We start from the raw sequence: 126,713 nt of genomic DNA, 5'->3' as shown, positions 1-126,713 counted from the left end.
GCCCGGACTATATTTTGAAGGGGGGGAAATGAATGAATTCCTATGCACACTGCATATATTGTATTTGTAGAGCATAAAAAAACAGGAAAAACAATACAATATTTAAAATGAAGAATTATTTTAATCAGGCCCCACAAATAACCCAGAGATGCATTTTAAAGAAAAGGCACATTCTACTCAGGTACGCCACATACCCCCGACTCTCCCCTCCCTTCACCACAACACCGGACAAGCCCCGGTGGCTGCTTACCTGTATCTTGCGAGCGGCAGGGGCTGGCAGCAGCAGGATAATGAGCGGCGCACGAAAGGGCTCCAGAGAGGGGCTGGCAGCAACAAAGCCCAATTTGAGCCTGCTTAAAATGGCGGCTGCTCGAGCGATCACGCTGCTCAAAGCCCAGCCCCCTTCCTCTCTGCTCTAGGCAGGGCGGGGAGAAGCCAGGAGGAGGGAGGGAGGAAGTGCCACCGCTGCCATGTGAGGGAGAGGGAAAGAACACGCACGCTGGCACAGCCCAAACAATCAGATCCACACGAAAATTCCTGGACCATCCGCAGTCTGAATTTAGAAGGCAATTGGGCTAGATCCGGCCCGTGGGCCTTAGTTTGCCGACCCATGTTTTAGACAACTGTCTGGAATCACATCTCTACTATTTTTCCAGTTCTGTGTAGCAGACCCAAGAACTTTCCAAAATGGCAAGAGCCACGTCACCTAGAAATGTTGGTGTGTCTCTTTCACTTTGGCATTATTTTGGAGGTAATGTACTTTCCCAGTTGATATTATTTCATGCTACCTTTCCCAGAGCTTTTCTCACTGGCATCTTAAGGCCCCAAACCAATTATAGAGAAAGATCTAATAATGCCTGTGTGCCTCTCTAAGCTGTTTTTTCTGTCAGAGGTGGCTCCTAATTTTCTGAACCAACTGGTTAAAATGGTGGGAGGTTTCCAGTAGGTGGGGGTTGGGGCAAAGCAAATGTGTGGCACTCGAGGGCCTGCACTAATTATTTACGTCTCTTCTACCTAGCCATTTATAATTGTAAGGCTTTCTTCAGCAGGGAAGATCCTTGTGTAGAAAACAGCAGCACAGGGAACTGTACTTAACCCTTAAAATGATTTCTCCTGTTCTAAGTGTATAGTCTTGCATTTCTAAAAAGAGCGTGGCTTTGTGCTAGTTAATATGTCAGGCATGAGAAGAATATTGAATGCACAAAGTTAAGCTCTACATAATCAAAGTGCTGATCAACAGGTTTTTAAGTCCATTAACAAGCCTCATTACTATATTCAGTTAATTTGAAGCACAATCTTCGCGCCTAACTACCAAGCTAACTATACTAATGCTTGGATAGATGTTGTCTTTCTGCCTTTCCTTTTGCTGCAAATCAATACTGCCTTAGATCCAGAGATTCATGAATGAGCAGACACCACTTCTAGCTTGGTGGGCCTGCTGGGTTCTCGCAAATCCCTTGACTGGCTGTAGCCCCCTGTGCCTCATTCCATATCTTTTCAGAGGATCCATCAATCCTTAGAAGTGGGTTTTAGGATGCATAGGGGCATGTTGTATGGGAGGGGGTCAATAAAGCCCCACGACCTCTAAATTAGCAAATTTTAATATTTTTTAAATAAAAAGCTAAGTGGTTTTATGTCACTTTTTCCATGGACTATGCTGCATAACCTACTAATTTGTCACACTCGTGGCTGTTCCGTTGTGGTTTAAGTAGGATTCATACAAAAACAAATGTTATGTCAAAGGGTGACAGGAAAAAGAAGAGGTTTGGTTAGCACAATTAATCAAGTCTCAATAAATATTTCCAGAGCTAGCTGATAGTCAAAAGGGGGGCGGGAATCAAACATTAAGTTTTCGGCATATATCCCACATTTCCCCACCTTTAAATCTTAGCTTTTACCTTGATGCAAATGTTTAGCAAATACTATTTATTGCAGGAGCACACCTATACTGATCAACCGGTGAAGCAGATGCTGTCCTCTACCAAACCTATTGTGAATCGAACTACTGTACTTTTGCTACTATGTGGGAGGAGGTTGTAGTGGTGGAAACAGTTGCTATAAGAACTACAGGAGACTAACGCTACATACTCTGTAGTATGAATACAGAAAAGATTATGTGAAAGTAGGATTCCCATACCTAAATACTCTAAAAGTATAGATTTAACCTTAGTGTCTGGGAAATCAGATAAATTCAGTTCTAAGCTGGGTAGGGACTAATTTTCCTGTCTTTCATCTTGCTAATGAATCCACAAAATTAAGCAAGAAGCCAAAATCATCCTGAAGAGTTGGCATCTGCAGTCCTCCAACCGCTGGGCTCACTGGAAGTCAAACCTTTACATTTTGTGCAGAAAAACTACATGTATAAAGTGAATCTGTGTTAGTACACATGTATACCAACTTGCCTACAATGAGTTCAAGGTGTAGTATACATACATCTGCCCCTCATTTTGTCCTCATGACAACCCTGTGAGGCACATGAGACCGAGACAGTGATTGGCCCAAGGTGAGCTTCATGGCTAAATTGACTGACTTTGAAGAAAGATGAAGGGTTGTAGCTCAGTAGGAGAGCACAGGTTTTGCATGCAAAAGGTCCCAGGCTCAATCTTGTGTCTCTAGGAAGGGCTGCAAAATACTTCTGCCTGAAATTATGGACACCCACTGTTAGTGTAGAAAATACTGAATAAAATTGTTCAGTGATTTGAATCAGCAGAAGGCTGCTTCTTCTGTCTCAATCCTGTTTAGCAACTGTTGCATTAAAACTGCTACCGTATTTCATGTACCTAATGAAATAGCCTATTTTCTCATAAAACTACTTTACAGGCACCATCACCCTGTGTACGCTCATTGGTGAAATCGCTTATACAGTGGTACCTCGGGTTACAAACACTTTGGGTTACAAACTCCGCTAACCCGTAAGTAGTACCTCGGGTTGAGAACTTTGCCCCAAGATGAGAACAGAAATGGCGCGCCAGCGGCGCAGTGGCAGCAGGAGGCCCCATTATCGAAAGCGCTCCTCGGGTTAAGAACGGTTTTGGGTTAAGAACGGACCTCCAGAACGAATTAAGTTCGTAACCAGAGGTACCACTGTAATTGAATCCCATTGGAAAAGGCCTGCAAACACCATATTCTGCCCCACCCCACCCCTATTCCATCCTTTTACTGATATTTCAGTGATGTCTTTATGGCGTTTCTAGGACACTTTCGGGTTCAGTGTGAAGTGCATATATACAGCTGCGCACGAGGGGCTGCCTATGAGGTTTGTAAGCAGCATTTCTGCTGTTGTGAAGAAACGAAACTGGTGAAGGTGAAAGAATGCAGCAGCTTTTTTTAAAGGGTGCAGTGATGGACAAATGCCATTACTTTGCCTCCACAAATCACTGCGCAAAACTTTCTTTAGCCCCATCAGAGTATATTCTGCTATTCTTTGCTTCTGCCCACAGCCACACCACCCACTTTTTCCATATTGAAAGAGATGTCTGAAGGATGATGTCTGAGGAGGCATATCTTACACAAATAATTTATATTGATTTTTTACTACTATGTAATTCCTTCCCCTCTCCCAGAGAACTGTGAGCTATTTAGCTTAGTGAAGTGCTGAACATTCTATATTTATCATTACATTTATATGCCACCTTTTCCTCCAAGGAGCTCAACCTGGTTCTCTCTTCCCCATTTTCTCCTCACATCAACTCTCTGAGGTAGGTTAGACTGAGAGACAGTGTCTGGCCCAGCCTCACTTAGGGAGCGTCATAGCTGAGGACTTGAAGCCTGGTCTCCCAAGGTCATAGTCCCAGCACTCCAGCCATCATGCAACACCTGGCTCTCCAAACCTCTCCAGCATTTCCCATTGAGATCCCTAACCCTGCTTCCCCGAACTACTAACTCCACAGTATCCTAAGAATGTGTGAGACTGTCCAAAAATCATAGAATTGTAATTCCCTATAATTCTTTTTGGGAATTATAGGGACAGGACTACCTAAACTATAGAAATTTATTTATGTATGCGACAACAGCAGTAAAAATGCTACTTGCCCCAAAATGGAAAGAAGCAGAAGTCCCAGCAAAGTAGGAATGGATACAAAAACGTACAGAATATGCAGAAATGGCAAAAATTACCGGGGGAATAAGAAATAAAGATAACAAGCTTTTTTATTTTTACAAAAGAATGGAAATTGTTTATTGAATATTTACAGATAAATTGCAAACAGATAAAAATATTGGCAGGATTACTGTAATAACTAGCAGTTTCATATGACTATATATTTAAAGTAGATAATTAAATGAGCAAATTAAATGAATTTGGATATGCAGAAGATATTAAAAAATAAATTTAAGGAACTGCAGAAAGAGGGGTAAAGAAGTCAAACCTTGAAATGTTAAAATGATTGTATAATTAATGACTCCATAAGTTTGAAAAGTATAAATAAAAACTTTTAAAAAAATATATATGATAGAATTGTAGTTGCAATGTATCCCGGGGTGGGGTGGCTATATGCCTGGGCGGAAAGCACTTCAATGTCTGGGAAAATCAGGACGTATGGCAACCCATGTCAGAAGTGTGTATGTTAGGGAATTTCCTTAAAAATAGTTCAAAAACTTTTTTTAAAATTTATTTAGCTCAACAACTTTGTTGCATCCAGATTTTCATTTTTTTTAAAGTATGGCAACCCTACTGGGGGTGGGGGGCGTTTCATCTAGTCCAATCCCCTTACAATGCAGAAACTGCAACTTTAAAAAATCCATGATACGACCATACAACCTGTCAAGCAAATAGTCTATAGCAGTGATGGCCAAACCTGGCCCTCCAGCTGTTTTGGGAACTACAATTCCCATCACCCCTGACCACTGGTCCTGTTAGCTAGGGAGGATGGGAGTTGTAGTCCCAAAACAGCTGGAGGGCCAAGTTTGGCCATCACTGGTACAGCTAAGCAGGGTGGGTGAAGCTGTGGCCCTCCAGAAGCTGCTGAACTCCAACTCCCATCAGCTCCAGCCAGCAGAGCCAACAACAATGGATGATGGGAGTTGGAGTCCAGCAAGTGGAGTCCATGCAGGAGATGGATAAAGATTTTTTTTATTAAAAAATTGTTTCCTGTAGCTTCACAAACTATGGACGCCCGACAACAGATGGCACTTAGGCTACCTCGTCCTTGAGCCCTAACTTGCCCCTAACCGAAGAACCGTGGAGGGGGGGGGGAGGACACACACCTGCCCACTGGCAGTGGCAGAGAGAAGCTAGGCCGCCGCATCTACCGATGCCCTCGCCTCCTCTGCCGCTAGAGGGCCTCAGCGAGAGGGCTCTTCCTGGTCTCCTAGCAACCGGCGAGCCAGGGCGGGGCCGCCGGAGCCGGCCTTTCTATGAGCTCACTTCCCAGGGCCTCCGCCCGGGAGGAGGAGGAGGGTTCGGCCTGGCGCGAGCCCCGCTGCTGCCAGTCTCCCTCAGGCTGGGCTGAGGGCGGTGGGAGTATGGAGCAGGGGCTGTCCGCCATCACTCTGTATTGCGCCCCAGCCGCCGTCGCTGTCACCGCCTTCGCCATGGAGCAAGAGCAGGTGAGTCTCTTTCCCCGCCGCTCCGTCTAGGGAGCCTCTTCGGCGGCGGTGGGGGAAGCCGCTCACCTGACCCAGCCTCCTCCTCCTCCTCCATGACACCTTCAGCCCGTCTCTCGCCATGCCTCGGTCTCCGCCCTGTCTGAGGGCTGAGGGGAGAAGAAGGGGCAGCCTTGCCCTCCTTTGCTTGGCGCAAGGGGGTGTGCTGCGCCCTTCCTCGCTGCAGCCTTTGCCTTCCTCACAAACAGGGTCTGCTAAGGGGAGCCTTTGGTGTCTTGTCCTATGGAGGTCGTGCAAAGCGTTTAAAGGCGGCTCCTCCATCGCTCCTTGGAAACCACTTACAATTTCCCTAAATGTGCAACTCGCGCATGCTTTATTTGCAGCCACGACCTGGCCTGTGGGCGATGTGCTTTCCCCCCAACTTATTTGTATGCTGCTGCTGCTTCCTCTCCCTCCCCCTCCCCGTGCCAATCGCGCTTCTTTTTTGTAGTCTTGTGATTCCTGGTGGTGATGATGCTGGGTGTGGTTAGGACCCGGTTCAGTATCGGCGGAACCTTGGAAGGTTGTAAAGAGGGGTTTGTGTAGTTGATTAAATGCTGTCGTTCAGATTGCCTACACTTTTATAGCAGCATCGCTTGCAGAGAATGCTATCCAGTCTCTGGTTACCTGTGGGCTGGAGGTGTTGCCCATCTTTTCAGAAGAAGCTGGTTACAGGCAAAAAGATTCTCAGCAGTTCCAAAAAGGCTGATTTATTTATTTATTTATTTATTTATTTATTTATTTATCAAACACAGCAGTGTCACATCTGAACGCTTTAGGAGTGAACACGGTTCTGTCTTTTAAAGCACCGGAACATCTTTATTTCATGATAACAGGATTGTGCTAATTCCCGTGTAGAACTGCTAGGCTTATTTTATTGGTGAAAACACGATCTGAAAAGAATTTTGTAGTGAAGCCGGTTAAACAGTTCATCCTTAACTTTTCACAAATCCAGGACTAATCCATTCTGTTTTACAGGACTTCAAGATCCAGAATTTTTAGTAGTTATAATGTCATCATTTGCATTTAATAAATTAACTAGTAGCCTGTTTTTCATACACATATGAATAAATTTACAAATACCATTTATTCATCAAATTATTATGTGCACCATCTACCTTCTGCCTTGATATTGCCTTTGTACTTCACACATATATCAGCTGTTCTGATTTCTTCGAGCTCCTCCTGTAAGCAGATACCTGTTACAAATCAGCCTGTTTAATATTACATGGACAGGCTTTGACTTTCACCTGTGAAAACTTGGCAAAAGCAGTGACAAACAGTTGCCTTACATGTAAAGGATGCTCTTTAAAAAAAAGTACCTTAGAAGGCTAAATAGTTCATAAAGCTTTAGTTTGTATACTTTTGGCTACAAAAACACTGATGGATATTTAATAATATTAATGCTTGAGTGGCAACTGTAAAGAAGGGATGCTCAATGTTAAATACAAACAAAGGGAAAAATTTAAATTGGCATGATACACATTTTGTTTATTTGTTGTTGTTCAGTTGTTCAGTCGTGTGCGACTCTTTGTGACCCCATGGACCAGAGCACGCCAAGCACGCCTATCCTTCACTGCCTCTCGCAGTTTGGCCAAACTCATGTTAGTAGTATCGAGAACACTGTCCAACCATCTCATCCTCTGTAGGAGCAAAGATGCTCAGTCAGGGATTGCTTGGGTAGCCTTGAGCAAATTTGTTGTGTCACAACCTCACTTACTAGCTGCAAATTCAAAATAAGAATGATTTGCCTCCCAGATGTATTGTAGGGATAGATGAAAAAACACTGAAAACAAAGTGATCAGGAAATAATGGTTATTTTAGATAGGCATTTAACAACATATGGCAGTGTTTATATTTACTTATGAAGTGCCTTCACACATGTCTGAAGGCAATTTACAAGCATTCCATAAAATTCCTTTAAAATTAGACGTCCCTCTGTCCCCAAGCTGTGGGTAAAATGTAATTGTAAAATTTATGGAAGAATATTTTAGTGGTGGTCTGCAAAGAAGTTGAACTTGCTGTAAAGCTGTTCAATATTATTATTATGATTATTATTGTTAACAACAACAACAACAAATTTATTACTTATATCCTGCCCATCTGGCTGGGTTTCCCCAGCCACTCTTGGCACCTCCCAACAATATTAAAAACATGATAAAACATCAAACATTAAAAACTTCCCTAACAGGCCTGTCTTCTATCCTTCATCATGTGGGCATTTTTGCAACTGACAAGTTGCCCTCTCTTATTTCAGTTGCATGTAAATGGCGATAGAGGCTTTGAGAATGTGGAACTTGGAGTCATCGGAAAAAAGAAGAAAATTCCAAGAAGGGTCATCCACTTTGCAAGTGGAGAAACCATGGAAGAATACAGCACAGATGAAGAGGAGGATGAGCAGCAGGAGAAAAAAGACCTCTTGCCTTCTGTTGATCCAGTAGGTTTGTTTCTGAAATTTGTTTGTTTTTCATGATTCATAATGTTACCCAAATGGAGTAATAAAATTCTGTTAACTCTTATGTTTATCCTGTTCTGAGAAATCTCTTTCCATAGGAAGAGGACTATTTAATTGTCATAACGTGCTGTCTTTAAAAATGCAGTGGTACCTTGGTATGCATACATCTTGGTTTGCATACGTTTTGGATTACAAACACGTCAAACCCGGAAGTGTGTGTCCTGGTTTGCAACCTTTTTTTTTGGATTACAACCCCCCCCCCCTTTTTTGGGATTACGAACCATTTTTTTTTGGAGGCCCCATTGGCAAAAGTGCGCCTTGGGTTACAACCTGTTTTGGTTTACAAACGGACCTCCAGAACGGATTATGGTTGTAAATCAAGGTACCACTGTATAGGCAGCAATCATTTTGTGTGGAAGTTCCATTCCTAGCCCCCACACGCATTGGTGGAGCATGCATAAGCCTGTCCCAGCCTGTGATGCCCTGTTCTGCGCCCGTTCCGCCCCACCCCTGTTCTGCCCTCTTCCGGGTCCAAAATGACCTTTGTGTTGGCAATTGCACCACAATTGGATGCATGCAAAATGGCCTGTACAGTTTCAGATCTTGGTCAGTGGTGGACCTTGGGGCCTCAAATTTTAGCGATGCCAATGTTTGGCACCCCTCCCTCTTATGCTACATTCTAAATCAAAGCTGCAGTGTTGTTGTGGGCTTTGTGCCCAGTGAGCCTGAATTGGTCACGGTCCCTAAATCTGCCTCTGTCACAGTTGGCCAATGAACTTGCAATATGGCGCTAGACAACCTGAACTACAGTCATACCTCAGGTTGCGAACACTGCAGGTTATGTTTTTTTGGGTTGCGCTTGCACCGAACCTGGAAGTACCGGCACTGCAGATTGTGAACACTGCGGGTTGCGAACATTCCTCCCGCATGGATCACGTTCGCAACCTGAGCATCCACTGTATTTTAGCCACAACCCTCCACCCCACCCACATCTGAAATAGGGAAATGAATCTGACCTTCCTTGCACAGTTCATACCTTGGATCCTGAACGCCTTGGTACTCAGACGTTTGGCTCCCGAACACCACAAACCTGGGAGTGAGTGTTCTGGTTTGTGAATGTTCTTTGGAACCCAAACGTCTGACGGGGCTTCCACAGCCAATCAGAAGCCGCGCTTTGGTTTCCGAACGTTTTGGAAGCCGAATAGACTTCCGGAATGGATTCCATTCGACTTCCAAGGTACAACTGTACTGAGATAATGGCTTGGATGCAGAGTAGCGCAAATGAAACTCTGCTTGCATAATGGAGTTTTCTCTCCCTCTTCCTCCCCCATACACCAAAAAGCAGTTCCTTAGTTTTGGGAACATTCTTGAAAAGTGAAGAATGGGCATTGGAGATACTGCAGCGGGAGGGATGAATTGATAAAAATTGGGTAGAAGCAAGTGGAAACTCATAATGGAAACCAATATTTGTAGTGTTTTGAATATTTGAGTGTGCTATAGAAGTGTATGTGTTTATTTAAACAAGACGAACCCAGGTTTCTGTTTGTATCCTGAGGGGTGTTAAGTGTTCTGTTTGGCATGCCAGTTTTGTTTAACCAACCCTCTTTTCTGGATTTGTGGTGATGATGGATGGTTGAGACAGGGGTAGGAAACATCTGGCCCTCCCAATATTGTTGAATGCAACTCCCATCAACTTCGACCATTGGTCATGCTTCCTGGCGCTGATAGAAGTTGGAGTCCAACAGCATCTGGAGGGCCATAGGTTCCTTGTGCTAGTGGTTATTCCATAAAAGCATACAAAAAAAATTACTTCTGTGCATTTCAGAGAATACATGTGCAGAATAAAGGATGCTTTCTTTTTTCAGCTACGTATTGGCCTAAATATACTATGTTGTATATTCAACACAGTGCCTCATATCCTGTTTTGGTCTTGTTTGGCCCTCCCAGGGCTGAATTTTTTATACAAACAGACACTAAAATGTTCAACTGCTTCTGTAAGAAATCTTGAATATTGCAATATATTTAGGGGCAAAGTGCTGTTTGAAATAAACATGCAACTAGGTCAACATCATCAGTACAATTCAGGTTTGTTGCTTTGTGTTTACTCAGTTTCTAGAAGGAAATATTTTACTGAATGCCATTAATTTTACATTAGACATGCCCTATTACTAGGCCAAGATCTCGCATCTGAATAGCAATTCTGTCTCAGAACAGAGAGAGGTACTATTGACTTGCATTGTGTTGCAAGGAAGGCAGAGAGAGAAAGAAAGACGCTGGAGTGCAGAATGCAACTGTGTCCAAAGCATAGTGGAATAGAATCTGCAAAAAACAATCCATCCTTTTACAGCTTCATAGTACACATCATAAGCCTTCTTTGTGTGACATTTTATTATACAAATTTAAAATGAAATGACAGTAGAACCATCTTCTGCTGCATAACTTGCTTTCATTATAGTATTATTTGATAGGATAAATGTTTTTATTTATTTATTTGTATAACGCCCTTCACTCTAGAGTTGCAGAGCAATATACAAAATAAAGTAACAGTAAATTAAAATCATAAATACATCAATACACAGTTGAAAACATTAATTTAAAATATAACACTTGAAGCTTGGCAGTGAAAACCAGCAAATGTTAGGACAAATAAATAGGTCTTCAACAAGTGCCGAAACATCATATTGTGGTACAGCTGAGAAAGGATTGCTGTCACCTGTGGCATATTGTGTGAGCCCCAGCAATATAAATGAGGCATAGAAAAAGAATATCCCCAGCTGAGCTCTGGTGCCTTGGCAAAAATGCTGTAGGATATCTATACAGACGAATAAATGGTCTGTTTTCTGACAGTGCCATGTTGATAGCTTATTATTTCAGTTGTGGTATAAAAGGGTACATTTACAAAGACTAGCACCTGCTCATTAAATTTGCCTTGGTGAACTGACATATTAGGACTTTTAATGGAAACGCAGCAGCCTTAAAAAATGGAACTTGGCTGGTGTTGGCTTCTTTACAAATATACGCAGAACCTAAAATAAAATGGTTTACTTCTGGTCTGAAACCATAGCTTTAATAATACAGACTTATTTCAAAGCCTGCACTTTTAAATCAGAAGTACGTATTCACCTACCCCTGCCTATGACTTGTGCCTATGACTATGCCCAAAAATCTACATAGGTAGCTAAAAAGAGTAACAACAAATGAATCTATATAGAAGTTTGTGGCATGGGGGGGGGGGAGGAAGTTTTCAGCCTGTGAACTGTTGTTTCACCAGAATGGGCCAGAGAATACAAATGTGCATTTTTCTTCCTTCAAAGATACCTTGGTTTTTGCAGATGAGCATTGAGAACATTGAATAATAAGTCTGTTAACATTTGTTCTTGCCTTTTTCTGTAAACCCCACATAAGTACCAGTTTGCTTCTAAGGGTCCTGAATATTTACAATTGCTGTAAGTAGTAGTTCCACTCACACATTAGGATTTTCCCTTCCCTGAAAAGCCCTGCCAGAAAGCTTGGGGGGGGGGGGACCCTTGGAAAGCCTTCCTGCAGGGTAGATAGTTGCAGTTGTAAAAGAAATTCAGAAAGTGCTTGGGCATACATGCAGGGCTCTTAAGATTCTGACCCCATCATTTAAGGACTTGATCAATACCCAGAATAGATTAAAGTGTTTGTATTTAATTATCAGTTTCTGATAATTAAATAGAGGGCCATTAAATGAGAGCCAGTGTGGTTTAGTGGTTAAGAGTGGTAGACTTAATCTGGTAAACTGGGTTGTGTTTCCACTCCTCCCCATGCAGCTGCTGGGTGACCTTGGGCTAGTCACACTTCTCTGAAGTCTCTCAGCCCCACTCACCTCACAGAGTGTTTGTTGTGGGGGAGGAAGGGAAAGGAGAATGTTAGTTGCTTTGAGACTCCTTCGGGTAGTGATAAAGCGGGATATCAAATCCAAACTCTTCTTCTCTTCTCCTTCAGGTAAGGTTTGAACTAGCCAATCTTTGTGTCAATATAGCTTTAGTTTTGAAACATACCAAGAAGAAAAGGTTCATGTTTTACGCTGCATTTTTATTTAAAACAGGATAATTATAGCTTTACTTCCTTGCATTGTTAATGCATGTCAGATATATATCAAGATTTCATTTTTGTAAACTTTCTGGTGTGGCAAATTCTGCATTTGCAATGGCAAATTGGCTCCTAAATGCTATTGCCATCTTAAGTATTGTATCTGCAGAATAGAGGAAGTGAGAGCAGAGCAGATGCTTTGCATGCAGAAGGTTCCAGGTTCAATTCCTAGCATGTGCAGGTTGTTGGCATCTGTCTGTTTCGGGAGACAATGGAAGTGTGTGCCATTGGGGAGTGAGGTCAAACTGTTGGAGAATTACAGCGCCTGCTGTGGCTGGAGAAACCAATATGGGAGAGACATGTTTTACTGCAGGTGGAGCAAATGAAGGTGTCTGGTTTTGCTGCTACACATGGACCACTGTGTTTCCATCAGACAATATTGGGAAAGTGGGACAAATTGTCTGACTTGGTTTAATGAAGCTTTCTATGTTTCTACATTTATGCATATATTCAGAAGCACAGGATATAAGTAATATGATTTTCTATCTGATTGGAAGAGCTATAATTTCTTCATGTGAACATTTATAAGGCGTTGTGTTGCCAACCAAATATATTCAGGGTGGGTATTCTACAATATACAGGGTGGGTGCCACTACAAAAAGGCCCTGTTCTTGGCAGCTTAGCAACTGAAATTCATCTCCGTGATAAACAATTTAAAATGTTAGAGGAAGGTATGGTGAAGAGATGAGGGCAGCATGTTTTCAGGTCACTTTTCCTGCTTCTCCCCCATTTCCATTGGTGGTGTTGATCTTGTTATACCCAAGTCAACCAATAAAGACATTCGGCGTTACATTCATTGATAGCCTTAGGCGAGTGGAAGCACTTCTGCTCACGCATGGCTGGACAACTGAATCCCACCAATTCTCCCTACACACTGCAGCCCATCACTCCCTCTGGCAAGCTGCTCCTGAGGGTTGGGAACAGTATGGGAACTATTGCAGAGGGCTGTACTATGAAGAGGGGTCAATGAAAATTGGATGCTCCGCTTGTGCAAGCAGAAGTACTTCCCCTTGCCTAACACCACCATTGGATACAACTTACGCGAGACACATGAAATAAAATAAAAGTCTTTCAGATGTGTAACATAAATGAACTTAACCTGTATTTATTGCAGGCAACACTAACTTGGGGGCCCTATTTGTGGTTTCAGATGCTAAGAGTAGCCACATCAACACTATCAGGTATGTATGTATTCTCTGTCTCTCTGTGTCTAAGAACAACAGAAAACAAAATAAGTTATAATGAAGTGACAAGTGGTATGGGACTGAAAGGAAGCCATGAAAGCAGGGGCGTCGCTAGGGGTGTGTGGTGGGGGCAGTACGCCCCGGGTGACAGGGGAGGGTGGGGGTGACAAGCAGCCATTCCCACCATTCCCTCCCACCATTCCCATGCGCTGCCGCTCCCTCCGTCACCCCAGGAGCAACAGCGCACGGCTGAGCGAGCACCCCGTCCGTGCAGTGCTGCTGCTTCCGGGGTGACCAGCAGTGTGGGAATGGTGGGAGGGGCTGCCGCTTATCACCCCCACGTGCCACCGCTCACTCCGTCCGCCGGGAGCAGCAGCGCACGGTGTGTGCGGTGCTGCTGCTCCCGGGGCAACGGAGCAAACGGCGGCGCGTGGGGGTGATAAGCGGCAGCCCCTCCCACCATTCCCACGCGCTGCCGCTCCGTCACCCAGGGAGCGGCAGCGCACGGCCCGACGACGGAGTGCACCTGCGCCACATTTCACGCAGGCGCACTCTGTCGTCGGACCGCCGCTTCCACGGCCTCCTTTTGAGCCACAGAGCTTAAAAGGGGGCTCTTCAGCTTAAAAGGGGGCTGCAGAAGCGGCGGCGGCACTCCCAGAAACGCCCTGGGGGTGGGGCGCTGTGACGTCACATTGTGACGTCACGACGCCCCGCCCCCAGGCGCTTCCTTTGCCACCCCGGGTACTGCGGAGCCTTCCTCCGTCACTGCATGAAAGTGAGTTACTGATATGCAAAACCCCAAATCATTCCTTAACCTGCAGAAGGAAGTCTAGTGAAGTGATGAAAGCTCCCATTTACTTGGTTTATCCAGTGTTTTCTTAAAAGTTTAAAAGGAAGTACTGAATACTATTTTTCCTCACATAAGTATGTCTAGTGCTGCATATTTCAGTGCCTACACTTCGCTATAGTCTGACATGAGTGGGTGGCATATTACTCTGAAAAACATATTACAGTGAAACCCAGTCTTCATTTTCTACACATGCCTTCTGTTCTGTTTTATAGGTTGATTAAAAGATGCAGCACTAGGGTACAAAATTAGATAACCATTTATTGCAATTAATGTTATGACCTCCTTTCTTGTTGACTGTTCTCCTTGGCTTCCTCCTTCAGTTTATTCCATCATTTTAAGAAGTCACGGGGCTGGGGAGTGTCTCAGGTGGGAATTGGACAGATGGGGGGTATTTTTTTTAAAAAGTATTAAAAAGTCACAAGAGAAGTGTTGCACACATTGACCAACAGGTTATTATGTGAAGACATGTGTGTAATTTGTGGACAGACTTAGGATGATGAAAAGCTTTTAGTAAAAGGGCAAGTTTGTGGTAGTCTCCCCTGCCCTTTTTCGGGTTGTGTGTGTACACCCGCTCATCCAGCATTTGATGCCTGCAAGCTATACATACTCTGAGCTGAACGATTGTGGCTTCTTCACTTGACTGTAGAGCAGATAAGTATAAGGAGGAGGCCAGCTCAAGCAGCTCTAGCGCAGTGACCCATTGTGCAGCGATGACACATCTTGCCATCTTTTGTTTTATACATCTAGTTTACCACTGAAACACCTTTGGTCCTGGTGTTAAAGCACTAAAAGGGGAGTTGGAATATCCTTGTTCAGGTACATTTGGAGAAAATTTAAACTTACAGCAATCTTTTTTAGTGGGTATTTTCATGAAAAGCCCAAACAACCTTCACTCTGTAAGGTTTTGGGTGTAAAGGGTGTAGTCTTTTATTGTCTGGTCTGTGCTGTCACTTTTTATTTGGTTTCGTTTCCATAGTTTGTGTGGTTCATGTTTTGGCTTGTACAAGTAGACACAAAAACTAAGGAAGTAGAATAATGGGTGGGGGGACCCCTTCCTGCTGCTTTGTGAATGTTTCAAATTTTTATGATACAGTGGTATATAATCATTTCTTCAAATAAATAAATGTAAGATGATGCAGAATGCTAATGGGAAACTGCTCACAAGTTTGCTTGGTAAGGCTGCAACATTCATAACTGTGTTTTATTTATTCAGCGTGTGACTTCCTTGGTGAAAAGATTGCCTCTGTTTTGGGAATCAGTACGCCAAAATACCAGTATGCCATAGATGAATACTACAGAATGAAGAAAGAGGTGTGTGCCTTTTTGTACCCTTTTAACAGTGTAGGAATTACAAACAGATTTACTAAAATGTACTGCATAATAGTCTGGTTTCTTAATATAAAATGGTTTAAAGATGTCATATTTTAGTTCTCTAAAAATCTATCAATGTCAACACCTTTTATTCTGTAGTTACCGGTAACTTGTTTTCACTCTCCCTTTTAAGTCCATTTGACAGGACATTTTAAAATGGGAAACTTAAGAGTACATCCCAGATGCAATCTCTTCAGGAAAACATGCTTTGTTGTATGTACTTTTCAAATTGACTTTAACCTACGTTGGCCTAATATAATAGGAAATAGTTTGCTACACTGGAAGGAATTACATGGTGAGGGATATCAATTAAAACTGAGAAACCACTACCATACATCTGATTTATAATTCAAATGATATTCTAATTTGTATTAGTTGTTTTTCTTTGTAAGAGGAAGTTAAGGGTGTTACCCTCTAATTTACATTTGAAGCAGAAGAAATGCTTCTTTGTATTTCAGAAGGTAATGCTTCAGGAAGAACTGGTTCCTAAAGTTGCAAATCCCAACTTCTGTTCAGAGGCTACTTTGATAGTTTTACTACCATTTCCCAGACATGAAAAAATCTTTTGATGAGAGGCTTCCATATTTAATGCTGATCTGTAGAAAATGAACTTTGTTTCAAAACAATATTGCCATTCTTTCTGTTGAGAAGCATGTAGATTGCATTAATGTTTTCTAATGTTAAGTTGACCTTTCATGTTGGAATGGGTACTTAAGAGCATTGCAGTACTAACATGCTGCAGTAGTAGCAACAACGTGGCAGCGGTAAATGATTTTGATACACATTAATATGCTCAGGATATATGAATTAATGGAGTCCTGATGGTTTTACAACATGTGAGGTTTGTTTTTTTTAGGAAGAGGAAGAGGAGGAAGAGAATAAGATGTCAGAAGAAGCAGAAAGAAGGTTTCAAGAGCAGCAGAACCAGAGTCAAGAGGGGACTGCTGTCCATACAGCTCAGCCAGAGGCTACAACCTGTAGTACATTTGTAAATCTCAACTTTGAAACAGAAGGAGATCGTCCGCTTGTTGAGGAAAGCAAACAAGATATTACTCCAGTGTCTGCTTAGAATGAGAACGTTGCATTAGAATTCTTTGGGTAGAATCTAACGGTGTCTGGTTGTCACTGGAATGGACTTCTGTTCATGCAGTAGGGTTTCTCCAGCCTCCCCTTCAATCTGAGCTCCTGAAATCTGCTTTGAATGGCTGTAGTGGGGAAGAGAGGCAGGAGAAATCCTGCTGCTTGAGCGGAAGTCTGCTTGTGTGACATTGGTTATCACACCCTATTTCTTAATTGTCAAATGTTTGTAGGCTCTGTTATGCATGTTCAATGGAATGTAACTTATTTCAAAGTATGGTCAGAGATATCAACGTCTCTTCAGCCAACATCTGTCTAATAAAGGCTAAGACATTTTGCTTAACCTATTAGATTATGAAATGCAAATAACTGGTCCTGTGATCTATCTATGCAGAACAAGTGAAATGTTTTTCCTGAACATCTGGTGCCTTGTTGACAGTTGTGGACTGATCACTGTGCTTTTTTGTTTTAAGGTCATTTTGCATTTATAATGTTACTTATTGAAACCTAGGTGAAAGTTTAGACTAATGGCAACTAATTCACAAGGCATCTTTGTGACTTAGTTTATTGTCACTTTTGTGTGTGTGTGTGTGTGTGTCCAGTCATATAGTTTAAAATAAGGCGACTTTGTTTAATGCCTGTTAAAAGAAACAACTGTATAAAAGAACTTTTCTGAAAACTCAATCTCATAAAGGACTGTCCTGTTGAGGGGTCCCTAAAGCATGTTCTCATTGCTTAGTTGGAAGAGTAAGAGTAATATACAGAGTAAGTTCACATTGTAATCTCTGACTTTATTATGTGTGTTGGGAAGGATAGTCTGGATAGGAGATGGTATGCTGATAAAATGATGGCTCTAAATATTGGGTGTAGTAAAAAACAAAAGTAGTGAGGTATGCTAAATTATTTTGCATACCCTTGCAGTGTTTTATTCATTCTGAGTTAAACAGACACTGTTTCAGTGACAGAACTTGATTTTTATATTTGAAATATTTGAAAATAAGTTTGAGAACTGCCTACTGCATGTCAACAGGGGTGGGTTTTCTAGCTAGAAAGGATCTTGTCGGCACCCTGACCAGGGACTACTGACAATTTAATTTATATAATGAACCTTTTTGTGAGGACAATCCACACTAATTCTCACAAAATTCTGCAGCACAAAACTTTGCAGATATAGGACAGGATCCAGATGTCTGTGGATATGTGGCACAAAGAGATGCATGCAGAAAGCAGTACATCATGCAAAACAAACAAAACCTTTTTTGGCTGTTGTTACACACTTTAATAACTTCTTCCACTGTCTTGAGTCACTTTCTTAAAAGCTTGCTGTGCAGCTATATAAAATAGCCAGGAGTCAGAAAGAAACTGTGCACTACAAAGCCATGTAGTATGGAAATAGGAAAAGTGTCACAGCAGTAGCCAGAAAAACTGCAGAGATATAGAACCACCTCATGGATCATGCCCTTTCCTTCACTGTCGCTATCAGGCATGTGAGAAGAAGGAAGTGTTTAAGTCTTGTCTGCCACACTATTCTTTTTTATGGGAAGCTCTTCTTAACTTGAGAATGTTAGAACAGCTTTAACTAAATGGCACACCACAACCTTCTGTTTGTTTTGTTTTTAATCTTAAAGGGAACATCCATTTTGATTTAAAGAATCATTCAGATTCCAAATGGCAGTTGTAAACTATGTGAAGCCTATATTAAGTATCTATTCAGGGCATCACAGTAAATTATTAAGCCTTTTGAGTGCCCAGCTGTATAATTACTTCTCGCCAAAAATGTTATTGCTTTATATAATAGGAAGGGCTTATTGTCATGAGGTTCTTCTAGTCATTGTGCCTTACCTTTACTATTTCTTTCAGTATATGCAAATGGTATGAAAGTGGGTACTTTTTCTTGTAAATGCATTAAATTTTATATTTAATATAATTTTAAATCAGTTGGGTTTGGAGTTGTTATTATAGGACTAGCAAACCTTTGCTATGAATGCAGCAGGCACAGGTGCCATTAAAATACCCAGTAGTAGGTCCTGGGATTCTAGTAAGCCTATACATTCACCCTACTAAGCCTGTAATCATGTGTCTACTTATAAGTACGTTCCACAGAAGTTACTCCTGGATAAGGCCTTGGAGGGCTGCATGCAATTAAAACATCAGAGGTATGTTTTGACAGGATAGTGACATGTTTTGAGACACACCCATGACTTCTGAAGCCCTGTATTTTTGTGCACTTGCAACACTTAGAACAATTAACACCATATGAGCATTTACACCAACGGCTTGTTATAGTAGATCAAGGTTTGTGATGCTGTTTTAGAGGGAGGTTTCACTATTATCCATTTGACAGGTATTTACTTCCATAGTATTTTTTCAAGAATTGAGCTGCACATTTGTAACTACAGTTCTATATATCTGATATCTTAGATATAAATGACCCAGAGATTTGTTTCTTTCTTGCACATGATTTGTTTTTGCAATGCCAATGCACCCGGTACAAAACCAAAAAGAGTATTCAAGACCAAATTATACCAACAGGTGTAATTTGTCTAAACTGGAAGGTGGCTTGTAGGTTTAGGAATAATTTCAATAAACTTAATTTACCAGAAAAGTCTGTAAATGTTTAATTACATTTTCAACAAACAGCAATACTCTTTTCATTTTTTGCTTCAGAAAAGATCCATCTCACAAGCCTTATACAAAACTTGTCCATCTGGAGCTACATGGAAGCTTCATTTATTTGGGTAATGAATACATTATTCAGCTTTAAAGGGTCACTGTATCAGTTGGGCAGATCTCCATGGATACAGTCTATTCCTGTTAAATCATGTATCATCAAGATCTGTTGTGTTGTCATTGTCACTTGCTACAAGAACCTCTCTGTTCTCATAGGTCCAGAAGCCATTAAGATCAATTAAAATGCTAGTGACAGTGTCGCCTTGACTACTGTTGATTAAGTCCTGAAGAGAGATTTTGTAAGGATCCTTAGGCTTCACCATGTCAAATATTTCATCCTAGAAAAAGCAACCAAAAATTAACAGTTTCTTTAATGGAAGTCAAATAGGATAAAAATGTTTGCACACCAGTACCAGGACTTACTTTTTTTTAAATCAAAAAAAATTAAGTAACAATTTCACTTTCGCCTCATGCTTTGGTGTTCAATTCTAGTAGTAAAGCACATCCTGGCTGAAAAGGAGTATAAACTGAACAATATACGAAGGATGTGTTTACACTTGCTTTCAAAATACAGTCACAGTTAATTCCTCTAGTAAAGTTATTTATTACAGTGCTGCTCCCACACTGTTTGAGTAAATTACTGAGTGGTTAAGAATGAGACCTGTTTTGTCTTGGCAGCCAGCATAAGGAGCAATGGTCATAAGCTCCTGTAAATGCATTTTGGAGGGGATAGCAGTGACCTAGATTAAATTTAGAATCTGTATACACTAACCCAGGGGTAAGCAAACCCCTGTCCCTGTCCACTGTCCCTCAGACATTGTGAGGGGCCGGACACCCCTCTCCCGAAAGCACTCGCCCTCCCAAAATGACCCCCTCTCCCAAAAGGACCTGCCACCGCCATTCATGCTGCCGCTACCGCCTTGTCTTCGGCAGCATCGTCATTGTCCTCTGCCTCGGCCAGGGGTCCGCCGGGTGCAGACCCCATGCTGCTGGCCTGGGCAGTGGAGGCAGCCTCCCCGCCACCACTGCTTCCCTCCCCCTCAGCTCTTGACCATACGCAGCCGCCTCAGCTGGAAGGAAGGACGTTGCCCAGAGGCGTTCGCGGCTTTGGACTCGCAGGAGCTTCCTGCTGCCAATCCGAAGCCACGGCAGCGTTGTGGTAGTCAGTCCCCACGCGGCGAGGCCTCCACGCTGCACTGGTTTAGCGCAGGGGCTGACTGAGTGGGCGGCAGGGTCCGCAAGGTTCGCGGGCCGGATTAACGAGCCCAGTGGGCCACATCTGGCCCGTGGGCCTTAGTTTGCCGACCCCTGCACTAACCTAAGGGCAGATGTATAGCTACATTTAATTGCTCCATGTGACAGCTGTCTCCCAAGTGTTGATCTTTTTCAACAGTGGGTCTCGCATGGGACAGGTAATTTTTGTTGACACCATGGTAAGACTTTACCTACTTGCAGTAAAAAGCTTGCCTCACAAATCAATTCATGATTTCCAACTGACACAATGTAACACACACCACACAGCCACCAAGTGCATGCTGCTTTAAACTGTCCAAGGTGGCAAGCTATTTGCCTGTAAATAGCAAAAGGATCTATGGTGGCATGACAAAAGAGTTCTGGTTAATCAGCTACATGTAGAGGTTTTACTCCTTCGTGGCTGCTATGAGTTTTGGGGCCACCAGCTATCGTTTCCTCCACTTGTGCTGCTATTTATAGCCCCATTCATTAGGTGATGAGAATGAGGCATGTGTCCAAGCATCTATCAGTTCTCCCATTCAAGTTTCAAGGTGGATTCAGAAATCAAAGTAGCAAAATGAAAGTATCCTCTAAAAACTCCCAATTAACATTACATGGATAATATGTGAAATATTTGCCTGTTAACATTTTTTAGGCAAGAGGCATTCTAGGCCTGGTACGGTACTTTATACCACAGAATTATCTCCCTGAAGGTTCTGTTTGCCTATAGGCTAGATATATAGAATATTACTGTTTTTTCCAAAAACATTCAAAAATATATTGTACCAAATTCAATACTATTAAGACATTAACTGGAATCAACATTCTACCACGATACTGCCCCTAGTACATATAAACATACTCTCTCATTTCTGAAAGTCAGGTCTTTCTCATACTACTGCATACAAATAAATTTTGATCAGAAATCTAACCTTGACATCTTGAAAAGAAACTGGTTCTTGCCCATGAATTTTCATCTGTTCTTGAATAGCCTATGGCAACAGCACAAAGAGGTGTAACGTGTTCAGAAAACAAGACAGCATGTTTTCAAAGCCAACAGAGTAGATGTTACATGAATAAATAACGCTGCTATGTGCTAATTCATGCACATAATTTAGCATAGCTGTCAAGTTTTACCTTTTCTCATGAGGAAGCCTATTTGGCATAATGGAATTTCCCTTAAAATAAGGGAGAACTTGACAGCTATGAATTTAGCACTGTCTCCCCAGAATGCTAGAAGTATTCCAGGGTCTCAGGTAGAGGTCTTGCTCAGCTCCTGCTACCAAATATCCTTTGATGGCAGATGCTGGGAACTCATTCCACTGAGCTAAGAATCTTGTCCTTCATCATCTGTTTGGAGAGGTATGCTGCCTGTGTTCATTCCCCATGTGTGAACTGTAGGCAGGGACTGAAATCTGTCCTTTTCTCTGCAGATCTATCAAAGCAGAAAGCGCTGACCATCTGTTCAATCTATGTGCAACAATTCCCAACTTCTAGCCCACTTTGAAGAAAAGTATTAGAACTGAAGCAAGCAGCAGGCCTCATTGTTAAAATAGGCTTTTAGCCTCAAACTTTGAGACTAACTATAAAGTGTATACTGGAAGAAGAAATAATTGAAAGATGAAGGGCCAATTGATGTTTGTTATAGAAGAATTAATCTGTTTCATGCTGCTAAAAGAACACAGCTCTGGATGTATTTTAAACCTGCAGAGCATTTATTGTAAAAGCTTTGAAAGTGTTCCAGATTTTCTTTCTCTAAACCTTTAGTTGAATTATCCTACTCCTGAGTCATTAGCAGCAAAATACTTTGGTTGAGTAGGCACAGAATTGGAGGTGATCAATATTAAGGGGGTTAGCTTTTACAAACAAGACTGAATTGCTCTGATTGCTTTAATCTGAATGAAATATATACTTGTGTGGGATGACAGTGGAGTCACTATTTTATCTTCAAAATTCACAAAAGGACATGTCCTACACACACAAAAAGGATTAAACCTGAAAGCCATTTTAGCGCCTGTAAAAAGGAGAAGGGGATTTAAATTTAACAAACATTTCTACTAGATCATGTGGGAGCTAAAATTGTATCTCTAATGGTGTAACATCCTAAGCCTTAATATTAGCATCAGCAGATCTGTGAGTGCTGATTCAGTGATCCTCTATGAAGTACTTATTTGCTGGAAATAGTATAGTCACGGTTAGTTCATAAAGGTGTGTTTTTATAACAGGATCATCTGAGTGAGTTCCAGTCAATGAGAAAATGTAAGTTTAGAAAGAGCCTGCTAAAACATGCAGGCTGTTGTATGAAAGCTGCCCTCTGATTATATAGGAACCACAGCTTATCCATTATTACTGGTAGACAGAATATATTAACATCCCATAGAAGTTAGCCATTAGAGGTCATCAAAGACTATTACCTTAAAAAGAAGAGTTGTACGGAAAAGGCAAAACCTGGTATTTAATTAAAATCACAGTGGTGTATTTTCTTTATGTAAGATGTGCTCTGAAAAGCCATTCTGAATTATTTCCCTTTCTTAATGTGAAGTTTTAAACATTTATATATTTCTTTAAAGTTGACAAAAACCTCACCTCAAACACTGGTAGTTTAAAGCAATTGCCTGCTGATCTCTAGGTAGAGGCACAAAGGCTGTAACAACACATGTACAAAAAAATGACCTACCTCTACAAAAAGGGACTTACCCTAAAGAAATAATTAAGGGAAAAGACATTCAGGTATCCTTTGTTCTCTATATCAAGCAGCTTGAAAATATACTGCAGAGCTGCAGGTTCCTTTCTGTTTTCTAATGCAAGTACAAAGTCCAGGTACGTCTTATAGTCCTAAAAGCAGATGCAATCATGTTTATTATAGTCCACTTTCTAAATTGATTTTGCAAGCAGAACATAATTGGTGGCTATTTCCTTGTAGGGGAGCAGTTAGTTTTCATTGAAAGACAGCATGACTCAGAAAATGGCTGCTGAGAAAAAAAAGAGTGTGCAGAAAATACATGCTTTTTTATTGGATAGGCAACATACCCATAGATTTCTATCAGCACTACTCGTGAGGTTGTCCCTTAGTCTGAACAAAATGAACCATGAACATTTGAACAACAGCCTATCACAGTCTTCTAATGGCCAACCATTGTTCTAGTTCAACTAAAGCTGAATTCATGTGTTAGGCAATTAAATAATATTTAGCCAGTTAATAATTTGCTGGTCAATCATTGGCTGAAATGCATCATACGGCCTAGTGACCTAAATTCTATACATTTTACTAGAAGAAACATGCTGCAGCATATCTTATCGACAACACAGGTCTCCTGTTGTAAATAGTGTACAGAAACAAAAGCTATGTTTTCCCATTGTTCTATTTTTACCACCAATTCAGCTACCCGATTCCAGTTCTGCATGTACTTGTAAGAATGCTCTCCCCCCCAAAAGGACCACTTTTATTCAAAACACGGCAGCAGCTTTCTAAACAATAACCTAACTGTATTTTTAACTTAGGGTGGTAGACAATGGCCACTTTGCTGATTGACAAGGAGGGCAAGGTTTTATAAATGTGAATTCTGTATTAGTGGCTATATGTTTGTGCTTCCAAGGCTGTTTGTTAGTTTCAAATTATAAGTTACTTGCTGTTCTTGCTTTTGGCAATAGGAGGTAAATAAGAGCCCACTGTCCTCCCTATCACAATGAGATTTCTTATTCAGCTCGCTGCTAAGTTATGAATTTGCAGTGTGTGGGTTTTTAGCTGCCATTCACATGAGAATTTTGCCTTCATTCTATTTTGTTAGCATGCATATAATGTTATAGGCTTCAAAAAGTGGAGAAGTTCCAACTTTTTAAAGAAACAAAACAAAACCCAAAACACCACAACCTTGCCTTTACAAGAAATGCAAGATATTTCTTCTATTATGCATCTACGAGAAAAATACCATTTCTCCATCATAGGTCAGACACTCTTGGAAGACCCGGTCCAAAAATACGTTGGTCAGAGTTCCTGTTCCATATCGAGATAGTTCCTCCTTGCTAAGCATCCCATTGTGGTCTTTGTCAAGATTTAAGTACTGTCCTGCAGGGAGGGGGGGGGGAAAGAAGGGGGTGAGGGAAATGCAGTAACAATTTCTTGTGCCACTTCATAACAAAGGATTTGTGAACAAACATACTATAACTTTTTAGGTTTGTAGTAAGAGAACCTCTTGATTTCAACTGCACAGATTGGCAGGGTTTTTGTCTAATGAAGATGGTTGGTAGTGGGGTTGTATAAAGCCATGTTGTCTTGTAGTGACAGTACTTAATATTTACAAGTGGGACCGCAACAAAATGTTGCAGAATGGAGTGCTCCTATTCAGGGTTTCAGGCAGGCAGCCATGCCCTTTTCCAGGATACGCCATTCCCCTGTCCCCTCAACACTGAACATTATATGGCCATAAACATGTGCAGTTCTGAATAGCTGTTTTAAGACCCTCTTTTAGGTTTTCTGTACTTCTGCAAACCTTTGGTTTTCCCCTAAGCCCCTAAGCCTGCTGGCGCCTCTCTCTTGTATGAGTACTGTGAAGGTGCCTGCTTGATTTCAATAGGCAAGGAGTTCCACAGTGTAGGCGCTGCCACACTAAACGATCAAGTTCTTACAAATGCAGAACGGGTGTATTATGTGGCAACTGTAGTTGTGTCAATCTGTTGTTGTGTAGTCAAATGACTAGAGATGTGGATTGCCAGTTAATGGACAAAGACTGCATCTCCTGCCTAGGAGCACAAGAGGGCAGCATAACCCACCATGCCACAACTAGATTAATGCTGTCTTTATAAACTAGAGGAATTCTTGTTTTGAAATCTGAGGTGTGCTAAGAGCAAACACTGTGGATTGAGAGCTGTATAAGTAAGGGCTGAATGAAAAAGTTGTAATGATGATTTGAACAAGATTTTAGGTAGCTTGCATTTACTTATAGAACAATACGGTATGAATCTTGCTTTCTTCCAGAATCTCAAATGTGCTGCTTATGAGCAACTTACCACACGGTGGCAGCATAGAATAATACATCCCTGAAGCACTAGTTATGGTCCACAGCCTTTATGTTTCCCACCCCTGGTTTACATGAGACAGAAATAAATATATGCTAAATACTTAATCATACTAAATAGCTAATTAAAACTACTAAGATCACCGCTGGCAAACTAATAATCCATAAAACCGATGTCATCCTGCACTAGGGACTCCTTGGGATTCCCAGGGAGTGGCCTTCAATGGTTCAGACCTCCTGCATGGACGCCAATACAGTTCTAAAAAAAAAAACCACACACACACACACAACTAAAAATATATATAAATTAATAGAAATCTTCTTCTTCTTCTTCGGGCCTGTGATGCGTTTGCTTTTTCCTGGGGTGGTCTTTGGCACACGGTTCCCCCCTGGGCCCCAGCCTGCTCTTTCGTGCCCGCCGCCAGTGTGGTAGGCTCAGGGTCAGACCTTGGCTAGGCTGCATGATTCTTCGACGCCTCCCTGGCTTTCCCGGTACCCTCCTACCTCTTTCTTTTGGTGGTGGCAGCGGCAAGCTAGTGTCCAGCGGGGGGAGGGGGGGCTTCTTTTTGCTTTTTGTTTTCTGTTTGGCTTCGGAGGCCTCTGGGCCTCAGAGTTCCACTGGGCCACCAATGGGGTGCTCCCGGTCCTGGCGGCGTTGAGGCCATGGGGGGGAGGCTTCGTGTGGCCTCTGTGGTTGTCGTGTTGGGCACCCCTAGTTCCCCCCCCCCCCCGATCGAGGTGGTGTTGGCAGCACGGGGACCAGTCAGGCTGTGCAGTTGGTGCTGGCAGTCCTCAGGAGCTCTGCGCGGCCATGGTGATTGCCATCTTGCCTCCTAGATCCCTGCCCTTATGACATGCTCTCATGGAAGAAGTGCATATACAAACTACAGTGTCATGACACCTAGCTGCAATTCCAAAAGGGCTTTTATTTGCTTTTATGACAAAAGGGTGTTTATTTGTACCAAGTAAAATTATAGCCAGAACAAAAGAAAAGAAAAAAGGAATATAAAAAATGTTTGCGGGAAATGCTGGTTTGTGAGGATGCAAATTCTTGTACATACCATAAACCCTCAATGCAGAAGGAGCAGAAAACCAATTGGTTTCTTGACTTTCTTTAGAAAGTTCTTCATCCCGTAACTGAATAAGAAAATATTGAGTAAGCATTCAGCAAGTATAATGAGGAAACACAATAGGAAATGTAAATATAAATATAAATCTCTACCTCTAATAGGTCATCAAGGAAACTGCAGGCTAAAATATCTTGTATTTTTATCTTCCCTGGAAAAAAAAAACAAATTTACCCCCTCAAAATCACTTATTTCTTAATGACTGGGATATTCAGGAGCTTCATCAAGAAAGTTTCCACTTAGCATGACAAAGGTGATTGAATGAAAGGACAAACCAAGAACAAACTTAGTTGGTCTCTAAGGTGCTACTGAAAGGATTTTTTTTTATTTTTTATTTTTTATTTGAATGAAAGGAAATGGTTTTAATGTTTGGAAACCTTTAAGTCAACCAAAATTATGAGAGAAAAACAAATGTCATTTTTAATCAATTTTAAATAAAACGTTGGTCATTAGCACTTCATATAGTCTGGAACAGGCAACACGGAAATAATTACATTTAATAATTTTACTAATTGACCAAGTTAGTATTATTTCAGATGAATATATACTTTTAACAAGAAAGAAAAAGTACTCTGTTCATGTATTGTATTCGCTTGTATTTTTTGTCAATTTCCATTTGCCTTGATAAAACGTTATTCATATGCTGCCTTTTAGGTCAAGACTTGCCCCAGTTTTACTGCAATATAGGGGGAGGGAGTCTTATTCTGCTCCCCTCTGGGTGTACATAGTGAAAAATACTGAATGTCTACCTAACTTCAGTAAGCCCAGCCGGTGGGGGGAAGATGGATGCAGCTACAAGCAACTGCAGATACAAGCAGAACCTTGTCTTGCCCCCAGGGCAGGCGGGCTTTATAGGGCTGCCCCAGCACGCCTGGTCCCTGCTCTGCTTTCACTGCTCCTGGTCTGCAGTTCCCTTAGAGCCCAACAGGTCCAGTAAATGGGAGGAGATAGACATCCAAACCTGGCCAATGATGGTAGAATGAAGGTAGAACTAAAATCTAATTATCAAGACGGGGGGGGGGGGGAGCAAATTGAACTTACCTGTTCGGAGAGGATCTAAAAAGAAGAAGAATTTCCTGACTGCGGTGCAGACATAGAATGAGTAAAAGGATTTCTCTAAACCATCCAACTGTGGTAATGTGGGGATGAGTTCCAGAATATAATTTTCTAAATCCTGGGCAATGAAACAAGAACATATCTGAATACAGTATAGGTAGGGTTGCCACATTTCAAAAAGTGAAAATCTGAACACAAAGGCTTCCCCCCCCCCCCCAGTTGTAGAGCAAGGGTTGGCAACCTGCGTACCATGGGCCACAAGCGGCCCATGGGGGTCGTTTAAACAGCCCACGAGCCGCCCCCAAACCGAGCCGCCCACTCAGTGAGTCCCCACGTGCTGCGCTAAACTGCAGCGCTGGAAATCGCATCTCCGCGGGAGTGAACCGGCACAGGCGAGGTAAACCTTGCCGACCCCTGTTGTAGAGCGCCTTTTCCCCCAAAATCTTTTTTAAATGAAGTTTTTCAGCTACTTTTCAAGAAATTCACCAAAAAAGCAACACTTCCGATACAGGTTGCCATACGCCCGGGTTTCCCTGGACTTTTTTACCTATCTTCGGAAATTCTGCCCAGACGCTATTCCCATCTGACGAATCCCATATGTCTGGGAAATTCTGAACGTATGGCAGCCCTAGGTATAGGTGTCACCATGACTTGAGCTGCAGCTGTTCACACTTATCCTGTACTTTACAGTGGTCTGGAATGGACCATTTGTCTCCAGCTGCTTCCTACAGGCGGTGTAAGGATGCAGCAAGCGAGCAGTAGTGAACACTCCAGAAGAATCCCACTCTCATGCCACATACCCTTCCTTCCTGATGCTTGTGCATGCTGAGAGGCTTCACTGCCACAAACATAACACAATACAAGATGCAGGTTAGTTACCAAAGCTTTGTCAAATAATATTCTCCTATCTAGTACAGAGCAGTTAAGATAACCCTTGAACTGTGATTCTTTGGAACTGAACATCATATAGACTCATTGAACACCAGGTACTTAATATGCCAACTGCGTTAAGTAGAAACAGACTACTGCACTCTCTCTAAGAAACAACTAAAGGAGAATATTGCTTACCTGAAACATTCTAGTTTGCATACATAACTGTATGTAAACACCTGGTTACCAAACACATTCCCACAATTCAAGGCACGAAAAAGCACTTCAGTTTATGCCAGGTGACATGTTGAACATGCATCACCTACCGATTCCCTGAGGTAACCTTGTCCAGCCACGTCGTATAAGCTGAGACCTATTCTCGTTTGGTATAGCCACACTGTAAAACAGATACAGATACATGACAGAATCTGTTTTGAGGCAAAGAAAGCCAAGGGCAAAGTGAAACAAAATATGACAATACATTCAAAACAGAAAAAGACCCACCTTTCCTCATCACATAATTGAAAAACTGCATGATAGATATCCTTCCATAGGGATCGTTGTGAAGTAACTTAGCAAAGACTTTAGCTGTGAAGAACTGCCTGTGAAATATAAAAAGCAACAATTTTGAAGTTCTGCAGAGCCACTGTAAGTCTTCCATAGGTTCAGTCAGTTTCATAATTTACACATTTTCCTGATAATTATGTTGTGGGACTCTGATGTATGTGTGAGTGGGTCTTTGGAAGGGAGAGTACCTTGACTGAGCAAGGAAGGGTGTATCATGGAAACATGGGACACAAATAGGAAACCAACCCACTTAAGAAGCTCACAGATTCCACCTACACTGAACAACAGTTCTGGAAAAAAAACTCTAGTTGGTGCAATTCATTACTGCTTTTCATTCCTGATCCAAATAGTAATAATTAACCAAAAGCCTAAGAAATGTCTCAGAGCCACATCCTAGTTTGAATGCTAATCTGACGTAAGTTCGAGTACATGAATTACAGTACATGAACTTGGAGCAACCAAGCTCAGCAGCATCCCTCCTCCCCCCCCCCTTGCAAAAAGTTAGGCCTGATTCACACCTAGAAACAGAAGGCAGATCCTTATGGAAAGCAACTTCCAACACAGTTCCAGAAATGTTCACCATGCAAACAACTATGGGTAAAAACAACAAAAGTGTGGTGAAAAATCTACTGAACCAAGCATGAAGCTATTCCACAGGTATGGCTTTCCATGTGGCTGGGTTTGCAATTACCACTGCTGCACTGGGAAGTATTGAAAACCACCGTCAAACTGGGTTTCAGGTTATGGATTGAACGCTCACATTGTTAGAGCCCCTCAGAAGGTGCTATATCCTGAAGAAATATTATAATAAGCTCTGCAAGCATAAAGTCTTGGCAAAATGTATCCTCTTCGACACCTCTCTCATGTCATCTGCTTGTTATTTGACCGGCTTGAGCTTTCACCTCAGTTCTGGTAAGAAGCCATGAATATGCCAAGGACTGCTGTCCTATACTCACTATCAGGATGTTTCTGTCAAACACATAAAAGCACTCTGCTGCCCTAATGTGTACAAGGTCACAGCCAAAAAACCCACTTATTTTGCTACCTATATTGGTACTTCCCCTCCAACCACTTTGCAGCTGTTCAAATATTTTCATCAGAACTTCCTTCTGACAACCAACAATATATCCTTGCAGAACTACGTGAATTTTACCATGAGGTAGAATATGAGCAATCAGGGATGTAGAAAGGTTTAACTCATTCCTGAGTTACTATTTGCCCACCACCACCAGTATCAGCAGTACTGTTGCACTAGTCCAGTCCATAGATTTCTACTATCAGGCTCACTAGTCATCAGCCACTGCCACCCCTGGCTCTTATCACTGCTCCCCATAGCTGAATTGGTCTGTAGGCCATGAGGAGAGAACCCTCTCTGAAATCCTAGAGAGCAGCTGCCAGTCAGTGTAGACAATACATAGCTAGATGGACCAATAAGCTTGGTATAAGGCAGCTTCCTAAGTTCCCGTGTGTTCTAACAGCTCTTCTAAAGAGCTGCCTACGAATTTAAAGAAGCACACATAGGGAGAAATAAAAATTAAGTCATAACAACCTGCAATTTGAATGTTGACCAAGACAATCCAGAACTCTAAGCTAAGGGCAGAATGGTGTAAGTCCTGAAAATATAGATCCCTTACTTGCACTTAGATCCAGCTTTCTCACCAACTTTCAGGAAGCTTTCATAGTTGATCATTGCTTCATCTCCCATCATAGGTGATGTCTGATGTTTGTCCAGCAGAAACCACAAATTCTTAAAAAGGGGGGTGGAGGCAAAAAGTTAGGGAACTATTGCAAGATAAAATGATCAAGAATTGTTTACCTGAGATTAAGAAACACATTTTCATTTTTTTTCTCTTACTTGCAGTTCTTCGTTATCTAGTAGTTCTCTGCTTTTTCTCTGCAAAAAGACTGCTCTGGATTCTTCTCTCAGTTTCTGTAATAAAATTTCATCTTCTGCTGGCAGCTAAAGAAAGAAAGAAAGAAATGCATGTTATTTGTAGTGTGGTATGGCTCTACTGACCAGAACCCAGGCTGGGCAATTACAGTAAAAATTGCATGCAAACATGGTTCATGGCCACAACAGAAATTAGTCGACTTTTCTTCAATATGCAAAAGTGGCAAAGAAAAACAGTAGATTGATGTGTATGTCACCTGTCCCAACTATTTTTAAATTGTCTGCATGTTGGCATAGCAATAGTGAATTCAAACTCACAAGTCTAATATGTGCCTAATATAGCTTGTATATAAACACATGCTTCTACAAGTTAAACATCTTTTGAGTATTAAAGCCTGACAACAATATGCAAGGTCCCACCACAACAAAATGAAGCAAGCCTGCAAAATGGAACCAGTCCTTTTCATCACCTTTTGAAAACTCAAAACTACAATGTATAGCTCAAAACTGATTACATTTGTGCTACAGGAATTATTGCATGAAGTCACTTTATCTGTAGGTTTGTTTTCTCTTCTTTTGACAAGTAGGTGTATAAAAATGGACAGGGTAAATCTGATTTCCTGAACTAGCCCATCTCCACTCCATAACCAATGCAGCTTGTAGCAGGCAGTAGCTAAGAGGCAACAATGAAAGGAGGTTCTTCTCTTGCCAGAAAGTCAGGTGTGTGTCTCCTTCCCATTCCACCATCCGCTGAAGAAACCTCAGTAAGAGAAGGCACAGTTCTGCTACATAAGATTGTAAGAAACAGCCTTATTTGGAGTCAGATCACTGGTCCATGCTGGCTGGGGCTGATAGAAGTTGTAGTCCAACTACACTGGGAGGTCATCAGATCAGGGAAGGTTATTCTAAGGAGCCCCCGTTAGTCAATCTGATTTGACAAGAGCAGGGCAACCACTGTTCAGAAGCCTGTCGCCCCTGCACCTTTTAAAATACAGTATGGAAGTCACTTTATGTTAAGAACTCTCAATTTTTATTCCACCTTGTGTACCCATTATACAGTAGAAGATGGAATGGTGGGGCTTTGACGTTTACCAGACCTCCCTCTGGCTGAGTCGCTGCAGCATACAGAGGCTGAGAGGGGGAGAGGCAGTGGTGAAGTCAGCAGTGCAAACACACCAGCAGAGCCACTTTTAAAAGGCCAAGGATAATTAAAGACCAAAGGCCTGGCTATAGAGGAAAGTTTTTGCCTGGTGCCATACAAATGGCACCAGGTGAGCTTCCCTGGGAACCGCATTCCACAAACAGGAAGTCATCCTCGAGACTTCTCATGCAGGGGTCCCACAAAGAAGGGCCTAAGATTAAGATTGCAGCATCTGGGTTGGTTCATATGAGGAGCGGCAGTCCTTGAGGTATTGCAGTCCTGAGCCATTTAAGGCTTTATAGGTCAAAACCAGCATTTTACATTGGACCTGGAAACTAATTGGCAGTCAGGTCAGAATTGGTTTTATATGCTCAGCCCTAACCGGCCCCGGTGAGCAACCTGGCCACTGAATTCTGTACTAGCTGAGGTTTCCAAACAGTCTTCAGAGGCAGCCCCATGTATAATGCATTGCAGTAATCTAACTGCAGGGATCTTTGGATTTAAGATTTTAGTCAATTTTACCAGCTTTTATGTAGTAACAAAAAGCTGATCATATTTATGAAGATTTTTGATCAAGAATGTTATGTATTTGCTATTGCACAGTTCAAATAATGGGGCAAATTTAAATGAATTGTAGAATGTCTTGCATGTAACTGAATGTGGACATTCACCCCTTCCCATCAATCATCTGAGCCTAACTGCAAACCAGATTCCAGCCTCTACTTACATTTGTAAGGCCCATCTATCAGATTTATGTGCACTGTCACCTGACATTAAAGTACCGGTATATGACAAAATTTACTGTGGATAAAGAATTTATTGCAGAAACTGAGGGAAAAGAAGAAAATTACACAATCACTGGAAAGCATACAATAAAAATGACCATTGCTACATAAAGACAAAAAGCAATGCAAGCCGTAACACTGAGTGTATTCAAGTACATTTTTAAAAGTTGAAGAAACCAGAGGTTGACAGTCAGTGCAGAAATAAAAGAGGTAGGCAGAGTGTTGAATAGCACCAATTCCATGAGCAGCCCATCAAAAGCACTAGCTCAGTCACATGGTAATTACTCTCTGTGGACCTGCTTCATGGTAGCACCACCACGTCTTCTTGGTCTCCCTCTCCTCCCCCTTGAAGGCACCCCGAGCACCCATGGGCCTGGAAGAGATGCTTGTACTTCAGTTGCTCTGGGTGTGCAACCTTCCCAGTGTGACCGAGAAGGGCCAGGACTCTCCCCCTGGGCAGGCACAGGAGAGGTTTCTGTGGGGAAAGATCTTGCTGCTGAAAAGAAATCTATAAAATTGTGTCTAAGGAGATTGAGCTCTTGGCGGAATCGAACTATCTCAGCATCAGTTCTGTTTGTGTCCAGGATCCGTTGAGTCCTCTGCTGTTGCCACTCTTCCTGGTGAGCCCGGAGCTCAACTTCGGCAGCCTGACGCTGTTCTCGCCTTGCCAGTCGCATCTCCCGGATGAGTCTGTTCTGAAATGAGCGCTGCTGTTCAAGGAACAGTCGGAATGTTGTGTCCATGGCCTCCCTTCCAGCTCTTATCTCCTCCAGCAGGCGGTCTATGGTTTCCTCCCGCCGTCTTCTAGCCCTCATCTGTGCCACCCTGTCAATGGCTGGCACTTGTGGCCTGAGTGCTGCCTCTGGGTCACCTGTTGCTCTCCCTGTTTTTTGGGGGAAAGAAAACAAACACACACACAAAAGATTAATGTACCTCCAAGAAATGAAGAAGCATTAATAAGGAGGAGTAAGAGTACATGAACACAGTTATTGTAAACAAAACAGAAATTAGGAGGGAAGGAGTTCAAGGAGAAGGAACTTACTGCTATCATGTCACTACCTCCAACTGGGTATGTTAGCAAGATAATTTATATTTATTGTTAGCAAATAAGATGTCAGAAAAATGAATGCTTTTAGTGGTAATGTCATTGGTAATATGTCTAGCCAATCTTTGTAATTGGGATCCCTTCTCTGGTAACAACAACAATAGGTTGATTGAGGGCAATAGAATATCCCACTACGAATTCATGTTTGCAAGCCAAAATAGTTTCAGTGACAGTTGAAAGAAAAGTCCAGAGTGCAGGTGAATTTTGTAACTGCCTTCTTCAATCCATGATAAAGGATTCCTTTAGAAAGAGAAGCAGAAGCTTCATCCAGCAAAACTGTGGGACTGTCAGTAGAAATTAGGTTAAGGACATGACCAATTTGAGGACACTTTACTATGGAAGTGAAATTAACTATGTGGAAGGGGTGGGGAGGGATTTCAAAGACAACTCTAGCCATCACCAAATATAGTAACATGATGAACCCTCCTCTCTTTCCATGCATTGTTAGATTAAAAGCCTAAAGCAAAGAGAAATAGAAGCTTAATTACAGCAGTGGGTATTCCTTCAGAGAGAAATTTGGACAAATGATTAAAAAGACTCACCTATGAGTACTTTGTCCTGGACTCCTGCTTTTAACCTCTGTTCTGAATTGCAACTGGTTGGCAATAGCTGTGGAGTCTGAGCAGAAGCTGACCTGGCAGGCATTAGAGTGTCCGGTTCTTGGAAAGCAGATGGTAGTTCTTCCTCGAAGGCAGATGCAGTTGCCACTGTGCTGGAGGAAGATGAAGAAACAGGCTGCAGGGGCAGCTGAAAGGAAGCAACTTCTTCAAGTTCAGATTCCACCTTAATCTTCAGCACCTCCTGGAGGGGCTGCGTGGCATCACTGAGTCCTTCAAAGGTTGCTTCCATCTCAGACTCCTCTTCCACCTTCCAGGAAATTTCTGGTATAGGTTGCCAGGAAGGCCCTGGTTGAACTGTGGTAGTGGAGGGTTGGAGTCTCATAGCCTGACTCACTGAAGAGGGGGCAGTTTCTGTTTCTCCTCCACAGATCTCATCCAGCTCCCTGAAGAAGCGACAGCGAACTGGCGTGGCCCCTGCCTTGCCCATAGCATCCTTTGCCTTGCGATATGCTTTACGAAGATCTCGGATCCGGTTGTTGCATTGGATTCGTGTGCGTAGGAATCCCTCCTCAGCCATCTTCTTGGCTAGGACAGCATACAAATCACTGTTGGTGGGCATGTTCTGAACCCGGCGCTGGACCAGCAAGGTATTCCAGTGACCCAATAGGACTCTGGTCTCCTCATCTGTCCAGGTGGGGCCACGAGGGGCCCGGCCAGATGATTTGGATTTGCCTTGCAGTTCTCCCTCCATAACAGTTGGGAATGGTTCCTGGAGAAAAAAGGCAAAGTGGTCTCTGCAGACTGAGTCCAGTGTCAGGGCAGAGATCTGCACTGTGTGTCTGTGCCTGCAGGTCTCAAACAGCTCTGTGCTGTAAAGTCACTTCCAAAAGAAGGGACAGCAGAGTAGAAGAGGAATCTCCCAAGTACTTGCCATGTTAGATGCAATGAGCAGAGGGCAAAATCCCCAAGAGAATGCTTAGCACATGAATGTTTTGGACAGGGTTTTATAAAACCCAAGAATCTGGGGTAACAAATCTCTCAGTCTTCCTCAAATACAAGAACAGGGTTTCCCCCTACAACAAGGTAGACTCCCCCCCCCCACACTTGATGTACCAAGAAGCATGAGACAAGAAACCACAGAACAAACTGTCCAAAAATGTAACATGAGACAAGTCCTGCCACACAGGGCAGATGCTTCCAGCGTACCAATCTGTCTGAACAGATGTTCAATAGCATTCAATTGAAGAAAAAGAGGTGCAGAAATTTGCACAACAAAGGAACATTGCAATCTTTGAAATACACTTGTGCTCCCTCCCCGTTGTCCTTCCGCCGACAGGTGAAGACTTGCTTGTTCCAATAGGCTTTTGGGAACTGACTGCTTTTAATGAAAGGGCTGGTGCCATGCTGTTTTTATTGTAATTATCGGCATGGTTTTAATATATTTTATATATGTTAAATGATATCAATGTTTATTATATCAATGTTTAATTGCTTCTAATGATTTCCCCTCCTGTTTTTAATGGTTCTTAATTTTATCTGGAGGCTACCTTGAGTCCCATCAAGGAAAAAGCTGGGGTATAAAGATAAAGATGATAATAATGATGATAAACTGTAAATACTAAGTTTCTCTTATATAATCCTAGCTCTATAGTTAAGCTGCAAGCTTATGGACTCTGGGAGGAAGTTTCTGGGACCATAGCATGGATCTGATGTCACAGGGGGAGCCTCAGCACTGGGGGTGGAGATCTGATGCTGAAGCCTCCCTCATCAACAGTGCCAGGATACAATCCTACACCTACAATATTTCCCTAAGAGTGAGCACCAGAGAAACTCAATCGGACTTCCTTCTCAGCTGATATGTATAGAATTGCTCTGTTAACTTCACAAACTCTTGTGAGTATTGTTTGTAAGAAAGACCTTCTAAGGGAAAATTGGAAACCTGTGGTGGACTCTCCATCTTGCTGTGATTTTAATTGATGTTAGCCGCCCTGAGCCCGGTTTTCTGGCTGGGAAGGGCGGGGTATAAATATTATTATTATTATTATTATTATTATTATTATTATTATTATTATTATTATTATTATTATTATCATTGGACATTTTTATGCAGATGTTGGATGGTCATGAGTCATGGATGCTTTAGTTGAGATTCCCGCACTGCAGGGGGTTGGACTAGATTCCTTGAGATCCCTTCCTACAATTCTATGATTCTATGTTCCCTCTTACGGTAAGAAAAAAATAGCATGCAAAACATATACAGTGACAAAAGGTCTGATTATAAGAATGACACAGCAGTGTAAATAATATTCTATTTTTTGATCATTAACATGATTTAGTGGTCATAATTGCACATTTATTCTGGAAATATCTAAAGTAGTATTGGTGGGAAACTTGATTTAAATTAATGATTTAAAGTGGCCTTTTATTGCTTATTTAAATCACACTGATTTAAAAGGCCACTTTAAATCATGTATTTTAATCAATCCACCCTGTTGAACACATAATGCAAAATGGTTAAAGCTTACTGGTGAAACTTTTAACAGGCCCTCTTTATACCACAAACCTGTAAGAAGCAGCTGCACTCATCAGCAAATTCACTTGGACAAGTAGTAGAGGATTCGTATCCCACCCCACCCCCAACCCAGACACAGTATACATAGACAAAAACTGTAATGCATTATCTCTGCCTACTAAGAACGCAGTATTAATCAGAATGGGTCTGGATAGCTAAAAGAACACCAGCTGCCATGTATACCTGCTTGTTTGCCAATACCACTGGGGGTGGGGTGGGAGCTCTACTGGTGGTACTGCTGTTAGTTAAGCCATGATATGCAGCAACCAGAGGGGGTTCCGTTTCTGTAGTGGCGCCCGCTCTATGGAACTTGATCCCCTTTGAAATAAGGCAGGCACTGACTCTGATGAGCTTTTGATACCTGCTTGAGACCTAAAAGCTTACCTAGGCATTTGATGGTTACTAATTTCCACCTTTGAATAGGACACATTGCTGGCTACAGCAGATAGAATTTTACAGTGGTTTCATGTTTTAATATTATTTTACCCTAATGATTTTTTTTTTAATTTTGCAAACTGCTCTGAGATTACTCAGATGGAAGAATTGTGTGTGTGTGTGTGTGTGTGTGTGTGTGTGTAAGAATTATTTGGAGTAGAATCTATGAGTCAACCACAGAAGATCTTAGTTATGGAAATCTGTTTTAAACAACACTGTTGTGCAAAACAAAATAGAGTAGGATTCCTCTCCTTGGTTATCTAGATGTCAATGGACTTTGTAGTGAAAGGAACCAATTAATGTGTGTGCTTAATTCCCTTTGGTAATATGAAACTAGTAAATTGATTCCACAAAACAAAGGTAACACTTTCCCCCTTTTAAACTGGAGAGCAAATGAGCACTGAAAATCATACTTACCCTATAATAAAATCGTGGTATGCTCATATAGGATGCACTGGCATTTTTCCTCCCTCCTTTCCATTCTAGGTAGTATTTTGTAAACAGCTCCATCTCTTCATCCTTCAGCTCTTGATCACTCCTTTTAGCTAGTTAATGTAATATGGGATGCATTACATTTCATAGCAAAATGTACTTCCATATACAAAATATTTATTTCTGCTTTTGTATAATTATGCCAGAGACTTGCAGCCAAATGATTTGTCAAATCTCACATACCTGTTTGAAACACACACACACACACAAACAAACACTCTGGCTTCTCTGCCCAATATTCTCTCAGTCTCCAAAGCAACGTTGGCTGCAAAATCCCTTCCTGCTAAGAGCATACAGCAGTTCCCATGAAAGCTTTGCCTCCCAGAGTGACTTTTCACTTTGTCTATGTAAGCTTTAGTAATTATTAAAAAGCTATTGTTGAGCTCTTTCCCAGAGCTGTTAGAATGTTCTACTACATCACAACAGCTGTACTAACAGATTGAGAAGGGTTGCAGGTTTAAGGGCAGAACAACTTATTATTTCTATTTACTTGTAACAGAAGTCTGATGGATGCTTTGAGATTTTCTGTGTTTGCAACTCTACAGGTAGAAAAAAAGACATGTCATGGTGAGTGGTTTAACCTGTGGAAGGGGAAGTTAAGAATCTCTCAGAGCTATTTTCCTCCTCTCACACCAATTTATAAATGGGGTTTTCTATAAATTGTGTCCACATGTAGTTCAGTCCCTCGTCTATTTTAGAATTCCAGTATCAATCTTGCATAATATTTTATGCATTTTAGTAGCAACCTCTCTTAGCCATTTCACATTGAGAAATGCAATCCTTACAGCCCCATAGGGAGGAATACTGATGCCTTTTCTAGCCTCTTAAAAGGGAGCTGAGATAGCACAACGAATCAGTGTTAGAAACTGGGATAGAAAAGCTAGGAGCCAAATGGCTTCTGGGACCTGGGTTGTGGGTGCCAAAACAGAATGTCTAGTCACCACGGGGGGGGGGGGGGTTCTAAATTTTGTTTTTCCTCCGAGATAGGTAATCCTCTCAATCTCAAAGTTTCCCCCCTCTCTCGTAGCTGCAAAAGCAAAAGCTGGTCCTCCAAGACATTCTGTTTTTCTTGAAGACCCCCTACAGTTCTCGTGACAGCTTTCTGTTCCTCTTTCAGATGGTCCAGTTCCTCACTATTTTTTTCTAACTTGTCCACCTCAATTTCTAAGTTGTTAACCTTCTCACCTAGTAACCCAAACTGTTCAGGTAATAAATTGGTAGATTTTTCCAAATCCGTGTGCACTTGTTGTGCTAAAGCCTTCATTGACTGGGCCATCTCTTTCCTAAAATCAATAAATTGCTTTGTGAGAATATCAGTATAATCTGGCTTCCTAGTATTTTCTAATGCTGTCTCTTCCTGTACACTTGCACGCCTTTTCTCACTGGAGGCCTTCCTAGTTGTAGTTCCCAACTCATGTTTCGCTTTTTCCATGTCTATGCTGAGAAGTTTCCCAGGCTAAAGCCTTTGTTATGTCTTACTCAAGATAACACCTGCAGTTCTTGACTCTGCCCAGAAGTGAAATTATTTTCCCACTCCCGAGCAAGGTCAAGAAAAAAAAAGAAAAAACTAATACAAAAAGGAGAAGAAATTGTTAATACATGTTTAATTTGGTGTTTACAATAAAAATACTGGTATTGTACTTCAGTTTTCAAAATACTCTACTCTTTGTTGTTAAACTCCTTAACATATTGTCTGTCCTTAACATATACTTTGAGGCTTCAAAGCACATACATTTCAGTAAACCTTGAGTGTCAGCCAGGCGCAAAAAATGGCACCCATTTCAAATGGCCTTGCTAATTTCAAACCCTGACTATGATGCTCCTTCTACAAACCTACTTGCAAATGGTGATCAACTTTTGAGGTTGCTTGGTTCTGTATTCTGCCACCTTTGGAGGTGCAGTTGGAGGGGACACAAGAGTAGGGCTTTGCAGCTGCAGCAGATTATGAAATTCCCTCCTGAAGGAGGTTTGGTTGGTCCTTTCTCTTTTGACTTTTGGGTGGGTATGCTTTTAATGTGTTTGGAGTTCTTTAATCTCCTGACGTGGCACTGTAGTTTCTTAATTGACTCAATGCTCTTCCCCTGTCACTGTGTGAATGATGCAATAGACCTGTTGTGTCTGTTTTTATCCCCTCCTTTTTATTTTATTTGTGTTTTAATTGGGGATCTGCCTTGGGGGCCTCAAAGGCAGGGCAAAACTTTTCAGAAATAAAAGTAAAATCCTAGCCTTGTCTACCATGCATTGCAGGGAATTGGACTACATGACCCATTCGGTCAACTCTAAATTTTATGATTCTACCATCTATTTTAGGAAACAGCAAAAATGCATTTTGCTGTAGATCAGTTTTATAAAAATTACAATATATGATACAATAAATTATCTAAAATAAATAAGAAAATATAGAATAGGAAAGCACTCAATTGTGACAATCCCTAATGGTCATGTAATCAAAGCCATTACATGGAAGGAAATATCAGCTATGGGTGCCATTCACTGGATCTACCAGATTGAGATGGACTAGGAAAGTACTTTCCCTGGGGACGTGGAATTCTAAAGTTCTCAAAAAAAGTTATTAATCTGCTTCACCCAAACAATCCTCTGAAAGGCTTTCCATTCTGATCCAAAAAGTATATCCCACACAGCCTAGTGGGCTAGTCTAGACATAGGGCCCAAGACAATGTAACAGGGTAAGCAACTACTGTATTGGTACTTTTGGTAAAGACAATACAAATGCTTGTAACGGGGTACCTAACCCTTTTCAGCCAGAGGGCTGCCCAAAGGGTTGACCGACCTTCTGAGAGCTATGTGAAAGTGATGGCCATTGCAAAATGCACACTCACTAAGAACGCAAGAATAGTCATGCTGGATCTGTCAAAAGACCTATCTCATCCTTTTCTCAGTGGCCAATCAGAAGTCTATAGGAAGCCTACAAGCAGAACAAGAGGCAATAGTACTCTCCCACTTGTGATTCCCAGCATACTGTCTCAGACAAGGTGTGTATACACACACACACACACTCACTGCACATACAGACCACATCCTCAGAGAGGCAGACAAACACATTCAGACATACACCCCACCCTTCAGCCAATCAAGAGAGGAGCAAGGCTGGGGATTCCTCCCCATCTTGTTTCCTCAGTGTTAAGACATTTTAGCAATGGCACTACATCAGAACGAGAAGAGGTGCCTTTGAAAGGAAAGCAGTAGACAGGAGAAAGAGAAAAGGCACCCAGTTTTGTTGCCTGATTTTGGTAGAGGGCTGGTGGACCACAGAAAGCTTTGTATGTCAGATGTGGCCTGAAGGCTTGCCGCTTCTGGCCTATAATATCACCATTATAATTCCTCATCATTGGGGGGAAAGTGATGACAGTATGGGTGTCATAGGTAACTGCAGTTATTTATCAATGTCACATAATACAGTAGCAGCTATTTAAGAGCCACTCTAGAACCATGTTGGATTTGAAGATTGAGTCAAGCCCCCATCAATGACTTCCTGCCACAATCTTAATTCCCAATATGTAATACTGGGTCCAAAACAAGAAAATGTTAAAGCAAAAACAATATGAACTGCAACAGAAAATTATTATGGCCTAATAGTAACTGTGAAAATTTATTCTATGCATTAAAAGTAATCATGATAAGAGTAGGCTTGTTTCCTCCACACATGCCTGTGGATTGAACAGTAATTTTAACTTGAATTATGGATTGTAAACGCAAACCCAATGACAGTGTAGCATAATAATCAAAACAAAAAACTGTTTGGTCTACAACAGTGTTTCCTAAATTTGGGTATCCATCCAAGCGCATAGCCAGGATTTTTGTTGGGGGGGGATTTGTTGAGGGGCAGGACTTTTGTGGGGTGTGTGGCAAAATTGACACAACTGGTCAGTTAACTAATTCTTGGCTACGCCCATGTAGCCAGCTGTTTTTGGACTACAACTCCCATCATCCTTAGCTAGCAGGAGCAGTGGTCAGGGATGATGGGAATTGCAGCCCAAAAAAACCCCTGGTCTAGAATGACTATGAAGCAAGATGCTGTCTTCCATTCGCAGGTAAAGTTAGTTAATACAGATGGGGTCTAATGTGGTGTAATTGGCATTGTGCTGGATTGGGACAAGAGACACGATTTCAAATCACTTGTGAAGCTCTTCCGGTGAAACGGGGAAAGTCACTACCTATCTGAACTTCACACCTCAAGAGGCTTGTTGTGTAGAATGAGAGAAACCCATGGAAGGTGGCCTGACCTCCTTGAATGAGGGTTACAATAGAGGTAAGGCAGGGAAAAAATGAATTATAAGGAGAGTAATAAGGTGAAATAAGAGAGTCAGAAAACCGCCAAAGGCAGAGAGCGTAGCTATTTCTGTTCACTCTGGGGCACCGCTAACGAGAGGCACGGAATCCTTTCAGGGTGGAGACTGGAAACTCCTAAAAGATTTCCCTGAAAGGGCTGCGCGGAAGAGACGGCGGCCCGGTGGCTGAAGCGCAAAAGGCCAGCAACCGGCCTCCAACGGTCAGTTGGCCATTTCGTGTCCGTGAGGGAAGAAGGAAGGCGCTGACAGTTCTCCTTGTCCTCCTCCTCCTTCTCCTGCGCCCACCTCACCACTATAAATCCCTGCGCGCGCACTCACGGTCGCTGCTGGCGGCCAAGCGGCTCTTCAGCGCCTGCTTCCAATCCATGTCCCGCGATACTCCCGTCCCAGACGACCATCAACCGCTCTCCCGACAACCGCCGCCGACAACAGACCAACATCCGGGAAACGGCGCTTGCGTCACGTGACGGCCACTCCGTTGCCGCCATCTTGCGTGCAGGCAAAAATAAAAAAATAAAAAAGCTACCAGGCATATGTAAAAGAACAGCTCCCTTAAGTAACATGGCTACCGCAAGCGCTCGTCGTTAATTGAGTCCTGGAGACCCGCGTGCTCGTCAGCCGACCTCGATGCAGCACTCCAATTGGCTGAAGGCTCTGAGAAAAAAAAGCTTGAGGGTGCTACCGCTGCGCTTGCCGCTGCATGGCGTTTTCTTGACCAGAGATAGTTCTGCCCTGCTGAGTTAATGCCTTCCGTACGATGAAGAAGGGCTGCGTTGATCACGTAACTAGGTCGGTTGGATGGAAAGGGCTGGTAGTGTCTTTAAAGAAGTGGCTGCGGGAGGCTGTGCAGAGGGTTTGCCGCTAACATAGACTACAATTCCCAGCATGCCATGTGCTCAGTTATCTCGGGTGCGGGGAGTTTGCCTAGACTAGAGCTTCCACTGTACTGCAGCTTGGGAATTGTCGTGGCTTGCAGTGATAATGTGTTTGGCTGTTTACACTGAGCATTTTATTTCAGTTCTGTCTTGCCACAAGCATTGAAGGGGAAGGCAAAAGTAGGGCTAAGCCCTATGATTTAATGCTGTATTTATATCACGGATTTTCCCCTCCCAAGGTGCATTAGTTCACCATCTTTTTAGAGACAAATCAAAACGGAAGCATCCAGCTTTTTCTTGTGAGGAACAGAGGATGGAGATTGCAGTTGCTGCTATTCATGAAATTTCTGTAATTATAGGAGAAAATAGATACAGTATTGGATCAGCCCTGTGTTTCTGTTTTCTTACAACAGTCGTCAGTATAAGTAGTAGTACATCTCAAGACTTTTCACCTTCTGGTACATCTGAGCTCTTCCATTTACCATAAGCCAGAAATGTACCGGTAGTCACTTGTGTTCTTTAATCATGGCGCTTTGTGTAACAGTAAAACTCCATAGCAGGAAATTAAGCTTGTGGACCTTAGTGGCTTGGGGGTCAAGCGTGACAGCAAACACGCTACATTCAGACATAAACATGGTTTAGTGCTATGTGAAGGAACTACGGTAATGCCCTCTCATTTCCTCCTGCAGCATAACCATGAGGAGATCAGGAGCCTCTGGTTTGGTTTTGAATAGCAGTTTGTTGTTTTGTTCAAACTGGAACAAATTTTATTAGTTTAAACCATGGTTTGTTCATATATACCCAAATCAAACCATGGTTTATGATCCTGATTTGTTTGAATGAACCATGGTAAAAACATTACCCTGTTCAGACAAAATAACAAAGTGTGGTTGAAAACAGAAGTGGATGCTTTGATCACATCATGGCCATGTGCGAAGAGAGGGAGAGCAGGGGTACACAAGCCTGAGGTGTGGTGCCTGCAACTTAGCAACAGTATCTTAAGGGTGAAAAATAGTGCCAGACTACCTGTACTTGAAAGTAGGATTGTGTTGGAAACATAACTTTTATGTTAACCCTGATTGAGTTGCCTTTAAGGTAGAGATAGGCAATTCTTTCATGCCAGTTACACAGTTCTTCTAATTTTCCATGCCAGTTAAAGACCTCTGTAGAGGATGGTTGGAAGCTGCAGAAAGTAGAAGAAAAGGAGTTTTCTATTTAGGGATTGAAAAAAGAAACACTAGTAGATAGGAGGAATTTTGGCCAGAAGTTGTAGTTATGTATATTGTATCATTTTGGAGGGGTATTGATTTTATGGTTATTATTATTTGCTTTTATGTTTCTTGACAGGATTTGAATCAAAAATTTCACATCATTGTGCTTATTACTTCAATGTGTAGATATGGCAACTGAAAGAACATCAAAGATGGGCTGATATCAAGCTATTATTCTTTTTCTTTTTTACATTTGGGGGAAGGGATGCTCTCACTTTGAAATGAGCTTACAGCGTCTCTTTCTGAAGACTACATGAAGGCTGATTCAGTTTACTGAAACACTTAAATTGACTACTGACTTTTATGCTATCCCAACCCACATTTCTCAGTTTTGATAAGAGTTTCAGTACACCTCTACTCCACAAACTACATAGCTGGGCTGTTCCTTCAGGAATTTATCCTTTCTCCATTGGTGTCATTTTTATTTTATTTTATTTTATTTGCATCATGGTATTTTTTCACCAAACAAGCAGCTTGGGTCTACTGAAGTCACTGAAGAATAGTCACATGTTTTATCCCATGCCAAAGCTTCAGCAGATGCCCTCTGTCTTGGGATGCTTCATTTTCACCACGTCATATCAGTGTGCAAAACCAGTGGATCCCAAAAGAATTCATCCGGGAAATACCACATTTAAAGGTCAAGGTGAAGGTATAAGGGAGACCAGAGTGGGGAAAGACTACTCTTCTCCAAGGCCTTTCAACCTGTTTGCTGCTGGAGCATCAAAGAGGAGATCGGGGCCCCGTGAAGCCATTGAAGATTCAGAGCGCTCCATCCTTTCGAGGCGGATAACACTTCATCCTCCAGAAAAACCTTTGAGTGCTGGCGAATGGGAAGAGCTGAAGGGGCAATTTGAAGGACTGAGAAAGTTTGAAGTGCTTATGTTAGAGCAAATGATAGTTTGCAACAGCCCCATTGATGTGGCCAAATCCTTGTTGGCTGCAGTGGCTAATCGAGAGGGAGATATTCAATACAATATTTTGCTGAAGTACTTGTGCCTGTGTGTCTCTCAGGGGAGCACGGAGGAGATTTATGATGTCCACGACATTCTGAAAGCCAGATTTAAGACTTTAGAAACATCGGGTTATGGTCTTCTCATCAGAGGTCTGAGTGGTACACCACGCTGGAGGGAGGCCTTGTCGCTGCTGGAGGAGTTAAAAAAAGTTATGACCCCTTCAAAATCAAACTACGGAGACTGCATCAGAGGGGCCCTTCTTAACCGGGAAATAAATCTTGCATGCAAACTGTTTCATGAGATGCTAGCTAAGGACCTGGTGCCAAACCTGGATACCTTACAGATTTTCTTCGACACTGGCAAAAGTGTGAAGGATGACATTTTGAAAATCGAACTCATGCACATCCTCTCCTACTTAAAAGATAATCAAGTATATCCTGGGGAAGCTTTAATGCAGAGCATAAAGCAGTGGTTTGAAAGGTAAGTTTGTCCTGTTGCAGGTACTGGCTGATCTGATTCAGCCAGATTTGCCTGGAGACTATTTCAAATCATACAAGCTTCAGAATCTGATCACTCTAAGCAACTATTAACCTTTGGTTTTGTTTATTGTTGGTTGTAAATGCATGCCATGTGTCACATACTTAGGTAGGTCTCCTAATTTTGTGTCTGTGTGTCTAGTATTGGTTACAGCAAACTTAAGAGATGTGGCTAATCATATTATTATTATTTTTTGCAAGGCAAGGTTCCCTGTGGAGGTGAGCAAAACGCTCACTAATGAAAAGGGTGTTCCACTTTCTAACTCCCTTTGTGTGCGCGCATGGGCACATGCCTGTACAACAAAAGCTGACCCGCTTTGTTAATCGCTTTCTCCTTATTTTTCTCAATAATGCAAGGAGGTATTTCAACAACCTACCACATTCCACATCCCTTGGATCCACTTTCTGATTCCTTTGGATCTCTAGCTGTACTCCCTTGTGCGTATTAAAGAATGCCATTGGACACAGCCACTTAAGATCATTATAAATATTTTTTTGTTGCAGCCTATTGACACCCTTGCACAGGATGAATAACATCTGCCTGTATAACCTTTTGCAAAAGTCCTGCCTTCAGAATAATTACATACTGAATAGGTAGATGTTAAATGATGCTTTCAAGCTTTTGTGGACATGTAACCTTTACTTTTAGTTAAGTGTGGCATACTCCTAGGTATATTTGCTCAGAATTTGCAGAATTGATGGGTTTTATGCATGAGTAAACGTGCATCAGATTGCAGATACAGTGGTGCCTCGCTAGACGAAAATAATTCGTTCTGCGAGTGCTGTCGTATAGCGAATTTTTCGTCTTGCGAAGCACCAACGAGAGAATAGCGGTTTGACGAAAAAAAGAAAAAAAAAATCGGAAATTTTTTCGTCTTGCGAGGCAAGCCCATTGAAAAATTCGTCTTGCGAGACAGCCTTCCGCTAGCGAATGCCTTTCGTCTAGCGAGTTTTTCGTCTAGCGAGGCATTCGTCTAGCGGGGTACCACTGTAATGCATTTGATCATATATGTGCTTGCTTCTTATTTACTGCATTTGCGCCAGGGTGTGTCGTGAGGGGGGGCGGTGGGGACGGTTCGCCCTGGGTTCCAGGGGAGGGGGGGTGACACATGGGCCAGCCCCGCTCCGCTGGCGGACCCGAGTAAGCCGCGGAGCGAAGCCATTCTGCCCCGCGGCTCATCCGGGGTCCGTCCGCCAGCACCGCTATGGGGCTGCCCTGCGCGATCGGGACAGGGAAGCCCCAGGAGCCAGCGCTCGGTTGACGGGTTGCCGCTGGAGCAGCAGCGCTGGCGGGATGGACTGCACATGCCCGGATTTCCGGGCATGCGCAGTCTGTCCAGACACATGCGGCGTGACATCACGGCGCATGCGTCAGGTCGCCCCGCTCCCAGGGCGGTGCCTCGGCACAACAAAGCCGCCCCGGGCATCCGAGAGGCTTCCTACGCCTCTGATTTGCGCACCACCTTTCTGCCAAAGCACCCAACGTAGTTTACAATTTTAAAATAGTAAAATAAATAAATGCTCTAAAATGTAGAGTGACAATTGTCTCTAGCTGACTGGGAGCTGGTGGAAGAAGATCCCTGGCCTGGCCTTGCTTGCTTCTGCCTTCCCTTGAGGCAGATGGGTCTTAATTAAGACCATGTTCTTTAAAAGTCCCAAATTTTCAAAATACTTTACAGACAAGTAAGTATGCATAGAATTGTTGCCTTAGTTTGGAACTAGTCACAAGAGGTGCATCTTTTGGACTGTGATTAAATTTATAATATCAGATTCTAATTTTTGTGCAATCTTTTGTAGTATTCCAGGAGAAAACTGGAAAGGAAGCTTAACTACCATCAAACATAGGTAAACATTTTTTTTAAATCTTGAAGTGCTATTTAATAATTTTGCTTTATCACTACTTTGATCAAAGATTTTCAGCCCTGGCTTAAAGTTTTTTTTTTTAATTGTTTCTGACAATTTGTGCATATATAAATTTGTACAGGGGAATTTAGTGGCTGCTCCACCCCCATTGTTCTGCTTGGACACTGAGGTCCAGCTCCGAGGACCTTCTGGCAGTTCCCTCACTGCGGGGTGAGGTTACAAGGAAGCAGGCAGAGGGCCTTCTCGGTAGTGGTGCCTCCCATCAGATATCAAGGAAATAAACAACTATCTGACTTTTAGAAGAGATCTGAAGGCAGCCCTGTTTAGGGAAGTTTTTAATGTTAGATATTATATCACATTAATAATAATAATAATAATAATAATAATAATAATAATAATAATATTCTGTTGTGAGCTGCCCAGAGTGGCTGGGCAAACCCAGCCAGATGGTTGGGGTATAAATAATAAATGATGATGGTGATGATGTAATCCTGTACCCAGTTACCTGAGAGTAAACCTCATTTAATTCAATGGGACTTATTTCTGAAAAACCATGTCTAGGATTGTGCTTTAAACTGAATGGTGAAAATCACACAGAAATGTGTAAGTTCAGTAACCATCAAAATAAAAGATTAAATTGTTGCAATTATTTTATGATATGTTTAATTATTGAATGTCCTGAGGATTCCTGCTGAATTCAAGTGAGTGAAAATAGCACAATGTGTAATAGAAGTAGAAGTGGAGACAAAGTAAAGGTGTTAGAGAAGAATACACTGCTGTAAAGGAAAAATCAGAAGAACATTTTCCAACTGCTGTAAAGTACATACAGTGGCAGATATCTTCATGTATTACATAGTATATGGAGGTTTCAATTGTTTTCTGGTCCTCAGTCTGTGGTGACGGGTAAAATCATACCCCATCATTCTTGAGTTCAGTGGAGAAGACACTGCTTTCCTCCCCTCATGGCACTGGTTTCAAACTCCTCTGCCCAGGACTGCAGTGGGGAATAAAATACCACTACAATTCCTGCATAAATTAGCAGAGGAGTTTGTGGAGAGGAAAGCCTCTATGCGTGTGTTATTGTGTCATTTGCTATACTCTTGGTGATGTAGCCCCAACAGCCAAAAAAGGTTCACCACCCTGCCTTATAGTGTCCTATAGTTTTGTATACCTCTGCCATTCCCTTATTTTTGCTATTCTGATTATTCTTCCACCTCAACCCACCCCAAAAAAGGTCTAGATCAGAGCTTCCCAAACTTGGTTCTCCAACTGTTTTTGGACTACAACTCCCATCATCCCTAGCTAGCAGGACAAGTGGTCAGGGATGATGGGAATTGTAGTCCAAAAACTGCTAGAGACCCAAGTTTGGGAAACCCTGGTCTAGATTTTTAAAGCTTTAGTTCAATAGAAACTGCATGTATGGCTTGGTGCCACAGCAATATCTGCTAACAGGAGGTGTGATGAATAAATGAACTCTATAATCGTAAAATCTTCATTTTTATATACTCCATCTAACTATTGGGCAAGGCAGTCGGTGGCCTTGTTTTTAGTGTAACACTGAATCACGGTTTAGCTTACCTGAACAAGCTTTGGGCTCATGTGCTTCCTCCTCTCCCCTTTTAGCACACCTGTGAGGATGACATTTAATGCTTTCATTTCTATTTTCAGCCACAAATTAGCATTATTTCTGAACCTAGACACCTGTGGTCTTAACCACAGTCTACTGCCGTAGTGGGGAACCTGTGGTCCTGCAGATGTTGTAGGACTCCTAACTCCTGTCAGCCCTAGACAGCATGGTCCATGGGCAGGGATGTCTGGAGCTGTAGTCTAACAACTTTAGGAGACCCTTGTACTACACCATAGCTTAGCATTACATTTGAACAAGGCTCCAACATGGTCCTGCAAGTTTTGGATCAAGACATGACTAAATGCACCTTTTATTTGTTTGTTTGCTTGCTTGCAATTTTGGGATATATACCGGTAACATTTTTCTTCAATCACTGTTTGAAGGAAAATCAGGTTTACTTTGCAGATAATTTTATAAGTTGCTGCTAACTGTCTGTGGCTTGATTGATGTTGCAGCGGGCAGTGCCCATCTTGTAATCAGTCCTTGGAAAGTATTAACCTGAGTCCAGAAGAATACAGCACTCTGAAGGAAAGAATAATAAAGGACGTGATACAAGGGACTGATACGTTTAGGAAAACAACCCCCCAGGTGAGTTGCAAGGAAACCAATATTTTTATACTGATTTGCTTATACATCAGCATTACCCTGATGTAATGCTGCCGCCACACGGGCAGAACAGCATGTTTTTAAAAAGTATTTTGTTTATGTTTATGTAGCTCTTGATAGGTCCCATCCTACCTAATTGCTGCAATAGCAAGCCATGGGACCAAACCACAAATAATATAAAAATAGTCCTCAAAGGTTGTGCTTAATTTATGACTAATTCAGAATAACAGAATAAAGAACATTTTATATATAAGCTACGTCATTAGCATGTGAATCATTGGTGACTGCCAGATTAGATGTTTTTAAGCTGCCACCCACGGTACATACATATTTGAGACCATTTCCTTTGGACTGGTATCTACTTTTAGCATCATAAATCCTTAAGCTGTAAACAAAACTATTGAAAAATGTATACGTGTGCTAACACTAGATTGAGGCATGTTGTATCATTAATCTGGACCTATTTATAGGTCCTCTGTGAGCAGACATTTCCATCCTGCCTGTGATGAGTCTGCTTCTGCCCATGAATTCATTTGTTCCATTTTTAATAAATCATGCCACAGTTTAGAAATTATGCCATGTGAAAAGCACCCTCTCTAGAATTAACAATTCAAATACTTGTATTGTTTGCCTCCTTGGAATGTAAACAGGCCACTGGATGGCGCTAGTGTTACATCTTGGATATGACGCTAGAGACAAAAAATATTAACAGAGATCAGAGATTGTGGAAGATGCATAACTAGTATTATTTCCCTTTCTTCTGCTCCACCCTTTAAAGTGTCAGTTACTAATGGATCAGGGCATTTCTTTCAGGATCACATTCATGGAGCTGTGCCGTTTACAAATTCTTCACTCATCTGCGAAAGGAACAGCACAGTAATGCACTGATTTGTAAAGTAGGAATCCTTCTAATGTGAAATATGCTGTTACAGTCATACCTCGGCTCCCGAACACCTTGGGAGTTGAACGTTCCAGCTCCCGAACGATCAAAAACCGGAAGTGAGCGTTCCAGTTTTCGAACGTTCTTTTAGAAGCTGAATGTCTGACAGAGCTTCTGTGGCTTCCGACTGGCTGCAGGAGCCGTGCTTTGGTTTCCGAACGTTTCAAAAGCCAAATGGACTTCTGGAACGGATTCCGTTTGACTTCCGAGTACGACTGTATTTCTGATGTAGGGAATTTGCTGCTATTTAAACTAGTTGTAGCAATGTAGTTCAATGAGACCGCTTCCTATGTTAGTAAGAACTATGGGTTGAGCAAACTCCCAGTTCAAATTGTGCCTCGTCCATGAAATAATCTTAACAGCCTTAGGCAAATTCTTTTTCTTTTTCTAATCTCTGTTTAAGTTCACTTTGCGCCGTGTTGGCTAATAATACTGGCTTTGCTAGTGGGGCTTTTATCAGAAATAATGAGGAAGTGTGTTTGGGACCAGATGTGGGGGATCCATAGTTTGATTTAACTTCTGAATTCGGCCCAGGCCTCCCGATCATGGGTTGTTGGGGAGAAACAAACCACAAGTACTGGTTTGGCTGTAACGCAGAATTAGCCACTTGATTGGTTTTACCCTGCTCCAGGAAGAGAGGAGCGAAGTGCTCAAAGTGTGTGGTCACCATCATGCAGGGCATGTACAAGTTGCCTGAAAGTGAGGGGTGTGTATGTGTATGTATATGGACACGGGGGGCACTGTGGTCTAAACCACTAAGGTTTGAATCCATGCCATGGGATGAGCTCCCATTGCTCTGCCCCGGCTTCTGCCAATCTAGCATTTCAAAAGCACACTAGTGCTAGTAGATAAATAGGTACCGCTGTGGCAGGAAGTTAAATGGCGTTTCCGTGCACTCTGGCACTTGTCACGGTTTCCTGTTGCGCCAGACGCAGTTTAATCATGCTGGCCACATGACCTGGAAAGCTGTCTGTGGACAAATGCTGGCTCCCTTGGCCTGAAAAGCACCCCATAGTCACCTTTGATTGGACTCAACCACCCATGGGTCCTTTACCTTTAACCTATGTATATGTATTTATAGATATAATTTTAATGTGTGGCTCAATAAACTTGAGCTTCAATTGCAGTAGTGGAATCATAGAATCGTAGAATTGGAAGGGACCGTGCAGGTCATCTAGTCCAACCCCCTTCAATGCAGTATTTTTTTGCCCAAGGTGGGGCTCGAACCCACGACCCTGAGATTAAGAGTCTCATACTTTACCGATCGAGCCATCCCAGTAGTAGAAAGAGAGTTCTTCATGAAAAGAGTTGTCATTAATGAAATTGGCTGCCACAAGATATGGTGGCAGCTACATACGCAAAGGTCTTTGCAAAGTGTGTGGAGGGGTAAATTTTATGGGGGATAGGTCTGTCTAATAAATAAATAGAACCTCCATTATCAGGAGCAGCATGCCACTGAATTCCCATTGCTAAGTGGCAAACTGTAGGGAAGGCCTGTGTCCTCCTTTCCAGGAGGATATGACTAGCCACTGTTGGGAGTGAAATGCTGGACTAGATCAGCCTTTTGTCTGGTTCAGTAGGACTGTTCTAATGCATGTGCATCTATAATTAGCAGGCCACTAAGGAGAGAGAACCTATGGGTATGTTATGTTGGTGGGTTGAACCTCGGGGTCCCTGCCAACTCTACAATTCTATGATTCTATAATTTGATGATTGCTGGAAGTGAATCATTATCTTGAGTAATTATTTGGCTTATGCTACAAATTTTGGGAATTTACCATGGTTAGAAATGGCCGGAGTTTTTAACACAAAGCTGGGGCTTTTCTGGAAGGGATTTGTTGTGGGAACAGCTCTAGCCTTAGCCTTGATAATAGAATGTTTGTTTTGAGGCAAGTATTGGATGTTTGGGGAGATTCCATTTCTCACTAATAATAGCTCTTGTAGCTGCTGCCTGAAATCAGATGTACTGGTAGACAGAGAAAGGCATCTGTTCCCTTAATGTTTTATTATTATTTTAAAGGCATATTTGCATTTATCTTTGCCCAAATTGTATGTTATGATGTAGTGACTGAGATGCCTGCAGTCTCAAGGGGTTGTGTCAGTGATGTTGCTCCTAATTTTAATTTATTCTAATAGGAAAAGCAGTATTTGTTCAGCACAGGGCCTTTTAACTGAAATAACATCCTGATTGTAGGCTTATTAAAAGATGTAAAGAGTGCTGGACAACAGGGGAAACTTCACTGAGCTGTTCAGGAATTAGTGTGGTATCCATTTAAGAAGAGTTTGTATTTAAGACTGAATTTTTCAGTTCCTGTATAACATAATTTCTAAATCTTCCTGTTGCTAGGAACTGATGTGCATGCTTACTATGGAGAATGAGTTTAAACCCTTGTTTCAAAGAAACATTGATGTGTAAAAAAACCTAGAATACTAGCTCCTTGAAATGGAACTTCAATTCCCATATCTCAAGAAACTTATAAATTACTGTTTCCATTATGGCAGAGAAGGCTGCTGGCTCTTCCTGGGCTTGAGAGGATAAGTAGTTTTATGGACGCCGTTATAGAACGGTCGGTTACTAATTTTTAGTACTCAGTGGGGTGATCTATGTTTGTGATCAGGTGGATGTACACGAGGCCCTTTCTTATGAAGCCACAGTGAGTCACTGAAGACACGTGGTTGGCATTCCCCTCCCTAATCAGTCACACAGTGATCCAACTCAGGTATTTTTCTTTCTGAAACCAGTTTTTGAAACCAAATGTAAATGAATGGATGATTGTCGCCTGTGGAATCCCTTCTTTTGTGCCACCGTGTGCATTAGAGAAGCATCGGTAAAGACATCAGAGATACCACTGCTGTACACTCTCTCACTTCCTCTGAGCTCAACAGAGTCCGACTGAGACCAGCAAGCAGAGTTTCCAGGTAGACAGCTGGAATCATGCCTTAATCACGAACCTTTCTGGATATTTGTTGCCTACTTGCTACTCTTAGTGCAAGACCATGGCACCAATGGACACCTGTGGTCGACTGTCTCTTCGAAGCTACTCATTCAGCCCTATTACTTATCACAAGGATATAACTAGATGAAGTTGACTGTAATGGTAGCTAATTATCGCCTTCCAGCCATTTGTTAGTTATCCAAAGAGCTCTAGTGACAGTTTAATGATTCATTAACTCAGTTCTATTTCCACCCCAGCCCCCTTCTCATCTCATTGTTCGGCTCAAGCTCTAATTTCATTTCAATTAATTAATTTCAGTCTAATTTGGTTGAGTGGTGTTTGGAGAGAGAAAAAGTTCACAGAAAAAATTAATTTCCTGCTTCTGAAGGATGTGCCAAAATATTTCTACCAAGAGATTGAGCCTGTAAAAAAAATCACTCTTCATTGCTGCATTCATAGGGAAACTTTTTAAGGCCTAAATCTGTTGGATTCCACTTCACATTGCATCACATCCTTAACAGCTGCTGGTCATGATGGCTATAATATGCCACTTCCAGGACCCAAGGCCACATCCTTCTGAATGGTTGCTGGGAAACAACAGTGGAAGAGGCCTAGCGCCATCATGTCTTGTTTGTGGCTTCCTGGAGGCATCTGCTTGGCCAGATAGGCCATTGCCCTGCTCTTAAGCACTTTTAAACTAGCTTTGCAAACTGAGTGAAAATGCTGTCCAGGTAGCTAAAGTATCTGGTAGTCTTCCTTTCTTTTTTGGGTTGTCATTATGGAGCAGTACTGTTGTGTGTTGATTCAGTGGTTTTTATATCTGTATTACTATTGTCTGTATTCGCATTAGGGTAAAGTAACTGCCCTTTCTGTTGCAGAAGGAACAGCTACTATTTGGTCATTTAAGCTGCTGTATTTGGATCCTCAGTCTTATTGGTTTCCATCAAAAGGCAGCGTTGTGATTGCTTGAAATTGTTCCCTCCAAAATGTATCCCTTTTGAGCAAGTTCCCTGTCCCTATAAATGTAGCTTCCTTCGCCTCATTTAGTCAGTCTTGTCGCCTGAATAAAGAATTGTTACATGAAGAAACTGCCTCCTGCTTACTATGTCAGAGAGCTGAAATCACTTACCAAAATCACTAACCCCACGCTACAAGTACATCACTTAACCTCCTGATGGGGCTATGTTTCCCCGCATGGAGCTGTCACCTCACCTTGCATACCACAAACTCCATTTTTACTTCATTTTTTCTGCTCCTAGCATGCTCAGGTTCTTACCCAATTGCCTCCTTCTCACTCTCCCCTTTTGTGGTCCCCATGTGACCTCCTCTTGGCCTTTCACGAGAGGCAGTTTAGAAAGCTGGCAAAGTAATTATATTATTGATGTGTTCATGTTATAAGTTTGCAAATGCCCTTTTACAGACGACACTTGCAAGTAATATAATCCTACATAAAAACCAGCATGGACATGCAGCATTTCCAACATACCGGTAACTAAAATCAGAACTAATTTAAAAATTAGTACTGATTTTAAAAATATGAAGGGTGCAATAGTAGAGCATATAAAAGCCAAGTGGCTTGTGGAAATCCTCTGAATTAAGCAAGCCTTAGCAGGCCATAATGAGGGGGCCACAACCAGCCAACCAAAAGAAAAAAGGCCAGGTTCTCATACTTAAGGTTGTACAGCTTGAAAAACTTGGTAATAGGTCCACTCAGATGACCTGAGCTTGTAGCAGAGTTTATAGGGGAAGTGGTTTTCCTATGTCTCAGAAGTGGCACTGATGGGAGAAATTCTGTACAGGGTTACAGCTGGTGCAAGAGCGAGAAACTTGCAAAAACTGACTGATTAGATATTTTTTTAGAATGGTTGGCAATACCATTGGGGTCAGAATGGGAAGTGTTTGTGGTGCATCTGCAGGGCTTGTCCCTAGGTGTAAACTTATTGGTAACAAGCCATAGCAGATTCCCCTGAGGGAAAAAAAGAAAGTATCAGCATGTCTGTTCTGCTTTCCTTTTGTGCTGCAGAAGTGTCTAGGGTAATTAGAAGGCTTTGGTGATCTGCATGAGTTGACAGGGTTCATTTTGGGAAATGCACCTGCAATAACCCCTGAGAGGCAGTTTGAGTAACAAAAGCAATAGGGAGTTCCCAGAAGACTTGCTGTCAGGTATTTTGAAAAAACAGAAGAAGCAAGAACAGGATTCGAAATGTAGGTTTTAAAAATGTGATGTGGAGGTAGTGACTAACGTCGGTGACTAATGTCAAACGTTGGAACAAAGTGCACTGTCACATATATTATTGATAAGACTTAGAGAACTGGATTTTTTCAAGATCTGCTGGTTGCTGCGTTGTAGGACAAAAGTGAAAAGAAAATCCTAGCCACCCCAAGTACCGGTAGTTTGCTTTACTGTCCTGCAATTCTCAATTGATTTCAGTAGTTTTACTTCATCCACATCCTACCTGATTGAAAGTGGAACTGTAGGCTGCAATTTAGATACACTTACTTGGGAGTCAGTGCCAGTGAATTCATTGGGTTTTACTTCTGAGTAGATATGTATAGGATTGTATTGTTACCCCCCACTCTGTCCATTTGGGCCTATATTGTATTATTTGATTCTTTGCACACTGGTGAACTTTTCCCTTCAAAATCATGTGTGTAAATCAAAATGACCTTTTGTTTCAGGTAATTGAATGAGAAGCCAAAAGAACTTGGGGTTTTCTGTCCTAGGTGTGCAGCATAGCTTGATCATCTTGTTAACTACATGTTGAGCACCGTTGGTACTATTTTGCTCACCAAAATAATTTATGCACAGCCAAAGGTTTGGATAATTACTTCAGACTCCTCTTTGAAGTTCAGGCCTCTGACTTTACTGCTGCCCTGTCATGCAGTACACCTAGCCCAAAACATGCTGTATTTCCACAGCCTCCAGACCTTCTTGCCCATGGGCCCTGTGTGAGGTTCCTTTTTCTATGCTTTCATTTTGGATTGTGCTTTCTTCTGCAGTGACTGCAAAAGAGCTGGTAGAGGAAGTTGTTGTTTCTTGGTTACCTACTGAGAGGCAGCTGCTACTTGCTATTATAGAGGTTTTACTCAGATCACCAGGAATAGAGAGGGGTTGGGAAAACCACAGTTTCCTAGTTTCATTTCTGCAAACTCTGGAAGTAATGGATTAAAACAGCACACATGGATAACTCAACTCAAAGTTGATTGGTGACATCGCTCAGAGTAGTTTTTCAGATATGTCTGTACCACTTCATGGAGTTCTAAAAATGATTTGTTAGGCTTGATTATATGGCAGAAATTAGTTCATAAACCTTATGTTTAGGCCTAAAGAGAACAAATAAGCTGTGTAGCTACTGCAGGTGTAAAAAATTAAAATTTCCAGGATATGTTCCTATCTACTGTTTAGAGTCGGGGCTAATGTGTACTCAGTAATTTTTTTTAAAAAAAAATCAATTCTGTGCTCAGGTATCCTTGTATTGTGCCAAGAAAAGTGGATTTCTGAAACTTATATGCAAATTAGCATACATTAATTTTTAATTTTTTTATATAGACTTAGGAGAGTGGCAAATAAATATGCAGGCTGTAGAATTTCTCAACTTCTGACTTCTGAATCTTCATAAGATATTGCCCATATACATTGAAGCTTATCATTGCAAACATAAGGACTAGAAATTTACCTACAGTAAAAAGAACAATAAAAGAAGGCTTGGTTGCTGAATTCTGTGCCTGTTAGCAATTTATTTGCTTTCATTGAATATATAAAATCTAGTTGAAAAAAACAAAAATAGCAGGGTATATAATAAGGCAGTTGTGTTTCATTGTTGCTTTTCTTTCAACTTCTTACCCTCTCTCTTTTTTTTTAGGAACTTGAAGAATTTCAGACATTCGTGAATCAGTGTCCCCCTTTTGATATTGTGATTGATGGACTCAACGTTAGCAGAGTTAACAACAAAGCCAATCCATCTCAAACTGTAAGTACCATTCTGTCTCTTAAATAACGGTGTGTGTAATAGCTATTTTACCGCTTCAAATCATGGTTTAACATTCTGGCTTTTCCTGGAGCCATCGACCACAGTTTCTCATTTTGTCTTAAGCAAAAACTCTGGTTAACTGAAAATTTGTTTGTTTACTTCCTAGTGTGTAGGAAGCAGGGAAAGGGGCTGCATTTGCTGCCATAAGGCTCTTTCACACCCTCTTATTATGCTGAGATATGATAACTTGGACATGGCCAGCATGTTAGAATCCATGCACAGAATGCTTACGCCATTCTTTACAGAGGACCCCCATTCTAAGTAGAACATTTAGGAAAATGTTAAAGGGATACCAGGGATGAGGACCTGTAGGAGAAGAATGAATTGACTGCAGACAAGAGTGGGAGAGGTGTTTCCAGATAGGCACAGCCCACTTGCACACTGTGCTGATCATTGCCACTTCCAACAGGTATCCCCATGCATACAATCAAAGCAGCCACTGGGATGGGAGGACTTCAAGGTCTCTTAGTGACATCAGATTAGTTAGTGATTGGGCGGGGAAAAAAAGAAGCACCTCAGAGGTGAGGTACCTTTTTAAAATCATGAGTGTCTAGAGTTCTTGTTGCCACTTTTTTGCATAATGGATGCTGTCCCTCTAGCTCCATGCAGTCTTTGGACTAAAACATCCATCGCCATGGGAATTGCTTGTTCAGCTTGTGGTTGTCTGACAGGGTGATCTCTTACCAGCTTTTGACAGAAATTGTACAGCTTTTGCATCTGGCAAACTGGTGCACAAAAGCCTTATCAGAAACATGGCGTAATGGCAGCCCATGCTAAGGTCTTGCTATTACTCTCCTTAACCCTGTAACGTATCTTTCCTGGCGTTTTCATATCTATGGCTAAGTCACTAATATGTTATTGGCTGGTGGAAGCAGGGATTTACTTGTTGTCATGTACTGATAAGTTGACCAAGTTTTGCAGAAGGTGCAGTGAGAACGCAGTACAGTTTCTGATAAGAAGAAGCTTCTGAGAAGAAGCTCAGAGTTGATATGAGGAGCAATGGTGAGCCAGTATAGAAACATGCAGTAAAGGTAAAGGTAAAGGTAAAGGGACCCCTGAACATTAGGTCCAGTCGCGGACGACTCTGGGGTTGCGGCGCTCATCTTGCTTTATTGGCTGAGGGAACCGGCGTACAGCTTCCAGGTCATGTGGCCAGCATGGCTAAGCCGCTTCTGGCGAACCAGAGCTGTCAATACAAATCCAAGACATGTGCCAGTTTGTGTCATTGGTTGCATACTCACTCGCTGGATCATCATCTTGTTGTGTTGAATGGGCTTGCATGTTCCTGTGACCCTTGTGAGTGAAACTGTCAGGAGACTCGTACTCCCAGCAGGGTCACCCAAGGAGGTAAGGTCAAAAGGGAGGAGCTAGACAAAGAATGATGCAAAAAGTCCTCAACGGCAGAACAGGCGGAAGATAACAAGCAGATAAGAATCTACCGGTCATTGTGAGTACTCATGCCATTGGAATAGAGCCTTACTGCGAAGACTGTGCGTTGATCAGTGTGCACTGATCTACACACACAAAACAAATTCACGCACAGGTGCCTTCCAAAAACCCATCCCAAACCCAAACACTGTGTTTATGGAAGACAATCTTACTTGGCTGCGAGTGATAGCCAAAAAAGAAGAAGATTGGTTGCATTCATCCCCATATGCAAAAACACCCTACCAGGGTGTTTCCCCCACCTTTGTTACAGTTTTGGCAGTTGGATCATTGGACATCAAGACTAGGGACGTACCTTGGGGTTGGTTAGGCTGGCGCCTGCCAAGGGCACAGACCCAGGGCTGTGTGCAAGAATCACGCCTTTTCCATTCTTTCCAAATCGGGCATGCGCTCCCTGGGCCAATGTTCCGCTGCTCTGGGCAGCAAGGCAAGGTGTGCAGGATCCTCTGCCAAGGGTGCAAAGGAGCCTAGATACACCTCCAATTAGGACTATATGAATACACAATGTAAGAAGCGAATCCCATGGCATGTTCTACATGCAAAGGGGCTACATTCTGAGACTTCTGTGTGCACCTCCCCCCAAATACAACATGTAGTCAACATTTGGAGTTGATTATAATCGCGGCAAAAATTATAATTTTAGCAGGCATATGTAACTGAAGAGGAATGCAGCCCAGCAAAAAAGGAAGCTATGTACTGTTATGACTAGAAAAGAAAATCCCTGGTGTCTTCTGCAGAAGCTGCAAAATCATTGTGGTAATCTAACACAACATCCTGTTAGGTCTCCAGATATGTCGCTTTTTAAGTTAAACGAAAGTAATCTCTCACAGGCCTTTAATTTCCACATGAAAACTCCAGTCAGAACGAGGATAAGGGGAGAACATCCCCATCCCACATTCTTACCGACTGTTGTTATAAAAAAATAGTACTTTTCTTCTAAATCTAGAATTGTCAAGCAAACGCATGTGGGAGTTGAGGAGTAGAATAATAGGAAGGAGATTCTAGATGTGCTTGGAGGAGCAAAAGAAACAATGCTATCAGACACATCGATGGAATTCCCAGCTTGGAATGGGAGCACTTTCAGCATGTTGTGAGGTAAAACAGAAAGTGTACACACTGTTCTCTTACATCTCTAAGCTAAAGGAAGTGTGGTGTTATCCAGGAGTCATCTCTGTTAATCAGATACTGTGTGTTTTTGTTTTGCTAAACAAATAATTCTGAGAACTCTGAAAGGTCAGTGCCAAAACTTAAGCTACTCCCGCAGGGCCAGGCTGAGTTTGTGGGTAGCCATACCTGATTTCCACACCTGGAGGGTATGTCCTCTAGCTTGGGGTCCCTGAGTTCAGTGGCTTGAGCTGGGCAAACTGGAAGCGGGTGGCTGAATTGCGACAAGCAGAAGGGACTGCTCCACCATCCGAGCAAAGGCAGATGGTCTGACTGATCCCCACTTGCACCTGGTCTAAGCATACAAGATCCTCAGTAGATCTCTACCCTTGGGCTTTTGCATTAAGGCCCCAGAATACCCAACAAGCTATTGCACAGGCTGCTGTGATGTAAATGTGAATAATAGAATTATAGACTCATAGAGTTGGAAGGGACCCATTGGATCATCTAGTCCAACCCCCCTGCAATGCAGGAATATGCACCCATGTGGTGATCAAACCCATGACCTTGGCATTATCAACACCATGCTCTAACCAGCTGAGCTAACTGGCATGTAATTAGTTTGTCTTCAGTAACCAGCCAATGAGATGCTGCCACTGGGCAAGTGAGGAAAAGAGGAACTTCTAGATTAAGTGCTTGCAAGGCAGCATTGGTGGGCTTTACTGTCGGCCTGACCTTTGAGCCCTTTCCTTCCCCTTGTTCCTTGCAGTTACCCAAAAGCTGCACCATTGTAGTCTCCCAGGAGGAACGCTGGGGCTTTCCGCTCCACCCCTGCTTCTGTTGTTGCAAGGATATGGTGGGAAATGCCAGGGATCCCATTTGTATTTTTCCTAAGCGTTAGGGAGGCTTTCTGGTGCAACACTTCCTCCTCTTCTTGTTTTCCTTGCTCTGAGTTTAGAATTGTTCCTCGGTTGGGGGGCGGGCGGGGGGCGGTGCGCCCAGAAAGAGGAGAGAGAATGAAGGACTGATATTAACGGTGTGCATGTAACACAGCTTAAAAACACTCTTCGCTGAGATCAAAACAGACTAAAAGACCTGGAGGGAATACAAAATACGCACAAGGCAAACCTGAACAAAAGGCCACCTTGAGATGTGTATCAGAGGCACGTGATCCTATATTCGTTTCAGGGCTGATATTGGAGGCATTTAAAACCAGTTCTAGAGCTCAGACATGACTTGTTAAGCGAACAGTTCTGAATTAATTCCCATGGGAGCCTGACACTGAGGGATCTGAACAGAAACGCAGCACAGGAAAATAGCGTGTGGGTGTGTGTTTGGCAATTTCAAGACATCAGGCAATTACAGGCCTTGTATTATAACACAGAGAGCTTGCCTTTATTTAATAAGAGGCACACAACTGTAGCAGAAGGGAATATTGTGAAGTGATGCTGAGAAAGAAGAAAACTGTGATAGGTGGGAACTGTGTATGCGGAACCAAAATGTATTACCTGCTGAGGGGAGGGTGAGGGGGGAGACCTCAAACCTGGTGGGCAAATACAGTCTTCCAGGTCTCTTTGTCTGGCCTTTCCTCACACCACCCACCCTTGCTTGCCACGCTCTTCACTGATCCTGCTCCACGCATTCCTTCAGTGCTGTTTGCCTGGCCGGAATGTGTCCTTGAACCATGCTGATAGTTCTTGCTTGCTTGTACGGAGAGGTGTGCATGTAGAAACGTCCGAATTGTGCATGGTTTGAATGTAGGATATTGTACAAAGCCTCCACACACTTTTTCTTCTGGCCCTGCCCATCACTGCTATGTGGCCCCCGGATGCTTGGTTGTGAGGAAATCTGGCCCTTGGGCCTCAGCACCAAGTCTAGGGCTGGTGTAAAGTAGCACCACTGAGGTACAGGAAACAGCGTTAGGATGAGCCCCACCTCGGGGTCGCACATGTCCCTGCTATAACCCTTTACAGCCATTCAGGTTGAAACTTTGCTGACAAAGTGTATTGGGGGAGTCCCACCAGGGCTATCTGTTGTGGGAGTTGCATTTCTGCTGTGGTTTCCACCCAAACCTATTGCACCTCAGCTGCCTAATCTTCGGTTTAGGGTTGTCTCACATCGGCAATTGCCATGTTGCATTAGAGTTTTCAAAAATTTTGCCTTGCAATGCAAAAGTGGGCAGGGAAAACACCCTCCAGAAGTAAAGGGTAAATGAGGGACGGGAGGCAGGGATCAAGGAAATGTTCAGATTTATTGCACGCTCATCCCTATTGTATTTTGAAATTTAGGAAAATTAGATGCGTAATGTAAAGGTGTCCTCCGGCAACTCAAATATTTCTGTAACAAGTATGTAGGTGGTAGGCAATTGTAGGTCATAAAGCACATTTTGAGTCATGTTTTTTGAACAACTTTTCTTTTGTGAAGCGTTTGCACTATTTGTAGATGCAGGCTGAAGGCTGAAGAAATGAATGCTTCCCCACACAAGCCAATTTTCTGCTTACAGGGAAAATTAATCGGGGGAGGGTTTCTTTTTACTGTGCTACTTTTCAGCTTGCTAGGAGGGCTTTTAGGTAGGGCAGCATTCAGAATGTGTGGAGTGGAACAGTTCACTCTTCAGTGCCCGCCCACTCCCAATTCTGCTGCTTGGCCTACACTCAGGAGAAAGTGGGTGAAACGCATAATCAGCTTATGTCAAGCTTATTTTCTAGGTCACATGTGGCTCAAACTAGACATAATAGTGGCTGATGCAGGTCTACTGAAATCAGGTATAAGGCAAGCAGGAGGAATCCAGGGACTCATTCTTAGACGGTAATAGGCAAGTGAGTGAGAGGGTTCCCATAGTCTGTTGCCCAAACTCATTATCCCCTTACACTTAAGCTCTAATACCAGAACTGTGCCCAGTTGGGAGGGAAATACATTTGGAGGGGGATGGCTGGGGAGAAAGCTGCAGACCTTTGTTTGTGTTTCTAACAGGGCAAGTTAGAAATAGGATGGGTGTCTTTGCAGTAGGAGGGTAGTTCTGGAGGCCTTCTTGAAAGCTCCTAGGTTGAGCCACGGCAATGTCCTGTTCCTAGTGTATGTTCCCATTTGAAGCAGTGTTTGAAATTAGCCAGGTGCGTTTTGCAACTGGCATGTTTCCAATTGCGACTATGTGGAGATCTCTGAATGTCAGGTTGGCGACTGACATCTCCATCTGGATGGCCTCGCTAGCTTTCTTAAGCAGGTAAGCAGAAGAGCTTACTTATTGCATTTATATCCCACATTTTTCTCCAAGAAGTACAATCATACCGCATGTTACGTTTTTTCAGGTTGCGTCCCGCGGCGACCCGAAAGTACCGGAAAGGGTTACTTCCAGGTTTTGCCGCTCACGCATGTGCAGTAGCGCTAAATTGCGCTTTGTGCATGCGCACAAGTGCCAAATCGCGCTGCGCAGATACGGCACTTCAGCTTGCGGGCTTTTCACGTTGCGAACAGGCCTCCAGAAAGGATCCCATTTGCAACCAGAGGTACCACTGTACGTGGTTCACTTCCCCTCCTTAGTTAATCCCTACAACGACCCTGTGAGGTAGGTTAAGAGGCTGTGACTGGCCCACAGCCACCCAGTGAGCTTCATGACTGAGTGGGGATTTGGACCCTGATCTTCCAGGTCTTAGTCTGGCACTCTAACCACTACACCACACTGGCTAGAGTACCTCTGCTATGGGGCAGCTATATGAATTAAGTAGGGAAATAAATATGGGGAAAGCAAAATGTCACTTGGAGAAGTATTTATGAAATATTTCCCTTGAAGCTTGAATTTGTTTTATTCTAAATTGTTTTATTTGATATTTTAATGAGTTGTAAACCACTTTGAGATGTTTTATTTAAAATATAAACTGGTATGGAAATGAAATTAATAAGTCTAAGAATAAACTCCACTGGGGGGCAGGGGAGGGAATAGCGTCTACACATACTTTAACCCAGGTTTAAGGTGCCATTTAGCGATTAATTTATATATCTGAGTTTCTGATACCGATTTGAAGACTGAAAACATTGTTTAGGGCAATGTAGTTCAGTGACAGAACACCTGCTTTGCATGCAGAAGGCCCCAAGTTTAATCCTTGGCATATCCTGGTAAGGCTGGGAGGGAAACCCCATCTGACATTCTGCAGAACTGCTACCAGTCAGTGTAGAAATAACGGATGGACCAATGGTTTGACATGGTATCAGGCAGCTTCTTACGTTTTGTAACTTTTGGCCGTGCTGTAGAGAGTGTTTAATGCTTGCCATAGAACAGACTTGCCTCAGTTGCTCAATATGTATTGGTGGTTGCTACAGCAACCGAAATGTGTTCCCACTTGTACTGCACACAGCGAGTTTCTTCCTGGTTTGATCGGGGAACCCTTCTAAAACATGACGCACACTGCATCAGGTTGTCTACCTTCTTCTCTTTCTCCTCAGATGAGAAGTTCATTTTTTCTAAATCTCTCAACTTTAATCCTTTATGCAATCTCCCATTCTGTGTCAACTCTTCCTAGTGCAGCCTTTTAGCCTTGTAACAATCAACCTGTCATGAAGTTATCACCTAAGGCAGAAACTAGTTACGCAAGTCCGGATCTGGTGTGCTCTTGATAATACTGAGAAGCAGGAGGGGTCATGGAAAGAGCCAGGTTAGTGTAGTGGTTAAAGTGTTGGGCTAGTACCTGGAAGATCAGGGATCAAATCCCCACTCAGCCACGAAGCTCATTGGGTGACCTTTGGCCAGTTACTTACTTTCAGCCTAGCCTACCTCATAGGGTTGTTGTGAGGATAAAATGGGAAGGAGGAAAACTATGCATGCCACCTTGAGCTCCTTGGAGGAAAGGTGATATAAATCATAGAACTGGGAGGGACCCCAAGTTTCATGTAATCCCACCCCCTGCAATGCAGGAATCTCAGCTAAAGCATCCATGACAGATGGCTATCCAACCTCTGCTTAAAAACCTCCAAGGAAGGAAAGTCCATCACCTCCTGAGGAAGACTGTTCTACATAAAAATATAAATATAGTATAAGTGTGGGGAAATAATGAAATCCAATAGGAAATTCCCTTTGGTTTTGTTTGTTTATCTAACAGGTTTCACTTCTCCTTCCTACTTCCTATGGAGGAAATAGTTACGTTCAAATGTGAAACTTAATACTGTTGATTTGAATAGCCCTTAACTTCCTCTGAAGACTATAGAGTCTATAAAAGGTAAAGGGATCAGGTCCAGTCGTGTCCGACTCTGGGGTTGCGGCGCTCATCTCGCTCTATAGGCCGAGGGAGCCGGCGTTTGTCCGCAGACAGCTTCCAGGTCATGTGGCCAGCATGACAAAGCCGCTTCTGGTGAACCAGAGCAGCGCATGGAAACGCCGTTTACCTTCCCGCTGGAGCGGTCCCTATTTATCTACTTGCACTTTAACATGCTTTCGAACTGCTAGGTGGGCAGGAGCAGGGACCGAGCAACGGGAGCTCACCCCGTGGCAGGGATTCGAACTGCTGACCTTCTGATTAGCAAGCCCTAGGCTCTGTGGTTTAACCCACAGCGCCACCTGGGTCCCATAGAGTCTATAGCCTTCACCTATCTGGTGCTCTCCAGATATTTTGGACTACAACTCCCATCAGCTGTTGGCTGGGACTGATGGTAGTTGTAAGTCCAAAACATCCGGCTGGCAAAGCTCAGAGGCATTACACAGAAGATTCACAGTTCTTTAGGTCTACAAAGAACATGAGCCTCCTAACTATTTATGAACCCGTGTGGAATATTCCAAACACCCATCACTTGCAGCCTTGAATGAGCCATGCATATCTGCCTGTTTTCTGTCAAATACCTGGACAGGATCTTTGCTATGAGGCTTCCATCCTTTGAAGACCGTGTACTCTGTGGCTTTTCCTGAAAAAATACTAGCTTAAGTGTCCAGTTTGCTACATAGCTGCCTGCAGTGAGTGTGATGATTTCAGTGGAATGAGCATGTTGGCGCAAAAGCAAGTATTTAGAATAGGAAATCCCTTTTTAGTGAGAAAGTTGTATTTACATTTCTCTTTTGCATCAGTAGGTTCTTCTGTATCACTGAAAACGTCACTCTAATATCTCTGAATTGTGTAAATGCTCAGGGAATTGTCTTGGTGAGTCACTGTTGAATAAGTGATTCCTATAGCAACCTATTTTATGTTGGGTGTGTGTATTTAAGCTGAGAGTTCAAGGAACAAAACTAAGTATCATCTTGAGAAATACTTGGAAATTGAAGGATTCACATGTTTTTTTAGGTGATGATGATTTTTAGGTGTGTTAAATTCTTCCTTTGGTATTTTTATGTTTTATCTAGGTCACTACCCACATTCTGGGCATATTGAATTCATACGTAGAAATGCCTTTAAATTTTGCCAGTTCATGTTTAAACAGAGAATCTCTTTTTAAATGTGTTTGTACAAAGCTGTTTGGTCTCAGATTAATTTATTTTATTGCCATCCATTTACATTGAGGTAGGAAACTTTTTCAGCTGAGGGTCATAATTCTTCATGGGGCTGGGCAACAGCCTTGTGGGTAGGCTGGGTGGGGCGAAGCCAGAAGCTTTTATTTTTTTGTATAGTAGCAAGCAACACAAGTCGTGAGGTTTTTACACCTACTTGCTGCCCTCCCTCCCCCGCCCCTGTCTGCTATCTTTCCGTTTTCCATCCATGCAAGAATTACGGTATGCATAATCACAGGTCAAATACCCACTCCAGCCAGATAAAAGCACTCCAGGAGATTATTGTGGCACTGGACTGGTGAGGGACCTAGGAAGTGTTCCAAGGGCTAGATAGAAAAGCCTGGAAGACTGCATTTGGCCCCCAGGCTGCATTTGGCCCCCAGTTCCCTTCCCCTGATGCACATTATGTTTTGCAAAAAATGTGAAGATGGATCCCTGCCCCAGGTGGTTTACAGTGTAGAAATTAACACAGACCTGGTAGCGGCAGGGACAAAAAGGGAAGAAGATGCAATAATTGCATACTCTTATAGCTTGAGCTAAGAATGTGGATGTTCTCAGTATGTCAAAGTATTCTTCTTTGCTTCTTTCTAGCAAAGAGGAATTTTAAGGGTGGATTTGAAAGAAGTTAGAGGCACCATGGAGACATTTTTGCAGGCAGTTTCATCTATAAGGAACAAGATTGGTTGGAGGAATAAAATTATGGGGCAGAGCTGGATTTCATCAACATATAAGAGAAGAGTTACTCAAAGCCATGAGGTCATCCAGCTGTCCTTTGGGAGCACCTAAAATTGGGTAACTACAGGTGAGCATCCACGCCTCTTAGTTGGTTGCTCAAAGTACATCTGCATCCACAAAGGAACTTTGTGTGGTTTGCATATCTTTCTTCTTCTTTGGTGTTTGCATTTACAACAGCTGGTTACATAAGAGACTGGATGTGGTGTTTGCACTTTCACTGATAACAACAGTGCATGTTGGGTAGGTTGTTCTGGAGATTAATATCCCTATTTAAAACACAATGTACTTGTAAGTAAGCTCTGTTGATAAAGATCACTGCCTAAGAATAGGGGTGCCTAAACATTTCTGACCCGAGGGGCCTCATTTGCCCTTGGCCAGCCCTTCAGAGGCCACTTGCCAGCAGTTAGTGCAGTTTGAGCACGCACACTCTAGCATGCAAACACGTAGGCAGACACACATACAGGCCAATGGCCACGTCCTCAGCTGTTCTGTGCAGATCGACAGAGGAGTGGCTTATCTCCCCCGCTCTGCTCATTAAATGATTGATCTGATGACAAGGGGAGGGGCAATTTACACCTCCAGCAAGGCACTGAGATCCACCTGCTTCTGTTTTTCTTTTTTTCACTGCCTCCAAAATCATTGGCAACTCAGGGGGCCAGTTTGCAGGGTGTGTGTTAGTGGTGGTAGCCCCTGCTGGCCTAAGATACCAAATGCATTAAAACTGATACGGAGTTGTCTTGACAGGTATCCTCCTGATGTGGTTTGTTACTCTAGAGATTATAGGGGGATTATCAATCTACCTATGGACATTAACCAGTGCACTGTTTTTCAAACTTTCTATTTAGGGGAACATTTTTCTGTGTTAGTTTGCCTGCAGAGGCCCAGCAGGCAGGCAGGCAGACACTCTGATTGCTGCAGAGGATCCTGGTGCATTAACCATGCCCATTGAGCCTACTACCATCAGCACATGTATACAGGCAGTTCTTCATGGCCATGCGATGGGCGCTGATGCGTGGACCATTTTTGGCACCACAAGGAGGACAGAACAAATGTGGCCTTCAGCACACCACATGCTCCACTGTAGCTGCAGAAGGAGGCTGGTATTGGTTGGCAAAGTAGGTGGTTTCTTAAGAACTCTCCAGAAGGCACATTTTCCTTCCAGTTGTGCCAGTGGCAGTACAGTGGTCCCTGGACCGTAACAGCTGGCAGTAACAACATGCAAAGGCAGAAATTTTTGTTCTTGGTAATCCTTCTCATGAACATATAGTGCGTTTCAAGTCTTTGTGCCTCATTGTGGGGAAGGCATGGCTACTGACGAAACTTAAGTTGAATAAATATATTTTGACTTTTTAAAATAGCTGACTCAGGTCACGGATATCAGCTTTTCTGATCAACATAGCTTGTTTGATGTATTCTTTCTAGCTGCTTAGTTCCTGCTTGATAACATTTTTTTGGTAATTGGTCCCTAGATAGATACTGAGTGACATCCTATTTAGCGCAGACTGCCTCTCATATAATGTATATTTGCCTGCTTTTCCGCCCTCTGTCCCCTCATCCAATCCAATGCCCCCCCCTCTCTCGGTGTGTGTGTGTGTGTGTGTTTGTGTGTGTGTGTGTTGGGGGACTAGAGTGAGGAGAAGCAGGAAAGCACAATTCCTTTGCATCGGCAAATGCCCATTGTGCTGATGGACAGCTGCCATTTGATGTCACCCTTCTTCATAAGGGATTTTTGAACTGAATTCCCTTTCTGCTGTTCCACTTCATGAGGTTATCACGTTCATCTTGCATAACTTCTGCATTCTTTTCTGCACATTTCGCCAGCACGCTCCTACTTCCTTCCCCAGGATCGCCAGTAGAAAGAATGAATAAAAGATATTTCCTGGTTGAAGGCAGAGAGACTTTACCAATCGCATCTCTTGCAGCTGGATTGTTTTAGGTTAATTTTCATCTTTGCCACTTTTGTGCAGTAACTCCCACTTTATCATATGATGTACTAAAATTCGAATGAACTGCATTTCATAGAATCATAGAGTTGGAAGAGACCACAAGGGCCATCCAGTCCAACCCCCTGCCAAGCAGGAAACACCATCAAAGTATTCCTGACAGATGGCTGTCAAGCCTCCGCTTAAAGCCCTTCAAAGAAGGAGACTCCACCACACTCCTTGGCAGGCAATTGTGGCTAGAAAATAAAATTGCGGCTTTGTGCTGGAAAACAGCTCTGCTCATTAAGTGGGGGGGGGACACACCCTTTTTTAAACAAACAAACAAACAAACAAACAAACAAACTGTAGCGCCCCCTTGTGGTTGACACTTAGCTGGAATGAAATCTTCAACGCAGCAATTGAGAAACGAAAGTAAAATTTATTTGTCAGACAAATAAATGATAGACACAGTGGTATATGGTTACCAGATATCTGCCCACCGAGCCCTGGTGGTCAGCACTTATTTCCTCAACCCAGCCCCTTGCTCCTCCTTTGGTTGCCTACCTGGATCAATCAACATGGTCTGAATTCTTATTGGCTGTTTCCTAGGACAAATCATAAAAGATACACCCATTTCCTATTGCCTTTTGTGGGAGACAAAGAGCTATACTTTCTTCTATACATATATGACAGACAAAGAGCCATAAGTCTTTCACCAGGCCCAGACTCTACTTCCTTGATAGCAGAGCATCCTTGCCTCCTTTATTCCAAAGCAGGTGGCTGATAAGGACAATTTAATACAAAGTAAGAAATTCTACCCAGACAAGGGACCTTGAGTACATTCTCAGACAGCTAGGAGCCATCAATCAAATAAGGAATTAAAACTTTTACAAACTAATATTTTGCTTTCTAAACCCTTTACCTTTTTACATTAAGCAAGCACATTTTATACAGAAGCAGAATTTATACAAAGGCAAATATAATTGGTTATAATATATATAACATAGGGGAGAAGAAAAAAGAAAAAAATATTTCAAAAGAGGCTTTTTGGAAAAGGAAAATCAGTTTTACACCCCCTCCCCTTCAGCTCTCTAAATGAATCTTGCTCTTTAACTTTCTGTACTGTAAACAGTAAGCTTTTAAGAAACTTTAGAAGCTTTAAGAAAATATTGCTAAAATCCTTTATAGGGGGGCATAGGGAATTATCTTTTATAATGCTTCTTTCTTGGGAGTCTAAAACGTAAAATTAAATATATTTCTAAATATTATTATTTTCTATTGCTATAAATCTCACTCCCAATTAATTAGAGTTTCTTTGCACCCACGTTTTATCTGGTATGCAGGGTCAATGTTGTGACCTCTCTTCCAGCCAGTTCTTATCTTCCTTCACTTTTGCAACCTTGAATGTCTCAGCCTGTATCTTCTACACTTACAGGGGCTCCTTTCAAGGAAGCAGGAAAAAGCCATCTGTGTCTGGAAGAGAGATGAGCATTTTCACTCCATAATTTAAATTTCAAACTGGGTACTTTGCATTTAAATTGATATTTTACAAATGGTAGCAGGCTGGTTTGGGTGATAATGAAACATACAAACATTTGCAAATATATATTTAAGCTCATTTTTTAAAGGCAGGTTTTGGTCAGATGCCTCAAAACAAACAAACAAACAAACAAACCCTTTTTTGTAGCACCTTGTACTTCCCAAGCCCCAGGTATAGCTTTCCACAGTCCCTGTGGAACAATTCAGGATATGGTGCAGAGGGCTGCAGTAAATGGGAGGGAGGTCAATGTAAACTGGGTGCCTTGCTTTAGGAAAGCAGATGCACTTTCTTGAATCACTCTCTGGTAGGCACAGAGCCACCACTGAATACAACCCACTGTTCAGTTTTTTCAAGCTTTTAGATTACTTTTCATATGCAAAAGGAATCAACACGTTCTTAATCTTCCTATATAAACAGAGCCGTTTAAGAACCTAACTTCAGAGAAACACAAAATGAAATATATTTTAATTTCTGGTATGACATTATGTTAAAGTGTAGTGTGATTATTGTAAAGCAGGGGTGGACAGAAGATGCATCAGGATCTACTGTAGCATCTGTGGGTGATTTGCAGTAGATAAGCAAGGGGTCGTGACTCCAATTATTTAACAGTAGCAACAGCAAGATGACTTTTTCCATCCCTATTAGGCTGCTGAAAATAAAAAAATAAAAAGCGCAGTCTTATGCAACAACTATGGGCTCAGTTCATTTCTGGTATTGAAAGCATATTCCTTGGCTCAGAATATGGTCAGAGGCACTGTGTTATTCAGTTTTAACTGTATGCTTTTCGCACCCAGCTCTGGGCAATAGGTCTTGGGCTTCTAGTAAACAAAAAAACCAAAAAGAAGATTCTCCAAGCCTGGAGTTTGCTGACTCTTGAGGCATAAAACCATATAGGGGTGGTCTTCACTGTTTAGTCTTCTGTGAAAATAATACTGAAGGGCCAATATCTCCTAAGTATTCATCGCTGTGACAACGTAACAGTAGCAGGGTTAGGTAGTTGGGTATGTAGGGGTCCATAACCACTTTAGCTAGCATCTGATGCCTAATGATCCTTTAATGACACACCTAAAAAAATTAAACATGTGGTGAGGGAGGATTGATCTTTGGTCTATCAACCCTCTTATCGTAAGAAAAATGTGTGAAATAGCACTGGTGGGATGGTAGGGAGCATTTTATATTTTTATCCCCTTTTGAGTTTGATTCTGATCCCAAAAGCCGTAGAAAGGCAAAACAGAGGAAGTTTTTTTTCTTGGACTGTTTACCTTGCAGCACAAGCCTGTGCATGCCTACTCAGGAGTAAGTTCCATTGAGTTCAATGGGACTCATGCCCGGATGAGTGTGTATGCGATTGCAGCCCTAGTAAGCAACTAAAAGGAATGTTAGAAGCATCAATACCTCAGTTTGGCCACAAGAAGGAACCACAGCTTATGAGATATGCCCTAAGAAAGATTCTGGCACCTTTCATAGGGTGGGGTTTTTTAATTACTTTTTTATAATTTCAGGCTCTGAAGTAAACATTTTAAAGTGTGCCACCCCTTTCCCCCTGCCTGACCCCTCTTCCATCTAATTGTAAAAACTTCAAAAGACGTAAAACTTATATGCAACGGAGTGAAGATTTTTAGACGTATATAAAACTATTCGCAGTTTGGAAAAAGCAAATGGGGAACCTTTGTCAGGAGGCAACTAACACCCAAAGTTTGTTTCTTAAAAAGGTGGCTTGGTAGCCCCTGATTGTTCAGTTTTTATTGCTATTAGCTGAGAAGTAGCTCTGTCCTGGGGTAGCGTTGATGTGCTGGGATGTGGCACCAGATCCTGGGGAGCAGACACACTTTGCCCTAAAAACAGCTCAAGAGTTCATGTACAACATCAGTTATGCACCCACCTCTGTACTACCCTAAGCAGTGAAAAGTACTGGGGCTAGTGGTGAAGCATTCATAGTGCTATTTTGCTGTGTGCTGCCCTGATAGTAAAGATCCCTTACTGAGCCCAGCCTAAACATCATTTGAAAAAAATAGAAGTATTTATAACAGAGAAGATACAAGTACCTGACAACACCAAGATTAAGAAAATCTTATTTAATTACATGTTTCAGCTTCTGCCTTCATCGTGAACCTGGGGTACAGATAATTTTAATATCTCACGGACAATTTCTAAGGGGTGGTCATGGTTTAGAAAGACAGCTTGCATATTTTTAGAAACAACAATAAATAATTTAAATAGCAGGGTCTTTGTAAACTTTTTTCTTAGAATGTAAGAATAATATATATATAATTTAAAGCAAGAACATATACTTCAATGAAATACAAGCAGAAATAAATGAAGACAATACCATTGAATGAGAATTAAAATTGAATACACACAGAAACAAAATACCAAAAAAAATTATCATTATTTTAATATCTCTGGGACAATTTCTCATGGGTGGTCATGGTGTGTGTGTGTGTGTGTGTGTGTGTGTGTGTGTAAAACAAAAATAATTCAAAATAATTACCATAGCAGGGTCTTTGTAATCTTTCTTTGTAGTAAAAATTGCTTTATAATGTATAATATATAATATAACAGTTTGCTTTAAAATATCAATTAAAAGTTACTTTTCTAAAGTGACTCAATGTATACGAAGTGTTCATGAGACATGAAACAAATGGAGCTGGAGGTTTTAAGTGACATGTGGAAAAGGCTTTTAAGGTAGCATGAGTGAAAACGTTTTATTTATTTATTTATTTATTCATTCATTCATTCATTCACCACCCATCTCACGTTATATATATTGCTAACCTCCCACTACTAATATAGTATTGTTTCATATATAATACCATGTATTTAAATAAAGGAAATCCTAACACTCTAATGAGGATAGACTTATGGCTGATATGATTCACATTCCTTCCTGACTTGTGAAACTATCACCTATGCATCCAGAACAATCCAGAACTGGCAAGTCACGTTTTGCATACACTTGCAACTTGAAATATTGATTAAGGAAAGAGTCAGAGACGGCCCAGCCATTAGGCAGGGTGAGGCTGCTGCCTTAGATGGCCGTCCCATGGGTGTCCTGCCTCCACCAGTGGCAGAGAAGTGCCACTGCCATTGGCACCAATTTCAGGCAAAGTTGTGTGTGCTTTTCGGCGAGATCTCACCCAGAATTGGCGTGATCTTGCCTGAAATCAGCGGGGGCGGCACTTCCTGTTTTGCCTCAAGCAGCTACATGGGATGCACTGCCCCCTGAAAGAGTGATGCAGCATTTGGAAACATTTGCTAAACGTTGGGTATGTCTTTTTACATGTCCACTCAGAAGAAAGCCCCATTGAGTTCAATGGGACATAGTTTCAGGTTCAGCGGCGGCCCCAGACATTTTTTCACTTGAGGCAAAATATCCCACTGCCTTCCCCTCAGAGAATAAAAGCCGTTGCAAAGCCTTGCTGTCGGGTGGGGAGGGGCAAACTCTTCGAAGGGCACCTGGAATGCCCTCCGCTTGCCAAAATTTGGTGAGAGTGAGGCATTCCAAAGAGCTTTGGGGCTGGCCTCCCTCTGCCCCTAAGGGTCAGAGGAAGATCAGCGACAAAGCAGAGCTCCGGTGATGGCAGAAGCTGTGGGGTGGGCAGACAGAGTGCTGCCTCTTTCGTTTCTACCGCCTAAGGTGGCTGGTTCACCCAGCCTCATCTGTGAGCCTGCTCTGTCCAAATATATAGGTAAAGGATTGCAGCCTTAATGGACAGAAAGCAAAAGAAGAGTCAGATACATAGCAAGTAAACTAAAGCTCAATAATGACAAGTTAGAGGTAATGTTTGTGGTAGGGACATGGGTGGCACTGTAGTCTAAATCACTGAGCTTCTTGGGCTTGCCGATTGGAAGGTCAGCGGTTCGAATCCCCGCGACAGAGTGAGCTCCCATTGCTCTGTCCCAGGTCCTGCCAACCTAGCAGTTTGAAAGCACGCCAGTGCAAGTAGATAAATAGGTACCGCTGTGGCGGGAAGGTAAACGGCGTTTCCATGCACTCTGGCTTACATCACAGTGTTTTGTTGTGCCAGAAGCAGTTTAGTCATGCTGGCCACACAACCTGGAAAGCTATCTGTGGACAAACACTGGCTCCCTCAGCCTGAAAGCGAGATGAGCGCCACAACTCCATAGTCGTCTTTGACTGGACTTAACCATCCAGGGGTCCTTTACCTTTACCTTAATGTTTGTGGAAGCCTTATCTGACCTTAGTTCAGAGTGCTTTTCACCAGCTTAGACTGGCACGTTAACTGTGGCTGCTCCAAGATGGAGGTAACTTGACCACAGTTTCCCTGTTCTAGTACCTTCAAGGCAAGATTGCAGCAATGCATTCTACATGGTGCTACCTTTCAAATCAAATTGTTCTTTTACAAAGCTGGCTTGGTCCATTTACAAGCCCAGTTCACAAGGCTGGTACTCTAAAGCCCTTCACCTCTTGGGAGCCAGATTGTACTATGGCATTCCCAGGATCAGGCTCCCTGCCTAGAGAGGTTATCTTCTGACGGATGTCTTCTTCTGGATTCCCCCCACCACACAGTCTTCCTGATCTTTTGGTTTTTAGATCTGTTGAAATGTTGTAAGCCACTGTGAATTGGTAGCTCTCCCTTGTTTGATTGTTTACCTGGTTTTATTTTTGCCGTTTGTCATGTTACAGTTTCATATTAATTGTCTTGTTTTTAAATAAAAAATATTTACCCTGCCCCCGTTGTCTATATGTGTTCTATTAGTCCTCATGGGATCCCTGAAGGAGCAGGTGATGCACTAAATAAGAGTTCCCATATCTCTTTAGTCCTGTCAGTAATTTAGATTTCCCTGTTTTGTAATGAGTTGACTTCTGGTGCACCTTTACAATGGGATAACTAGGATGGCATGCGTCATTCAAGGTGTACATACACAAATACTGGTAGCTGTAATTTCCCTTTAGTGTCACTGATGAATTGGATCCTTTTCTCTACAGCATGGGATAATGCCACCTGTCAAACTCCTTCTCAGGAGGATGTGAGGTTTTAATCTGGTATATTGTTTACCAGAAGCTCTGAAGGTGAAAAGTGCTCTTTAAGCGTTCCTAATTAATCTAATAGCTAGTTGTACCTGGTAAGGATTTCGCCTTGTGATTTCATTGCAGCCGTAACATGTGCATCCGTGGGTGTGGCTGTTAGAGGTCACGTTTTCTGTTCCTCCAGTTCCAATAATAGCTTTGTTTATCCTACTTGTGTTTGGTGTCTTTGCTTTAAAAAGAACAGGCATAAGCTGAACCTGCCTTGAGGTTTATCCAAATAAATAAGGCAGAATGCTCCAAAGTATGTGATAAAATTAACAGTGTAGGACCTTCCTTTTTCTTTCATAGCTTGATTTCACTTTGAAAGGAATATTCCATCATGTTATTAGAAACATTTATACCATATGCTCAAATGTTGAAGAGGACAATGTTTAGTTGGAAAAGCTGAACCTCTGGCCTTCTGTGACTATCAGGAGTATATCTTGTCCCAGGAAACCTGCCCCTAATCATTAAATTTAGGTATAGTGCTGCCCTGCCTTCACATACTTTGTCCTTGGTCAAGAAAACCCAGGGTGAGGTGGGGAATAATCTTATGGAATTAATAACTGCAAGCAATGTCTTATCATTTCCCATTTCATAAAGACTTGGTTCTGTCTCCTCCTTCTCTCTTTGTAGTTTAGAGCTGAATAGCCAGCCACATGAAGAAAGGTCAAGAGTTGTAAATTCTCCATTTGGAGCAGAGATCCAAATTAAGCATTAGCTAAATTTATTGAGTTATTGGACACAGCAGGGAAAGGGGGCTCAAGACAGACACTATAAAAGAAACCAAACTGGTCTGTCCAATCTTGGAGTAATTTGATAAACTGCCAAGCAAAAAGAAGCTGCGTCAGATTTAGGGTAGTGTGGGCAGTTGAAGAGGTGCAAAATGGAGAAGGTCCATAACTGAGAAGATCCATTTGGGGGTGCCCAATTTTGGCCTTACTCACCTCTGAAAGAAGTAGACACTCATAGACTTGTATGAGCGAAAGCTATCATGAATTTGAAAGAACTGACAGTCTCCCCAGGAAAAAGTGTGACCTTAACCAGTGGGGTGGTGTTGGCAAACCAGTTCAGTTTTTAGGAGGAGGGGGTAGGATACTCTGCATGGAAGCATAGTAAAGCATCAAGCACTCCTGACATCTTGACAGGTACAATGCACAGATGGAAAGATCAAAAGGAGTGAAGACAGGGTGAGTCCTTGTGTTAGGCAGGATGGTTTCTCTAGGACTGTATTGGTTTGTATATCTCGCACACCTTCTGTCTTGGTAGGAGCAGATCAAGGGTTGTAGTCCATGACCTCTTACTTAAAGTAGACCTATGGAAATAAATGAACCTAAGCTAGCCATGCCCATTCATTTCGATGAATCTACTCTCAGTATGACTAACATTGTATACAACCCTGAAAAACAACTTAGTCTTCAAATCACTAAGTCTTGCTCTCCTTTGGGAGGAAAAATGAGAAATACATTTAAAAGACAAAAAATAAGTCAAAATTGATTAAGGAAAATGTCTCTAAGGAAATTGAGCTTTTCTTCACAACTTCATGATCAGGTGTTGGTTGAAGGACAGGGCCAAAGCACCTACCAAATTTGAGGGGCTGCTTTGTGCTATTGTTTTGTGGATTGCATCATTTCCATAATTAACTTGGGATAAGCTTTACACATATCCCAAAAATGAATGTACATACATATTTTTTTACATGCATCACAAGAGATGCTGTATTCGAGGTAATTTTTATTGCTAACCATCCTGTACCCTGTTTTGCACTAGTTTGGTTTGCTAAGTGTCTGGTGGTCTTTTATCTGAAGAAGTGTGCATGCACACGAAAGCTCATACCAATAACAAACTTAGTTGGTCTCTAAGGTGCTACTGGAAGGATTTTTTTTTTGTATAATTTGTGTATTTGGATTAAGGAAATTTTGTTATAGACCATGACTTAATATCAGGAAATCCCAGGTCAAGACCTTTTGAATGGTGATTCCCCTAATTTCATGTGTACTAACTCGCAAAAAGCTGCTGAGTATTTTTGGAACGCTTTTTAAACCACACAATGGAAAGCAAATCTGCTAATGTCAGACACAGAGTTTTAATCTATAATTGATCTCCTGAGTTTCAATCTTATACAGACAGTCTAACCAAACCTAAGTTTTTTTTAAAAAACCCACATCAAATATTTTCTTTCCCCATCCCTGAACTAGAATGAAACCTGAAATGTTGGTTGAAAATCTCTGTTGGACCAAAATGAATCTTAAACAAACTCTTTTTCTAAATTGTTCTCTCTTTTTTTATAACAAAAACCAAACCAAAACTATTATAAGCATTGTTTCCAAACTCAAAGAGTAATCCCTTTCGATATTTGCATGTAGGCTTTCAGTGTGCAGATATTATTGGGGCCTATACAGGAGGTGGAGGAAGACATGGTATACCCTCTGTCTGCCCTTGCAGAGAAATAGGAGTCAGAATGATATATACCGGTACTCCACCTCTAACCCTGGAATGGACCCTGCCTGGGAATTGGCACACAAGCACTTCTATTGTATCCCCCGCAGTGAGCAGGCACTAGCCCTCACCCAGATTTTATTTGGGTTTATTTATTTAACAAAAACTATGTACTGCTTGACTGTAAGAGAACCTTTTAAGTGGTTTACACAAAAAATAAAATAAAGCATTAAAGTTATCAGCAGGGATTTGAAAACATTCAAAAGACGATTTAAATCAACAGTAGGATAGGCTTACCTAAACAGAAATGTTTTAAGCCAACGCTGAACAGAGAACAACAGTGCAGTGAAGGTGCCTGCCTGCCTTATGTTAGTTAATAGGCAGGTAGTTCCCATAGGTGTAGGTGTTGCCATATTAAAAGATTAACTTATTACAAGCACTGAATGAATATTATGTGGCACCCATAACACAGCCAGTTCTGCAGCTTGAAGCAGGTGGGTGAGCATATATTGGATCACGTCCTAAGGGGTTAAGGGCTTTATAATGAATAGTAACACCCTGAACTTTGCCTGGTAGCAAATGGGCATCCCGTGCAGATCTCGGAGCAGAGGTGTTATATTCTGCAAGATTGTAAAGCCTTTTGGACAAGAAAAAAAGAATAATCATCCTCAATTGTCACGCCAGCAGGCTTGTGCTAAATTGCAGCCTGGAGGCATGGATGTTTTTGCCTTGCTGGAGCGAGCTGTTGCTGTGTTTTGGTAAATGCCACAAGGCTTTCTGTGATCTTATTCTCATCTCCCTCCATCTGTCCTTAGCCTAGAGGCCAGGTTTGAAGAATTGCACAACCATTTCTATGTTCCCAAAGGGGCTTTGGCCATGTTTCCCGAATATTCCCCACCTTCCTGCCAGGGCTGTATGGGAAAACCTTTTTTGAAACAGAGAGTAGTTTCAAAAACAGCATGTGAGGTCTGATGTTCAAAGGCAATATCCCCCAGGGTGCACACAAGCCCTTTGATGTGCTTAAAGTAGCTCTTTGGATCCAGACCACAATGTGGAAATTGAAAAAAAATGGGGAGGGGGGTTTGCAGGGGAAGGTTCTGGAATATTTCATCCTCAGATTACAACCTGAGATGCACTTTTCCTACGCATTGGCATAATAAACCAGGGACAAAATTAACGGTTTTCAAGGACAGTTGCAAGTTTGCAAGTCAAGCAAGATTGTAAAATGGAAGCAACCTACATAATGTAATGTGCTTCCTCCCACACACACACACACACACAGACAAGAGAGCAAGAACGGTGTGCTTGCATTTGTGTAGGTGCACCAGGTGTCTGATGGATGGTGTACGTTATCTCTTGCTCCTACTTCTCTTTCTCTCTCACTTATTCCCCTCTTTTGTTCATTTAGATTTAAATTTACTTAAATCTTCCTATGTTTTCTTTGAAAAAAATAAAAATAAAAATGATATTTTTTTTTAAGAGAGAACATGTAAATCCTAAAATAACTAACATCTGGCGGGTGGGTGCTTTGTATACACCATACATTTAAAGCACATATCCCACCCCACCCCAGAATCCTCCTACCAGTTCATGACAGTGTCCGTCCTTCAGCCCACCCCCAATGCCGCCATGTGTACTGCCCTTGGCCCCTCCATGATGGGACTGTTGTTGGTTTAGCAAGGCTGGATTCTCCCTACAGTTACAAGTTGAGACCGGAGGGAGTGAAAGAAGATTCCACCTAAACATTAGGAAGAACTTCCTGACAGTAAGAGCTGTTTGACAGTGGAATTTGCTGCCAAGGAGTGTGGTGGAGTCTCCTTCTTTGGAGGTCTTTAAGCGGAGGCTTGACAGCCATCTGTCAGGAATGCTTTGATGGTGTTTCCTGCTTGGCAGGGGGTTGGACTGGATGGCCCTTGTGGTCTCTTCCAACTCTATGATTCTATGTTTCTATGAGTGGGGCAGTTGGGAGCAGTCGGTGCGCACCCACATTCCCCCACCCATACACGGTTTGAGCCATTGCCTATTCACCCAAATGCCTGAAGAGAGCTTCTATGTTCTCACCAATCAGGACCAAATGGCTGACTTAGAGACCCTTTAAACTTTCTCTTAGCCAATTTGCTTTGAAGTGGAAGAAGCTGTAGCTCGGTGGGAGATCACACACTTCCTGTGGAAAAGGTCCCCAGCGCAGTTCCCAGCATCTTCAGGGAGGGCAGGGTCAGTATAAAGCTTACAGTATGAGACAGCTTTATGCAAGTCAAAGTGAAATGCATTCTTTTAAGAGAAGATATGCAAGGAAAGGCAATATTTTTACAAGGCCAGAGCCCTGAGAATTGGAAACCAATAGTTTTGTACTGGAAATCAGGGGTAGACAGAAGGCAGGCTAGGATCTCATAGTAGATTTCTGAGCAAGCAAGCAAGCAAGCAAGCAAGCAAGAAAGAAAGAAAGAAAGAAAGAAAGAAAGAAAGAAAGAAAGAAAGAAAGAAAGTATTGTGTATTTGCATCTCAGAACTGAGTGCTCCTTGAGCATTTTTGGGAAACCTCTTTTTGAGACAGTGATGTTGCAAAAGAGACTGTTTCCTTGTCTCAAGATTAATGCCGGAACTCAGATTTCTGAAGAATCCATGTTTTATGGATTGTGACATCTGTTTAATACTGAGCCATAGCAGATTGCCATTTAGCAAGAGTAATCTGCGAAAATTAGGCAATTGAGGAAAACTCTCTTCTTCTCTTGCAACTGTATGCCTTTGAAGTAAAAGGTAAAGGTAAAGGGACCCCTGACCATCAGGTCCAGTCGTGTCCGACTCTGGGGTTGCGGCGCTCATCTCGCTCTATAGGCCGAGGGAGCCAGCGTTTGTCCGCAGACAGCTTCCAGGTCATGTGGCCAGCATGACAAAGCCACTTCTGGCAAACCAGAGCAGCGCACAGAAACGCCGTTTACCTTCCCGCTGGAGCGGTTCCTATTTATCTACTTGCACTATGACGTGCTTTCGAACTGCTAGGTGGGCAGGAGCTGGGACCGAGCAACGGGAGCTCACCCCGTCGCAGGGATTCGAACCGCCGACCTTCTGATCAGCAAGCCCTAGGCTCAGTGGTTTAACCCACAGCGCCACCTGGGTCCCTTTGAAGTATTGCAAGTTATATGCTGCTGGGACTCTGAAAACAATTTTTTAAATCCAGTGCTTCAAATACACCACCTTAAAATATTTCCTGTGAAAGAACGGTTTGTAAACACTGAAACAAAATACAAAATTCCATGTCACCTTTTGCAGGAGAAGACCAAAGAGGATTGTGGCAATTTAAGGACTATTAGGGTGGCATAAAGTTTCATAGATGAGAGTCAGTTAAGATACTACAAGGCTTAGTTTTTGCTGCTGCAGCCTATGATAGCTACCTTTCTTTGTTCTGTAGTATATTTTGTGGCCTTCTCTCACAAATCCTCCCATGAAATGAATGGGGAAATTGTGTGTTCAGAACCTATCCCTCATATTTTCCTCTTGAAGCTGAAACTCACTGCCTTTATTTGGCAAAAAAAACCCACCTCCTGAAGTATTCCTTCTCGTATCAGCAAAGGTGAATTTACCCAAAGGTGACTTCCTTCTATGTGACAAAGCTATGGCAGGTGAGTTGCCATTTGGCTGAGTCATAATTTGTAGTGTTTTCTTACAAAAGCACTCAGGGAATTCCCTTCTGAGAAATGTTCCCATATCCTGAGGAGGAAGATAGTTGTACAAAAAGCCTGACCTTTTAAAAAGTATGACGCACTCTTTATGCTATGTGGTGTAATGATTATGAGCCTATGACTGGGAACTGGGACTGTTGGCTGCTGTTCCTTGCTTGTACGGATAACCTGGTGCAGTTTTGATTCCATCAAACTGATGTCCAAATTCCCATTGATTGCAGTCATCTTGGGGTTGTACTATCACTGCTGTTGATTACATAATGTTGTAGTTTTCGTATGTCAGCCTGGAACTTCTACGCCCAAATGCGCATCTATGCACCTGTGTTCTAATCATGTGACTATTTCCATCCCCCGGTCAATTATAAGACATGACAGTGCACTCTCTCACCCATTCTCCTTGTGTCACATATCCCATTTCTGACTGTGGGAGTATATCTGCACCCAAAAGTCAAATTCTCAGTTTGTGGTGGGGCAGTCTCCTCCCCTTCTGGCAATAAGGGTCCACCTTCTAGCAAAGGATTTAAATTACACAATGTTTACAGTGGTACTGTAGCTGTTTTAGATTTCCTGTCTTATTGCTGATGAGAGGCTATGACAAAACAGGGAAGGGAACCTCTTTGCTCTTTAGGGCTATGACTGTGGGGCAGCAAACCACATGCAGGTTTTTTCTGTAGCTCCATGTGACAGCCATCCTCTTGTGGCAAGTAATTTGAGTGCAATGGCTCACCGGGAAATTGTCTCCTCTTCTCTGCCAATGTTCTCCCTTTAAAAAAAAATTGCCCCATTCACATGGTAGGACACTGTCTACAAATGCCTTTTATTTAGGGGCACATCTTCTGCATGGAGCAGTTTTGAAATACAGTACTTGTTTAACTGAACAAAGCAAGAAGGAAATCCATTGCTCTTCAGTATTAACAGGAGGTTTTCAAATAGCTAGTGATGGCTTTCACCATGTCAGTGTAGTGGGTGGGATCATGTGGGCCACAGAGGAGGGGTGGGGAACTGGATCTGGCCAAAGGGACAAACCTAGAAAAGCCAGCAGAAGCAGAGAGGTTGGTGGATGATGTTTGTGAATGGCAGGTGCGGTGTAGTTTGGGGAAAACAAATGCATACCTGTGGGGAGGAAGTCCACAATGGAAAATGCCCTCTAATTGTACCATGCATAATTTGGAGAGTCAGTGTAGTGAAGTGGTTAGAGCAGGGGTCAGCAGCCTAAGGCCCATGGGCCTGAAGCAGCCCACGGAGGTCGTTTGACCGGCCCCCGAGCTGCCCCTGAACCGAGCTCACTGCACTAAACCGGTGCGGTGTTTCCATGGTACCGAAAATCACGTCTGTGCATGCGCAGACTCCGAAAATCGCAGGCGCGCATACTCACGATCTGGCCCATGGAGGGATCTCCGCGGTACCGATCCGGCCCAGGCAAAATAAACTTTGCAGACCCCTGGGTTAGAGGGTCAGACTAGGACCTGGAAGACCAGAGTTCAAGTCCCCACTTGGACATGAAATTTACTGAGTGACCATGAGTCAGTCATGGCCTCTCTGCCTAATCTACTCCACTCATACTGGTGGGTCTTCGCTTCACCTGCTCATCATCAACTTTGGATGATTCATCTATGCTCTTAGAATTCCATATTGCAGTGCTAACCAGAAGCATGTTTCAGTAAACAACTGGGAGAAACAGTTAGCCTTTGTACCAAGTGTGGACGTTATACATTTTAATGGGATATTTTTATATCTACATTCTAACTTGAATGTCTCAGTGCAGGGTGGGGCAGGATTCAAAAGCAAATAAGGTAAATGAATCAGTATTCCTCTTCTACCAACAGACTTAACAAGATTTTGGGAGGGCCCTGTGCAAGAGCCCATTGGTGGTGTCACCTTGACCATTGAGGAAGGAGGAACAGCAAGGGTGGGGTGCTAGGACTGAGAAAACACCCAAGTATTATCTACACAGAAAACTTGGAGAGGCACTTAAAACTTTAAATATGAAGGCAAAAGCCAATATTACAAGGTACCTTTTGGTATCATGTGAACTTGGACAAAGCATATTTTGTGCATGTGAATTCATATTTGCCATTCACAATGCTGACAGACTTTTTTTGTAGAGATGCAACCATCTAAAAAAACCAGGGGAATTTTCACCACACTGTCAACATGCTTGGGCATTACCCAGCTGTTCAGGGGATGCATTCAAGTTGCCAATTCCACCTTTTCCTCTTGAGTTCCTTTCTTCTTTTACCACCTCTCTTACACCCACCCACACATACCCATACTCACCCACCCACACCCACCACATTTTCACATTTGTTTAAAGCATTTCTTACTGAATTTGATCATCTGCACTTCTGTTGCTAATTAAGTTTTTCCCCTCCCTGTTTTTTAAAGGTTGCATTATTTAAAGTATTTTTTTTTAATTAGTTTTCTTACCTGCCCTTCACTATAAGGTTCCAGGGCTGGTTCAAAAAAACCTATACATAAAAAAATGTATGAATACTGTCATGCTGTAGTTTCCTTAACTGCTGTGAACTACAGTGTGACAGCAAATGGGGCTCTCAGCGTTTTTGGATCATCACAGCAGAACCAGAGGGTGAGGAGACGTCAATAGAACTGGTGATGGAGGCAGGCAGGTGGTTGGGTGGCTTTGATGAGAAGTAAAGGAACGGAGTGGGTGGCTTTGGCGAGGAGTAGCTTAAGTGAGGAGTGAAGGGAGGCAGCAGGTGGCTTACGTGAGGTAAAAGTGAGGCGGTGGGTGACTTTGGAGAAGGAGATTGTGGCAGGTAGGTGGAGATGGTGAGTGCAGTGAGCAGGGGCACAGGCCCTAGTTACCTAGTATAATCACACAATTTACACCATTCCTGAAAAGCAAATTATTTCTTCTAGTTTCCCCTTGGTTTCTCTAAATTGACCATTTATGCTTGACGTGCCATGGAAGCCTGATAAACATCCTGGATCTTATTGATCTATGAAGTGAGGAGAGAATTCAGAAGAAACTGGAAAGCACAAAAAATATTGACAAGTCTCTGAGAATGGCTGATCAGATGGCCCAGAGAGATTACAAGTGTGCAGTGTTACTAGTACCATGGTAAGAATAAGGCCCTCAAGTGCAGCTATACATTTGTTCTGTCAACCCTGCAATCCAGCTTTCAGTTTTCTGAATTTACTCTTATTGTTTGATGCAAATTGCTTTGGTTAGGCTTTTAAATGAATGCAGGATGCAAAATTTAAAACATAAATGGCTGCTCCCTCCCCACCAAGGTCTGCCTGGCTTCTTCACTATACAGTGGTACCTCTGGTTATGAACTTACCTTATTCTTGGGATTGTAATCTATTTTAACTGTTTTTAATTTTAACCCACCCTGGGACCTGTTGGTGAACGGCAGGTAATAAATTTAACAATGAATAATATAGTTTAAAAAGGCAAATGTTTCCAAGAGCATATTGACAAATCCAGTACAGATCCCCAGGCATACCCATTGGATGCTGGCTCAGGGTAGTGTTGTTGTTTTGTAGTGAATAGGAATGCAATATTATACCAGGGTATAAAGAATTGCAGCATCTCCTCAAAAATATGTTATATCTGTATTCACATTATGTTTGAAAATTTTGTTCAACTGCTCTGGAGTCCTTGCACTTACCCTGCATTGGTGGTTTCTGGAAGCAGTCACATGGGAGTTCATGAAGCACTATCACCTATGATAGGTCGTGGTTTTCATCTGTTTTGTCTTTCCGCTTTTATTTTTTTTATGTGTTAGCTGGCCCATGTGCCCTGCTTCCTGCCCCACCTCAGTCCCTTCCATTTTTCACATTTGGCCAGAGCCCCTTTGTCAGCTACTATATTTTTCTCCATAGCTTCATATTCTCAACAGAAAAGAAGCAGACCTCTTCACATTTTAAAATGAACTTCCATTGAGTTTCTTAAGAACAGATTGTCCCATTGAGCAGTGAATATTTTCCATTCTAAAGCAACAGCCCTTAGCATTTGACTAGCGTGAGTGCCAGCCATTTCTCGGAACATTTTTCTTTGATTCAGTCGTTTGAAGATTGGGCTATAAGTGAGTGGAAGCTTTCAGACATAGTCTGATGGATATAAAGAAACAGCACAGCAAAAAAATTTCTTTCCCCCTTTTATTGTGGGCTTTTATGTTTTCCTTAAAGATCTAGAAGTAGACTTTAGAAAGATTTTAGTAGTGTGTCATTTGGGGCCTGATCTTAACATAAGAATGTAAGAAGAGACCTGCTGGATCGGGTCAATGTTAATCAGAAATCTGCAGTGTGTTGGGTACCCAAAAATATAGTTTTTTGCCTTTTGGAAATAATTATTAACTATTATTTGGTGATTGGAAGGGAGAATATATGTACAATTGTAACAAAAGAAATGTTTGCTTTAAAATTCACTCATTCAAACCATTTGAACCATTCTAACCATTCAGTTTTCTTTATGACTAAAAGAAAGTGGTTTCTCTTGTGTGTTCTTTTTCTAAGAAGCAGTTATATGTGGGAGTAGTATAACCAGACAGGAAATCTCATTGTAGCTATGTATAGACCACCACAGTAATATCCACACCTAAAATTAGAGGCAGACTATTATAAAAGGAAACAGGTAGAAGGAGGCATTCAGTGGTCCTAAAACAAAACAAGAACAAAGAATTTCCTATTCATCTGAGTACGTATAGCTTTTTGCCATCCTGAATTCCTGCAAGATATGTTTTCAGGTACTCCACAGTGATCACAGGTCTTTTCCATTGGTAATCAGGCTTTTGAAGACTGCCTTCAAAGTTTAGATAGGGCCAAGCTAGGTTTCTTCAAACAGGACTACTGCTTTTGTGCAAGGCCAGTTTGACCATACAGATGGGGTAGGCAGAAGTGACACAATTCAAAGGACTCAGGCTATGCTAGAAGCAATGTCCAAATCTGGACTTTTGTGCTGCTTCCAGCACAGCTGGCTTCCCAAAATGCTGTGTGACATCTTGGGAGGTTCTCTTAGTTCAAGCTGGGCCAACCTCGCCCTGTTTGTGGCGGAAAGAGAATGTGAGCTGGCCCAGGCTTTGTGCTCATCCTTGCTGTGATTCAACTTCCAACCCTCCCTTCCTATTATAACTTTGGCTTCCTGTTGTGTTTCACTGCCAGCCAACTCCTAACCATTTCTACGGTTTCAATGAAGTCTCCCTCCCCCCAGGATATTGAGGGTGAATGGTGGTAGGAATGCAAGGGGAGAGAACAGCCAAAAATATGAGAAGGTGGGAGTTTAACTGCAGTGGAAAGTGAAGGAAGAACTGTAGGCACCTATATTGTTTTTTTCTGAATTTTCAGCCTATATTTTCTTAAGGCTGGGGTGGCAACCTTTTTCAGCTCAAGGGACACATTCCCTTCTGGACAACCTCTGCGATGTGAGAGGGCATCACAAGCCAATGGTCAGAGGCAAAAGTGGGAAGAGTAAATGTTATCTTTGGACAGTAGGCTAACTTCTATACACGCTCCTCTCTGTCCTCCAGCCAGGCAAGCAAGAAGTATTATCAAAGTTCAACGACACATTGCAGACAAGCAAAAGCACTCAAACAGGGTGCAAAACAGGGCTGGTGAGGGTTTGGCTTGGGAGGGTATGTAGCCTGGGGTGTGGTTTTCTGTCCAGATAGAGAGATCTGTATTTGGTCCTTCAGCCCGAGATCCTCACCTCCCTGTGCTAAGGGCTTATTTGTTAACTGTAATTTCAGCTTGAGCAGTGGCCTGCAGTAATTCAGAGATTCAGATCTGTCTATAGAGGACAATGTGTTATCCAGTATTAAGCTAGAAATACAAGAATGCAAGACGTGGTCCATATATTAGAAGCTAGTTTATGTCTTCATTGTCTTAAATTCTGGTTCACTGAATGTTTGCTGCTTCTTTTTCTTCCTTCCCATAGCTGCTGAATGTGGTCAGCTACCTAGCACAGCAGAATCCACGGATGCTTATACTGGGGCGCAAACACATGCTGAAGCATTCTTCTCAGTGGCACAGAAATAATATGGCTGCTCTGCAGAAGAAAGCATACTTCTTCTTTACTGAAAACGTGTATGTTTTGATGTTTAACAATACCATCTTCAGAAACATTTATACTGTACTACATTCAGGTTGTAGCTTTAAGACACTTTGACAAGCAGACCCTGAGTTTGATCATTTAAGGTAAATGTTTTTAGTTGTACAAACAGTACATTCTTGATGGGTTGCATTTCTTAATTTTGAACTTCTCTGCAATATTTTAAATCCTTTTCCCGGCCCAAGGTAATGTAAAACAAATGCAGGTCTTTTGTTGTCGCTGTTCAGTAGTGCAGCTTTGCCTTGTAGGTATTTAATCAATGATCAGCTACTTTGTATTCCCAACCACATTTGAACACAGTAAGTGTGCCAACCTAGCCATTAAGGCCGAGCAGCCGACGAGGTGTTTATCAGACTATGCTGAGCTTGTTAAAACATGCCTCTCTCTTCCAAAAGATCAAGCAAATTGGCATCAGCGAAACTGTCCAGAACTGCTAGATGAGCAGCCTGTGATACAGAAATTAGGTTGACTTGAGCATTCAGCCGAAAGATCAAACACCTCTCATTATCCATTTAATCTCTTTCTCTAATACTTTCTCCTCCTTACATCCATGTATAGTTCATTCTGGAAACACAATGAAATGAAGCAGATACAGTGGGCTGTACCCAACTACCTCAAAGTATACCCATTAAAATTAATGGGCCTAATTCAGTCATGTCTATTAATTTCAAAGGGTCAATGATTAACATTGGCTACAAACTTGTATCTTGTGTTAGGACATAGCCTTGATTTACTATTAAGTGTTGGCAGGGCTCACATGCACACTGGGAAAAATTGCATTTCTCATCACATGGAAGCATCTGTCAAAACAGAGAAGATAAAAGAGAAGCTTGAATACTATTTATTACTTATGCCTGCTGGGTGTCTCATAAAATGAGTTCTCTAGTCTGGAGGTTGTACAAAAACATAATACAATAAAAAGTGTCCTAGACTTTAAACATCCAGCTCAACATTAAACTCCAAGTACAAAAAATCCAACATACTAAAATGCAGTATAAATCACAGGAGTTAAAAAGGGGCTAAAATAACATGACCTTAAAAGGCTGGAGTGTGTGTGCCAGGAGGACAGCAATGGAGGGGAGATTCACTAAGGACAGCATTGCTTACCAGACCGAAAACAATGAAAAGGCCCTTTCTCTCATGGTTATTTAAACTTCAGATTGAGGAGGTACATGTAGGAGTCTCAGTCTTCGCCATTGAAGGCTAGGCGAATTACCTACCTGGTACTGAAATTTCTAGTTATGTAGAATTTTATAGGTCAAAGCTGGCACTTTGAATTGGGCCCAAAATTGATTCCAGAACCAAGAGAGAAGCAGAATATCCTGAAATGCTTAACAAAGAGCACTCAACAACCTTTACCTATTTCAATTACCTCTGATTATAAAACAACACAGAATTAGCATACGGTGTTATTTTTGCAGCAAAACTCTATAAAACTTAAAAAAGCTTGCTTTACTTTAGTACAATTGAATGTGCTTCTGTAAAAATTTGAAAATAAATCCGCTGTGAAACAGAGACACAATTGTATTAAATGGTTAAATTTTGAAAGCTATCCAGCAGACTAGGTGTGGGTAATCTGTGGCCCTCTGGATGTCACTGGACTACCAACTCCATGAGCCCTAGTAAGCATGGCCAGTTGTCAGAGGCTGTGAGTTGTAGACTAGCAGCAATTGAGGGCCATGGGTTAGCCATCCCTGCAATTGCTGTTGTTGGCCTTTATCTGTTTTGAGAGACAGTGGAGTGCATCTCCGGGGAAGTGATCTCCCCAGGGCACAAACCTGGGCAGTGTGTATGGAGGTCCTGGGCTGCCCATAGAACAATACCCCCCCTCTTGGCCTCATTGATATGGTCCAAAGGAAAGTAGAGCAATATGCTTGGCTGCAGAAGTTGCTGGAAGGAGGCAAGTTGCCATCCAACCATCTTAGGGACTCCACTCTGGATTAGCCTTATTTTTCTCCCAAAAATATCCCACAAGGCAGTGGAGGTTTGGGATCAGTTTTTTCCTTCTTTTAGACAGGCTACCTTCGCAGGTTGACAAGCCCCAGCTGCCCCTAACTTCCCCCTGCAGCACATGCAGAAACCACTATTGGTCTTGTCTGCTCAATCCGCTGGAGCTTGTCTTTGCATACATGAGAAGTCCCTAACATGCTGAAGGTGTGAGGTTCACCAGCTACCCTCACCTGGTTTACTAGCTAATCAAAGCCATTACTGGAGTGTGGCTGCTGTTGCATGCTGACAGCTTCTAGGAGCCACAGGCAGGGGCGGAGTGCGGGGGTGGCCCGGCCCGGGTACCACCCTGGGGGGGGGGGTTGACACTCGGGGCAGTGCCCTGCCCCCGTGATCGGCGCCGCCGGCATGCAGCAACTTTTAAGGCTGCAGCGCGTGAACAGCAGTACAGCGTCTGTGCTGCTGTTCGCGCGCTTCAGCCTTAAAACTTGCCGTGCCGCCGCACGGAAGGGGTGCCAGCCGCTTGCGCCCGCCATCTTGGGTGGACATGGGCAGTCCACCCAAGATGGCAGGCGCAAGCGCACCGTGATGTCACGCCGCGCGCACGCTAGGGAGCAGCGCCCGCCCCCAAGGGGTGCCCCCGCTTTGCCACCCCGGGCTCCCTACGCCCCTGGCCACAGGTGAGAGTGCAGGGTGGGGACTAAAGGTGGACAAACTGCCCCAGAAGAAGCATGATGTGTCTTCCACCAGAGGTACTACCCAACCGCTAACATCCCCAAAATCCCTGTAATAGAGACTAAAAAATCCCTGGTGATTAAAGTTTGGATGATAGATTGTTTCTCATGCTGTGCAGAGCTAGGCCTAATTATTTTATGTTTCTATCGGATAGATGAAAGATAGTTCCTACTATCTAGCTAGTGTGGTGTAGTGGTTAAGAGCGGTAGACTCGTTATCTGGTAAACCAGGTTCACGTCTCCGCTCCTCCACATGCAGCTGCTGGGTGACCTTGGGCAAGTCACGCTTCTTTGAAGTCTCTCAGCCCCACTCACCTCACAGAGTGTTTGTTGTGGGAGAGTAAGGGAAAGGATAATGTTAGCCGCTTTGAGGCTCCTTCAGGTAGTGATAAAGTGGGATATCAAATCCAAACTCTTCTTCTTAAAATTAGCTACATTTATGTTTTGGTTTGGATAGTTATTTTAGATTGCAAGCTTATATTTATCAGATTACATTGAAAAGAGGACAATGGTTTTCTATTTTTAAAAATACTATTTTCTTAAATGTGGATGTTAAAAATGTAGATAGGAAAGGGTCAAGCAACTTAGTAACTTCATAATTAACAAATGAGAACACAGTTTAAATGAGCTCCTGAGCAGTTTAGCAGTGTGTGATGTTCCACCTTCTTTTTAAAGGTCTGAAGACGATCCATTCCTGCTCTATGCCACTCTTCACTCAGGAAGTCACTGTAGATTTGTTACCAGAGATCTGTTACGTGATCATAAGGCTTGTCTCTCTGATAGTCTAACTCGACGGCTGTTCTTTAAATGGCAGCGGGGACATCAGATGGTGCTATCTGACTACATACCAGGAAAGAGGATAAAGTTTGAGGTATTTCTTATTTTAATGCACTCCTCCTGCTGATTTAGTTCTAATAATGGCCAATGGCTGCATGTGATCATCACAGAATAATAAACTTATTTAAGTTACAGAAATATGATTAAATTATCGATGGATTAAGTTGGTAATGTGGAGTAGGTGTAATATTTACTGGCCATCTCCCAAAATAATTTCTTTGGGATTTTATTCCCGTAGTACCTATTCTGCTTACCAAACATATCTGTGAATGTATGTTGGGAGATGTGCAACACATACTTTTTTATAGGAAGTAAAAACTAATAGTTATTTCTCTTTCTTTACTTAACAGTCTGTACTGAATTATGATACAATCGTACAGACTACAGGTAACACATGGCATATTCCCTATGATGACAACGTCTTGGAAAGATCTTCTTATGAAGTGCCTACAAAATGGCTTTGTCTTCAACAGAAATAAAGGATGCATTTTTCCGAACAAAAATGTCTCAAATAAAGCAGATACTATGTACCTATTATGGAATTCATGTTCTGATGCAAGAGACCTGCATTGATCAAATCCCTGAAATTTATCAACTCATATTTTATTATTTCTATAACATATTGGAAATGGTGGAGAATATTATATAGCTGATTATAAAATAAAAAATTATTTCATCTTTTGATTTTTGATTTGTGTGTTTAAAAAAGATTCCTGATTCTCACCAATGTCTCTATTTCAGACATTTTGTTCTGATTACTTCTTTCCCAGAATCTCTGCACAGGTGCTTCTTTGCACCAATATTTCTATGTTTATGATGAATAAAGTGTTACCCACTTACTTTAGTATTGCCTGTATTCTCCCAAGTTCTGAGTCCGGCACCTCTGTGACTTGCTGCTGCTGCTGCGGTTTTACTAGAGGCGGTGGAGGACTTTCGGGTTATATACATGCCATTTGCAGGGTCCCACCACATTTTACCATGAAGTTAGCCACCAAGAAAGACACACTAGAGAAGGGTGGTGTGGTTGGTTGGTTTAGTGCTTCTGATTTACATCAATGGGCCACAATGAACAGCCCACAGTACAATATAAGGCATCATTAAAAAGGGACTAACTTTAAATCTCGCCCAGTTACGTTCACTAAAATGGGCACGTACTATGACAGATATTTTGATGGTCCTTTACACTGTGCAGGCGTAAGAAACTGGGAGCGTTATTGCGAGGGATGGGCCTTTTAATCGTCTGCACAGGGCTGGCGGAATAGAAAAGTTTTCCGCAGTGACAGGAGGCGCCCCGCTTGAGCTTCGCGCATCCCTTCAGATAGCGGAGCCAAGGAGACGAAGGAAGCCTCGTCTTTGCGCATGCTCGACGAAAGCCTGGCGGTAGCTGCGTGGGGAGGGGGGGGAACAGCTTTACGCTACTCTCTGGCCCGCGCGATGTTGCTGCGCTTGCGCGTTGTAGACAATGACTAGAGCAAAAGCGGACCGGAAGTAAGTGGGAGACTGATCCGCTCCAGGCGGCAGCCTTCGTCGGCTGCGCCTGCGCGGGAACCTGTGACCCCCGGAAGCATTCCCCGTTGCCCGAACCCCGGCTCCTGGAAGCAGCCCCTTGCATGCTGTGTCCGCAGACTGTCCCCCACCTTCGCCGCTACGACCACTTTTCCTCCTCCCGCTGACCATGTCCCGAGGCTCCAGCGCCGGGTTCGACCGGCATATCACGATCTTCTCCCCTGAGGGGCGCCTCTACCAAGTAGGTGAGTGTCTGGCAGGAACTGCCCCGTCACGGCCCAGGGCCCCTCCTCTCTCCGTTCCCCGCGGCCCCATCGGAGGAAAGGAGCACGGTGAGGGGAGCAGCCGCCCGCTTCCGTGTGTTGGGAAGAGGGAGCACATGATGGATATACGGGGCGCCTCTGCCTCTCCCGTAGCCGCTTGCAGAGGGGAAAGTGCCAGGAACGAGGTAGTAATACTGCTCTCCTCCGTGCAAGGTGCCTGGGCATCTTGTGAAAGGAGGGCAGGGTCGCGCAGCGAAAAAGCTGTCTTTGTTTAAAAGCGAAACCGAAAGGAGTCTGCTGCAAAGGAGAATGCTCCCCAATGCTTGCGAAGGGGGGCATTATTGCTAGCCTTTTCATGATGGAGTTGCACTTGCTGAATATTCCCCTCTCTTAACAACTATTGAAGTTTCAGCGCTCTTGATTTATTTTGCATCAAATCATCCTGTTCGTTGCACATTTACGATAATTGGGACAGGGGAGTGGAACTGGTTTCAGCTTAAAAAACCAAAAGTAACTCCCAGGTGCTTTTGGGAAAACTGAAGTGAAGAGAGAGTGAACCTTATGATTAGCAACAGGACACTCCAGCATTGCAAAGTTAACTCAAGTATCCAGTAGTATGGACAAAAACACATAACTGTGGAATGGGAGAGGTGTAAAACTAGGAGTTTGGTTGTGTCAAATGCTCTTTAATGATTTCAAGCTGTGTAACACTTTCTATAAAGTACTACTGAAGATGAGTAATCAGAGTTTGCATTTGGGAGCTTCTATATGCTACGTAGCATTGTTGTCAAATCTCCTGACTATGTTTAATGTACCATTTAGAGTATGCATTTAAGGCCATAAACCAGGGTGGCCTTACATCAGTAGCTGTTCGTGGAAAGGACTGTGCAGTTATTGTCACACAGAAGAAAGTACCTGTAAGTAGCAGTATCCTGATCTTCTTATTCTTTTTTTATATTATACGCTTGGATAACTTGCTTCCTTGTTGATCCTTAATAATTAACTGCTGTTTATTCTTGTTACTTAAAAGTACCAGAATTCTCTGGAGCATATAAGTAGGTTTATAAAGAATAAGACTTTGAATTCTTGGGAAAACACACTTGGGTAAGGCTACTCCCACTGCAGAGTATCGCAGTCCAGAACGTACAGCCCCAAAGTGGGCACTGGGCATTGCTTTCTTAAATCTTTTGAATGGTGGCCAGATTGATCCTGGTGTCAATCAAAGCCTTATGAAGAGTTCAACCCACCATAGACGAACTCAGTCAACACTTCTCACTCCCATCCCTGACTGGTGACAGCCAGTATTTAGGGGTGAAGAGAAAGAGAAGCTGGTTAGGGTCATTCGGGCTTTCCATTGCACCATCTTATCTTCATCTTAATAGTACTGGACAGTGATGATGTTTGAAGGCAGTGTTAGTGACAATTACACTTTTTAGTTCTTTTTGTTTTCTTAATGTGGAAACCTTCATTTGGCTGAGTAGAATATTGTTTAAAACTATTCTTTGGCTTTCTCCATTAGGACAAGCTACTGGATTCTAGCACAGTGACTCACTTATTCAGAATAACTGAAAACATTGGCTGCGTAATGACAGGAATGACAGGTATAAAAATTAATCACCTGGAGAGCGAATGGATGATGATGTACAATGTTGATATGAAGTCAAAACATAATACTTCTTGTTAATACCCAGTGAATTGTTATGAGCCACAGGAATTTGATTTAGTACTGCCTCTAAAAGTAGGCAAGTCTTACCAATTTCTGAATGCGCAACTTTCTTGTAACCCTGTGCATATTGCACAGATATCCCTGGGAGGGGAGAGGGTGGTATAAATTATTTTATTAATCCAGTCTACTGGAGGTGTAGGAGAAATATTTCAAATTAGTGTTGTATTCAGATTTTAAGTACAGTGGTACTTCGGGTTACAGAAGCTTCAGGTTACAGACGCTTCAGGTTAGACTCCGCTAACCCAGAAATAGTACCTCGGGTTAAGAACTTTGCTTTGGGATGAGAACAGAAATCGGGCGGCGCGGCAGCAGCAGGAGGCCCCATTAGCTAAAGTGGTGCTTCAGGTTAAGAATGATTTCAGGTTAAGAACGGACCTCCAGAACGAATTAAGTACGTAACCAGAGGTACCACTGTACAGTCGTACCTTGGTTCTCGAACTGAATCCATTCTGGAAATCCGTTAGACTTTCAAAAACCAAGGCACGACTTCCAATTGGCTGCAGGAGCTTCCTGCACTCAATTGGAAGCCGCGTTGGACATTTGGCTTCCAAAGAACATTTGCAAATCGGAATACTCACTTCTGGGTTTGCGGCGTTCGGGAGCCAAAATGTTTGATTCACAAGGCATTCGCAAACCAAGGTACAAGCAACTCACAATTTACACGGGAGTTAAATTCCAAGGCACCACGTGTTTAAGTGAAATCACATATATTTGAAACACCATTGAAAAAAGCCTACAAATTCCCAATTCTGCCCCTTTTTGTAATATTTTGGGGTCACTTCCAGGTTTGGCGTGATATGAATGTGCACTCTAGCGCTCATATTGAACATGCGTAAATGGGGAGTTGCCTACAGCTTTTTTTCTTGAAACTACATTGACTACATGAAGCATGGGAATAATTTCAGTTCTTTATTTATGTCAGCTGACAGTAGGTCTCAGGTGCAGAGAGCCCGCTATGAGGCTGCAAACTGGAAGTATAAGTATGGCTATGACATTCCAGTGGACATGCTGTGTAAAAGGATTGCAGATATTTCTCAGGTCTACACACAAAATGCTGAAATGAGGCCTCTTGGTTGCTGTAAGTATATAAAATATAAACAAAGTAACATTTCAGAACTTTTGGGGTGCTAAGGCTGAAATATTGTGCACATGGACATCAGTGGGATACGGCTGAGAAGATGCTTCTTCTGCACGGAGCAGAGTGTAATTCAACCCCATTGTGGTTCTCCGTGGTTCTCATGAATTTTTTTCATGATGGTATTTGAAGGCAATCAATACAGAAACCTGGAAAGCTTAAACCTCACAGGAAAATCCTGATCCCTTTGCCCAGGAGCAGTGTCTTCATCTCACCTACAACCTCATCCCACTGAAGAAGGGAGACAATTTCTCAAACAGATACTCAGGCTTTGTATCTCTGAGGAAAATGGAACCAGGGTCATTCCAATTTGTCACTGATTAGCTGCCTGTAAATTGCACAACAGCACAGTCATAATATTACAAAGGCAATAATTTAATCTGCTGAAGCTGAGTTAGAAGAGAAGCTACAATCTGCTTGTCAAATGAACTGGTGAAAAGAATTTCATGCTGCATCTTAGTATGCATCAAGGTTACTAGGTCCTGTTGCTAGGTGTTTTTTGCTTTAGATTTTGAGACCTAGCAACTAGCATTATCTTAGTCTTCCCTTTATTCAGATTTGCCTTGAGATTATTAGGTTGTGCAACAGATTTGCTTATGTATTGTGCCAATACTACATATTCTACGCAACCTTCTAGTCATGACTGATAGATATGTATTTGAAAAGCATCAAATGAAATCGATTTTAAGTATTTGAGCATTTTTTTTAAAAAAAACCACAACTGTATGCAACTTAGATTTTATGCTTGGAAGTACTTTCAGGGTGACCTGTTTACTGAGAAACTGATTTATTGGAAGTACCTGCTCTTAACGAATCTGGTTTCAGGTAATATTGTTGCAAGACACTCTGAAAGGAAGTTCCATGTAATGCAGTTACATTTTTCTCAATCTCTACTTTTGAATAATATTGGATTGCAATGCAAGAGTTTGTTTTGGTTTTGTTCCTATCCCTTTTTCAGATTTTGAAGTTGGCATTTTAAGAAAAACGTATTGTGAAAAAGGGAATATATTTCAAATTACGTTCTAAAATAGCAAACAGTTTCACCTTTAAAATTTGGCATCATGGGGTTTAGGTCCTGCAAAATAAACAATCAAATTTAAGAAGCAGACGACCCTTTCTCTAGTGATTCAGTGCAGCATTGGGCCTGCAATCTAATGCAATTAATGAATTGTGTGTTGTGCAGATATAGGTGAGCCATTTGTTAATGAGTTGTGCATGGAGGTGTACAGTCCTTGGCTGGCCAAGCTAAAAACTAGTCCCCATCTGTCATGCTACTTCCCGACACCATTTCTGAAGGGAAAGCTATCGGGGAACATGCCAACTTGAATGCAGTGCCACTCAACAACCCCCCCCCCCCCAATGCCTTTCCTGAAAAGAGGCAAAGAAACCAGTACTATTAGGTGCTGCTTGAAGGCGCCCCAAACCCTTTAAAAGGAGCAGTAATCAACCTTCCCCCTGTCCACTTTTGCTGCTCTGGAGCCTCCTTTTCTGAAGTTCTTTGACAATGCAGTTGCCAAACAACCCCCAGACTTCATCCGAACTCTGAAGCTCAGAGGTTTGTGAAAATCATCAAGCAACTGTCTGGACAATTCTCCACCTACCTCTGAGCTTGCCAGAGATCTTGTTGCACACTGTCCATGGGAAGTGGATTTGTTGAAGTGGAATGCTGCATGTTTTGCCTGTTAGAGTAATAAGAGATTGACTAGAGTAGAATGAAGCCATTGAATGAGAAAGGAGAATTCCACTCATTTTTTTTAAAAAAACATTATTTTCCCAAAGGCATGATTTTGATTGGCATTGATGAAGAAAACAATCCTCAGGTATACAAGTGTGATCCAGCAGGATACTACTGTGGGTTTAAGGCTACAGCTGCAGGAGTCAAACAGACAGAATCAACTAGCTTTCTTGAAAAGAAAGTGAAGAAAAAATTGGATTGGACATTTGAACAGACTGTGGAGGTAAGTCAAATGTACATCAAATTTTGTTTGGCATCAAAGAGGTGGACAGTCATTATTTGAGTTTGATGGGGGACAGTGATATACATTCGCCCCTCTAGTTCTTCCGTGTGGTTATTGTCAAAATGTTTGCTTAACATTTCACAAGTCTGCTCTGCAAAAGCCAAAAAATCCCACCCCCAACTGCCTGTTTAATTTCATGCCTTAAGTTGCTGGTACTTTAATTTTAGTTGTGGCACTGGGGAGCAGAGGACAGTTGAAATCACTGGCCGAAAAGTACTTGTCCTAGTAAGTGGGGTGCCTACTGATAAAGGCCTAATTTTTCTTGCACATTCCTAGGTATCCACTTTCTGCAACAATGCCTGTGTAGTTGGCTTATTGGGTAGGCAGTAATGCTAAACCAGTGTCCTAGTCTCGAAGTTAGTGGTTTCTGCTTTGCAACCTATTCATAAAGTCATAATAGTAAGAACAAATATATGAAGCTGCCTCAAACCGAATGAAACCATTGATCCATCTAGTTTAGTACTGTCTTCATTGACTGGCAGCAATTCTTTCAGGCGGGCCATTCTGTCTGCATAATCTTCTAAAATCCTTTTGGGGTGGTGTAGGGAAGAGGGAATGGGGAAAGCTTTCCCCACATTTTCAATGTGTCTCTGCCTCCCACCATCCCTCGTTCTTACATCTCTGCACTGGCATCACAGTTGTTGCATGTGTGTATTGAGCAATAGATTGGTGGGGCTGATACTCAGTGACATTAATTTTTTAAGAATTTTGTGCTTCAGATGCCCACTTCTTTCTAGACTGATCTTGCCTTCGTCAAATACTGCTTTGACAACTTATATTAGCAACATGCAACCTTCAAACAGTTTGACTTCACCCCACAAAGGCTCACTCCTTCTCTCAACTATAGTGGCTACTCTAAAATTGGAAAGTAATAATTTTAATAAAGTTGCTGTACACTGCAGTGTCGGACTTTTAGCTTTGAATGTTGCTAGAAACACAGCTGTCTTAACAAATCCCAACTGCAAGGAATGACTGCCAGCATAGTCCTCTTCACAGCTCCTCAACAGAGAAGTTTAAAGTGTGCTAGAACTCTGCAGCATTTGAAATATTCTTAATTCAGCTTTGCATGAAGAGGGCATATATTTAACAGAAGAGAAAGATAAGTTTTGAATGTCAAAGTAGTATTTTTAATTTAGGTTTTATATGCTGTGTTTCTAATGTCTCCTATATATTTCAATTCTAGACAGCAATAACCTGCCTCTCTACTGTTTTGTCCATTGACTTCAAACCTTCTGAAATAGAAGTAGGAGTTGTCACACTTGATAATCCTAAATTCAGGTAAAGAGTGAATGCAGAACTTTTCCTTTTTGCTTATGCACAACTAAATTTCATTCTCTTAATGGGAAAGTTTAGGTGTGACCTCAGGGTTCCATCCAGTGTGATCATCCTGTTGGCACAAGGGCTACTGCTTGCACAAGGCATATTCCACTGCATCCTTTTCCCCATGCACCTCTCAGATCTGTTTTGGTGGTTTTCCCAACCTTCGAGAACAGATTGGAGGGACTGGAAGAGGAGAGGGAGGGGAAGTCCTGTTGTGCAGGCAAAAGTGCTTGTGCGTATAGGGTGACTTCCTTGAATAAACCCTCATCCCTTGCACTGGAGTTCCAGAGCATTTCATTTTACTGTATACGATTGCATAGATAAGTACACGTGCCTGTAACTGCTATTTGGGATGTGGCCAAGTACTTAGGGAGCTGCTGTGTTCCTTGCATATTTCACTTCCTAGGGTATGCGTTGTTTATACACGCTACTAAATTCACCCACTGGCTCAGAACTGGAGTATAACAGGGTTTAAAGAGATTATTATCATCCTTGAATTAGCAGTGGGAGATTGTCAAGAGAAAAGTCTCGCAATGCCAGCGTCATGAGTGGTAACAATATAAGGGCATCTGTCGAGAGAATCTGCAGCCTTGAACCAGGTATAGCATGGTGCTCCATTAACAGAAACACCAGCACTTCCCCTTGTTTTAATTTATTATCCTTGGTACACAGAACTGACTCCTTACTATTGACAGTTTCTTGGTGTGTTGAACACTAGTCACTAAGAGCAAGAAAAAAGTGGCTGATTAGTGCTTTGAAGGGCAGCAGTTTTCATAGCTTACTAGACGGCCATAATTTGTAGCTGCCACTGGCCTTGCTTCTCTCCTGTCTTGGGGAAGAGCAGGATATCAGTAGAAATCCCACTGGGCTTCAGAGATGCTTGGAAGTAGCAAGCCTCCTGCTTCATAGCACCATGAAGCCCAGGGCAGTTGCAGGGATAAGCTGCTGTCCTTCTCCCAGACTTGGGAGATTGGTAAGGCGGCTCATCCTTGTGATTGTGCTAGGCTTCAGAAAAGCTTGGCAGCTGCTGTGAAGCAAACCCCAAAGCTAGAGACTAAACCAAAAGAAACAAAATAAGTAAAACCTCAGAGGTACCAGAAAACGGTTTTATAAAATGTGCATGTTTTGATCAAGGCTTTCAAGAGCACAAAAACAGATTTCTATTATGTATTTAACAGAGCTATTTAAGACGCAAAACTAATAGTTTCCATTGTTTTCATTCTTTTAGGATCCTTACAGAAGCAGAGATTGATACACACCTTGTCGCTTTAGCAGAGAGAGATTAGCTCTATTTAGAATTCCTAATTCCTAATTCTGTGACTTCGGGCCAGAATGTCTGGTGAAAACCAACTTGTTAATGGCTCTGGATTATGGGCTAAAAATGGAATGCTCACTATCTGATGTATTTTACTCTGTACGAATAAAATGGTGGTTTTGGAAAGCTTTGTCATTTCTTCATTGCTCAACAATTAACCTTCTTACATCAGTTGCTGTGTTTAGATTTACAGTGTTTTATGAGCACTTCCACAGTAACCACAAGTAACAGTTTTGAGAAAAGGTGTTTTGTTTTGTTTTCTAATTTTAAATGTTAAAATCGTCCAAATAGAGTGACATGCAAAATATAATAATAACAATGTGAACCTTTATGTATAGTAAGCGTTCAATAAAGCCATATTTGGTTGTATTAAAATCTGAATTAAGAGATAAGGTTCTGAGCTTTTCAGAGAATCATCAAAGTAATTAACAGGTTCTTCCTTGAGGAGGAATGAACTTAATATATTTTACTGGTTTGCATTTTATTTGTGAGTTTCCACTGCTATCTTGCATTTCCAAAGGAAAATCTTTAGATAATTGTTCCATCCTGGTACAAGTCCGTAACTCGAGATATTTACTCAAGGCAAAAACGTAACCAAAATAGGCTGCAATAAATCTTTTCTATTATGATTTTAGGACTGCAGTGAACTACCAAAAAAAAAAAGGTTTCACACCACACCTTCACCCCTAAACTGCCTTCATTCCTTTTTTAACCATGTAGCTTTAGGAAGTTACGTATAATGTGAGAATCGCCACGTTACAATATTTGGTCCTAATAAAGGATTTAATTTACTGACCCTGTCAAGTTTCACTGACATGAACCTTCACAGCTACCAGTTTTTATTATCATTTTACGGCAAGTCTTCTTTTCAAAGCCACTTAATGCAAATCTTGTCAGTCAGGGTGTGGTTGCTTTTGAATCTTTTAGAAATGTATGGTATGAACTATGCTGACTGACAGGAAACCAAACGGACACTACAGTTATATACATGTTTTTAGTGAAGTATAAAAGTCTATACTGCGATAAAGCAGTTCTCGGTGTTTCAGATGTATGGCATTAATTTGGTTTCAGAATATACAAAAGCAAGTTCTGTAGCACCTTAAAAGCTGAACAAATTTAGTAAGTGTTAAAACTTTACAGTTACCAATATGTAACCATATTTGATTACTGTTAATAAGGCAAATAAAACAACTTCAAATGCATAACGTGTGAATCACAGATGGAACTATCTTATAACCACAAGATGCTTAACTCAACCCTGCAGTTTATTCATACCTTTATTCCAACCTGGACCCAAATAATTAAAACCATATTTTCCCCTTGTTTATTTTGTCAAGTGACTTAAGTTTTGCCGTATCAGTACTGTTTTCCATGTTTTCTTTAGTCATTCAAAAGATTTTTTTCCCTTCAATTTTTGCTTTAATTGCTTTCCAATTCTCTTTAGCTGAACCAGGAGGCCCCGATCTTTGTTATTGCAGCTGCTATTTCTTAACAACAAGCAGTTTTTAAGGAAGTCCACTATTTTTATGAACGGCACAGTTCTCAAGTTTACTTACGTGTTAAAAAAACCTATATGTTAATAAGTGAGTCTTTAAATAAGTGGATGGTGCAGTCCTACTTTGAAGTAAGTATATTGATTGCTAAGGGGCTTACTCTCAAGAGAATAGGTTTGCAGTTAAAGTATCACTGTCGTCCCTGTCCCCCTGCCCAGTTTATCTGTGATAAACCCAAGGATACTGTTCAAACCTAAAACAGTAATTTAAGTATATGCAATTTTACCAAAGCTAATCGCCCCATCCTTGTTTTTTGTTTTGCCCCATTAATATTGCTTTCTCTTAGTAATAGGATAGGATGGTGTTTCCTGCTTGGCAGGGGGTTGGACTGGATGGCCCTTGTGGTCTCTTCCAACTCTGATTCTATGATTCTAGGTAGCAACCACAATTTTCTCTCTTGTATACGCTGGCTTTTCCCAAGTGTATTTCGTTAAAGCTCTTAACTTCTACAGTCCTGTTACACGTCATCCACACAGCAATGTATTTCTGAACTGCATTCAGAACATGGAACTACTGGCCTGTTATCCAGGTATTCATTTCCACTCATTTTTCCTTCTTCCTCCACTTCTTAATCTCTCCTGCTATTGTAACAGCTTGAGGCAATTGTGAGCTACACTGTTATCTGTGTTACAGAGAGATGCTGAAGTAGAAATAACCCTTCATCCTAAGTGAACAGTACACAGTTCTAGTATTCAATGAGCAATACAAAAACCTGAAATATGAAGTGTATTGCTCAGCATTATCTGTGCTTCTTCACACACTTGTTTAATGTGGACAGTACTGTAAGTTTCCTGTACCTCCGCTAATTCTCTTCTCCAAATGTGGTTCTGTAAATCACCCTTTGTTTGACACCTATATAGAATTCACAAGTGGCAATTAAATGTTGCTGTCCAACCAGTTTATCTAGTGTGTAGCTTGTGTGTGTATAAAATGATGAAAGCTGCTCATTTGGCTGATCCTAGCCTTCGTAATTCTGCTCAGAGCAGTTTGCTTTTTGAGAGGATTAAAAAAGATTTTTTTAAAAAAAAATCCTAGGAGTCAAAAGAGCAGCATTAATCAGTCTGGAAGAATGTTTTCCATTAAAAATCCAGTGTATATGAAACTCAACCTAGTTTTGCAATTTTTGCCTACTTATCGAGCAGCAACAACCCATGGTTAAATGTTGCATTTCTGATTAGAGCCTGGAGGGAATTCCCACGTTCAATTTGTTTAAGCATTCCTGTCCTAATCATGAGCTTTGGGCATAAAGTTTGCAGTTAGGCTAGAACACACAGGTTTAGCTTGTTTAGAAGGAAGCAACATCGTTGATTTGAAACTTAGATCAGTTTTGCAAGTAGCACAACTTGGTTTTTATTCATTAAAGTATGTTGTGCAACAGTGATTTGGGGGGGGGGGAGAGCATACTATCCCTAAGTAATAGTTTTTTCTTGCAGCATAATGGGAGCCTAGTTGGGTTTTAGGGCCCCACAGTTTGCTGTAATTCATTCTATAGTACTGTATATGTGAAAATACAGGGTTTTATCCAACGAAGTCCATTAGTGAAAGGACTTCCACATGCGCAACAGGACTTCCTCACCCTCCATGTCCCCACAAACCTGTTCTGGGTTCCCCCGTAACCTTCTGGAGCAGATGTTGGAGTTGTGGGGGGCAAGCAAGAAAATAAAGGGGAGTCCTGCTGTTACATGTGGAATTCCATGCACTAATGGGATGGCTTCATTAGAAACAACTCGTAGCTACTGTCATACCTTTTAAAATTCCGTTGCAATGTTGTGGGATCGTAAACACATTCATTAACCTAATAAGTTTTATGAATGTACAGTACTAGTCGTGCATACTTAAATCTTAATGCCAGTATGAAAAGACTACTCTTGTTTGTCTCCAGCCTTAAATGGAGCCGAGTTCTGCCTGTGCTGCAATAAACTGCTGCATCTCATATTTCGTACACCCACACTGTGGCCTCTGTTTGGACAAAAGGAAACCAAATTTTAATCAAGCGATCAAAGCTAACTTATAAACAAGACACTTCTGCCAGCTTTCACTTTACATCCAGGCTCTTAGCACATCTGGGAAAGACATAGGCCTTTCTTACTGTTCTTGACTTGATGACAGCAGTGTCCACAACTGTAATGGAAATGACAAATCATATTTGTCTCTTGTTCCATTCTCTCATCTCTGCCATGATTTAAGGCAAGGGATAGGAAACATGCGTCATGTTGTTAGACTACAGCTCCTATTATCACTCACCATTGCTCCTGTTGGCTGGAGCTGATGGAATCCAAAGAGCCACAAGTTCCCAAAATTGAACAGATAATTTACTGTGGCTTAGCAAGAAGCTCAAGGAAAGGCTACGGGCAGTAAAAGCCAACATGGTGCCCACCAAATGTTGGATTCCGACTCCCATCAGCCCCAGCCAGCATGGCCCATGGTCAGGGAGGATGGGACTTGTAGCCTTACAACATCTGGAGGGTACCATGCAGTGTACCACCCCATGCAGTGGATAGGTGTGAAGCAACTACTAAACAATGAATCAACATTTGCACTCTCATCTCCACAAATACTGGACTGGAAAGATCTCCACATGCCCAAACCCTCCATTTTCTGGGTTATCCTGGAATGGTGGTGCAGTGAGAGAATCCCAGGTGTGTGACCATGACCTGCTGCCCACAGAATAACCTGCCCAGGCAAATTCAAATTTGGCTGCATTTGTATTTCCCTCCATTAATTAATTTATATTACTTATAGCTCACTTTTCATTTAATCCCAGAACAGGGAACAAATAAACAGAGAAAAACAGCCACATATAAATATCACAAAATCATTCTAGTTAGGCCCCAAGACCAACAAATTAACAATTCTCTCATAAGGCAACCAAAACTAAAACGACAAAAATCAAAATGTCCAATTTAATCAAAAACCTAAATAGAAAAGAACCACGAGACTTTCAGACAGATTTAGCAACCAATGGTCCTAGCAACACTTCCCACCTGTTTATTTCACTTAGGACAGTCCACTCCTCCTCTGTCTCTCACTTAAAGAGGGCCCCACTCTGTGATTTCTGAGCAACTGAACAGCTTTCACCACCACCACCCACTTTCCAACCCATTCAAGCTCTAACCCTGAGTGGTATGTATAGTTGCCTACAAATGTCCAAAGCAAGAAAAACCTCTTCCCTTGTCCACAGAAGCAACAGGGCAAAACACAGAAACACACAAAAGAGAGGATAGCAATAAGCCACATCTCTCCCCTTCCTCACTCCTGAGGAAACTCATATGTCTGAAGGTCAGTAAGGCTGCCAGGGAGGGGTGTTGAAGTGGATTGGCTGACATCTCCCATCTTTCCTCTCCTTACCAGTCAGCACAAACATTGAGTAATCCTCAATGAGCGCTTGTTACGTCCCAGTTTGTTTTTCAGGAATGTTGTGGGCCAAGCTGGGATGTTCCTTGGTACCTGGCCTGCAGTGCAGGAAAGAGTAAGCTGCCTTTCTCAGTATTGACATTAAGGACAGGCATATTTGGGGATCTGTCAATTAAAATATGACACTGATTAAGCGCTATACAAATTGACGTAGGAAAACAAACAAACAAAAACAGTAGATTTAAGTGCTCTGCCATCGTGGCACAACACTTTCACTTAAAAAAAAAGCACACACAAAACAAAAACAGACTTTTTTTCACTTAGGAAAGTGTTAGGAAAATGCATGGAAAAGTGTGGAATGAATGAATGAATGAAGACCCCGCCACCAGCAAACAAGGAAGAATGCAGAATGAATGCTCCCTGTTGTACAACTTGCTTGCCTGGCAAGCAAATCAGAATGAAGGCTCAATAAAGAGCAGATATAATATCCACATTAAATTCTGTGCAAGCACATCAGAACAATTGCTCCATAAGCAGATCATCTAGAGGAGCTCCCAGTCTATTACAGAGATTGGCATCAACCTGTCTCTTGCAGGGGCAGATTTTCAGCTGTACCCTCATATAGGGGAGTGGCTATGGGATGAGGGTTTAACCCATACCACCTATTGATGTGAGCCACTCCTTCACAGGGTTGTCCAACAGTCAGACTGGGTGGTACATACTGTCAGCAGTTTTGCTAACAGCAACAACTGACTCGTACCTAACTTCTTTATGCCACACCATCACAAGCACTCAACAAATTTCAGACCTGTTTTACACTCAGCTCTTTTTACCTGTGTCAGCAAAATACTATGTGTTAACAACTCAGAAATGTCTTCAGATCAGTGGGACCTTCCCCCATGGGTGACCCATTTTGCCCATCTAGTTTGAAATCAAGCCTTGCAGGCAAAGTTACCATCCTTCGCAAGCCCCCCAAACCTGGTCATGGCAGCTTATGAGGTGCATTGCACAGGGTTATGCAAGATTCAACCATCACTGTGTCTTTTACCTGCTCCATCGCTAATGTCTTGTGTCTTGTTTAGTTGGTGTTAGTTACAGCAATGGTTATACTTCATATCTGTATCTGAAAAGCCTACAAGTCAGAACTTATTTTTCTGAACTCCACCCAGAGCTGTTTGCTGAGCCTATTACTTCTACAACTGTAAAAGATTTAGACCCTACTCTGCTTCCGTGTGGCGACTGGCACTGTGAGCAATTTATTTGTATTGGTGTATTGTCGTAGTGTTTATATTGTTGTATTTGTATCATTATTTATTTCAAAATGAATAAAAATCATTTCTAAAAAAAAAGGTACTGTGAGCAAGAGCCAACCTTCCACTGCATACGTATCTTATATCAGTTTCCCAACAAAATGTGACATCAGGTATAGCGTAGGTGGGCACCAAAATGGCCTCATGGGCCAAATTAGGCCTGATTAGGTCCATGAGGTGACAGTTCCCCACCACTGCAATAGATCACAAGGCATTCTAAAGTAGCCTTCAAAATGGCATACTTTTGAACTCTTTTGCCATTCCCCTTGTTTTATTTCCTTAATAGTGTTTTATTTATTCATTTATGAGTCACAACTCAACCGCTGTATAGTACTGTGCCCAGTTCTGGGTCCTGCATTTCAAAGAAGGATGTAAACAAAATGGTTGCTGTCCTCTGAACCTCTTCCGAAGATGGTCAGGAGAATAGAAAACAAGCCTTGGGACAAACCACCCACAACTCCCGCCTGTGTTGCAAGCCTACCATTACTTTAGTTCTAGTTCTTCTGTTAGGACCAGTTCTGATGCAACTGTTTGGAATAATTCCCACAGAAATGCATACCTGGAAAAAGGGCTCAGTGAAGTAGGTCATCACGCAGTTTGCCTCATTAGCTGGCTCAAACTACAGCTCACAACATATTCCAGCCTAGCACAAGTTGTATGACTGACCAGTTCCAACAAACCATCGTCAACACACACTAACTCATGGGATGGAGTACAGTACCCCATGTATTTGGGTGAGGAAGCTTTGCAATGGGTCTGCCCAAAACCAGGAAGAAGTGAACAACAGAGCAGCAACCAACATAAGCAGCTAGGACTTGCGACCCAGGCAAGATTAAAGTTCCAACTAGATCCTATTGTACTATGGAGGGAACTACCGTATTGGCATGAATATAAGCTGTACTTTTTTCCAAATTCCAACCTTGAAAAGTTAAAGTGTGGCTTAAATTCTCGACCTTACAAAAATTGGCTTTTATGATATTTTAGGATTTTCTTTTACATTTGCCATTTACGGGTGTGAGTGGCTGTGGAATTTTCAGGGAGCGGTTTATATTCGGGTATTGTCTTTTCCCCCATCTCCCCCCCCCCGAAATTTAAAGGTGTGGCTTATTTGCAGGTGCAGCTTATATTTGAGCCGATACGGTATATCCGGGGAGGGAAGCTTCAACTACAGATCAGACATGTTTCTTTAAGAGGCTCTGGAGGTGTATACTCAGTTCTGACTAAGCTTGGTCAGAACTGAATATACACTTCCAGAGTTAACACTAAATACATTGCTTCTGGTAAATGAGCCACCACAGCCGCTGGAGGACCATGAAAATTTATGTCGTGGGCTTTTTAGAATCATCTACCCATGCACTATTTGAAACCAAAGGGGTGCATTGGTTTCCAGATGTGAATTTTTTTTCCAGCTCTCCTACCCTACTAATATACAGTGGTACCTCAGGTTATAGACGCTTCAGGTTACAGATGCTTCAGGTTACAGACTCTACAAACCCAGAAATAATGCTTTAGGTTAAGAACTTTGCTTCAGGATAAGAACAGAAATCATGCTCTGGCAGCGCAGCAGCAGCGGGAGACCCCATTAGCTAAAGTGGTGCTTCAGGTTAAGAACAGTTTCAGGTTAAGAACAGACCTGCAGAACGAATTCAGTTCTTCACCCGAGGTACCGCTGTATACACAATATATGCAGATCCAACGGCCTGTTAGTATAATGAACTATAAACATTATCAAACACTCAAATTCCTTAATTTTCTGCTCTGCCCCACCTTCTCTACCTGTCCATCCTCTTTTGAGGGAATTGTTGGGGCTATTTGTAGTTTACCATTATATTATTTTAATCTCTATTTCTAACCTACCCTTCTTCCAAAGAAGCTCAAAGTGGAGCACAAGGTTTTGCACAACCTTCACCTCACAAGAATATTGGGGGGTAGGCATGGGTGTGGCCAAGGGGGGTGGGGGCAGCTGCCCCCCAAATAAATCAAAATCAATACAAAACAAAATGAATATGAAGTTCTGCCCCCCTAACAAAAGCCCCCCTCCCAACAAAAATCCTGGCTATGCCCATGGGGGTAGGTTAGGCTGAGAGATGGTGACAGACAGACCCAAAGTCACCCAGTGAGCTTCATGGCTGACTTGGGTCTTATTTTTCTTCGTTCAGTAATCTTACCACTGATTCCTCCTAGGTTTTCAAGAAGCACTATCACACCAGAGGGCTTCCTGCAGGCCCAGCACATCATAGGCCCTCTGCTGATACTGGCTTAGCTGCTCTGACATCACAGAAAAAACTTGGGTACAGTGAACTAGTCAGCTTACTTCTTTATTTGGACCACACAAAAATATTTCACTCTAACTTACAGGGTCTACATACACCTTCTGTTCACATTAAATGCCAGTAGCATCTATTTACACTTGGGACTTTCCAATAACACCTTGCTAGTGCATATACTGTAAATTAAATCTTCTTGGAGCCTTTTGCTAAGAATAAGAGATACCTGCTGCTTACAAAGTAGGATATTACAGGTACATCAGCAATGGCTCTCAGTCTGATGAAATACTGACTATCTTCTTAATCTTTTTCTTGAGAACTGACCAAAAATGCTGCAAGAATTTTGTCCTAAACCTCCAGAGTAACAGCTGCAACACCAAAGAGGAAAATGTAATGGCATTTTGCCTGAAGAAAATTTTATTGCACTATAATGTCAAAGTGATTGAATTTCTTCAAGAGTCAGCACTGAAGAGGAGGAAGGAAGCCATGTCCTGGGAATTCCCTAGTTCAGCAAAGGCCTAGTTCTCACAAAGAGCAGAGCAAGGGAAGGGATGTGGCTCACATAATTTAATGTTCTCCCACAGCCAAAGAAATCCCTGCACATAGAAAACTAAGATGTCAGGGAGAACAACAGACAATGCCTCTTCTCCTTACAAAGTTTGACCACTAATAGTACTTGGACATCTTCTGCAGCCCCTCCTCCTCTGACCAACTGTTACCAACACCTTCATAGCTATTTCATTAACTAAGTAAAGGTAAGGGACCCTGACAGTTGAGTCCAGTCGCAAATGACTCTGGGGTTGCGGCGCTCATCTCACTTTACAGGCCGAGGGAGCCGGGATTTGTCTGCTTCCGCTGACAGTTTTTCTGGGTCATGTGGCCAGCATGACTAACCCTCTTCTGGCGAAGCCAGAGCAACGCACAGAAATGACATTTACCTTCCCACTGGAGCGATACCTATTTATCTACTTGCACTGCGTGCTTTCAAACTGCTAGGTAGGCAGGAGCTGGGACCAAACAACGGGAGCTCCCCCTGTTGCAGGGCCTTGAACCGCCAACCTTCCAATCAGCGAGTCCAAGCAGCACAGTGATTTAAACCACAGCGCCACCCATGTCCCTATTTCATTAACTACAGCCCCATAAAATGGCTACCAAATCCCGTTTCTCTGAGGTGGAACTTTATGTCTGTGGGACCCTGTGTTATATGTAAGCCTGGAAAACCACACGTTTTGGTGGTCATTGGTGCTTGTTATGAAGACCCTCCGTTTACAGACTGAGTGGCTTCCAAATGTTATGACCTGCCACGTGGAGCAACGCCACTTGGAGGCTTTTCCCAGTGACTCGTGCTATGCCTTAGGGTAGCAGAAGAAATGGACAGCAAAATGCCAAATGGGCTGTATCCAATGCTGCAGCTGCACTCCTACAACATACTTCTGTGTACACAGTGGGAGTCCTTCTTCCTTTCCTATAGGGGCCAAGGCCCCCTTTGGGCTCCCCCATAAAATATTCAAGGCCAGACCCGCCCCCCAAGTTAATGGGCATTGCCATTCAAATGGTGTGTGCATACCGCATCTTGTGATTGATTATGCAGGGTGGGGCGTACCTGCCCCGCCCCAATATTTTATTCAAGTTGGCACCGCTGTCCTCTCCAGCCCTCTTCACCCCCCCCCAAAAAATTGCTTTCTTCCCCCGTTCTGTTGATGGAAAGCTAACTGTCAGTTGAGCAACACCATTAGACCCAACCCTTTCAAATCTAGTTCACTCTGCCATAGGACACATGATTTGCATGTACTGGGTCCTAGGTTTAGTTCCTAGAATTAAAGAGACCAGGAAGAGCCAGTGCTTGCCAGTCAGAGCAATCAGCACTTGGCTCAATGGCCAAATAGTCTGACTTGGTATAAGGCAGCCTCCTATGTTCCTATGACTTAGCCTAGGGTGGGCACACTTCATGTTTGAGGAATCTAGTTTTGCCATATTTCAAAAAGTAAATACCAGGACACCCCAAAAGTTGCCGAGCTTTTTATAGGAAGACCAAATATGCCCCCAAAATGTGATTTTTCAATTGACTTGCCACTTTTTCGATTGACTTGACAAAGTGTCACCTTTCTGAAATTCCCCCTGGATGTCAATTCTGGATGTATGGCAACCCTAACTTTACATTTTTGTAAGTAAGTAAGTAAGTAAGTAAGTAAGTAAGTAAGTAAGTAAGTAAAACCTTGATCCAATAATAAGAGCCAGGTTCAAAAGGTGGACACGGAAAATAAAAGAACTTGGTTCATTTGAACAGTTGCTGGGAAATGGGATTTGATTCAATGTCTAGAACTAAACTGACCTTGCAGTTCTTGGACACAAAAATCCATTCCTAGTCACCCCATGCTTTCACGATTTTAGCCGTCTGATTTGAAGGATGGCAGTCAGAATCTCCTACTGCAAATAACCCAGAAATCTACCAGGAGACAGCAATCTACTCTCTGCCCATCCCGACCATTAAAATAGGTAGCACATTCTCAAACTACAAGCGCAAAGTTGATGGTATGTAGGGCTTTTTTCAGCAGCAATGGGAGCAACCCATGGGTAGGCTGTGTGTTCCTTCCATCCCATTGGAATGGGACTGTTTCACAGGCCATTTCCTGTATGATCTTCTGCTTCTGTTTCCAAGGGACTTTTGCACCCATTTTCTTTCCCTTTGTCTGTTGTGTGTCATATTCATTCCTCAAGGAGGAAGGAGGAAGAAGAGTGAGATGAGTGCCTTTGAAAGTTACCCTGAGGTAATGCAAAATGTAGCCACTGGGGCAGGACATTTCAGAGTGGCAGAAACACCAACTACTAATCTCCACCTTCCTTTCTTTTTTAATGGTCAAGAATGACCTTTTGTTGCACTTGTGAAAATCTCTAAGGGTCCTGTCCTACTGGAATAAAGGGTGGACAATTCTGCAGCACCTAATCATTGCTGTTCAGCTTTAAGGTGCCCTAGTGGGATGTGGCAGTTCGAATCCCCACAACGGGGTGAGCTCCCGTTGCTCGGTCCCTGCTCCTGCCAACCTAGCAGTTCGAAAGCACATCAAAGTGCAAGTAGATAAATAGATACCGCTCTGGCGGGAAGGTAAACGGTGTTTCCGTGCGCTGCTCTGGTTTGCCAGAAGGGGCTTCGTCATGCTGGCCACATGACCCGGAAGCTGTACGCCGACTTCCTCGGCCAATAAAGCGAGATGAGCGCCGCAACCCCAGAGACAGTTGTCCTTGACTGGACCTAATGGTCAGGTCAGTGGGATGTGGTAGGATGGGTCATTCTTTCCATGTCCAATCTTCTCCTACAGGATGAAATGGGAGGAGGCAAACTACATGGAATGCTCTTCCAGGGAAGCCCACCTGGCACCAATCTTGGCATTGTTTTTATTTATTTACTTACTACATTGATATCCCACCTTTCGTCCCAGGATCTCAAGATGCAGTAGGATTCCAGTAGGATTCCACAGTAGGATTCCTCCACTCGTTGTTTACAGAAGCATTATGAAAATCGCATCCCATTCCTACAAGCTCCAAATCCTGTACGCAGAGAACCAGATTTTGCCAGAGATAGCTAAATACACCAACATAAACAAACACTCTTCTGGCAGTTTTGTATATTTTGCTGCATTGTTTGTGGCTGTACCAACCAGTTCTGCATAGCAATCTCTAAAGATCAGATGGACTGTGAGGAAAAGAAAGGGAGCAATTCACTGTGGAGCAGTTTTGGAAATTCCCAACATTAACTGCATTCCATCTAACGGCTTGTTTCCTCTGCGATTGGCGTCTATCTTACTCCCCTGATCCAAAGTTGTTACTAAGAGAGATAAACACATTCTATGAAGCCATTTGGAGAGATTTCAATCAGAGATGGTTTTAATTGATTTATTGAGCAGTTTCATTGCTAGAAAACCTTGCAAGCTAAGGCTCCCGTTTGTCAAATATGATATTCCCCACCCTCCCCAAGATAGGTCAGCTTTTTGCTTCATCAACAGTAGTGATGATGAATGCTTGATGCTGTGGTACCTAAAAGGCTAGATATTTTTTGTTGTGGCTTGAACTCGGCATACCAAAATGCAGCTTAAGAAAGCTCACACATAAACACCAAAAGATTAATGGGACAGAACAACACACACAGTCTGAACAACTTTGGTTATTATTTTTAGGATCACCAGTTGTTGCTCCTGACAATCAAGTGATCCATGATCCATAATCCCTGACTCACTTTGCATACTACTGTTTTTAAGGTTCCAAAATACCTCTTGCTTTAAGGCAGGGGTAGCCAATACAGTGCCCTTTAGAAGTAGTTGTGGACTACAACTCCCATATCCCAAATAGCCAGGGATACTTTAAAGGAACCATTCTTCATTTCTGGAGCAGCTCAGTTCTGTAGTTTTAATTTAGATTTAGAACTATCTACCCTATCCTCAAGTCTTAAGGTAACAGTGCTGTGGTTTGTGCATAATCCAAGTTTATGAGGAAGGTCACCACAATTCCCATTTTACAGATGAAGAACTGTGTGTGACTTACACCAAGTGCCAAGGGAATTTTTACAGCTGACCAAGGATTGGAACTCAGATATTGTAAGGGCCTCTATTAATAACCACTTCCATACTGTCCTCTGGGTGTGCTGGTACATCTGCAGATAATGTGTCTTGAGGCAACGGTGAGAAGGCCAATACTGACTACAGTGGTGCCCCGCTAGACAAATGCCTCGCTAGACGAAAAACTCGCTAGATGAAGGCATTCGTCTAGCGGAAGGCTGCCCCGCAAGACAAATTTGTCTATGGGGCTGCCTCGCAAGACGATTTTTTTTTTTGTCTAGCGAAAACCGCGGTTTGCATTGCCGCTTCGCTAGACGAAAAACCTGCTAGACGAAAAAACTCACAGAACAAATTATTTTCGTCTAGCGGGGCACCACTGTACTGACCACTGTGTGCAAAAACTCTGTAGAGAGTTCTGGTGTGACAAGAACTTTCCCATGACGGCTTCAACATGGCCCTCACAGCTGGATGTCAAGAGTGTGCAGAGGACCCCACACTGGAAGCAGCTAAGAAAATGACCTCTCATGAGTCAAATGCTATTCTATCATTAGGGTGACCACTAAGGCCCTGGGCTGGATCTTTGTCCAAGTATTGCTTCTCATGCAGGAGTTAAGAATAACTGAACTATCCAAAAGCCACAATTCTACACAACTGTCCTTATATTCGGTCGGTCTGATCATCCTACCTGTCATTCGGAGTAGGGGGTATTTTTCTCAAATGCCCTTATGCCCGCAGCATGCCGAAGGGAAGTGGCTGAAACCCAGGGGTACAGCATCTGCTTTTCATGCCAGAGGTCTCAGGTTGAATCCCTGGCATCTCCAGGTAGGGCTGGGAAGGACTTCTGGTCTACAACCCTGGTGAGTCCCTGTGTGTCAGGGAAGAGCAGGGATAGGGAACCTTTTCAGACTCAATATAAGGCAGTATAAGGCAGTCAAAGCTCAGCATTCTGGAATGTCTTCTTCCATTTTTATCTGGTACTCCAAGCTGGAAAAGAAGTAAAAGCCAACAGAGCAGCACTGTCAGCTGGATTCCCTCCAAAGAACAGGGGCTTACTGGTACAGAATCACTCCAGTGGTGCTTGACAGCTGCCCTTTTCGGCTAGCTCCTTTCCACCCTTACCTGCTCTGCTAATGGAACTGGAAGCCAGCCAAGAAGGGAAGGGCAGCCTTCAGACTACAACAGTACGCACAGAAACAGTGAGTGAGAAACAGTAGCTGCCCATGGGTGGGAAAAATGCATCGCTTCCTAATGGATCTCAACACTGGCAATGATGTCATATTGAAAGAGGAAAGCCTTGTCCTACTTACTGCTGCAATTCCTGTTATTACTATCGATCCCAGGAACTTATTTTAGTATTAGGGGCTCCACCTTTGCCCGCTCTGCTTGCTAACTCCACCTCCCTCCCTTGCCAACTCCCCATGCTTTACACATCACCCCCAAACAACATAGCTCCTTCCACCCCACAGCCACCTCCCACAGCTCATATTACCCCCATGCTAACTCCCCATATCTCCTTCCAACCTCATACATACTTCCCACCTGTCAATCCTCCTGAGGGGGTTTGAAGGAGATTGGCAGGGCTGGGTGTGAGTTTCCACCTGGCCATCAGTTTGCCAACCCCACCTGAAGTGAGGTTTAGTGTGTGTGTGTGTGTGTGTGTGTGTGTGTGTTCACGTGCATTTCACAGTGCAGCTGCTCTGTGAATTACCTCTCCCCTCTGTAGGCTGGGTAAAGGGTCCTCCCACCCCTCTATTGAACCTTGCTGCAGGCACATTTAATGGAAGGTTCAACACCACCACCACCCATTGTACAGCTTGCTTGGGCCGGGCTGCTGTTCCTCATGCTGCAGTTGGCATGGCTACCTGCTGATGGGCACGCAAATTGCAGAGCGTGATGACATATTACATTCTTATGTACTTAGGAGGATATTTCCTTGTAAGGGAAATCTTGTTCACTAGCTAACAACTGACACTGAGATCATATTAATGGCAAACTAGTATGTATATTAGAGAAGGTGGGAGGGTTATCATGCTAAAACTTTCCAGGAAAAAATTGTTAACCCATATCTTTTGTTCTTTGATCCCCCCCCCCCCCCCGAAGCAATTAGAGTGGCCTATGATGACGATTTGAGAATTGGACAGATCATCTCAAGTATCAAATCCTTTGTCCTCACTTCAGTATCCACTACAGGAATACAGTGTCTGGCCCTTGTGACTGTGCCAATAACTGTAGTGTATATCAATGTTTCTTCCACAATTATAATGGCAGAATTATTCACAGGAAACAATACTTTACATTCCAATAGTAGTGGTCGTAGTCGTAGTACAGTAGTAGTAAACATTCTTGCAAAGTGTTGCATCGGAAACAAGGGTAACCAATATCGTGGCCTTCAGAAGTTGTTGGACCACATCTCCCATCATCCCCGACCACAAGCCATGTTGGCTGGAGCTGATGGGAGTTGTAGTCCAACAATACCTGAAGAATTCCATGTTGGCTGCCCCTGCATCAGAACAGCCAATCTTTTTCAAAAGTACTAATTACACAGTTATTGAAAGTTTCCTGTGATCCTACTTCTTCTTGACAAAGTTCCCAGCTTTAGCATCCTGTTCTCTTTGGCAAACTGTTGTTGCCAATTGTGACTTCCCTTCTGGAAGTTGTGGGGCAGCTTGCTTAGGATTTCCTTGTTGCCTGGCATTGCAGCTGGTATTCACTTTAGCCTTTTTAGCAACACAGATCCATTCTCCACATCTTTTTTTTACTCGCCTTTTTTTTTTTTTTGGCAGAACAAGAGCATGTTTGGTCTACTCAGCCATCACTGCAAAATAAATGGGGCCGTACTAGGATATTGCATATCAACATGCTCAAGTGGTGGTTTTTTGTGTTTTTGTTTTTTTAAGGTTTGGCTGAAGAGCAAACGCTCCAAAGAGTCTGGCAGTCAAGTTGGCACAATTCCAAAGCCAGTAAAACAGACCTTTCTTTGTGCTTGCTCCAGATTAACTGCAAACAGCTTTAATACCAGTGCCAGACTTAAGTGTTCAAAATATTATGTAGCTGGCTTTAAGAAACATGGTGCGGGTGGGGTGGAGGAAACTCCCAGGACTTTTAATGCCATATTAAGATGTGGTTTTCTGAGAGCTCTTTTGCCATTTGATTGGACTCAGGCTTCCTTTGCCTGCTCTATGCACGCAGCAGAAGGAAGTGGTGGGAATCCTGAGTACAGTAGATGGCACCATTTCAGACTACAGAGAGGGGAGCCTGTTTCAAATGTTTCCCCCATATAAAATCAACTCCCTGCAAGTAAAAATTACACAGCAGGAGAGAGGTCCTCTGTTGTTGTAGTACTGATTTCTATTGCAGGGTGTTCTCACAAAAGGGAACATTCAAAAATCTTCTTCTATACTTATTTATACCCCTCCTTTTTCCCTGACAGGAGTTAAGGCAACTAACAGATAAAAATAAGAACATTTTTTAAAATAAAAAACCCTATCACTAAAAAGCAAGTAAGCATTGATAGAATTAAACACACACACACACACACACACACACACACAAACACACACTAAAAACAGCACAGCACCAGCCCTTTCATTAAAAGCAGTCAGTTCCCAAAAGCTTGTTGGAACAAGAAAGTTTTCACCTGCTGGAAGGACAACAAGGATAGAGCCAGTCTAACTTCTCTAGTAGGGAGGATGTTCCAAAGTGTGGGAGCATCCACTAAGAAGGTTGTTTCCTGCATCTCCACCAAGAATGCCTGTGAGGGTGGAGAGACTAAGAGAAGGCCCTCCCTCCCCCAGAGATCTCAAGACTCAGGCAGGTTCATATAAGTGAATATGGTCTTTCAAGTAGCTTGGACCTAAGCCATATAAGGCTTTATAGGTGATAACCAGCACTTTGACTTGTGCCTGGAAACAGATTGGGAGTCAGTTCAGCTGTTGTAGCAAGGGAGCCGTATGTTTCCTATAGCCAGCCATGGTCAACAATCTGGCTGCATCTCTTTGAGCTAGTTGAAGTTTCTGAGCACATTTCAAAGGCAGCACATGTCACGGACTGGCTGGATGCAGAGGAGTGGGGCAGTCACCATCTGGAGAACCCCCAAGGGAATTCCCAGGGAAGAAGGCTCAGAGCCAGGAGATTGGTGGCTGGATGATGAAAAGTGGTCAGGGTTTAGTGGGCAGGGAGAGGCTGGGACAGGGAGCAGTCCAGAAATCCAAGGCAGGAGAGGAGGGGGCCAGGAGACGGAGATGAGGCACGCTGCTGAAGAATGCAGGAAGCCCCCCTCCTTCCTGCTGCAAACAGGTCCCTACGCCCTGTTCTCCAAGAATATGTAGAGGAATGAAGAGGACAGAGCAACAAGAGAGTAGACAAAAGAGCTTGAGGTTGCTTGGGAAGGACCTGGGGGAGAGGAGTCTTAGGGAGCGGTGGGAAAGCAGGGACCTTCAGTCCTCACACCTGCCTCATTGGGGCAGGACCTACTGGCAAGAGTTGCTGTGATCACTAGGCCTGCACTGTTTTGGTTTCTTTGAATAAAGAGCTAACTTCACTAACCTACTCCTGACAGCATGTTACAGTAATCCACACGGGATGTAACTAAGGCATGTGTCACTTGTGACCACTCTTATTCCCCTACCCACTGTAAGGACTGATTCAGCCCACTCTCACCCTAAGGAATTCTTCCACATCATTCCATTGCATGTGCCAATGATGTATTTAGGTAGTGTCTCTTGCCCACCCTTCACCTCAAGGTGGAGTGCAACAATATAATAGTACACTCTTAAACCTGTTAAAACAATTTACACCAGACCAATAGAGTGGTTCTGAAAAATATGTATCTTACCTATCAAATTTAATAGTACCTATCAAATATAATAGTACACTCTTAAAACCAGTTAAAACAATTTACACCAGACCAATAGAGTGGTTCTGAAAAATATGTATCTCACCTATCAAACACCAGGATAAGAAGATGTGTCTTCAGCATGCAATGGAAACCATTGTTATGAGGTTTTTCTTTTGGAGGGGAGATGAATGCCTTAGCTTCCTTCTAACTCTTGGAATAGTCAGGCTTGCTTCCTGGTGAGGTGATAGCCTGGGAGATGGGCCATTAAGAGGAACAAAGGAAAGGGCTCCTTGCAAATGGTTGACAAATGGGTGGGGTCCCCTCCCTCAACTCACAGGTAATTAGAAGGTCAAAGGCAGGGTTGAAAGGAGATAGCTGAATGATGTGAACTAGAAGCTGGAAGAAAAGATGCAAACTGGGAATACAGAGAGTGTCAGAGTGATTGAGTGAGTTCTGTTTGAACCCAAGGCTATGGGGGAAGAGAGACCCTCCCAGGGCATTAATGCTGGGAACCCGCTCAGGTTGTATATACAGCATGTGTAAATTAACCATATTTATTTTAGAAAATTTAAACTGATAAGAATACAAGGAGCATGGCATGATTGGAATAGTCATCAACACTGACTATTGGCCACATTGGCTGAGGATGATGGGAACTGTGGTCCAACAACATTTGAAGGGTATCACATTCATTACTACTCAGTGTCTCTCTCTCTCCACTCTCACTCTCCAGTAAAACCAGTGAGAAGTCTTCAAATCACAAATGAACAATTCTTTCATGAAAACCTGACTTCCCCATCCTTTAGATTTATTTCTTAAATGCTGTGCAGCTTCCTGACCCTTCGGGACACAGAGAAGATTCTAAAAATCGGTCTCTCTTGATGCCATCAACGCTTGGCAAAGCAGGTGTCTCTGTGCCGACAACAGTTCTGTGTGTGATTAGCAGCTGTTCTCTGCATGAGGAAGGGCACAATTCCTACCACATCACAAGAACTTCTGCTGTTTCTGTTTTTCTTCATGCAAAACGAGGTTCCTCTTGGAGGCAGAGCAAGACTTTCGCATGGCAGGTGCACACAAAAATGTCTAGCGGGTGGGGGGCGGGGCACAGCTTGGTATTAGAAAACATGTTTTTTTCCAAAAAGACTCCTTGATGTAGCCAAGTTTTTTTAAAAAAGCATCTCAAGCAGGGACTGTGAATGACTCTGGCCCAAGACTTTGCTGCCTATGAATCAGAGGGACTTGATGTGCGGAATATGCTGATTCCGTAAAAGGCAGGCTACCAGTATCTGACTCTTTTCTCACACCTTCTCTTCTTCTTTTTTTTTTTTTTTACAAAAATTTTATTGGTTTTCCACACAACAAAAAACACAAGAAAACAAATACAACAACACATACAACAATCAAAACAGAATAAAAAACAAATACAAACCACCACTAGAACACCAATATTTCTTTTTCTTACTTAGAAAAAAAAATTTCTTGTTTTAAATCTTCACAGGGTGACTTCCCCCGTTTTCTCTCCTTTGGTTCCAATTCTAATTTACTTTAATAACTTCTCATCTCTAAAGTTTAAATCATCCAAAATATCTAAACATACTTCTTAATATTTATATTAACTTCATAATACAACCTATTACTTCTTAGCTCAAATCTTACATCTTATTTTACTTAAACTGCTGCTGATAAATAATTCACATATCTCTTCACTAGTTCAAAATCTTAAATTAACACACTGACTTCAGGGTACCATGGTAAGCCATCCTAATTATATTTTAAATATTCTCACCCTATCCCTCTTCTAACCAATTTCCTTCGCCATCTCGGGATCACCCCCCAGACATTTCTCCATCTCCCTCCAACATCATTGTCCAGAATGTCCTCTTTTTCTTTAAAACCAAAGGTCCAGACGCAGTCCATAAACATCCTTGCAGGGAACTCCAGGGAACACAAATCATCACCTTCCAGCATCTCCATTTCAGAATTCCAGTCATCTTCTAATTGTAGTTTCACAAGTCTTTTCCCCTTCATTTCTGGGCTCTCACCCCAGAAATTGGATATAAATTGTCTTCTAACCCTGGGTCTCTCACACCAACAGGATTTTCCATCTTCTTGGAGTTGCATAGTCACTATACTTTGTTTCTCAAAAATTTCCTCAAGTTCCCTAGCAAGGTTTTCTTCCAGTTTGACAAAGTTCTCAAGAGTCTTTCCTGTAGCATATAACTTTTCCTTGACATCCTGCTTCAACAAATTTAATTTCTGGTTTAACAGTTCTAACTTCAAAAGAATAATCCTTTGTTCATGGGTCAGTCCCAAGTCTAAAGCCAGTTTAAAAACGAAACCAAGCATGGTAGAAGTAGGCAAAGGGTATCAAGTTTCAGTACTTTTCCGTCTTTAACCATAAGTTTCAGCCGCCATTTTCCCCCGAGTCAGGGTGAAAAGATTATAATCCAACAACTTCAAAGAAGAAATATTTCCAGCAATTTAGTTCCCCTAAAAGGGGTTCAGCCAGTCTCACTTGTCAAAAAGCTCCATAGAAACTTTGTATCCACTACTGCAGCAGCAGTTAGAAACAATGTTATTTTCTTCATTCAACAAAGGGAGGAACGGGCTTCCTTTTTAACGTTCCTCCCGGAGTGCCAATTGTCGAAAATTTTAAATCCAATTAACTCCGTACTCACACTTTCTCTTCCAACACCGAGGGCAAAACATCATAGATGGTGTTCAACCAAGTTTCCCTCAGAGTACACCTAATCTTAATTGACTACCACTCCATGTTGTGCTAAATATATTGCAACTATATCAAGTGATTTCTTAATTGAGTACCAGGTGTAGTGGTGGCTGGTCCACTTGGGCAAAGGGGGGGCACACCCCCACCAAGCTCAGAGAGCTCTCAGCCAGCTCTCCCTTGCTTGCCTTGTTATTTACAAGTCGAAGGGGAGGTGGGGGGGTGGCATTACATGTCAGCTTCCTCCTCCTGATTCTCAATGTTGCTTTTGCAGAACTCAGGTGGGAAGAGGATGGGAACAAAACTTGAATTAGTTAGCTCTGCCTGTCGTTGGCTTTCACTCCACCTTCTGTCAGCCCCGTTTCCCACCCCCATGCCCCATCACCCAAAGTGCCACTAGTCAGCAGACAACACTACCTAGGTGTGCGGGTGGGGATTTTCATCCACAGAATCATCTGTTTCCTGGCACAATTCAAAGTGCTGGTTATCACCTACAAAGCCCTACCAGCTTAGGTCCAAGCTACCTGAAAGAATGTAGCGGTATTCCCTCATACAAACCTGTCTGGGTTTTAAGATCTTTGGAGAGACCCTTCTCTGAGTACCAGCACCGTCCTAGGCTCAGTTGGTGGAGACGCAATAGAGGGCCTCATTGGTTTTTATTGTAATTATTGGAATGTTTTAAACAGATTTTATAGATTTATATGGTTTTATTTTATCCTGGCTTAATTGTATTTTAATGATTGTTTTTTTTTTCTATACTTCTAATGGTTCTTTTTTTTATCTATCAGCAAGCCACCTTCAGAGAAAAAGGTGGGGTATAAATAAATATATAATTCTAATCATCTTGAATGTCTCCTGAAGCTGAATGGCAACTGCTTTGCGTTTCAAAAGCAGGCCTGGGGATTTGCTTTAAAGAATAATTAAAAAAAATAAAAAATCTCATCAGACATGTGCCAACCTTTAGGTATGACTGATATGGTAGTAATGTCTTATATCTGCCATCGTGAGGGCTCCCTGGATATACAGTGGTACCTCTGGTTGCGAACTTACCTGTAATTTGTTCCGGAGGTCCGTTCTTAACCTGAAACCCTTCTTAACCTGAGGCGTGCTTTAGCTAATGAGGCCTCCTGCTGCTGCTGTGCCGCCAGCGCGAAATTTCCATTCTCATCCTGGGGCAAAGTTCGCAACCTGAGGTACTATTTCCAAGCAGTGCTGTCAAGTATCCCGTTTCCCCCGGGATTCTCCCTTATTTCAAGCAGTTTCCCACTGCTCTCCCTTATTTTTTATTTCCCTTATATTTCCCGTTTTTAATGGAAGCAGCTCCTCCCCTCCTGGCCAGGGACTGGGTGGGAAGACCTCGCCTACTTGGAGAGAAAAGCCTCAGCCCTCAAAGCAAGTGGGATCCGTTTCCCGTGCTTACAGGGGGGTGTATTCCTCCCCCTGCATCAGCCCCTATCCATTGCCGCCGAGCCCCTCAGCCGGCCAATAGGGTTAGCTGGCGGACGGAGCCTGGCTGCCTTTGAGCAGCTGCTGCTTCCTGTCCTGTTTTGATGGGATTAGACAAGAAGCCGATGGGGCTCCATTGCGCGGAGCACATGGCTGCCGTCCTCTTTGCTCCGCCCCGAGCCCGCTTGGAGTTTACATTGCTGCTCCGCCCACTTTTGCTTCTGGCTCCGCCCACCACTGACATGTGACTGTCCCCGGGATAGGTGAGACTGCTGATCCCTTATTTTCAAATCCGAAACTTGACAGCTATGCTTCCAAGTTAGCGGAGTTTGTAACCTGAAGCATTTGTAACCCGAGGTACTACTTACTGTACATTACAAAATAAATAAATAAATCCAGAACTATGAGCATAGGCTAGTTTGGGATACAGATAAGTTTAATGGTACTACATCTCCAAAACTGGAACTTGTGATATTCACGAGTGTCAAGGATCACTAACACAAGTTCAGTTCAATAATTGGGGAGGGATATGGAGGAAAGACAATTTATTATTCTGAAGCGAGAAACTTGGGGGGTGTAAAGATTTCTTTTAAAAGGACCTCTTCCTCACGCTGCGGTGGAATATGAAAACTACTGGCTATAGTAGACCATTGAAGTAAAATCTGGTGAATAAGCTTTTTCTTCTTAATTATAGCAAGGAAGTCAAATCACTTTGAGCTCTGTGCCCAGTTCTCGAAAGTGACTAAAGTTTTCATGTCTGAAAATGTTATTCAAAAATCTCCAAGAAATATTAAACATCATACTTCCCCTCCAGCTTATGAACTCTAACTGAATGACCTTTTTTGCTCCAAGTGCTAGGAAGGAAGGAAGAAGGCACTTGCGCATTTTGAAATAATCAAATCTACCATTATTAATCTCTATTTCCTTTTTATAGAATGGGCAAGGGTGAGTCATGTGTCACTCCACTTCTGAGTCCTAGTCATTTGTCTGTGTGACAAAGTCCCCAAATATATTTCTCCCCCTCCTCTAGCAGTGAAATTGGTGGGAGGCAGAACTTGACTGAATATGGGGGGAATTTTTATGAACCAGAAGGAAATAGAGTATCATCCTTTGTGCGAAATGAAATGACTTGAGGGGCAGTCAGGAAAGGCAACTTTCCCACACCCAACGCTGAGATGATGTCATATAACCCATTCTCTACCCTCTGTCACCCACACAATGCATACTCAGGCCACCGGGAATAGCATTCCGGAACTTTCCTAGCAATACTTCCAGCACCCAGGAGTTACCATTGTATAACTCCTGGCCAGTTTGCTACCTGCCTAAGATTCCTGCCTTAATTCACAAAGCCTTAAATAATTTATGCTCCATTTGATCATTAAGATCTTCTGATGGGGCACTTTTGGTGATCCCCCATGCCACTGAGTTTTGGTTGGCCTCTGCCAGGAACAAGGTCCTGTGCTCTGTGGAACTCCTTGCTACTAGAAGTCCAGCAGGAGTCATTCTTGCTTTCTTTTAGATTAATTTTCTTTTAACTATACTGTCCAGACAGGCTTTGGAACTGTGTTTTTTTTTTTAACCAATCAGATTTTTTGATATGCTATTGATGTTTTTATTGAGCTTTTTGGGGTAGTATGTTTTTATGTGGTACATCACCTTCCCATATTTCTTTTTATGAAACTGCGGTGTATAAACATTACAATTTTTTTTTAAAAAAAGTCCCACACTTCACAGGAGGGGAGCTTGAAGCTCCACTGAGGTACCCCCCACAAACAATGTTCTTCATGATGGAACATGTTCTAAATGACAACACAAGCATTCTGCAAGGGAGAATACTGGGAGCAAGGAAGAATGGAAACCTTAATAATTTGGTCCCAGGAGGTCACATGGTGGCATGATTGGGCAAAGCTTGGTGGGAAAGAGTACTGTAACAAAAAGCAAGAGTTGTGGGTTTGACTCCTGGGAAGTTCTGGAAAGTTCTGAGGTAATTTCCACATGGCAACACCCACCTCTGTCTGTCAGTATTGATAATTTTGGATAGGAAAAAGAAGAAACAGTGGAATTAGCAACCAGCCCTCCCACACTTAGAAATACCCACAATAAAGTCTCATGATGGTGCCTTGTCCCAGTGGCTCAAGACATTTTGCTGCCTGAGATGAAGGACAAGATGGCATCCAAGTTGGTGGCGATCACTGCCTCCAGTGGGAGTAATTTCAAATTTTAACTATGTGCTGGGTAAATGCCACTGCTAGTCAGGTGAGCCCTGCCGGCGAGGAGCACCCCAGTGCAGCTGCCCAAATGGTAGACAGGCAGAAGCTACAGCCTGCCGCAGGGGGAGCAAACATGGAGGCCGGCTAACGTAGCCCCATGCTGCTTGTGTGGTTTCATGCACTGTACTCTGTGTGTAAGGTCTGTCCTCCAACATGGCTGGGCCTGCTGAGCAGAGGATGTGGAGGTGGCAGAGCTAATTTGTGGGCTTCTCTATGGACCCTATTGCAACTGGTATTTAAGACAGCCACCTACTAAGGGAGAGCTGTAACTTAGTGGGAGGCACCTGTCTTGCACGCAGAAGGTCCCAGATTCAATCTCCAGCATCTGCTGCTGGGGCAGAGAAATATTTCTGCCTGAAACCCTGGTGTGACACTGCTAGTCAGTGTTGATCAGGGTTTGTCCACCTGGTCCCTAACGCCCACTAGTGGGTGTTTCAGGATTCTAGGTGGGCGGTAGGGGGTTCTACGGCACAAGCTGAATCCTCCTTCCATCGAGCACTGGTGGGCGGTAAGGATTTTACCATCAAGAAAGATGCACTAGTGGGTGGTAGGTATAAAAAGGTTGACTACCCCTGGAGGAGGAACTGGCAACCCACTCCAGTATCCCTGCCAAGAAAACTCCATGGACAAAGACAACAGGCATATAACATGAGTTTGGCCAAACTAAAGAGGCAGTGGAGGATAGGGGTGCCTGGCGTGCTCTGGTCCATGGAGTCACGAAGAGTCGGACACGACTGAATGACTGAACAACAACAACAACCCCTGGTGTAGATGATACTGACCTAGATGGACCAGTGCTCTGACTTAGAATAAGGCCACTTCCTATAATCCTATTTTGCTGGTGTAATGACATACCAGCACAACACAAGCATTTGGCCAGGTCTGGATTAACCATGAAGCAAAATATGTACCTGCTTAGGGCATCGAGGGAAGGGGGCACCACATAAATTTTCCACTGCTGGATTTACCATATGGTGCAGCTGAAAAAAGACTCCCACAGTAAATGGACAAACACACACACACACACTAAAATAATAATAATAATAATAATAATAATAAT

At 42.5% G+C, this 126,713-nt stretch overlaps 4 protein-coding genes across 6 annotated transcripts; 3 read left to right on the top strand and 1 right to left on the bottom strand.

Moving 5' to 3' along the window:
- The first annotated feature begins 5,362 nt into the window (after window positions 1-5,362).
- On the top strand, window positions 5,363-18,563 carry FAM177A1 (family with sequence similarity 177 member A1). Its single transcript, XM_033143630.1, has 5 exons — window positions 5,363-5,547; window positions 7,841-8,020; window positions 13,269-13,335; window positions 15,402-15,499; window positions 16,416-18,563. The coding sequence occupies exons 1-5, from the start codon at window positions 5,464-5,466 to the stop codon at window positions 16,626-16,628; spliced, it is 642 nt and encodes a 213-aa protein (XP_032999521.1). The 5' UTR covers window positions 5,363-5,463; the 3' UTR covers window positions 16,629-18,563.
- A 676-nt stretch (window positions 18,564-19,239) lies between these two features.
- On the bottom strand, window positions 19,240-42,936 carry PPP2R3C (protein phosphatase 2 regulatory subunit B''gamma). 2 transcript variants are annotated; one of them, XM_033143576.1, is made up of 13 exons: window positions 42,784-42,915; window positions 38,081-38,208; window positions 31,030-31,134; window positions 30,809-30,921; window positions 29,112-29,209; window positions 28,934-29,004; window positions 27,723-27,855; window positions 26,777-26,832; window positions 26,616-26,691; window positions 24,469-24,605; window positions 23,237-23,374; window positions 21,472-21,531; window positions 19,240-19,644 (listed from the first exon to the last, which is right to left on the bottom strand). In XM_033143576.1, exons 1-13 carry the CDS (start codon window positions 42,830-42,832, stop codon window positions 19,456-19,458), a joined length of 1,353 nt encoding a protein of 450 aa, XP_032999467.1. In that variant the 5' UTR covers window positions 42,833-42,915; the 3' UTR covers window positions 19,240-19,455. The 2 variants fall into 2 exon arrangements, with proteins under 2 accessions (XP_032999467.1, XP_032999458.1); XM_033143567.1 differs by lacking the exons at window positions 19,240-19,644; window positions 21,472-21,531; window positions 23,237-23,374; ... (6 more) ...; window positions 30,809-30,921; window positions 31,030-31,134 and adding exons at window positions 33,002-33,874; window positions 34,639-35,425 and having other exon boundaries at window positions 42,784-42,936.
- Window positions 42,937-43,019: 83 nt separating this feature from the next.
- On the top strand, window positions 43,020-92,739 carry PRORP (protein only RNase P catalytic subunit). Of its 2 annotated transcripts, XM_033143544.1 has the most exons (8): window positions 43,020-43,254; window positions 44,688-46,044; window positions 47,898-47,945; window positions 50,046-50,178; window positions 57,936-58,043; window positions 88,367-88,515; window positions 91,897-92,092; window positions 92,409-92,739. In XM_033143544.1, exons 2-8 carry the CDS (start codon window positions 44,915-44,917, stop codon window positions 92,535-92,537), a joined length of 1,893 nt encoding a protein of 630 aa, XP_032999435.1. In that variant the 5' UTR covers window positions 43,020-43,254; window positions 44,688-44,914; the 3' UTR covers window positions 92,538-92,739. The 2 variants fall into 2 exon arrangements, with proteins under 2 accessions (XP_032999435.1, XP_032999444.1); XM_033143553.1 differs by lacking the exon at window positions 44,688-46,044.
- An 890-nt stretch (window positions 92,740-93,629) lies between these two features.
- Window positions 93,630-101,467, top strand: PSMA6 (proteasome 20S subunit alpha 6). The gene is made up of 7 exons (XM_033143532.1): window positions 93,630-93,809; window positions 94,650-94,744; window positions 95,347-95,428; window positions 96,476-96,631; window positions 98,468-98,646; window positions 99,890-99,984; window positions 101,255-101,467. Exons 1-7 carry the CDS (start codon window positions 93,734-93,736, stop codon window positions 101,310-101,312), a joined length of 741 nt encoding a protein of 246 aa, XP_032999423.1. The 5' UTR covers window positions 93,630-93,733; the 3' UTR covers window positions 101,313-101,467.
- Window positions 101,468-126,713: the final 25,246 nt, after the last annotated feature.

This window comes from Lacerta agilis, chromosome 1, assembly GCF_009819535.1.
Source record: "Lacerta agilis isolate rLacAgi1 chromosome 1, rLacAgi1.pri, whole genome shotgun sequence".
In the NCBI taxonomy this organism is placed as follows: domain Eukaryota; kingdom Metazoa; phylum Chordata; class Lepidosauria; order Squamata; family Lacertidae; genus Lacerta; species Lacerta agilis.
Note: the sequence above shows the minus strand (reverse complement) of the source record. Positions and strands in the feature narration are given on the sequence as shown.

Coding starts and splice junctions, on each gene's coding strand:
- PPP2R3C (XM_033143567.1), bottom strand. CDS start 42,832: ATGGATTGGAAGCAGGCGCTGAAGAGCCGCTTGGCCGCCAGCAGCGAC. Junction 35,426..38,080: donor TACCACGATTTTATTATAGG/GTAAGTATGATT, acceptor TTTTTTCTCCAG/GAACCATTCCCAACTGTTAT. Junction 33,875..34,638: donor CCAGGACAAAGTACTCATAG/GTGAGTCTTTTT, acceptor CCCAAAAAACAG/GGAGAGCAACAGGTGACCCA.
- PSMA6 (XM_033143532.1), top strand. CDS start 93,734: ATGTCCCGAGGCTCCAGCGCCGGGTTCGACCGGCATATCACGATCTTC. Junction 95,429..96,475: donor CGTAATGACAGGAATGACAG/GTATAAAAATTA, acceptor TATTTATGTCAG/CTGACAGTAGGTCTCAGGTG. Junction 96,632..98,467: donor AATGAGGCCTCTTGGTTGCT/GTAAGTATATAA, acceptor ATTTTCCCAAAG/GCATGATTTTGATTGGCATT.
- PRORP (XM_033143544.1), top strand. CDS start 44,915: ATGCTATCCCAACCCACATTTCTCAGTTTTGATAAGAGTTTCAGTACA. Junction 47,946..50,045: donor TTAACTACCATCAAACATAG/GTAAACATTTTT, acceptor TTGATGTTGCAG/CGGGCAGTGCCCATCTTGTA. Junction 92,093..92,408: donor GAAAGAGGATAAAGTTTGAG/GTATTTCTTATT, acceptor TTTACTTAACAG/TCTGTACTGAATTATGATAC.
- FAM177A1 (XM_033143630.1), top strand. CDS start 5,464: ATGGAGCAGGGGCTGTCCGCCATCACTCTGTATTGCGCCCCAGCCGCC. Junction 13,336..15,401: donor AGCCACATCAACACTATCAG/GTATGTATGTAT, acceptor TTATTTATTCAG/CGTGTGACTTCCTTGGTGAA. Junction 15,500..16,415: donor ACTACAGAATGAAGAAAGAG/GTGTGTGCCTTT, acceptor TGTTTTTTTTAG/GAAGAGGAAGAGGAGGAAGA.